This window comes from Pleurodeles waltl, chromosome 1_1, assembly GCF_031143425.1.
Source record: "Pleurodeles waltl isolate 20211129_DDA chromosome 1_1, aPleWal1.hap1.20221129, whole genome shotgun sequence".
In the NCBI taxonomy this organism is placed as follows: domain Eukaryota; kingdom Metazoa; phylum Chordata; class Amphibia; order Caudata; family Salamandridae; genus Pleurodeles; species Pleurodeles waltl.
Genome location: NC_090436.1, coordinates 253,735,348 through 253,879,526, shown reverse-complemented (window position 1 = coordinate 253,879,526; position 144,179 = coordinate 253,735,348). Strand labels below are relative to the sequence as shown.

The window sequence follows — 144,179 nt, the reverse complement described above, 5'->3', positions numbered from 1 at the left end:
GTGTTCATTGTGCGTGTTGTGTCTTCGGTGCTGACTGGGGTCCAGGTGCGGAGGGTGGCGGTGGGGGGCATCGGTTCGGTGGTGGGGTTTGTGGTTGGTGGGCCGAAGCTGTTGTGAATGTTGGCGATCTTGTCGTGGAAGAAGGCTGCGAGGGAGTCGCAGAGGTCTTGCGAGGGAGTGATGTCATTGTTTCCGGCGTCGGGGTTGGAGAGCTCTTTGACGATGCTGAAGAGTTCCTTGCTGTTGTGGGTGTTGTTGTCCAGTCGTTCCTTGAAGGCTGTTTTCTTTGTGGCGCGGATCAGTTGGTGGTGTTTGCGGGTGGCGTGTTTGAGGGCCGTCATGTTGTCTGTGGTCTGGTTGGTGCGCCAGGTGTTCTCCAGGGAGCGGCAGTTCTTCTTGGAGGTGATGAGCTCGTCGGTGAACCAGGAGGCTTTCTTGCTGCTGCGTCTGCTGGGGGGGTTCTTCTTCAGTGGTGCGAGGGCGTCTGCGCAGTTGGTGATCCACTGTGTGAGGTTGTTGGCGGCTTCGTTGGGGTCCGTTGAGCTGGTGGGGGGGTTCTGGCTGAGGAAGGTGGTGAGCTGGTCGCCGGTGATCTTGTTCCAGCTCCTGCGGGGGGTTTGTTGAGGGTGGTGGTGGGTCGTCGTTTTACTGAAGCTGAAGTGGACGCAGCTGTGGTCAGTCCACTGGAGATTGGTGGAGTGGCTGAAGGTGACATATTTGCTGGATGAGAAGACTGGGTCAAGCGTGTGGCCGGCGTGGTGTGTAGGGGTGGTTACCAGTTGCTTGAGTCCGAGGTTGGCCAGGTTGTCCAGTAGAGCAGTGGTGTTGCGGTCCTTGTCGTCCTCCAGGTGGAAGTTGAGGTCCCCCAGGAGGATGTAGTCGGTGGAATTGATGGCGTGGGGGCTGACGAAGTCTGTGATGTCTTCGCTGAACTGTGTGCGTGGTCCCGGTGGTCTGTAGATGAGGGTGCCTCTGAGCGTGGTCTTGGGGTTGGTGTGTATCTGGAAGTGGAGGTGTTCGGCGGAGGTGAAGGTGTCATCAGAGTTGGTCGTGATGCGGATGGTGTTCTTGTGGATGATGGCGATGCCTCCTCCTGTCTGGTTGACGCGGTCCCTCCTGGTGATTTTGTAGCCTTCTGGGACGGCGATGGCGACGTCGGGTGCTGAGGAGGCGTTCATCCAGGTTTCCGTCAGGAAGGCGATGTCTGGTGCTGTCGAGTCGAGGAGGTTCCAGAGTTCGACGGCATGCCTGTGAACGGAGCGGGTGTTGAGCAGGATGCACATCAGGTGTTTGTTGCTGGGGCTCGGTTTAGTAGGTGCAGTGTTGGGTCGTAGGCTGGTGAAGCGGCAGGTCAGGCAGGTGAAGGGTCCGTGGGTGCGTCTCGGGGTGGCTCGGTAGCAGGCGGTGTTTCGGCCGGCGTTGAGTGCGTGGAGGGTTCTGGCATCGTAGCTGTGCAGGGTGTGCTGGCGAGGGCGAGGACCAGGGGGTCTGGCGCTGGGCGCGGTCCAGGCGCAGACGGGCGCAGACGGGCTTACCTTTGGCGCACCTTCGGCGCTCAGTCGGAGCTCCCGCTGCGCGCGTCCGCTGCGCGGTCGCTCTGGGGGCGTCATAAGTAAGGAGCCGGGAGGGAGGAGCAGCTGGGTGGCGGGAGCGGTCCGGCGAATGGAATCACAGGGGGGCGGGGCCGCAGGGAGGCAGCGGCGGGAAATCCCAGGAGCAGCGAGCGAGCGAAGGAATCTGCAGGCAGGAGGCGGCAAAGGCAGGCAGGAGCGGCAGCAGTGAGTGGGGCGACCAAGCCCTGTGGAGGGCTGAGCGGTCACACTCTGTGGTCCCCTACGGTCCCCTTAAGTAAGGAGCCGGGAGGGAGGAGCAGCTGGGTGGCGGGAGCGGTCCGGCGAATGGAATCACAGGGGGGCGGGGCCGCAGGGAGGCAGCAGCGGGAAATCCCAGGAGCAGCGAGCGAGCGAAGGAATCTGCAGGCAGGAGGCGGCAAAGGCAGGCAGGAGCGGCAGCAGTGAGTGGGGCGACCAAGCCCTGTGGAGGGCTGAGCGGTTTAATCGTCACCTACAGGTTTGACCGTGCCACTATCCAGGAACTATGTACCCAGTTGGAGCCAGACCTGATGTCACCAATCCGCCATCCCACTGGAATTCCCCCTGACGTGCAGGTGCTGTCAGTGCTCCATTTCCTTGCAAGTGGGTCTTTTCAGACAACAGTGGCCATGGCATCTGGGATGTCCCAGCCTATGTTTTCCAACGTGCTGTCCAGAGTGTTGTCTGCCCTGCTGAAACACGTAAGGAGATACATCATTTTCCCTGAGGTGGAAGATTTGGCTACAGTGAAAGGTGACTTCTATGCCCTTGGACATATCCCCAACGTCATAGGTGCTATTGATGGGACCCATGTAGCTCTGGTCCCCCCCACAGGAGGTAACAGGTGTACAGGAACCGGAAGAGTTATCATTCCATGAATGTACAGATGGTCTGTTTGGCAGACCAGTACATCTCCCAGGTAAATGCTATGTTCCCTGGCTCAGTGCATGACGCCTACATCCTGCGGAATAGCAGCATCCCTGATATGATGGGTCAACTCCAGAGGCACTGTGTGTGGCTATTAGGGGACTCTGGTTACCCCAACCTTTCCTGGCTATTGACCCCAGTGAGGAATCCCAGGACCAGGGCAGAGGAACGCTACAATGAGGCCCATGGGCGGACTAGGAGGGTGATCGAACGCACCTTCGGCCTCCTGAAGGCCAGGTTCAGGTGCCTCCATACGACAGGTGGTTCCCTATTCTACTCACCGAAGAAGGTGTGTCCGATCATCATCGCCTGCTCGATGCTTCACAATCTTGCTTTGCGACGCCAGGTGCCTTTTCTGCAGGAGGATGGTCCAGATGACGGTGTTGTGGCAGCTGTGGAGCCTGTGGACAGTGATGAGGAGGAAGCTGAGGAAGAAGACAACGACAACAGGGAGTCAGTCATACAGCAATATTTCCAGTGACACACAGGTGAGAACATTTTAATTTTTAACATTACATTCACTGTCACACGTCTTACTCTATCCAGTGTGTAATTTAATGGGATTATTTGGTAACTGAGTTGTTCCTTTCCATTACGGTTTCACAGGTGTGGTTACCGTGTGTCATCTGCATGCATCCTTCAAGGACTTGTGATGTGTGACATTGGTATGTGGCCTTAACAACTAAAAAAGCATTTTGACACTATCATTGATAATACATTTTACAAAATCATAGACTGACTCCAGAATGTTTTGTGGTTCAAGGGTGTTTATTTAAGTGCTCAAAAATGGAGGGGGGTTGTAAAATGGTGACGGGTGATGGTGGAGGAATGTCCATGGCAGAGTCCAGTCTATTAGTCTCACAGGTGCACTGCCCATCTGGGCATAGGAAGTGGAGCTGGGGCATTTAAAGTATGGACAGGGTAACAAAGTGGGACGGTGGGGGGACAATCAGGGTGGTCTCATTTGCTGGTGGGGGTCTTGCCATCTTGCTCTGTCCTGTTCCTGGATCTCAGGGACCACTTGCGTGGTGGTTGTCCGTCTGCAGGGGGTGGGGTGCTGGTGTGGTGGTCCAGTGGCGGGGCGTCCTGTCCTCTAGCGCCGGCGGAGGTGGTGGGCAGTTCATCGTCCTGGCTAGTGTCAGGGGCCCCTTGGAGTGCCACGGTGTCCCTCAAGGTCTGCTGTATGTCCTTCAGCACCCCTACGATGGTGCCCAAGGCGGAGCTGATGGTCCTGAGTTCCTCCCTGAAGCCCAAATACTGTTCCTCCTGCAGGCGCTGGGTCTCCTGAAACTTGACCAGGACTGTCGCCATCGTCTCCTGGGAGTGGTGGTATGCTCCCATGATGGAGGATATGGCCTTGTGGAGAGTGGGTTCCCTTGGCCTGTCCGCCCCCTGTCGCACAGCAGCCCTCCCAGTTTCCCTGTGTTCCCGTGCCTCCATCCCCTGGACCGTGTGCCCACTACCACTGCCCCCAGGTCCCTGTTGTTGTTGGGGTGGTGGGTTATCCTGGGTTCCCTGTAGTGGTGGACACACAGCTGATTGACCTGTCCTGGGTACGGAGGTTTGGGCCCGCTGGGTGGGTGCTGTGCTGGTGTTACCAGAGGGTGGAAGGTCAGTGTTGGGCTGTGCCTGTGCAAGGGGAACCGACTGTCCCGAGGCCCACGATGGTCCGGGCTGGTCATCAGGCTCCAGTAGGGCAGAGCTGCTATCATCACTGTGGACCTATTCTGTGAGTGGAGTGGAGATGTCTGGACCCTCCGGTGTGATGACGGTCTTTCGTTATCCTGCAGGGGCATAAGAGCATGATTATTGCATGTGTGTGTGTCATGGTGTGCAATGGGTGGGTGAGAGTGTACCCCAGTGCTAGCATTCCTGTGTGGGGGCTTGTGTGATGATGGTTAGGGGGTTGTTCTGGGTATGTGCAGTGAGCATGCTTTGGTGAGGGGTGACCATGCTTAGTTGTGTCATGCAGGGCTTGTTGTTGGGATGTGTGGTTTGTGTTCTTAGTACATTAGTGAGGAGTTGGAGTGATAGGGGAGGGGGTGAGGGTGGGGGTGTGTGTTAGCATGCAGGTATGGTGGGGGATATAATAGTTAAGATTTGACTTACCAGTGTCCATTCCTCCACCGACTCCTCTGAGGCCCTCTGGATGCATGATGGTCAAGACTTGCTCCTCCCATGTTGTTAGTTGTGGGGGAGGAGGTGGGGGTCTGCTGCCAGTCCGCTGTACCGCGATGTTGTGCCTGGAGACCGCTGAACTCACCTTCCCCCGTAGGTCGTTCCACCTCTTCCTGATGTCCTCCCGATTTCTTGGGTATTGTCCCACTGCATTGACCCTGTCGACTATTCTGCGCCATAGCTCCATCTTCCTGGCTATGGAGGTGTGCTGCACCTGTGAGCCAAATAGCTGTGGCTCTACCCGTACGATTTCCTCCACCATGACCCTGAGCTCCTCCTCGGAAAAGCGGGGTGTCTTTGGCGTGCCATGGGGTGGTATGTGTGATGTGTGAGGTGGTGTATGTGGTGATGAGTGTAGTGATGTGTAGTGGTGTGTGGTGTTTTGTGCGTGGATGTTGTGTGGGTGATGTTGTGTGCCTCTGTCTGGTGGTATTGTCTATTCTGTGCTCTCTCTCTGGCCTTCGTCAATAATTTTTGGTTGTAGGGGTTTGTGGGTGATGTGGGTGTGTGTTTTATATTGTGTTGGGTGTGTGGGAGTGGTGTTTGTATGTGCATCAGGTGTGTGTATTTGGAATTGTCCAATGTGGCGGTGTTTTGGAGATGTGTGTGTATTTTGAGCACAGCGGTGTGTACCGCCAATGGAATACCGCGGTTGAAAGTCCGCCGCGTGGATTCGTGGGTCGTAATTGCATGGGCGTGTTTCTGTTGCCGTGGAGGTGGAGGTTATGTTTTCGCCAGTTTAACACTGACCTTTGGTGTGGCGGACTTGTGTGGGTTTCTGAATTTCGGCAGATTCCGAGATGTGTGTCATTATAGCTGTGGCGGAATTCCGCGGCGGTGTATTGGCAGTCTTCTGCACGGCGGTAAGCGGCTTTTACCGCTGTCTGTTGGCGGTGACCGCCGCGCTGCTTGTCTGTACCGCCGTGGCGGGCGGTGTGTTAAAGTGGCTGTCTTTGTTGGCGGTTTCCGCCAGGGTCATAATTCCCTTTTTTTGTCCACCGGCCTGTTTGCCATATTACCGCACCTTTAACACCGCCCGCCAGGGTTGTAATGACCCCCTATGGGTCTCCGTACCGCCAGCCTGTTGGCGGTACGGACGCCACTTTAGCCCTGGCGGTCTCTGACCGCCAGGGTTGAAATGACTCCCTATGTGTCCAATACTGTCGGTAACCACAGGTCAGATGAGGAGCCCACTGTGACAGAAGCCATAGAAGGTCGCCCCTATAGTTTTATAATTGACACTGGGGCCACCGAACTGTGTATAAGGGAAAGAACACTACCAGTTTCTCACAAGTGAATCAGTGACCATGACTGTAGAAGACACAAAAATTGAAGAACCACTGTTATATTCCCCAGAGGCATTGGTCAACCTTCTTGGAAGAGACCTAATAAGTAAGTTGAATATGACCATCTCTTTTTTGGAAGATGGTTCAATGGTATGTCATACACCTGCTTTCACACCAGGCAGGATGTTGTCACTCATAGTTCATGAGAACTTGGGACAACAGGTCAGAGCAATTCCTGTGGACACAAGGGCCTTTTTGTGAGGCATATATGTTTTAATAGCGCAAACACCAGCACTACTGGGGAAGACAGTACAGATACCAAAAGAGCTATTGTTCAGAACTAACAGGTCTGTGGATCCCATAAAAGAACGAGACATGGTGTTAAAAAATATCAGCCCTTGAAATAAGGCCAAGTTATGCATTGCTGATAGCATATGACAGGCAATACGAAATGTGGGTGCCAATAGTATTTACGGACCGAGGGGTCAAATTGAGAGACATAACAGATGTAGAAATGTTTGCTGATAGCCCACCAATTGAGATAGTGGTATTTGAAATGGATATTACCATTAGAGTGCAATTGCAATACAGGAATGTGCCAAAACAAGCATAAGACAGTTCAATAAGAGAAAATAATTTGGCAATGGTACTAGAGGCTCTGTGGACAAAAGAACCACATGACGTGGGACTGATCAAAGGAGCTGAGTTCGTCACACTGAAATCCAGGGCAATACTGCCTGGGGTATGTCAATATCCCTTGTCCAAAGAAGCTGAAGAAGGCATCTTTCTCACAATTCAGGCGTTACTGAGTAGGGTGTAACATATGAGAGAACATCAGACTGTTATACACTGATTTTTTCGATAAAGAAGACTAAGGGTGAACTTGGAGGAAGATTCAAGATTTCTGCCCACTGAACGATATAGTAGTACCAGATTGTTCTGGTGAAACCAGACCTGTTAGTCATATTGACAAACATTCCTACAGCTGCCACCCACGTTTTGGTGATTGATTTGAAAAATACATTTTTCAGCATTCCATTGCACCCAGCTAGTCAGTATTTAATCAGGTTTATTTATAGACAAACTCAGTATTGCTACAGGAGGCTCCCTCAAGGCTACTGTGAGTCCCCAACCATCTTCAACAGGACAGTGAAGCAGGATTAAGCAAACCTAAAATGCAAAAGCACTCTTTCACAATACGTGGATGGCATTCTGGTATGTAGTCCCACTGAAAACATATTCAGAGATGACACTATTGGTCTCCTTCGCATGCTTGCAGAAAAAGGATAGAAAGTGAACAAAGACAAAATACAATATGTGCAGACAGAAGTTCATTATTCGGGGCAGATAATATCAAAAAGACGGAAGGAAGCATCAGAAACATACCCAATCCCACCATCTCTAGGACTCTGCAATTACGTGAGGCAGTGGGTATTTGATTATGCCATGCTAACAGCACAACGTCCGACCGCTCTATCAGAGTCCTATACAAATAAGAACAAAATAAACTGGACTGATGAAAGGGAGACAGCATTTTGGGAGCTAAAGAAAGCAATCACAAATACTCCAGTATTAGGTACACCTGACAACAGCAAAATATTCTACCTCTTCTGCCATTGTAATGGAATGATAATGACGGCAGTACTGACTCAAAAGACATCCATGGGACACAAACTAATTGCCTACTACAGTGGGCTGCTAGATCCCGTCATGAAAGCTCACAACCCATGCGAGCAAGCGCTGGCTAAAGCAGCGTTTAGGGACCAGAAATGCATCACCATAGTGATGGGATCACCTTTAACACTGTATGTAGAGCATATGGTATTTGCTATCTTACAAAGAGGCAAGAGCACCCTCACAACTCAGAGGGCATATGGATACGAAGTAATACTCTCATTACCATCATTGCAAGTAGTTCAGTTTCACACAGTTAATCCAGCAACATTCTTTGCACACCCAGTTACTGATGAAGAACAAGTACATGAGTGTGCTAATTACATACCAGATGAAGGAAGCATAATTACATACCAGATGAAGGAAGCAAGGCAGGAGAAGTCCCCATCCCAGGTAGCATGCTGCTCTTTAATGATGGGTCCTCTTTCATAGATCAGGAAACTGGGATTAGACATTCGAGAGCAGCAGTTGTAAGAGCTGACCAGCAGGGATCGTCTGATACATTACAAATTATTAGCCACATGCCACTACCTTCTCGTTTTTCCTCACAGGGTGCAGAATTAGTGGCCATTATTGAAGCATTTCAGTGAGCTGAGGGACTAGAGATCACTATTTACTCAGACTTAAATATATGTCACCCCCACTGTACACTATAGCATTCAGGAAAAAGGAGGGGATTTTTCAAATCTGATGGGTCCCCTGTGATGTACAAAGATTTATTGAAATAATTGACAAAAGCTCTAACTCTTCCATCTAAAATAGCAGTGATACAGTGTGGAGCGCACACCAATCAGCAGGACCGTATCTCCAGGGGCTACGCTCTGGCAGACAGGGCAGCAAAAGAAGCAGCTAAAGCAACCCCAAATTATAATGAATATCATGAATACACATCAGGCATGATGACAAGCAGGCAACAGGATGCTACTGAATTACCACCCTTATACAGAGGGACAGCAAAATCACATTTATGTGAATTGCAAGAACAATCACTGCCTCATGAAAGGGAGCTGTGGGAACAGCGATGTTGCATGTTGTCACCAACTGATTTCATTTATAGGCAAGAGAGCACAGGAAAGCCAGTAAGGCCAGAAGCCCTACTGTACGCAACCCTAGAGCGACTACATCTCCCAGCACACACTGCAAAGGAGTATCTTCTTGCTACACTACAGACAGACTGGTTTACTCCACAGTTAGCTGAAATGATTACTATGTACATCGCAAAATGTGCAGTATGCCAACAGTACCACCCTAGGCCATATTAAAAGTAATCACCTCAACAATACTGCGTCCAACAGGTACATTAAAAAATTTACACTTAGATTTCATCACCATGATTGAACGATGTAACAATTACAGGTACCTTATAGTAATTGTTTGCCCATTTTCGCAATGGATTGAGGCAGGACCATGTGTACACAATGACGCTAAAGCAGCAGCAACATTTTTAATAAAGGATGTAATACCTAGGTGGGGAATTCCAGAAGCGATCCGCTCAGATAATGAAACACACTTTTTCAATGCAATGTCCAGCACATTTGCACAGCCTTAGAAATAAAACATAATGGCCTCCCCCCCCCAAAAAAGCAAACCGTGTGCTATGTTGCAAAAGAAGTGGCTGTATTGCCTACCCCTAGACTTATATACCCTCAGAAATCAGCCAGGGAGTAACCACCATTTGACACATCAAATACGGAAAGGATGTCCCATGCCCACACCCTTAACCATAGCATTGCAAAAGACAGATGTACATAAAACAGCAGAGGTTTTGGGAGATGAAATAAGTTGTTAGCGGTCTGAACTGACCAGAGCTGCCAAGTTCTTCTCTAAAGAGGTATTGCGAAGGGAGAAGTGCACTACTGCAGCCCAGCAGACCAGTCCGATACCCGTTGGCCTACAAGTTTACATACGCAATTTTGTGAGACAATAAAGGGACAAGCAATTCGAAGGCCCCTTCTCAGTGACAATGAGTACTCCCAACGCAGTGAAAGTGCATGGCAGACAACCATGAATACACCTGTCGGAGGTTCGACTGGACCCTGCTTTGTCAGGCATTGCCACTGCCAGAGGAAGAACCAGAGGAGACAAGGGAAAAACAGGAGTAATAATGTCTCCCTTTAATGCACGAGTGGAGTATTTTGTCGAATCTACTAGAGGGCAGTTATGTATTTCTGCTTTGTTTTTCTTTTTATGTCTTCTTATGCTGGCGGCTACATTGCAATGATATTTTAACTCATGTATGGCACTATGTGAAAATATCCCGCACTTGCAGAGAGCAGTAACCGAGCACAGAAATATATCCCATTGTTTCCATGCTAGCTTATTAGATATTATGTGGTACCAGCATATGACAGAGATAGGCACACATACTACTAATGAATCATGTTTTGTTTGTTCATTGATTTTACAAGCCACTGACTCAGACCTTTTACACTGGTCCAAAAAGGTACCTCTGAATATTACCCAGTGTCTATTTCACTTTTTTCTTTGCAGAATACGAGCGCAGATGCAGTCCCTGCAGGTAAAACAAGGAAAATTCCTAGTAAACACCATGCAATATGAGAATGAGTTAGCAGATAGGGGCCAACGACCGCGGGAGCACCGCCAACAGGCTGGCGGTGCTCCCATGGGCATTCTGACCGCGGCTGTACCGCCGCGGTCAGAAACGGAAAACCCGCGGGGTCCCGCCGGTTTCCCGCTGCCCTGGGGAATCCTCCATGGTGGCGGGACTTTGGCCGCCCGCCAAAGTCAGAATGAGCGCCATAATGAACATCTTAGCAGAACACAAAGAACTAGTAGTGAAGTTAGATGAAGTGACCAAGACAGGAATTATGAGGTACAAGGATGAAACATGGAGAGCTAAAATATTGCAAAAGGGATTTTTAGGAGTATCCCAACCTACACTTTTCTGTAAGAATTAATCTAGTATACCTCAGCCCCACGATTGTCAAGAGAGGCCAAATTTCTGAGTAAATGGACAAGTATGTGTTCATGGTCACTGGCACCATGGCACCACATTTGGGTGCAGGGTCCTTTTATTATGACAGTAGCACACAACAGAAGTGTCAGGCAATGTGGGATGAGAACATATCTAGATTAACTTGAGTAGAAACACTTACAACAATTCGAGCAGGTAGAAAACCCATTCTCTTATTCTTTATGTTTTAGGTGGAATGGAACGGTCACGGTGGGGAACAACATCAATTGCAATACCACAATGTTTAACGCTGACATGCAATGGGGCACCTGCAGCCTAATGGACTACTACTGGCATTGCAAAGATTGGCTGTATATGTGACTTCCTTCATGTTGTAGTGGTCTCTTTTCTTTGGGCACTGTGCACACCCCCTCCCTGGTGATTTCAGGAGTGGACTTCTCAAAGCTACATGACCATCCCATGAGTTGTCCAACTGCACCATCATCGGAGGAAGAGAGCTGCAGACTATTTTGGTACTACAACCTGGAAAGACATCCCGCAGGAGCACAGGTTGTTCAACGATACCCAGTTGTTCTTAGGAAGCTTCCTTACATTGGTTCAAGCAAAAGCGACTGCATGTTGGTTGCAAATAACTCGCTGGGAACTCATGAAGGCGATCAATGGCACTGAAGATAGCTTTAATGCAGTCAAGAGTTACGAGCTATGAGAGTAATGCTCATGCAGGATAGGTATGTGCTGGACTTAATGATGGCCATGGAGGGGGGAGTATGTGCCAAGATTGGGACTGCCTGCGGTATGTACTCCCAGCCAGTAATGCGGACAATGAAACATTAATAGAGGCCATACAAACTCTGCATACTTTTCAAAAGAAGATGGTGGCCGGGGGGGGGGGTGCCCCTGACAAGTAGTTCTCAGGGTGGTTTACTTGTGTACCATTCTGGATGTCAGGACTATTTAAGGCCTTGTAGCCCATACCTGCGGAAGTGCTCTTGATGTACTCTGTCTTCCAGTTAGTGATAGGATGCTGCAGAAAGTTGGTAGGGATGTTTACCACTAGATTGGTCGATGAAACGCTGGAAGTTGAGAACATATACTCATTGATGTCTGCAAGTAAAAGAGAAGGTGAGGAAATAGTTGAAATATCAACGAATGGGGGGAATGTTATAGAGAATGTAGAAAAGGAAGAAGGCCAATATAATGAAGAGTAGAAATGTATGTGGTCAAGGAAAAGCACAAACCCAAGTTGTTTACAATGCCAGAATAGAGAGCAAGAATAGAGAAGCTATCTGGGGGAAGCGAGACATGAGTTCTATTAGATAAATATAATTAGTAACACAGTAACACAGCACAAATGGAAAGTTACAACATGCACCGCAGTCATGCTGTGCAACATAGGAAAAAGATAAGCAAGCGGTTAAGCATTGTGGTACAGTAGGCACATAGGGAAGAGAAGACTGCTAGACTTCAAAGCACAAGACAGTCAGGACATTGGTGGTGCAGAGTACATCAAAATATATCAAAAACATGTGCACTTGAGTTGCATTTTGTAACTTGTGATTTATGAGATAAGGATGTTCTGAGCAAGCGCTTGATTTAATACTGTAATGCATATGTATGACACATTCCGGTTTTGAGACTCTATAAGCCACTGCCTCTTATATTGCAATTTAAGTTCAGTTTCAGTTTCACTGAACTGTCTGACCTCATTGCTGTGTTTTGATAAACATACAACAGAAGTCGTGTTGTCTCTTTATTTCTCCGACAACATAGCTAAGCCTCATGATTGTCTTCTTGAGCTATTCAGACTTCCTGCACTGGTTCTAAAAGTCTCTCAACTGGCCCTGGAAGCCCCTGTACAGGATTTTAACTCTCCCCACAAGCTCTGACGTTCACACATTTATTGATTCTCAGAAGTGTAATGCAAGCCTTGATAGCCTCTATGACTCTTCTAATGGCACTCAGATACTATCACCAAACCCTGAAGGACACCTAAGTCGCCCTTAGACCTTTCTGTTTCACCAGACATCCTCAAACTGTGCCTAGGAGTCCTCTTATATCTTGAATCTGAGCACCAAGAGGCCCTCAGCCCCATTCTGTGATGCTCTTAGCCCTTCAGACAGCAAGGCCAAGCAAATAGGATTGCCAAATAGGTAGTATTTTATGGCCATAGTGCTGTTATATGTTGTTATATCATGTTATATAGATGTTGATACAAGGCTGTCCACCTATGCTTGTCTGAGAACAGCGTGATGGGGAGTGTTCAATTTGCCATGGTGTGACTAGTGTCAGGAAACGTGACACAAAGGTAGCGCGTGCCATTGGTGCACTGGGGTACGAGGAGAAAATGGTAAGATTCAGACTGCTATAGCCATGCAGGTCAGAAAGGTTAGTGGGCTGCAAGCTTCTTGTTGGCAAATATTAAGAGTGAGTGAATCGATGGAATCGGGTAAGAAGTTTCAGACACAAGTTTATGAAGTAGGTTAGCAAAAGTGCACAACCCGCCCCGCTCCATGTTGATGCTCCTCCAAATGATCATCTCAGTAAGAACTCCCACACGAAGAACAGAGCAGGCCAGTGAGGTAATCAAAAGAAAACAATACAGAGCGAAACGTGCAAGGAAACTTCCACATCACCCCCCATTGCAAGTGCTGTTTATATACACTTAATAAATGTGTTCATACGTTCTACTTTCGCGTAGGCTCTCATTATTCTAATGAGACTACTGGATTTCGAGCAGCAAGATCGTCCACAGTGTGGGAGACTGAGTCTGACCCACGGTGGCTGACACTTGTCACTCCAAATCTGGGCTTTGCTCCGGCTAACTAGCAGTGCCTCATCTCTCCCAAATGGTAGAGACGATTGGGCAGCCGAGCGCATGACATATGGGTAGTTCTCAGGGAAGTCGTGGTCACTCAGGTCACAACCGGTTCTCTCATACCAATGCGGTCTCATATATAAATCACAATAGAAGCAGTATAAGTTTTAAAGATTGGTTTACTAAAACGACTGCATTTTGGATAGCAAAGCGTGAGCTGCAATAACCAGAACTACACAACACATCAATATTAAAATAGTGACGATGAGAGTGAAGCATAGGAATAATGCTATCATAGTGCCACAAGGTTCAATGGACTATTCCCTATCTAAATCAATCATATTGCTAGCACAGCATGTTAAGCTCTAATCCTGCCTTTCAGGTTCCCCGGGAGGACATCAACCCTCCTACCTGAGCAAAGGCCTGTAATCTGCGTCAGCATCTGCAACGGAGCATTCAGCATGCAGTTGTGGTTCCCTGGCTGGAATCTCCCTCTTGACGTGTACTAGGACTAGAAAGTGTTTTTATAACTAACACAACAGATGTTCTAAGAAAATGTCCCTACGTAAGGATGTGTATTTTCTACGAATGTTGGAGACTAAACTTCTACCACATTTACCGGCAATGTACCAGACTGTAGCCTTGACTGAAGCACAGGGCGATCAAGAATGCATTGTTTGAGAACACAGTGCTGAACTAAGCTAAACAGTTTGATAGAAGAAATTAAAACAAGACTGTAAAACTGGTTACTGTAAAAATAACAGTGCAAAGCTGAATAAAATATATCTAGGTCAAGGTGCACAGCGGCCTAGTATATTAAACTAACGTGCATGAAGCTATTCTTAAAATGGCTACACAACACCCTCCCCTTGTCGGTAGAAAGTGGTTCAAGCCAAAACTAAAATATCTCAACCTAAGATATACCTAAAACCCTACTCAATTTTGAGAAGTTAAGAGGACACACAAGCATACTACTTGACAATTTAAAAAATGAGCATGCGGCTGAGACCCGAATTCAATGAAAAATGTCAATTTAGAGTAGTTCTGAATCAAGCCTGAGTCACGGAAAGCAAGAGATCTTCCACTTCGGCAGATGACAAAACCGGAAAGTCCGCGCCAAAAACGACCAAGGAGCAGGTGTGTTCCATAGCCCCAGTATCAACCAAGGCGGCATCCCATGCAGTGCCAATTGACGAGTCGATGGCAACTTCCTCCAGGAAGGGTAGCTCGTAATCAGCTTCACGTAGCAAACGCAACCTTGGTGCACATGTCTGGTATTGAGCCCTCAACGAGAACATCAACAGATCAGCATCAATTGCCGGGGGACATTGCTGTGAAAGACAAACTTCCAGTGCATGGTCAAAAGAGCACCAAAGGCACCAAAACACGGGCTGCACACAATCCAAAACCGGTCTGAATGACAAAGACCAGTCACACCCCAACTGTTCCAGGAGTGTCGCTCCAAAGTGCTGCATCATACGTTCACGACACAGCTGCGCTGATGGGAGCGTCTTCATTTGTCCTTGTTGCGGCGGGACAGCCATTGTGGAAAAGCAACAGCAACAGCAAAATTCCTGCTAATAAAGCCAAAGTTATTGGAAATCCCCCAAAAATACTACCGAAAATTGAGTGGATAGCTGAAGGCATCAAACCGAATATAGAGGAGAAGGTGTGAACAAAACCAATACCAACAGCTTTGAAAAAATGTGCTAATCCAGCCGTGCTGGACGTATTAAATATACGTCCCACGAGTTCACCAAAGTGTCTCAGAAAATTTGTATTTAACAGGGACTGTATTTCTGCTGACGACCTTGCCACTTGAAGTGCGTAGGTCTCGCATGCAGATGTAAGGGCCACATGCTTCTGAAACAATAAAGCCTTGAGTCTACTCAACTTGTCAAAATTCACCTTTGAAGTAGCAATATGAGGCCAGATATCAGCTACCTCCATTAATTTAGTGGGGGGAAATAGCACTTTCCCGCAGCATGTAACAACCTTAGAGACCGAAACAACGTAAACTATTCCGGCCCGCATGCCACAACAGTCTTCACTATTGAGAAGGACATAGCTGCCGTTTGAAAGCACCTGGAACGTATGTCTAATCATGGGGACTGGCACTCCCTTCAGATAGCAAGCCAAGTTTGCAACCGAGGCGTTACACGCCCCATGCAAGGACAGCTGTTTACAAACCATCGAATGGCTGACTGAAGTCTCGCATTCACTACCGCTAAGAAAGACCTCTTTCATGCCATTGAAGCATTTGTACGAGATGGGAAGCTCCCACACCTCATGGATGTAACTATCTCCCAATTTTTCATATCTGCCTACTGGAATGTGTTTCAAACAGGAGGTGAATTGTAGCGTTGAAATAGGCAGATTAATAACCCAGTGTATTAACCACTCTGCCGATGGTATTTCTGCCACGGTGAAAGGCAACCTCTCTATTTTCTCTATGTTAAGCATGACATAAGTTGCTTCTTTCTTAGCCATTAGTTGTTGTTGCTGTGTTAAAGGAGAAAAATATTTCTCTGGCACTGATGTGCTGCCACGGAACGCGACCCGCCTTCAATGTTTGAACTGTCCAACCCAACTGCATAATGGACCTGGTCTGACTCTGCCCATGGTATAAGGAAGACATATCAGATTGTATGTCTATAGCAGAAGATACAATGTTGTTTATTGAATATATACGGTTGGACAAGGTGTTAATCCCATTATCCACAACAGCTAATGCCTTTTTCAAATTTTCCTGGTCTATTTGCCTTAACCGGGCTGCAGCATCTTGTTGGGATAGCTTCCATATTTCATTGTATATTGCATACAAGAAACGCTTCCTACGTGGTATTTTGGGGCCTGACAAGAAATCTTGTAAATCAGTGGTGTTAGACAAGAGATTGAGGTGTGCTTTAACCGCATCTAGTGAGGATGATTTAAGCCACTGTTGGCACAATTTTCCTACACTATGGGGGTTATTACAACTTTGGAGGAGGTGTTAATCCGTCCCAAATGTGACGGATATACCACCAGCCGTATTACGAGTTCCATAGGATATAATGGACTTGTAATAGGGCTGGTGGTATATCCGTCACTTTACCGTCACTTTTGGGACGGATTAACACCTCCTCCAAAGTTGTAATAACCCCCTATATGTTGTAATTATATCAGCATGTTCTGGTGATATATAGTGAGGGTCCTGCCTATTCGTCCTAAAACCCCCCGAGGAGGTGACAAAACGTTGATGACACCCGTTGGTATTTATGGGCCACAATAACCACCCGCCTGGATGTGTCAGTGAAGCATTAAATGTACCATTCTGAACCCACTCATTGAGCTCATCTTTGGTTGCATTCGTGTACTTTTGCCAGTTGTCAAATTTTGCAGGGGCAGGTATACTGGGCATGTTTAATTCTCTGATTGTTGCTAAGCCTAAACAACTTGTTTGTTGCACTGTTTCATTTAAAAAGATCATTTGAACAGGGATGAGACATGCTCTAAACAATGTTTCCTTTCCCTTGGTCTGCCAATTTTTTGTTCCCCAACCACTTTTCAAATCAATATATTTGGACCAATATTCATAACCTTCTATCGATAACCGGGAAACAAAGGATTCCGAATATATAAATTTCGTATTGGTCAATAACATATGTATATCCTTAGTAGGAGTTACTTTAAAATAATATGACTCAGCATTTGTTTGATGATGCCCAGAAAAATACGCAAACTTTTCAGTATAAGTTTTAGAACTCCCTTGCGGTGGAGTTGGACAATGTTCCCATTGCGTATAATTAAATATCGTTTTGGGACTACACGCTCTATGTATGAAGTGGTGCCCAGAATAATTATAGCAAAACATACCACCATAATTTTCTTTGAATTCGTAAACATCTTCGTTTTCTAAGACAGTATAATATTGCAATTCTGTCATCATAGAATCAACTGTTTTCACGTCCCAATCATCAGATACAATGCCTGGTATGACTATATCATTAATTCATAATTTTAACACATACGGTATTTGAATAATTTCAGTGGGACCATATATATCAAACATTACTTTGTCCCAAACAATCCCATCAGGAATCAGCACTGCGGAAATGTTCACAAAAGACAAGTCTCTTCGAGTTTTATGTGATGAAAAATGTGGTTTCAAAACCTCCTCCACCTGTTCAACCGCCGATCTTTCGGGAAGAAAATGACCATGTATTAACAAGAAAAATGTTATAACAAAACCAATCCAGAGTAGAAAGGCTAACACAGTCAAAGAAAGCCATACATAGTTCCATGGAAAAATGAAGTATGTTTCTTTAAGCCAATGTATTAGCTTACGTGCACCTGACAGGTCAGCTGCCAAAGAGACGAATGAGTCCGATAGACCGTCGTTGAAGTCGGCAAAATAGCCAGAGGCAGTTCGTGCAAATGGCGTAGCCGTTGTCAGTGGTGGAGTTGGTGTTTCCTGTGGTGGCACACTGTAGACAGCACCATCCATCTGGCTCGTAGTCGAGGTGACTTGATCAAATGTTTCTAAATAGTTTGTTGTTAGTGGAGCTAATGCAAAATCATCATCCACCCTCCCCAAGCTCGGAGAGGTATCAGTGTTGGTATAAACAACTTGTAGCGGAACTTCTTCTCCAGTAGTGAGAGGGATTCGGGAACTACTGGATGAACCTCTTGGTCGGCTGTGCAGAATCGGCCACATGGTGTAGTTTGACATTGTCAATTGAAACAAAACGATTTTCTTTGGCACCTGGCAACAGTGGTAGAATAACAGTTCTGGTACCTTGTATCCCCAGTACAGAGGCTGGTGCTCTATAAGAATGGCCAAATTATTTTATCACTGCGACCTTTTCACGTACAAGATCCCCCACTCTGGGAATCCAGCCGGTAGATGTTACAGGCACATCCTTAATTCCTGTGGAGGCAGCCCTTTTAGAAGAGTTATCTTCATGGAACTGTTGTAATTCCTGTAAAACAGTGACACGTTCATTTATGTCAAAAGGTGTTTCAGCTGCCTCCACGCCAGGACCATCAAGATCCGGAACAAACATTTGAGTTCCGAACAGGCACTCATATGAAGTACGACCCCCCAGGGACCTTCTAGGCAGGTTATTTAGTTCTCTCTGAACTCCATACAAGTGGGTAAGCCAACTACGACCCGTACCTAAGACTCTGGCTGTTAAGGATTGCTTTAAATCGCGCTTTAATCGCTCCACAACACTATTTCCCTTGGGATGAAATGGAGACGAGTACTGCAGTTGGACCCCCAACGAAGCCATGGTGTCCCTGAATGCCCTTGAGGCGAAAGCAGGGCCCTGGTCCGAGTGGAACGCCGCAACTGCATATGTACCGATAAAGACTCGCAAATCTTTAATAACAGTCCGAGCGTCAGCCAAGCGTTGTGGCCACACCCATACAAATCTGGAGCATGAATCAACAGGGACTAATATGTATTTGTATGCTCTATCAGGAGTTGGTGGACCACAGTGGTCCAAGTACACACACTGTAATAGTCTGTTAGAAATTAAGAGGGGTGTCTGCGGCGGGCGCTTGGCCGTGGACACTTTAATTTGTTGACAGATGTCATAACAAAGGACATACTGCTTAGTCTCTTTGTAGAGACGGGCCACCAATACCGGGCCTGTAAGATTAAAATTGTAGCCGCCACACCAGCATGTGTAGATGCCACCACCTCATGTGCTGCTTTGATCAATTGTGGTCTTATATCTTTGTTAGGGATGTCACGTACGCCTACGCCTGGTATTTTGACTTCAGCGTTCAGCATATACTTCCCATAAAGTATTGATATTTGTTAGGGAATCCTTTAGGATAAGGCGCACCATCAGCCGTAGCCTTTATGGCAGCCAAAATGTCTGCGTCTGGTTTAGAACTCAAACGAGTCATTGCAGCTACAGTGGCTACTGCCACTGCTGACTTTGCGGCTTCGTCAGCCAAAGTATTTCCAGCAACGTGTATTCCAACGCGCTAGTGTCCATGTGTATGCACAACATGGACTTTTGGTAGCGTCTCTTTCAGGTCTGCTACCTTCCCCCACAGGAGTCTGTGTTTTATGGTGTTGCCTTTGGAATAATCTGAACCCATTCTGGCACCAATAATGCAGATATTCATTAAAGGACTGGACACAGTAATATGAATCACAAACAATCAGCGTAGGCTGCGCCAGATCCGTATGTTCTAATGCCATCAGCAGAGCTTTTAGCTCAGCCAATTGTGCTGTACAATCCCCTAAAGTCTGTTTAAAGGTATGTAGGGACAGAATTTCTCCCCCTCCATATAGCCACTTACGACTGCGCAAGCAGCAGAGTATTGATGTTTTGTTCCAATCGCCGGTTGCGCAGAGCCATCAGCGTACATGACTCTATGATATTGATCGATAGGCAAGGTATTCACTGGAACTGGATATTCTACTTCATATTGTAGAAATTCTTGAGTTTGTAACTTTGGATCAAAAATGTAGTCTACATCAGTGGCTGTTAAAGACGTAGCCCATTGTATCCAACGTGGATGTAGTGCTTTTGCGTTCGGAACGCTAGCTTTTGTAACAGCCGCTAGGGCTGGAATTGGAGAAACAACAATAATGCGTTTCCCTCGGGCAAGAGGTCTTTCTTTAATAACAGCCATCTGTACAGCAGTGAGAATTTTCTCTGTGGGTGCAAAGTGTTGTTCAGCTGCTGAATACAAATCTGATTTGTATAAAATCGGGACTGTCTCACCTTCATTAAATGTCACATAGGTGAAACCGATGGCCCCAGCTATTACCCTGATGATCAAATGTGTTTTGTTGTCCCTTGTGTGTAAATGTTTTGCTGCTAGCATGTCTGTCTGCAATTCTCGAAGAGTGCGTGTATGTTTAACTGTCCAGAATTTACTTGAAAAATCAGGACGTATTAAGTCATATAAAGGTTTTATGCGCGTTCCATAATCGGGAATGTAGGTTCTGCCAAAATTTAAGAAACCCAACAATGATTGGAGTTTTTTTAATCGTATTTGGTGGTTGTAATTGTGCACATTTTTCTAAGAATTGTGGCGCTAGGCTCTTCCCTTCACTCGACAGCTCATATCCCAGGAACAGGACGCTGAGGAAGGCAATTTTTGTTTTTTTAAAGTTTAATTTGTAGCCGAGTTCGGCAAACCCCACAACAATGCGGGCTACCCGTCTTAAATGTTGTAGTAACTCATCATCCATGAGATATATATCATCTACATATGACAATGCTTCAGAGTCAATCTCGTATAAAATGGCAGTCACACGAGCTGCAAACAGTCCTGGGCTGTTCTAATACCCCTGAGGCAAACGACTGAATTTGTTTCTGAGAGCCTAGTGCGCTAAAGCTTGTTAAGTCCCTGCTTTCAGGCACTATATTCTGGCAGAAGAACCCATTTGAAATGTCTAAAGTTGTTTTATATTTTTTCCGCACTAAGTTGCTCATTAGTGCAGTGCTATGTGAATTTTGTATAGCATATGTGCGTGTATGACTATTTGAATGTCTGTAGTCTAAGACTATTCTGTATGAATGGTCCAGTTTAGCTACAGGAAATAAGGGGTTATTCATCGGCGAGACACAGGGTTCAATCACACCCTGGTACTCTAATTGCATGAGTATTTTTCTCCCTGGTGCTTTTGTCCCATGTTTTATAGGATACTGAGGTTGTGGCTGAGGTTTACTTTTAATGGGGATTACATGGTAGGAGGATTCCTTATCCCATCTTCCTGTGGTTTCTCTTCCTTTTTAACAGAAACCTCTGAAGAGCGTTGTGATTCCTGTCTCAGTTTCACATACTCTGTTCTTCACTCTGATCGCCCACCTCTCTCATTTCTCTTTTCCGATGAGTCCTGAAAGGAACGAGATTGGCGTGTATCAGTATATTGGTATCTATCAGGCCTTTTGATATTATCTATTTCTGAGATTATACCTATTCTGTGGGGTCTCTGTGCATGGAGATTCTCCCCTTTCTTTTTTTAAGCATTTGTTGTTTTTTATCCCAGCGTTTCTTATTACCCTCAGGTTGTTGTTTGGTGGTATCTTTATTTATTTACCCCTGAAATTGCATTTTTTGTGGTCTAGCCCCTAGGCTAGCTCGACCGATACTTGAATATGTTTCTGCTATTATTTTAGGCAGCTCTCGTTCTTGATCTTGTTGCGGAACTTCACGGAGCCGCATGCGCACAGCGAGTGCAACTGCTTCCCCTTTAAGATTACTTAAAATGATTGAATATACTGCGGCAAAGTTGTCCATCAGTTGCATCCCCAAATCTAGGACCGGGGCAGCCCCGTATTCAACTTGAATTTGTTTGAGCACTTCCGGTAGGTTGGCAAGCGTTGGTGTACCGTGTGCAGTTGTATAGAGCGCGGCAAATACCGTGCCCCATGTATTACAGTTTTCTACTGTAGGGACCATCCCAAAGGGCAAGCACATTGTGAATATTCTATGTTTATCCTGAGGTCCCATATGGGGAAATACTGCCTCCAGCGTATTTATTTTTTGTGCTAGCCAAAACTGAGTCTCCTCTCGTTTAGCAGGTACTTTACCCATAATCGAATGTACAGTCGCCAGATTTATACCTGGTGTTACTGCATGTGGATGTGCTGGAGCAGCACGTGCTGGGTTTGTGTTTAATGTTTGCATCACAAATTGCACTAATCGTCTATATATCGCTATTAACTCAATGTATAAGCGACGAACCTCAGCTTATTGCTACATTGCCAACCACAGGATGTGGTGTATAAGTGGCCAGTAACGGCCAGGTAGGACCATCATTACTTGGTGGACCTAACCTAACTGGTAATATTGTATGGGGTAGGGTGCCATCAAGCCAATTATTATGTTCTTGATAAGATAGAGGTATCTCTAAATATGCGTATGCTCTGTATTGTCCAGGCGCGTTCGCAACTGTATATGTATGAAATGTATTTGTGTTCCCATCAACTGCTGGAAATGTGACCCAAGAGTAAAAAAGTTCTGTTCTATAAGCTGCGTGTGCATCCACCACAAATGTGACTGGACCTCCCTGGGCCGTTAGGCCATTTGCTAATAAGTGTGCTGTGAGAGGTTGTCTCATGTTAACAGCTATTTGTACAATTTGGGAATTTGCCATGATAGAAGCACTATGAGTTCAGAGAAGGCACACCAAGATGGGGTTTTTCCTTTTAAAGTTCAAGCTTGAACAACCGCCATCTGTAATAGGATTACCTATACGGCTGTGGTGGCAATCCTCAGTACCACGGACGTCTCCTGTATACAGTACTGAGGAGTCATTATATAAAATGAGACTGAGGTTCTCCGGTGGACCCGAAAATTAGAGCCTGACCAAACGTTGGCGGCGCCATGTCGCGTAAGCTCTCATTATTCTAATGAGACTACTGGATTTCTAGCAGCAAGATCGTCCACAGTGTGGGAGACTGAGTCTGACCCACGGTGGATGACACTTGTCACTCCAAATCCGGGCTTTGCTCTGGCAAACTAGCAGTGCCTCATCTCTCCCAAATGGTAGAGACGATTGGGCAGCCGAGCGCATGACATATGGGTACTTCTCAGGGAAGTCGTGGTCACTCAGGTCACAACCGGTTCTCTCATACACAGTGCGGTCTCATATATAAATCACAATAGAAGCAGTTTAAGTTTTAAAGATTGGTTTAATAAAACGACTGCATTTTGGATAGCAAAGCGAGAGCTGCAATAACCAGAACTACACAACACAGCAATATTAAAATAGTGACGATGAGAGTGAAGCATAGGAATAATGCTATCATAGTGCCACAAGGTTCAATGGACTATTCCCTATCTAAATCATATTGCGAGCACAGCATGTTAAACTCTAATCCTGCCTTTCAGGTTCCCCGGGAGGACATCAAACCTCATACCTGAGCAAAGGCCTGTAATCTGCGTCAGCATCTGCAACGGAGCATTCAGCATGCAGCTGTGGTTCCCTGGCTGGAATCTCCCTCTTGACGTGTACTAGGACTAGAAAGTGTTTTTATAACTAACACAACAGATGTTCTAAGAAAATGTCCCTACGTAAGGATGTGTATTTTCTACGAATGTTGGAGACTAAACTTCTACCACGTTTACCGGCAATGTACCAGACTGTAGCCTTGACTGAAGCACAGGGCGATCAAGAATGCATTGTTTGAGAACACAGTGCTGAACTAAGCTAAACAGTTTGATAGAAGAAATTAAAACAAGACCGTAAAACTGGTTATTGTAAAAATAACAGTGCGAAGCTGAATAAAATATATCTAGGTCAAGGTGCACAGCGGCCTTGTGTATCAAACTAACATGCATGAAGCTATTCTTAAAATGGCTACACAACACTACTAAACCATTGGAGGTAGTTGAAAATAATGCAACCTGAAGGTGTTTAATGTTAAACAAATCAATAAAATCAGTGTGAAAGCTAAAGAAACCCATCTGGAAAAATAGTCTACCAGGACTAATATATATTTCTTGTTGCTGAGAAGAAGTTTAAAAGGGCCAGCAAAGTCAAGATCCACTTTTTTGCCACGCATCCTTAGGTAACAGGACCGTGTGAAGAGGCGCATCATGTGTCTTACAATGTTTGTCAGAAACTTAACAAGTGGTGCTTCCGCCAATGAAAGTTACTTGTGGCTCCATAAAGGGCCACCAGTAGTATTGTTATAAATGTCTACAAATGGAGTTCACTCCTAGATGATCATTGTGTGCTTCTCTAATTCAAAGACCCACTGATAGCTGCAGGAGGAACACATAGGTTTATGCCATTAAAAAAAATCATCAAAAGCCCTGAGAGAAGGCTTCCCATTTCTTTCCTCAGGCCATCCTTCCTTCTTGTAAATAAAAAGAGATTGAAGAAGAACATCATCTTTGGATGCATAATACCACTGTTTGTGAGAAGTAAAACCATGACCACCAAGAATATCATCCACACAAGCTACAACACAGTCATCATCATTATGACATTCTGATTCATCATTGATTGGTAATCTGGATAGCCTGCTGTGAAGTTCTTTCCCCCCACTATGTAGTTCACTGTAAAGGCAAACTCTTGCAATTTTGACAACAATCTCACCAACCTTGAAGACAGTTTGCTAAAGCCATTTCCATTCAGCATAAAGCAAAGGTTTGTGGTTTGTAAAGAGATCAAAACGTGAAGATCAAAGAAATGTTTTGAATTTGTCCACCACCCCAGGGCATGCTAAAGCCTCTCTCACAATAGTACTGTAGCCGGATTCTGCTTTACTAAGAGAACACAAGATAAAAGCAATAGTGGGTTCCTTGTCACTGCAGAATTGTGTTAAGATGGCCCCTAAGCCTCCCGTGCTGGCATCCACAGTAACCGCACATTTCATAACCAGAACAAATGGTGAAAGGTCTGGCGCTTGAAGAATGAATTGCTTGATTTTGTGATGATTTTGATGTTCCGAGATGTGTGTCATAATAGCTGTGGTGGAATTCCGCGGCAGTGTATTGGCGGTCTTCTGCACGGCGGTAAGCGCCTTTTACCGCCAATGTTGTAATGACCCCCTATCTCTCTTAAAGGTTAACATGGGGGCTGCCTTTAAATATCTTTTAAGTTCAGGTTGCCTTTGAAAACAGATAGAAATATAGAGTTTGTTGTCTCTGAACTCACAATTTAAAAATACATCTTTTGGTAAAGTTGGCTTTTTAAGTTGTCAGTTTAAAAATACCACTTTTAGAAAGATGGGATTTTCTTGCTTTAACCCTTCTGTGACTCTGCCTGTTTGTGGATTCCCTGTCTGGGTCAGTTTGACCATTGGGTTGTTTGTGAATCCCCTCTAGACAGTGAGACAAAGGGTGCTAGGGTGTAGCCTGCATATCCTGATGAGCAATCTTTGCTAGAGTGGAGGAGGGAGTGGTCACTTACACTTGAATGGGCTGTGCCTACCCTCTCACAATGCAGTCTCCAATCCCCTGGTGTGTGTCTGGGGCCTGGGCAAGGCAGGATCTTGTGAACAACAGAGACTTTCCGTTGAAGTTTGCCTACTTCAAAGGAGGAAAGGGGTATAAGTAGTGGACCCAAAACCCCAGACTTTAGATTTCTTTAAGATCACTTTTGGATTCAAGAGGATCCTCTGTCATGGAGAAGAGCTGAAGAGAAGTGCTGCCCCTGCCTCTGACTGTGGTTTGTTGGGCTATCCTGCAGTTGCTGCTTTTGCCTGTGAAAGGGGACAAAGACTGGACTTTGGTGTGCATTCCTGCTTGAAGAAGAATCTCCAAGAGCTCCCCTCCTGTTTTGAAGTCTCAGGGCCATCAAAGACTTCCTCTGCCAGCACCTGGACTCTCTGCTGAGACTCCTGCCCTGCCAAGTGGTGTCCTATCCAGTCCCTGGGCCCTTGAAAGGTGAAGATGGCAGAACAAGAGCTGAAATCCATGCTCCGCAGTGAAGGCAGGGGCCCTTTCCCAAGACACATGAGCCATTGTCGCTTCCAGACACAGGTCACAGCAGCACTTGCAGTGTAGCTCCTCTCCTGTTGAAATTCAGGTAGCAAGTGAGTGAATAGATAGAAAATGGCAGCCACGTCCGCGGCGGTGCGTACCGTCACCACCGGCGTACATCGCCATTGGCTCCTGGAACCCATAGGGCCCAATGATATCCAATGCGAAGTTGCGCGGCGGTCATCAACCGCCTACCGCAACGGCGCACAGCGCCAGCGGAATTATCTCATTTCCACTTGTCCATCCTCAGAGGTCAGGCAGCCGCCATTTTAGGGGGGCACATGGCATGGCACCTAACTGCGTCACAGCAGACATTGGCACAGCAACTGACTCTTGAAATCACATACAGGTTCTGTAAAGGAAAAGATGCATCATTTCAATTGATGTGTGATCAGGCCACAGTCCAAGAACTGTGTGCCCAATTGGAGCCAGACCTGATGTCAGCTATCCGCCAGCCCACAGGTATCCCCCCCTCTAGTGCCGGTCCTGTCAGTGCTCTATTTCCTGGCAAGTGGTTCCTTCCAAACAACAGTGGCCATGGCATCAGGGATGTCTCAGCCAATGTTCTCCAACGTGTTGACCAGAGTGTTGTCAGCCCTGCTGAAACATATGCACAGCTACATTGTATTCCCCCAGGTGGAGGATTTGGCCACAGTGAAAGCTGACTTTTATGCCCTGGGACATATCCCCAACATCATTGGTGCCATTGATGGTACACATGTGGCATTTGGTCCCCCCCTGGAGAAATAAACAAGTGTTCAGGAATCGAAAAAACTATCACTCTATGAATGTGCAGATGGTGTGTTTGGCGGACCAGTTCATCTCCCATGTGAATGCCAAGTATCCTGGCTCTGTGCATGACGCATTTATCTTGAGGAATAGCAGCATCCCATATGTGATGGGCCAACTCCAGAGGCACCGGGTGTGGCTAATAGGTGAGCCCAAGGTACCCACCCAGTATAAGTTGGTGTCCGGGTACGGGGTCGTCCCTAAGGGTTAATGTGTGTCTAACTGGTATCCCTCGATATTCACAGGTGACTCTGGTTACCCCAACCTCTCATGGCTACTGACCCCAGTGAGGAATGCCAGGACAAGGGCAGAGGAACGTTACAATGAGGCACATGGGTGAACAAGGAGGATAACTGAAAGGACCTTTGGCCTCCTGAAGGCCAGGTTCCAGTGCCTCCATCTGACAGGTGGATCCCTGTATTACTCAGCCAAGAAGGTGTGCCAGATCATTATTGCATGTTGCATGTTGCACAGCCTGGCCTTGAGACGCCAGGTGCCTTTTCTGCAGGATGATGAACCTGGAGATGGTGTTGTGGCAGCAGTGGAGCCTGTGGACAGTGAGGAAGAGGAGGCAGAAGAAGAAGATGTAGACAACAGAAGTAATATAATACAGCAGTACGTCCAGTGACACACAGGTAAGACATTGTAACTTAACTTTACATTTCAGTTTTCTGTTGGACATTGTACACAGCAGCATGATTTCCCTATGTCTATGGCCATTTACTGTATGTACCCTTTGTCATCTCTATTTTCAGATCTCTGTGGCCCACTCTGGCTCCTGGTATGTTTATTGCTGCCAACTAAAGGTCATTCCAATGTAAATGTAACTGTACATATGACTTGCAATGCTTGACATACTCCAGATTTGTATTTGTTCCAAGGGTGTTTATTTAAGTGCTCATAAGTAGAGGGGGGTGGGGTGATGGTGGAGGAATGTCCAGTTAGAGTCCAGTCTTTTGGTATCACAGGCGCATTGTCCAAGGAGGCATAGGAAGGGGGGCAATGGCAGTTCAAGGTTGACAGGGTGACAGAGTGGAACAGAAGGGTGACAATCAGGGGAGTCTTATTTCCTGGCGGGGGTCTTGGCAATGTTCTCTGGCTTCTGCCTGGATCGCAGGGACCATTTGTGGGGTGGTTCTCCTTCTGCACGGGGTGCAGTGCTGGTGGCCTGTTGTTCCTGTGGCGGGGCCTCCTGTCCACTAGCGCTGGAGGGGGTGGAGGGCTGTTCTTCGGTGTGGCTAGTGTCAGGGGCCCGTTGGTGTGCCACTGCCTCCCTCATGGTGTTGACCATGTCTGCCAGCACCCCTGCAATGATGACCAGGATGGTGTAGATGTGTTTGAGGTCCTCCCTGATCCCCAGGTACTGTCCCTCCTGCAGACGCTGGGTCTCCTGCAACTTGGCCAGTATCTGGCCCATCGTCTCCTGGGAATGGTGGTATGCTCCCAGGATGTTGGTGAGTGCCTCCTGGAGAGTGGGTTCCCTGGGCATGTCCTCCCCCGTCGCACAGCAGTCCTCCCAGCTTCCCTGTTGTCCTGTGCCTCTGTCCCCTGAACCGTGTGCCCACTGCCACTGACCCCAGGTCCCTGATCGTCCTGGGGTTGTGGGGTTGCCTGGGGTCCCTTTAGTGGTGGACACACTGCTGATTGGCGTGTCCTGGGGACTGTGGCATGGGCCCTTTGGGTGGGTGCTGTGGTGGTGTTTCCTGAGGGGGATGCTCTGTGGTGGGTTGGACTGTGGCAGGGTAACCGACTGTCCAGAGGTCCTTGATGGGCCAGGTTGGTCATCATGATCCAGACGTGCAGAGCTACTGTCGTCACTGTGGGCCTCTTCTGGGGGGGGACTGGATGTTGCTGGCAACTCCTCTCCGGTGACGTTCAGTAGGGGTCCTGTGGGGATGCAAATGCAGTGTTATTGTATCAGTGTGTGCCATCTTGTGAATGGGTGTGTTGCCCTCTATGGTTGTGATTTCCCCTGTCAGCTTTGCCTTGTGTGCGTGGTGATTTTGTGGGGTAGGTGATTCTCTCTACTGGGCATGCTGTGGAGATGGGTGTCCATGCAGGTCTGTGATGGGGGTCCATGGATTGTTGTGGCATGCAGGGCTTGGTATTGGGATCGGTGGGTTGTGATAGTGGGGTATGTGTGAGGTGGTGGAGTGATAGGAGTGAGGGTAAGGTTTGGGGTATGTGATGGCATGCAAGTTAGGGGTGATAGTAGTAACGATTTGACTTACCAGAGTCCAGTCCTCCTGCTACTCCTGCGAGGCCCTCAGGATGCATGATCGCCAAGACTTGCTCCTCCCATGTTGTTAGTTATGGGGAAGGAGGTGGGGGTCCACCCCCAGTCCTCTGTACGGCTACCTGGTGTCTTGCAACCACGGAATGTACCTCCCCCCGTAGGTCGTTCCACTTCTTCCTGATGTCATCCCTTGTTCTGGGGTGCTGTCCCATGGCATTGACCCTGTCCGCTATTCTCCGCCATAGCTCCATCTTCCTTGCAATGGACGTCTGCTGCACCTGTGATCTGAATAGCTGTGGCTCTACCCTTAGGGCCAGATGTAGGTAGGTTTCATTTTGCGAGTTGCAAATTGCGAGTACTAGCAACTCGCAATTTGCAACTCGCAAAATGAAATGCAGAAAGGTGATGCGGTCGCAAATAGGAAGGGAACACCCCTTCCTATTTGCGAGTCAGACTCACATTTTGCGAGTCGGTACCGACTCGCAAAATGTGACTGCATCGCGTAAGGCCTTTTGCGCCTCGCAAACTGTGTTTTTCGCCGTTTGCGAGGCGCAAAAGGCTTCCTACATCTGGCCCTTAGCTCCTCCTCTGAAAACCTGGGGTGTCTTTGGGGTGCCATGGATGTGGTGTGAGTGGTATGTGTGAGGGTGTGTGGGGTGATGTGTTGGGGTGTGTGGTGTGAGGTGCGTGGATGGTGTGTGGGTGATGGTGTTTTGTGGCTCTGAATGAGTGGGTGCTCCTGGCTTGTCGCTCTCTGTTAGCTATCTTTTTTTCATTGTAAGGGGTTGTGGGTAATGTGGGTGTGTGTTTTATATTGGATTGGGTGTGGGGGGTGGTCTGTGTATGTGTGTCAGGTGTGTGTAGTTTGAATTGTCCAATGTGGTGTCGTTTTGTAAGTGTGTGTGTATTTTGAGCGCGGCAGTGTGTACCGCCAATGGTTTACCGCGGTTGAAAGACTGCCGCAGTGATTCGTGGATCCTGATACTGTGGGTGTATTCCTGTTGGTGTAACGGTGTGGGTTTTGGTACCGCCAATTTATCACTGACCTTTGGTCTGGCAGACTTGTGTGGGTGTCTGTATGGTGGCGGATTTCTAAGTGTGGGTCATAATACCCGTAGCGGAATATCACCGCGGTCACGGTATGTTGCCGGCCGTCAGCACAGCGGTAGGCGGCATTTACCGCAAGGGTTGTAAAGATGGCCAAAGTCTTTTTGGCCCTGAGAATCCAGGAAACCGGAGGCAAGCTCAAGCCAAGCCCTTGGAAAGCAGTTCTCAGCACAGTCAGAGCCCAGCAAGGCAGCAGGGCAAGAGGCCAGCAAGGCAGCTTTTCTTGGCAGGTTCTGGTTCAGAGTTTCTTTCCCAGGAAGTGACTTGTCAAGAAGTGTCTTAGTTGGTAGGATCAGGGACCCAGTTTATATACCCAAATGTGTTTTTGAAGTGGGGGAGACTTCAAAGAGTGGCTTAGAAGTGTGCAAGGTCCCCTTTCAGTACAATCCTGTCTGCCAGGGTCCCAGTAGGGGGTTTGGCAGTCCATTGTGTGAAGGCAGGCCACTGTCCTTTGAAATGTAAGTGTCAGGCCCTCCACCCTTCCAGCCCAGGAAGACCCATTCAGTATGCAAATGTGTGCAGGGGTGACGGAGCATCCTGTGTTTGTAGTTGTCTGGGTGAACTGCACCAGGGAGCTGTCAACCAGCCCAGCCCAGACGTGGACTCTAAGGCACAGAAGGATTTAAGTGCCGAGAAATGCTCACTTTCTAAAAGTGGCATTTCTGGAATAGTAATATAAAATCCAACTTCACCAGTCAGCAGGATTTTGTATTACCATTCTGGCCATACTAAATATGACCTGTTTACCCCCTTCTAATCAGAATCTACCACTCAAACAGTTTATGAGGGTAGCCTTAATGTTAGCCTATGAAAGGAGCAGGCCTCACAGCAGGAGAAAATGAATTTAGGAGTTTTCCACTACCAGGACATATAAAACACACAGATATATGTCCTGCCTTTTATCCGCACAGCACCCTGCCCTCAGGGTTACCTAGGGTTACCTAGGGCCAACCTTAGGGGTGACTTATATGTAGAAAAAGGGGAGTTTAAGGCTTGCAAGTACTTTTAAATGCCAAGTCGCAGTGGCAGTGAAACTGCACACACAGGTCTTGCAATGGCAGGCATGAGACATGGTTAAGGGGCTACTTATGTAGGTGGCAAAACCAGTGCTGCAGGCCCACTAGTAGCATTCAATCTACAGGCCTGTCCCCCCCAGCTGAAAGTGGGGAGAGCTACCCAACCCCTTGGGAACTCTCATCGCTAAGGCGGACGTATCTGGAGAGACCATCAACATTGGCATGGTCAATCCCCGGGCTATGCACCACCGTAAAGGGACTTACCAGTAGATCAAATATGCCAATTGGGTATGAACCAATGTTACCAGGATTTAAGGGAGAGGGCATATGCACTTTAGCACTGGTTAGCAGAGATGTGTTGCAGGGTTGTGTACCCTAGTGTTGCGTTGCAGGGTCAAGTATCCTAGTGCTGCGTTGATGGGTTGTGTACCCTAGTGTTGTGTTGCAAGTTTGAGTACCCTAGTGTTGCGCTAATGGGATGTGTACTGTTGCTTTGCAGGGTCGTGTACCCTAGTGTTGCGATACAGGGTTGTGTTCCCTAATGTTGCGCTGATACATATGTTGCACCTCCTTGTCATTTTGTGTTGCATAAGGGGTGTGGTGTTGCGTTGATGAGTATGTTGCACCTCCTTGTTATAGTGTGTGCAGAGGGGGGTGAATGTAATTGAATTGTATTATGTTATTATTACTGTAGCTGATATTTTAGGACTGCTTATCATTTATTTGCATCTTTGTAGGAAAGTACCATCTTGCCTGGTATGTTACCCCCATTTTTCACATGTATGTAAGTTTGTTTTTGCCGGTCTCACTGGGATCCTGCTAGCCAGGATCCAGTGCTCATAGTTTGTGGCCTGAATGCATGTAACTGTGTAGAGTCTAACTGTTTCACTGAGGCTCTGCTAACCAGAACCTCAGTGCTTATGCTCTCTCTACCTTTAAAATCCCTCTTTTGTAGTGTTGAGATGACCGCTATGCTCAGTTTTCTTGAACCCGTGTTCAAGTACTTCTGCGGGTGCTGCCTTCTTGTACGTGGGCTCTCTGTGTTGCTGAGGGCCCCCTCTGTCTCCTCTCCCAAGTGGCGACATCCTGGTCCTTCCTGGGCCCGGGCAGCATCCTTTTTCTTCAACGGGACCTTTGCAGCTAGCAAGGCTTGTTTGCGGTCTTTCTCCAATGAAACAACGCTGCATCCTCCAGCACTCCGTGGGAACTCTTCTGCACAAAGGAGAAGTTCCTAGCACCTTTCGTTGTTGCAGAATCTTCAGCTTCTTCCATCCGGAGGCAGCCATTTTGCACCTTCATCCAGGGTTTAGTGGGCTCCTGCCCCCCCTGGACACTTTCGTGACTCTTGGACTTGGTCCCCTTACTTTACAGGTCCTCAAGTCCAGGAATCCGTTTTCAGTGCTTTGCAGTCTGTTGGGGTCTTTGCAGAATCCTCTATCACAAGTTTAGTGTGTTTCTGGGGAAGTAGTATCACTTTACTCCTACTTTTCAGGGTCTTGGGGTGGGGTATCTTGGACACCCTTAGTGTTTTCTTACACTCCCAGCGACCATCTACATACTACACTAGCCTAGGGGTCCATTCGTGGTTCGCATTCCACTTTCAGAGTATTTGGTTTGTCTTTCTGTCAAGGTGACCAGATCCTCAGGGCTTGCGCATGTTCCCAACATGTCCACCTCTTGGCAGCTCCAAACTCCACTAGTTATATAGCACAGAGTTAAAGAATGGCCAAGTGGGGGAATGGGTTTTGGATTGGGGACAGCGGGGAAGGAGACCTGTGGAAGCAAGAGTTAAACAACACAATTACAAGATTAATCACAATGACTTTCAACAAGTTTTGTTTCAAATAAACACTTATGCTGAAAACATGAATGGCCTAAGGGTTCACTATAACTATGCCTCAAGAATCTAGGTACCTGGAAATCAAGAAAGGTTATGCAAGATTTTCTTATGAACATTCCAGAATTAACATATTATATTTTTAACAATAAAACTCTCTCCAAATACTTCTTAGAATAATCTCTGCATTGTAGCAAGAATCAAAGAGCACATGTTTTTTTCTCTGCATGAATGAACTGTACTAGAACCATAAATAACACTGCTACGTCACTCTCTGATTAAGAGTTTCAAGACTCAAATGCTCAGGGAATATTATGCACCTAAATCAAACTGCACATCTAGATTTCAATGTCTAGAAATGATCGCGCACTCTGCCGATCTGATATTTCAAAATTTAAACACCAGGAATGAATTGCGCACCTTGCTGCCGATTCAAACATCAAGATTCACTTGCAATGAAACGATCGCGCACACTGCCGATCTGTGATTCAAGAGTTTAATGCCGGGAAAGAATCGCGCACACTGTTGCCGATTCTATTATCAAGAACCAAATACCATGAAAGGATCGCGCGCACTGCCGATCTGAATGCCAAGAAGTAAATGCCAGGATTGAATCGCGCACACTGTTGCCGATTCGGAATTCACGATACAAATGCCATGAAATGATCGCGCACACTGCGATCTGAATACCAAGAAGTAAATGCCTGGAATGAATCGCGCACACTGTTGCCGATTCGGAATTCACAATACAAATGCCATGAAATGATCACGCGCACTGCCGATCTGAATGCCAAGAAGTAAATGCCTGGAGTGAATCGTGCACACTGTTGCCGATTCGGAATTCACGATACAAATGCCATGAAATGATCACGCGCACTGCCGATCTGAATACCAAGAAGTAAATCCCAGGATTGAATTGCGCACACTGTTGCCGATTCAGAATTCACGATACAAATGCCATAAAATGATCACGCGCTTATCAAGAACCAAATGCCATGAAAACAATCGCACACACGATTTTAAGTTTAGGGCCAAAACTCGAGTGTCACTGGAAAACAGAGTCGGGGGCCTAACCCGACCTCCGCCTTACCGCCCTGCTTGAAGATCACCAAATAAACGAGGGCAGGCCTGGAAATGCCTGGATAGGCCTCTGGGACAGGAGCTCTGAAAAATGCTGCTGCTCTGCACCGGGGACCTCTGAATAGTGAGCACGTGGAGCTGGGCTGGCTCCCTTATATACAGCCAAGCAAGAAAGGCTTCTAGAAAGTCTTAGAATAAAGGACCACACCCTGTAGTCTTGCAAACAAGCCTTGCAAATGGACAATGAATTTCAAACAGCATTAATGACTTTTCAAGGTAAAAGCTCTGCAATGCAAAAGATTAACATACTGCATAGAAACACAATGCATGAAATATGATTTTGCATAAGGACTGGGTCTTTGCATTTACGTCGTCCGTAGAGCGCGCACTGTCCTGATGTTGACAGTTGCCCCATATGCCTATTGCATCCTATTGTATTCTACAGTGTTTGCACTACTTTCTGACTGTTTTACTTACCTGATTTTGGTTTGGTTTTAAAATTGTCACTATGGGCTAGTGCCGTCTATATGTCTAACCTTCACTTATATTCGGAGTTACCATTGTGAAGCTACATATAGGTATTGACCTATATGTAGTGCATGCATGTAATGGTGTCCCCGCACTCACAAAGTCTGGGAAAATGGCCCTGAACTATGCAGGGGCACCTTTGCTAGTGCAAGGGTGCCCTCACACTTAGTAACTTTGCACCTAACCTTCAGCAAGTGGAGGTTAGATATATACGTGACTTATAAGTTACTTAAGTGCAGTGAAAATGGCTGTGAAATAACGTGTGCGTTATTTCACTCAGGCTGCAGTGGCAGTCCTGTGTAAGATTTGTCTGAGCTCCCTATGGGTGGCAAAAGAAATGCTGCAGCCCATAGGGATCTCCTGGAACCCCAATACCCTGGGTACCTAGGTACCATATACTAGGGAATTATAAGGGTGCTCCAGTGTGCCAATTAGAATTGGTGAAAATGTTTACTAGCCTATAGTGACAATTTTAAAGGCAGAGAGAGCATAAGCACTGAGGTTCTGGTTAGCAGAGCCTCAGTGACACAGTTAGTCACTACACAGATACACACATTCAGGCCACAAACTATGAGCACTGGGGTCCTGGCTAGCAGCATCCCAGTGTGACCGACAAAAATAATCTTTCATACATGTAAAAATGGGGGTAACATGCCAGGCAAGATGGTACTTTCCTACACAACCCTCCCAAACGAGGGACAATAAGGCTAACCTTGCCCAGATGAGTCTTCATTGTCTAAGTGGAAATATCTGGAGAGTCCATCTGCATTGGAGTGGGTACTCCCAGGTCTATGTTCCACTCTATAGTCCATTCCCTGAAGGGAGATGGACCACCTCAACAATTTAGGGTTTTCACCGTTCATTTGTTCAAGCCATAATAGAGGTTTGTGGTCTGTCTGAACAATATAGTGAGTACCAAACAGGTATGGTCTCAACTTTTTCAGTGCCCAGACCACAGTAAAGGCCTCCCTATCTATGGCAGACCAACGCTTTTCTCTAGGGGTCAACCTCCTGCTGATAAAAGCAACAGGTTGATCCTGGCCCTCAGTGTTAAGCTGTGATAGAACTGCCCCTACCCCTAATTCAGAAGCATCAGTTTGGACTATGATTTATTTGGAGTAACAAGGGCTTTTTAGGACAGGTTCAGGGCACATGGCCTGTTTAAGTTCATCAAAAGTCTTTTGACAGTTAGCTGTCCATAATACCTTTTTAGGCATCTTTTTTGATGTGAGGTCATTAAGAGGGTCAGCTATAGTAACATAATTCTTTTTGAACCTCCTGTAGTACTCTGTGAGGCCTAGGAAGGCTCTCACTTGGGTTTGAGTTGTAGGGGAAGTCCATTCCATAATGGTTTGGATCTTCTCCTGCAGTGGTGCAATCTGTTCTCCACCTACCAGGTGGCCCAGATAAACCACTTTCCCCTGCCCTATCTGGCACTTTGAAGCCTTGATAGTGAGGCCTGCCTTTTGCAGGGCCCCCAAAACTTTCCACAGGTGGACCAGGTGATCATCCCAGGTGGAGCTAAAGACAGCAATTTTGTCTAGACATGCTGCACTAAAGGCTTCCAATCCTTGGAGGACTGTATTCACCAACCTCTGAAAAGTGGCAGGTGCATTTTGCAATCCAAAGGGCATAACAGTGAATTGATAGTGCCCTCCAATGGTTGAAAATGCTGTCTTTGGTTTAGCATCTTCTGATAACTTAATCTGCCAATACTCTGCAGTTAAGTGAAAAGTGCTTGGATACTTGGCAGAAGCCAGTGTATCTATTAGCTCATCTGCCCTGGGTATAGGGTGAGCGTCAGTTTTTGTTACTTGATTGAGACCTCTATAGCCAACACAAAACCTAATTTCCTTTTTACCATCTTTACTATGAGGTTTGGGGACAAGCACCACTGGGCTAGCCCATGCGCTTTCAGAAGGCTCAATCACTCCTAGATCTAACATTTTCTGTACCTCTTGTTTTATGCTATCTCTGACATGGTCAGGTTGCCTATAAATCTTACTCTTGACAGGCAAACTGTCTCCAGTTTTGATTGTGTGCTCACACCAGGTAGTTGTACCTGGGATCAGTGAGAAGAGGTCAGAGAATTGGCCTAGGAGATGTATACAGTTGTCCTTCTGCTCAGCAGTAAGGCAATCTGCAAGCACCACTCCCTCCACTAAGCCAACAGCTTCAGTGGTGGAGAAGAGGTCAGGGAGAGGGTCACTCTCTTCTTCCTGCCCCTCATCAGTTGCCATGAGCAGAGTTAAGTCAGCCCTGTCATAATAAGGTTTTACACGATTCACTTGGAGCACCCTAAGGGGACTCCTGGCAGTGCCCAAGTCTACCAAGTAGGTGACCTCACCTTTCTTTTCAACAATGAGATAGGGTCCACTCCATTTGTCCTGCAGTGCTCTTGGGGCCACAGGCTCCAATACCCGCACCTTCTGTCCTGGGTAGTACTGGGTCAGGACAGCCTTCTGGTCATGCCATTGCTTTTGGAGCTCTTGGCTGGCCTGAAGGTTTTTACTGGCATTTTTCATGTACTCAGCCATTCTGGATCTTAGGCCAAGTACATAGTCCAAAATGTCTTGCTTGGGAACTTTTAAAGGTTGTTCCCAACCCTCCTTTACAAGAGCAAGGGGACCTCTTACAGGGTGCCCAAAGAGAAGTTTAAAGGGGCCAAAGCCTACTCCTTTTTGGGGTACCTCCCTATAAGCAAAAAGGCTGGCATGGCAACAGGACATCCCATCGCCTCCTGAGTTTTTCAGGGAGTCCCATGATCAGACCTTTGAGAGTTTTATTAAACCATTTGTTTGTGGTTAATAAGGAGTAGTGAACTTGTAAGTTACACAACACTCCTTCCACATAGCGTTGAGGTATGCAGACATGAAGTTACTACCCCTGTCTGACACCACTTCCTTAGTGAAACCCACACTGGAAAAGATTCCCAGGAGGGCTTTTGCCACTGCAGGAGCTGTAGTCGTCCTTAAGGGTATAGCTTCAGGATACCTAGTGGCATGGTCCACTACCACAAGGATAAACATATTGACTGAAGCTGTTGGAGGGTCAAGGGGGCCAACTATGTCAACCCCTGCCCTCTCAAAGGGCACCCCAACTACTGGGAGTGGAATTAAGGGGGCCTTAGGTGTGCCACCAGTCTTGCCACTGGCTTGGCAGGTCACACAGGAGTGACAAAACTCCTTAGTGTCCTCTGACATGTGGGGCCAGTGAAATAATGGAACAAGTCTATCCCAAGTTTTACTCTGGCCCAAATGCCCAGCCAAAGGAATATCCTGTGCCAAAGTCAGAAGAAACTCCCTATATTTCAAAGGGATGACCAATCTCCTGGCAGCTCCAGGTTTAGGGTCCCTTGACTCAGTGTAGAGGAGGTTATCTTCCCAATAGATTTTATGGCTATCAGTGATATCCCCATTCTGCTGTTTGACAGCTTGCTGTCTTAAACCCTCTAGTGGGACAGGTCTGCTGTGCCACACTCAGCTCTTCCCTAGCAGGCCCCCCTGCACCCAAAAGCTCAGCAGTGTCTGCTGCCAGGTCATCTGGTGTAGGTTCTGCACAGGGAGAGGATTCCTCTTCCTCAAAGGGGGAATCTTCTGGAGAGGGAGGAATAGTGGGCAAGGATTTACCCTTTTTACCCCTGACTTTTGGGAGCACTTGGTCCATTTGTCCAGGATCCAAGCTTCCCTGTCCTCTTTGCTTCTGGGCCTGAGCCCTTGTGAGAGCAAAGATATGCCCTGGAATGCCCAGCATGAGCCTCCAACTCCACTCCAGCCGAAGCTGATGTCGCCAAATCATTGCCTAGTAAGCAGTCTACAGGTAAATCAGTGGCTACCACAACTTTCTTTGGACCAGTAACCTCCCCCCCCCAGTTGCGATTCACAACAGCCATGGGGTGGCTAAGAGTGTTGTTATGAGCATCAGTCACTTGGTACTGCTGACCAAGTAGGTGTTGATCAGGGTGAACCAGTTTCTCAGTCACCATAGTGACACTGGCTCCTGTATCCCTGTAGGCCTCAACCTCAACACCGTTTATTAGGGGAAGTTGCTTGTACTTACCCATATTAACGGGACAAGCAACCAAGGTGGCAAAGTCAATACCACCATCAGAGACTAAAACAGCCTCTGTGGTCTCCCTAACAAGACCAACCCCAACTACATTACCAATGGTGAGCCCAGCTACACCCTTTGATTGGCTATTTGTAGTAGCCTTCCCACCACCACTGCTATTACTAGGGGCACTAGAGGATGCAGTTGGGGTTGTGGTAGTGGGAGCCTTGGTGTTTTTCTTTGGACAAGTGGAATCACTTGCCCAATGGCTTTTACTCCTACTTTTCAGGGTCTTGGGGTGGGGTATCTTGGACACCCTTAATGTTTTCTTACACTCCCAGCGACCCTCTACACCCTACACTAGCGTAGGGGTCCATTCGTGGTTCGCATTCCACTTTCAGAGTATGTGGTTTGTGTTGCCCCTAGGCCTACTGCATCCTATTGAATTCTACAGTGTTTGCACTACTTTCTGACTGTTTTACTTACCTGATTTTGGTTTGTGTGTATATTTTGTGTATTTTACTTACCTCCTAAGGGAGTATATCCTCTAAGATATTTTTGGCACATTGTCACTAAAATAAAGTGTAGGAAGTTGGCTCTGTATATACTATTTCAAAGTAACAAATAGCGTGCACAGAGTCCAAGGGTTCCCCTTAGAGGTAAGATAGTGGCAAAAGTAGATAATTCTAATGCTCTATTTTGTGGTAGTGTAGTCGAGCAGTAGGCTTATCAGTGGGTAGTGTTAAGCATTTGTTGTACACACACAGGCAATAAATGAGGAACACACACTCAAAGACTTACTCCAGTCCAATAGATTTTTATATTGAAAAATATATTTTCTTAGTTTATTTTAAGTTTAAGAACCACAGGTTCAAGATTTACATTAAACACTTTAAATGTAAGGTACTTCACTTAGATACTTTAGGAACTTTGAATAAAAGCAATATCATATACAGTCTTTGTAAAAATGGCAATAAGCTGTTTTCAAAGTGGGCACAGTGCAAAACTCAACAGTTCCTGGGGGAGGTAAGTAAAGGTTAGATTAGGAGGTAAGTAAAACACTTACAAGTCTCAGTTCTGGGGCATAGGCAGCCCACCGTTGGGGGTTCAAGGCAACCCCAAAGTTACCACACCAGCAGCTCAGGGCCGGTCAGGTGCAGAGGTCAAAGAGGTGCCCAAAACACATAGGCGCCTATGGAGAACAGGGGTGCTCCGGTTCCAGTCTGCCAGCAGGTAAGTACCAGGGGGGTTGTGTAGAGCACTGGGGGGGACACAAGTAGGCACACAAAACACACCCTCAGCGGCACAGGGGCAGCCGGGTGCAGTGTGCAAAGCAGGCGTCGGGTTTTAAATAGGAATCAATGGAGGGACCCGGGGGGTCACTCTAGCGATGCAGGCAGGCACAGGGGGGGCTTCTTGGGACAGCCACCACCTGGGCTAGGCAGAGGGTCGCCTGGGGGTCCCTCCTGCGTCGAATTTCGGTTCCTTTAGGTTCTGGATGCTGCGGGTGCAGTGTTGGTTCCAGGCATCGGGTCCCTTGTTACTGGCAGTCACGGTCAGGGGGAGCCTCTGGATTCTCTCTGCAGGCGTCGCAGTGGGGGCCCAGGGGGGTCGTCTCTGGTTACTCACAGGCTCGCAGTCGCCGGGGAGTCCTCTCTGAGGTGTTTGTTCCCTGGATCTCGAGCCGGGGGCGTTGGGTGTAGAGTGTGAAGTCTCACGCTTCGGGCGGGAAACGTGCAGTCTTTGAAAGTTGCTTCCTTGTTGCAAAGAAGTAGCTGGTTTTGAACAGCGTCGCTGTTCACAGGAGTTTCTTGGTCCTTTAGTCCAGGGCAGTCATCTGAGGCTTCAGAGGTTGCTGGTCCCTGTCGGATGCGTCACTGGTTGGAGGTTTTCGAAGTTGGAGACAGGCCGGTAGGGCTGGGGCCAGAACAGTTGTCGTCTTCCTCCTTCTCTGCAGGCTTGTAGGTCAGCAGTCCTTCTTCTTTCTTCAGGTTGCAGGAATCTGCTTTCCTGGGATCTGGGGAGCCCCTAAATACTGAATTTAGGGGTGTGTTTAGGTCTGGGAGGGCAGTAGCCAATGGCTACTGTCCTTGAGGGTGGCTACACCCTCTTTGTGCCTCCTCCCTGTGGGGAGGGGGGCACATCCCTAATCCTATTGGGGGAATCCTCCAAACTCAAGATGGAGGATTTCTCAAGGCAGGGGTCACCTCAGCTCAGGACATCTTAGGGGCTGTCCTGACTGGTGGGTGACTCCTCCTTGTTTTTCTCATTATCTCCTCCAGCCTTGCCGATAAAAGTGGGGGCAATGGCCGGAGGGGCGTGCATCTCCACTAGCTGGGATGCCCTGGGGCGCTGTAACAAAAGGGGTGAGCCTTTGAGGCTCACCGCCAGGTGTTACAGTTCCTGCAGGGGGAGGTGAGAAGCACCTCAACCCAGTACAGGCTTTGTTCCTGGCCACAGAGTGACAAAGGTACTCTCCCCATGTAGCCAGCAACATGTCTGGTGTGTGGCAGGCTGTCAGGAACTGGTCAGCCTACACTAGAAGTCTGGTAGGTATTCAGGGGGCATCTCTAAGATGCCCTCTGGGTGTATGTTACAATAAATTGCACACTGGCATCAGTGTGCATTTATTGTGCTGAGGAGTTTGATACCAAACTTCCCAGTTTTCAGTGTAGCCATTATGGAACTGTGGAGTTCGTGTTTGACAAACTCCCAGACCATATACACTTATGGCTACCCTGCACTTACAATGTCTAAGGTTTTGCTTAGGCACTGTAGGGGCATAGTGCTCATGAACTTATGCCCTCACCTGTGGTATAGTGTACCCTGCCTTAGGGCTGTAAGGCCTGCTAGAGGGGTGACTTACCTATGCCACAGGCAGTGTGAGGTTGGCATGGCACTCTGAGGGGAGTGCCATGTCGACTTAGTCATTTTCTCCCCACCAGCACACACAAGCTGTGAGGCAGTGTGCATGTGCTGAGTGAGGGGTCCCCAGGGTGGCATAAGACATGCTGCAGCCCTTAGAGACCTTCCCTGGCATCAGGGCCCTTGGTACCAGGGGTGCCAGTTACAAGGGACTTACCTGAGTACCAGGGTTGTGCCAATTGTGGAGACAAAGGTACAGCTTAGGGAAAGAACACTGGTGCTGGGGTCTGGTTAGCAGGGTCCCAGCACACTTTCAAATCATAACATAGCATCAGCAAAGCCAAAAAGTCAGGGGGTAACCATGTCAAGGAGGCACTTCCTTACATAAAGTACCTTTATTTTTAGTAACTCTGAGTACTGTGTTTCTTGTGATATAGTACCTATATGATATAAGTGGTATAGTAGGAGCTTTGCATGTCTTCTAGTTCAGCCTAAGCTGCTCTGCAATAGCTACATCTATCAGCCTAAGCTGCTAGAACATTACTAATCCACTAATAAGGGATAACTGGACCTGGCACAAGGTGTAAGTACCATCAGGTACCCACTATAAGCCAGGCCAGCCTCCTACAATCTTTAGTCATTTTTAGGTTGAGCATAGCAGCGCGCAAGTGCTGCTTTTCAACACGTTGTCATCTATTCTGTGGGCTTTATCCACGCCCATCACTTTAATTTGTTCCTGGGCTTGCCTTTCAAAGTCCCTTGATGTCATTGGTAAATGCTTTACGTTTGTCCCACCTTGAGGCTCTTTTGTTACGCCTTGCAGACTGACTCTGTTACATGGATTATTGCCCTGATTGCTGATATACTTCAGCGTGAGCGGACTACTTTTGTTTCTCCCCTTCTCACTCCATGGTGGCCATGGTGCTTTTAAGTTTCATACAGCCAAACAGCACAAACTTGATTGGCGGTATATGAGCGCTTGTCACATTGTTTACACTGTTACCTGATCAGAGTCATTTCAGTTTTACTTTTGTCTCTACATTTGCGCTCCACAGCTTTTAGAAATCCCTTGTAATTGGAAAATGCTTTACTTAAAAACACAGGAATCATCAAAGCCGCTCCCCCGGCATAGTGGGTGAACTGATACTATAAAATTCACTGCACTCGGGGAAACTCGCCCCATAATGCTTTGCAGTGCATTTCTTTGACAAAACATTTTTGCTCATAACTCAGCCTGCGGTGGTCCTAGGACAATGGGACCACCTTCAAAAAGTTCAACATAAGGTGCTCATCTCTGGCTCCCAACACTAGGTTAATGGCGACTCCAAAATAATAACCCCTCCCATCATTCAGTGTCTTTTTAAGGTCTCTCATGGATGAAACTTTTGTTTTTCAGCTGGTGTTTTAAAGGCCTTATCTGTAATATTGCAATAGGCCTGCTAGCCTTGGAAATGTGTAATGCACTACACTCTCTAGGGGCTAAATATACGGTTAAACTGCATTACTTTTTGACATTCTCTTTTCATGTGGTTATGCACTCTCGGGGCTAACTACATGATTAGATGACCATGGGGCTCATTAAGAAGTCGGCGGATGGTTTTCATCATCTGCCAAACTTCTGAAGGGGAGGTTGCCGCCACACAGGCTACCTCCCCGCCGGCCCCATTAAGAGGTTCCCGCATTGTTTCCGGCTAATAATCGAGCCGCTGGCAATGACGTAGCAAGCAGGGTGCACCAGCCCCCTCGCAATGTTCACTGTCTGCATGGCAGACAGTGAACAGTGGGAGGGTGCTGGCCAGGGGGGCCCCTACACTGTTCATGCCAAGTGCATGGGCAGTGCAGGGGCCCCTGGTGCCCCCAGCACCTGTTCTCCACCAGCCTTTTTATAGTGGTGGTACTACCCTGAAACCACTGGCGGAAAAAGGGGTCGTAATCCCCAGAGCAGCGCTTTCCTGACGGATTAGGACCATCTCCACCTCCAGACCTGTCAGTTCCCTGGCGGCCCAACCGCCAGGTTTGTGATACGGTGCTCGGACCGCCGCACTGGCGGCAGTCCGACCGCCATCCGCGAGTCTGGCATTCTAGTGGCCAACAGACTTGTAATGAGTCCCAATGTTTCTGACAAATGCTATTTTTATTGCAGTGTCCTCTGGGGGCTATTCTGAGCATGACAGTCAACATACTTCAATATTTACAGCCCTACCAGAAGCAGCATTCTTGATGCTCAGCCCACTCTTACCAACTGACCATTCACAGCAACCAGGCACATTCCTTAACCTCACACACATACTGGCTGAGCAACAAGGAACTGGTAACTAAGGAGAGAATACATAGCAACAATTCAAGTCATTACACATCTCCTCTCCTTAGAGAAAACAATTGATGGAAACATTGTCCTTTAACATAAGGGCCAACAGAACAACTTAAAATAAGGGCCAAATTCAAACTAAACAAATAAGTAAATAAAAAAGGACTAAAGATGGAAATAAATGACAAACAGTCCTAAAACAGTACACAGTAGTAATCACATAATGCAATTCAATTACACTCACACCCTTTTGAACATACTATAACAAGAGGTGCAACTACTCATTAACACAACACCACACATCAACGTAACCCTAGGGTAAACAACCCTGCAACGCAGTGCTAGTATACTCTACCCTGCAATGCAACATTTGGGTATACAACCCTGCAACACTAGGGTACACAACCCTGCAACACACACTAGGGTAATCAGCCCTGCAACGCAACACTAGGGTACACAACCCTGCAACACAACACAAGGATACTCAACCCTATAATGCAAAATTTGGGTACTCAACCCTGCAATGCAACACTAGGGTACACAACCCCGCAATGCACACTAGGGTACTCAACCCTGCAACGCACACTAGGGTATACAACGCTGCAATGCAACACTAGGGTACTCAACCCTGCAACACTAGGGTACATGGACCTGCAAGGCAACACTAGGGTATACAACCTTGGAACACACATTAGGGTACTCATCCCTGCAACGCAACACTAGGGATACACAACCCAGCAACAGAACACTATAGTAACCTACTCTGCAACTCAACGTTAATTCAAATTAAAGCATTCAGACAAATACTGTGCAGTCTAACAATTTACACATGCATCAAATTCACTTAAGCAGCAAATTCAGCATGGCATAGATCACCATACTCTAAGACAGTAAAATCAGCATGGCTGCACTTACATTAACATACTGAGGATTCTAAAACTATACACATGCAGGTTATCCAGACTTGCATTGAACAAAATACTCTTAGAGAGAAAATTCAAACACAGGAGCAAATTAAGAATGACACACAGAGATAAACTGGCATGACATTATAAACACATTATAGATGGCACAGAATTATGTCCACCACTATTAAGTGGCGACCACCCCGCCGGATCTATTATGAGTTTCCCGCTAGGCTGATGGGCGGAAACCGAGGTTTGCGCCCGTCAGCCTAGGAGGAAACAGGCGGCGGCAAAGCTGTCATCTGTAGGGTGCACTAGAACCTTCGCAATATTCACTGTCTGCACAGCAGATACTGAATACTGCGATGATGCTGGACAGGGGGACTCCTGCACTGTCCATCCACCTGTTCTCCGCCAGCCTTTTCATTGTAGTAAAGCTGCCATGAAAAGGCTGGTGGAGAACGAAGTAGTAATCAGCAGGGCTGATTGCGACCTCTACCTGCAGTCAACCCGCCGGGATCACCGATTCCGGTGGAGATGGTGGTACCTTGGTGGTCTGACCACCAGGGTCTTAATGTGGTGGTCGGACCGCATGTCCTGATCGTCACCACGAGGCTGGCGGTCTCAAGTCCGCCAGCCTCATAATGAGGACCTTAATGTCCCCAATGAGCGACTTCTCACACCCAACCTCTCTTCACTCTTTATTTGGATGCTTATAGTTTCTCAGTAACACTTAGAACTTTTCAGATATATGCATCACCTTTCCTGGGGAAAATCTGAACACAAGTTTGTACTCTACGATTGGGTAGCTTAAGCGATTGCTCCCAGATGTTGCATGACATCTATGGTGCGATCCATAATGCGAATATGCCTCAAGGAGAAGCTGGCCCTCACTCTTAGTGGTCGTTACATGCAGCTTGAGCCTCAATGACCATTAGGCAAGTCCTCCTTAATTCAATAGAGCGCAGGTTAATCGCACGTGCCGGTGAAGTGCATTTCTTAAAACAATTACCCTTGCACAACAGCATGAGATGTCACTGTAATGGGGTTAAATCCTCCCAAAACACACCATCGCTATGATGTTTTATCAAATGCTGGCTCCATGCTGGTTCAATGCTGGTTCATACTCACAGCAAATGCCAATAAAGCTGCCCTTTAGCTCCTCAAGTGGCTGATGCCGGTTAACTTCACATCAGAAATGCTGTATTTTATTAATCTGAGCTGGCGATTCACACCCCACTGAAATGCCTTGCCAAGGCAATGACGTGGTATATTCCAACTCCAACCATGTTGACACTAAAGTCACAATAAATCAGCATACACTTTTAAATTTAAGCCAGTCAAACGCCCAAGACTTCTGTTAACTGATAAGAAAGACACTAATGGGGCTTCCAGTTTTTTTTTCTTCAATTCAACTTAAATTTCCTTTGCTCTTAATATTCCTTTTAGTTTCTTCTGTAGGTTTAGTTTCTCTTCAATTTCCTCCCACGCATAGATTATTTCTCTAGTCGTCACAAGTGTTGTAAATAACGGATGGATCCTTTATTGAGGTCACCGGTAGCGCCCCCACCAGGAGCAGCATTCTTGCTGCTCAGCCCACTGTCACCAACTGACCTTTCACACCTACCAGGTACTCATCAACATTTTGTAACCTCACACACACACACACACACACACACACTGACTCAGCAGCAGATAACTGGTTACTAAGGAGAGAATGCATAGCAACAGGTTGGCCTGTCAACTTTAACAAATGCAGTTGAAAAGACAATGAAGGCCCTGTACAGGATTTGTGATTGTCTTACCACATATTTATCTATTAAAGTCTGGACAATTGCAATGTTATCCATTACAGAGTGGTTAGGTCAGAATCCAGCCTATTTTCGTGAGATAATTCCTTTAGTGAATGCCCAATCCTGTAGATGTCATAATATGCTGGCTGTAAAAATCTTTCCCAATCTATCCAGGAGAGTAATCTGGCAGTAGTTGGCTGTCGATGTTCACTATCCTTTTTTACCAAGTGGTATTATAATACTCTCCTTCCAGGAGCAGGGGATTTGAACTATGTGGTAACATTATTTCAAAGAGAGGAAGTAGAAATGTTCCCCATTTCTCACCATCCTTTTTTCAAAATTTTCATGGAAATTTTATCTGAACCCATTGATGCCGAGGGTATTGCGCTTTTTATATATGCTACTATTCGCTTACTGGTAGGCAACTCAGATAAATCTGATGATGCACAGGACTTCTGTAGTACTTCCACAGTACTCTGTTTGACCAGTTAGATATAGAGAATATGCCCTGGGATAAATCTAACATTAGACCAAGGTAACAAAGAAATAAACAAGTTGGTGCCCTGGAATGCAGCAGTTGAAAGTGGAGAAATAGAGACTGTGAGAACCTTGGTTGATGCTACCCAATGCAGTCAGAGAGGAGGAGCCATACTCCCAGTGAACTCCCACCAAAATAAATGAAAGCAGTTGACAAAAAGAGCAGCCAATCAAAGGTATCAGTTGCTGGTCTGGGTTCCTCCCATAAGTGCAGGCAGTGATGGCAGCTGGAAAAGCTGCAATGCATGTAAGAAACTCTTGTACAGGTTGCAGTAGAAAATAGCCCAAAAGTAAACCTTGGTGTGGCAGGCAAATTAATGAAACCAGGAAACGTGACATGAAGGTAGCGGGTGCCGTTGGTGTGCCAAGGTAGGAAGAGGAAATGGTTAGATTCAGACCGCCATAGTCATGCAGGTCAGTGGCCTGTGGGCTCCTTGTCACCAAATGTTAAGAGTGATTGAATTGATGGAATCCAGTAAGAAGTTTGAGACAGATATTTATTGAGTAGGTTAGTAAAAGCCCAGACGCATACTGATCTGTTTCGACATTCCTTCAAATGACCATCTCTGTAAGAACTCCAGACACACGAACAGAGCAGGCCAGTGAGACGATCAAAATTTTTCAATACAGCGCAAATGAAGCGCACAAGGGAAAACAAATACAACACTGCTTAATAACATATGTAAATAACTACAGGGCGCAAGAGCAATGCAGCATAACTTACCTTCAAGACAGTTGGCAGAGCTGATAAAGATCTGGGCTGAGCACAGTGGTTGTTGCTGTTCTTTGTAGGGCTTTACATTACTGATTACCTATATTCAACAGGAAGAGTTAGATCTTTATTTTAATAAAGAGCCTACAAAGAACCTTTAGTTTCCATTCTGTTTTACAGCATGCGTTCTGTTCTGGATTACCGCACTGGTGAAACGTTCTGCTGGATTTTGGACACCATATGTATCATAAGCTCAAAGGAAACTTCTGAACTTCAGAAAGTACTATTGTTGGACCTGACCTTTTCTGCAGGGTCATCCCCAAAATGTTTGCCTTCCTCTTCTAATTTTAGCTCAATTGTTTTTGCTGGCCTTAGGACTCACTTTAGCACCGCTAACCAGTGCTAAAATGCTGAGCTCTCTTCCTAAAACAAGGTAATATTGGTTCATCCTCAATTTGCATATTTAATTTACTTATAACTCCCTAGTAAAGTGGTACTGTAGGTACCCAGTGCTTTTAAATTACCTGCTACTAGAGGGCCAGCAGCACTGATTGTGACACCCACTTAAGTAGCCCCTTAACTATGTCTCTGGCCTGCCATTGCAGAGCCTGTGTGTACAGTTGTATAATGCCATATTGACCTGGAAAATAGCCCATTTGCCAGGCCTGAAACATCTCTATTTATACATATTTCACCCCTAAGGTAGGGTTTGGACAACCCAGAAGGCAGGGTGCAATGTACTTAAAAGGCAGGACATTTACATTCAAGTTTTACATGTTCTGGTAGAGAAAGAATTCCACTGCCATTTTTCACTACTGCAAGGCCTATCTCTATCATAGGATAACAATGGAATAACCTTATTACATTTTATAAGTGTAATTCCCAATTGTGAAGAGAAAGATTTTTCAAGTTTGTGGTCTCCAGAATCACAATTTAAATTTCAAACTTATGGTGAAGTCGGATTTTAAATTGCAAGTCTGAAAAAGCCACCCTATAACGTTGGCATTTTCTTACTTTAGCCATTTGGTGCCTGAGGCCTGTCTCTGATCACGTCTGGGGTGGGTGACAGCTGGGCTTTGTGTATTTATTCTGGACAGACACACACAATGGGGGCTTAGGTGTGACTTAATGGGCCATCCTGGTAGGATGGGAGGGAGGAGCTGGGCACAGCCTCACTTACACCTGAATAGGCTGTGTCCTGTCCACACACAAAGGGCTTGTGGTATCTATGTACTTTTGGACATATCAATGTAAGAAATGTTCTTTAGAGAATGTAGAACTTGGAAAATAGAACGCATGTTGTAAGCATTTGGCTCCTGTGTGATGTGGTGGCTGGGACGTTTCTTGTATACTGTTTTACTTAAATAAATCAGATCTTAAATCATCCTCCTGCGTGTGTGGCCATCCTCATCACATTGGCAACGATTTTGAACCACACAGCACTTGCTATCTTATGGAAATTTTTGTTTACTAACATCAAGGGACATTATGTGGGAAGAAACGTCTCACCACCTGATTATCATGATTTCTCACAGGATTTAAGGTACTTTCTTTTGGCGGGGTATGCTACCTATAGGTCTCGGGTTCATAGCACTACTTTTATTTGCTTCAGTATTTTAAGGGGAGAGCTGGGTCAACAGATTACTCTTTGGCACATACCTTACGTACCTTACGCTTGGGCTGAGGCTTTCCTGAGCAGGGGTCGATTCACCTTGAGCGAGTGTTCATAGCAGTTCCAGTGTGAGGTTGGGAAGTGCATGATGTGACTTCCCTGCTTCCTGATGCATGGATTCTTTCTTCAAGTGTGAGCATGTTCAGCCAGCAAATGTTCCTGCATGAGGATTCCAGCGCAAGGATTTGATGTCCCTATACGCTGACTCCCCTGTGGTGATCCGTTGGAGTGTGACGCACTCGGACACTGTTTGGCGTTCCCTGTCTCCATAACCAACTCTCTACACGTCTAAACGTGTTACAGTAAAGTGTGGCAGCCATATTTTTGTGCTGTTGTTATTCGCAGATCTGCACAGCTATCTTATTTTAGTTTGTCAATTTGTGTGGCGGATTGGTGTATGTTCTATTACTATTCGCTGATCCGCACAGCAAACTTCTTTGGCTTAATGTTAGAAATGGTGTCTCTATTTGGCAGTCGATTTGCACCCTGTCCAAGTAGGGACTTTCACTTGCGGGCAGCTACGGTTTCGGGAAGATCCGCAAACCATACCTTGGAATTGTAGGGCATCGAGATGATGGCGATGAGATCCAGAGAGCGGTATCACAGGCGTCGGTTCTGGAGGTCGGTTCTGGGGTCATCGGGCCCTTGAAGTCACACACGTTGCGGATCAAACTCCGGGCTGATGAAGTCAAACTGCTGGTGTGGATGGCGGTGGGGCTGCGGTGCGAAGCAAGACGGTGCGACGTGTGTTGCACACAGGTCACAGTGAAAGCAGCGACTCGTTGACGGTGTCCTGAGGTTTTGGTGAGACCAAGGCTGCAGTGTGAAGCTGGATGGTGTGGCGTGCGTTGTCACCAGCACCCGGTGTAGGCATCAGCGTCATCGTTGCTGAAGCACTGTCGTCGATAGGCCCTAGTCTGCGGCGTGGGAAGGGCTCCATGCGGCGTCCACGGGTCGCGGTGCAAACAGGGACGCCTGGTGACGACACTGGAGTTGATTGTGCTGGCGTCGGTGGACATAGGCTGCAGGCTTTGTGTACCTCACGAGTGTTGTCCGCAGGCCACGGTGCAGGCAGCGGTTCCGGTGTCAGCAGGAGCGTCATCGTCGGGGATGCCCAAGCTGCAGTGTGAGCAAGGCGATCCCAGAGTGCGGGGCCCAGAGGTAGTGGTGCAAGCAGGGGCTCAGTGGCGGCGGCATCGGTGAGACCAGGGTTGCGGTATGAAGCGGGTGGTGCAGCTCCGTGCGGTGTCGGCAGGTCACGTGCAGACCAGCGGTGTCGCTGTGGTTTTTCTTCCTGAACAGCACAAAACACGCAGTTCCCAGTGCAGTAGGAAGATGAAACTGAAGTCTTTGGTGTCCCTGAGCCTTCCAAGAGAAGGGGAAGCTCCGCTCCAAGCCCTTGGAGAACTTTCTCAAGCAGGATACACAGCAAAGTTCACTCTTTGCTCTCTTTAAAGGCAGAAGCAGCAACTGCAGGCCATCCCAGCAAAGCACACACAGCAAAGGGGCAGTACTCCTCCTCCAGCTCTTCAGCTCTTCTCCTTGGCAGAGGTTCCTCTTGATCCAGAAAGGTTCTAAAGGTCTGGAGCTTTGGGTCCACTACTTATGCCCCTTTCTGCCTTTGAAGAAGTAATACTTTAAAGGAAAGTCTCTGTTGTTCACAAGATCCTGCCACACCCAGGCCTGGCTACAGGCACACTCCAGGGGGTCGGAGACTGCATTGTGTGAGGGCAGGCACAGCCCTTTCAGGTGTAAGTGACCACTCCTCTCTCCACTCTAGCCCAGATGTCCCATCAGGATATGCAGGATACACCCCAGCTCCCTTTGTGTCACTGTGTAGAGGGAATTCACAACAGCTCAACTGTCAGTCTGACCCAGGCGTGAAATACACAAGCAGGCAGAGGCCCAGAGTGGTTTAAGCAAGAAAATGCCCACTTTCTAAAAGTGCCATTTGCAAACAATTTAAAAACCAACTTTGCCAAAATTTTAAATTGTGAGTTCAGAGACCCCAAACTCCACATCTCTATCTGCTCTCAAAGGGAAACTACACTTTAAAGATAATTAAAGGCACCCCCCCCCCCATGTTACCCTATGAGAGATAGCCCTTGCAAAAGTGAAAAACTAATTTGGAAGTATTTCACTGTTAGGATTTGTAAAACACGTCAGTACATGTCCCACCTTTAACATACACAACACCCTGCCCATGGGGCTACCTGGGGCCTACCTTAGGAGTGCCTTAAATGTAGTAAAAAGGAATGTTTGGGCCTGGTAAGAGGGTACACTTGCCAGGTCGAATTGTCAGTTTAAAACTGCACACACAGACACTGCAGTGGCAGGTCTGATACATGTTCACAGGGCTACTCATGTGGGTGGTACAACCAATGTTGCAGGCCCACTCGTAGCATTTGATGTACAGGCCCTGGGCACCTCTAGTGCACTTTACTAGGGACTTGCTGGTAAATCAACTATGCCAATCATGGATAAACCAATCATCAATACAATTTACACAGGGAGCAAATCAACTATGCCAATCATGGATAAACCAATCATCAATACAATTTACACAGGGAGCACTTGCACTTTAGTAGTGATCAGCAGTGGTAAAGTCCACAGAGACAATAAACCAGCAAAAACAGATGAGAAAAAAATAGGAGGAAGGCAAAAAGTCTGGGGATAACCCTGCAAAAAAGGCCATTAACAACACCACCTCCTCCCAGCCTAAAGCCAGGGTAGGCCAATCAATACCTTGCTGGGCGTCCCTGCTCAAGGCGACCGAACCTGGACAATGGCCTACTATTGCAGGGGCTCTTGCCAGTTCCACCCCTCTCTGAACCCAGGTAGATCCCTCAGTCAGCCCTCTCAGGGCCCACTGAACTAACCCAGGGGGAACCCTTCTTATCTGAGAACTCCATCTGTGCAGCACCTAACCTTACCTTGCTCACAAATGCATTTTATAGGCAGACAGTACCACATGGCCAACAGTGTGATGTGGCCACTTCCACCCCTTGGGTCTGACTTGAGTTCCTCTCCCAGGGAAAACTCTGGCCACAAGGATAGCAACCAACAGAAGCCACTGGCAGCTGGCAGCGCCAAGAGCCAGGCCCCAGGCTATCCTAGGGTCTCTAGTCTCTGTGGTTTCGAAAAGTGGGGGGCAATAACCCCAGGTGACTTGCACCCTTTTTCCACTTCACCTCCACCAGTCCAGTGGTGGTATCCTGAGACTGGTTACTCAACTGAGGGTCTGTATCCTCAAGATGAGCAGAGGACAGGGGTGGGCTCTCCCTCCTACTGTCTCTCTTGCTGGGGCCCTGTACCTTTTGCCTTGGAGTGGTACCCCCAGACAACTGAACTGTGAGGGCACCTCTGGGGGCCACCCTCCCAGTTCCCCTGAAACCTGAGGCAACTCATTCCTAAGAAGGCAGTCTATGGGCATCTGGGGCCTGACTATGACCTACCTCTGGGTCACCTCCCCACCCCCACTCTAGGGATACCAGGGCCATAGGGCAGAAGAAGTCCTGCCCATGGGCTGGTGTCACCCTACACACTTGGCCGGTGTACTGCTCTGGGGAAACTAGCTTTTCCACCATCATGGTATGGCTAGCTCAACTGTCCCTCAGAGCAGTGACTGGGACCCCATTCACTGTCCCCTGGTGGAAGTGACGACTCCCACCCTCAGGGATTACCAACTCACCCTCTGATTCCACCTCTTAACTGAGAGCTATCATGGCATGGTCTATGGCCTGACCTTCGGGGCTACCTCCCCTAAGGCCACATTGATCACTTCGTGAGAGAGGCCACCAGTGGGGGTTGTCTTAGGACAGACAGAGTCCCATTTCATGTGTCCTAACTGGGAACACTCAAAGCACCGGGGTTGAAAATGGGGTGCCCGGGGCCACCACCCACCAGAACCTTCCTCCTTCCTGTCAGAAGGGACCTGGGACCCTTTTTCTCCCCCTTTATCCAGGGATCTCTTTGTGCGTCCCTCTCCTTCTGTTGGGGACCCTGCCCACTTTTGGCAGAGTGTCCCCCATACACCTTCTTGTGAACCCTGTTACTCATCCAGCGGTCCACCTACATAGCAAGCTTCCTGGGGTAAGTCAGCTTACTATCAGTCAAGTGTTGGCGCAGCTCTGAAAAACACAGACTAGACAAGTGCTCCCACGCAATTAAGTTCTACAGCCCGTGAAAATCTGTAACATTACTGCCCTTCACCCAACCATCCCGTACTCTGCAAAAAGAATCTACAAAGAATCTACACATTCTAATCAGGTCTGGGAATCAGTTTTGTTACCTCCTCTAAACTGATCCCTGTACTTGTCAGGGGTGAGACCGTACCTGGTGAGACGGGCCTCCTTCATGCCAGCACAGATGATGTTGTACCCCTTACCCAAAACATGCAAAGTGTCCCTCCCTTCCCCTGTGAAGTGGTTCCACAATCCCGCTCCCCATTGCTTCTCTGGAACCCCATTCATGTGGATAGATGCCTCCAACCCCTGAAACCACCTCTGGATACCATCTCCTTTTTTGTACTCTCTTCCTACATTCTTGGGAATGTGAACTATTCTATCTGACTGCACTGAGGTATTGCTGCCACCATTGCTGCTGTAGCTACACCTCTGATGCAGCTCCTTCATTTTAAGCTCATGATCTAAAACCATCTTCCTTTCCGCCATGGCCCACTTCTCCTTTAGGTCCTCCATTTTTAATCTCTCCAACTCTATCTGGTGTCTCCTGGCTTCTCTTCTGTCCTCCAGCTCCTCTGGAGTCAGGCCCTTAGAACCACCACTGCTGCCTGACCCGGAGAGTATCTCCCCCCCAGCAGCTCCTGTACCCTCAGCACATCTTCCCTAGGATTTGGGTCCACAGACTCCCCAATTGGATCTGACTGCTACCCAGGCCCTCAGTGCCTTTTGTAGCTCTTCCTTTTTGGTGAGACCTCTGACTTGGACTTTGAGGTTTTTGCAAACTGCCTTCAGTTCCTTCACTGTGTAGGTTCCCAACCTATACTCCTCAAACAACAAATCATGGGATGCAACTGATGATGCTCTTGACTAAGACATGATGTTGTTGGAGTTCACTTGAAATCAAGACCAAAAATAGACCAAAGGAAAAATTCAAAAACAATCTGTATGTGGCAAGTAGTGGTCTGCAATATGGTAGTAGTGTACACCAATCACTGTGGATCAAGTGCAAAGTCCTATCCTCACTGCTGACAACCAATGTTAGAAATGGGGTCTCTAGTTGGCAGTCGGTTTGCACCCTGTCCCAGTAAGGACCCTCACTCTAGTCAGGATAAGGGAGATACCCGCTCAGATAACCCCTGCTCACCCCCTTGGTAGCTTGGCACGAGCAGTCAAACTTATCTCAGAATCATTGTGTAAAGCATTTGCAGGTAACACAGTAAAAACACTACAAAAGGACACCACAACAGTTTTAGAAAAATAGCCAACATTAATCTATATAAAACAAGACCAAAACGAGAAAAATCCAACATACAGTAATCAAGATATGAATTTAGCAATAATTAACTTAAAAATACAGTTCCTTGAAGTCGATAGCTCCATCTGGGGCCATCACAGCATCGTGAACTACAAATCCAACAGTTCTGGCTGGCCGTGGCATCGTGGGCCAGCTATGGTGCCAGGAAGACCCGCAAACAGTACCTTGGAATTGTAGGGTGTTGTGATACTGGCAATGAGTTCCAGAAAGCGGCTTCGCTGGCTCCATAGGTCGGTGCGGGAGTCGCCGGGCCCTTGAAGTAACACGTGTTGCTGATCGATCTCCGGGCTGATGAATTCAGGAGCACTGGCGTGGATGGCGTCGTGGCTGCGATGCGAAGCGGGACGATGCGATGTGCGTTGCCCACAGGTCACGGTGCAGGCAGCAGCTCGGTGACACTGTCCAGCAGCGTCGGTGAGACCAGGGCTGCGATGTGAAGCGGGGCAGTGTGGCATGCGGTGTCACTAGGTTACGGTGCAGGCAACCTTGTCGTTGTTGCTGAAGTGCTGTGATCGGTAGGCCCAAGTCAGCGGCGCAGGATGGGCTCCGTGCGTCGTCCACAGGTTGTGGTGCAGACAGGGTCGCCTGGTGACGACACTGGAGTCCATAGTGCTGGCGTCGGTGGACCAGGGTTGCGGTACGGGACGGTGCTTCGTATACCTCATAATGTGGTGGTCTGACTGCCCCCAAAGTGGTCGGACCACCGCTTTAGTGGCGGTCAGACCACCACCGCAGCCCTGGTGGTCTGAAGACCGCCAGGGTCATAATTAGGCCCTCTGTATTTGTAGGGAAGTACCCTCTTTCTTGGCATGGTTACCTCCATTTTCTGCCTGTTCTCAGTGTGTTTGACTGTGTCCACTGGGATCCTGCTAACCAGGACCCCAGTGGTTATGCTCTCTCCCTTCTAACTTGGTAACTGTACTTTTTTCTTGCCACAATTGGCACGCTGTTCCCCCATGTAAGTCCCTAGCATATGGTACCCAGGTTTCCAGAGCATTAGGTGGATCCCCAGGGGCTGCAGCAGTTATTCTGACGCCTATAAGGAGCCCATGCAAAGGGTTCTGGAGGCCTGCCATTACAGTCCAGGTGCATGCACCTGTTTACATTACAGGTCACTACAGGTCACCCCCATGGTAGGCCCTCTCAGCCCAGAGGACAGGGTGCAGGTATTTGTATGTGAGGGCACCCCTACACCAACAGAGGTGCCCCATAAACTCCAGGCCCATTTTCCTGGACTTTGTGAGTGCGGGGATGCTATTTTATGTGTGTACTGGGCATAGGCCACTGCCTGTGTCCAGTTACATAATGGCAACTACGAACGAACCTGGACATGTTTGGTATCAAACATGTCAGAATCATACCCCAATAGTGTTGCAAGTATTGGATGAATGATTCCATGCACTGAGAGGACCCTCAGCATTGCTACCACAAGTCTTTCAAGGTTTTCCGGGCAGCCCAAGCTGCTACCACCCCTCAGAAAGGTTTCTGCCCTCCTGCTGCTTGATCTGATCAAGCCCAGGAAGGCAGAACAAAGGATTTCCTTTGGGAGAGGGAGGTAAAATCTCCTCCCTTTGGAAATAGGTGTGACTGGCTTGGGAGGGGTAGCCTCCCCAAGCCACTGGTATGCTTTGAAGGTGTGCACTCCGCACATAAACCAGTTCACACCGGTTTAATGACCCCCCCAGTCCCTGCTCTGGTGCAAAACTGGACAATGGAAAGGGGAGTGACCACTCCCCTGTCCATCCCCACCCCAGGGGGTGGTTCTCAGAGCTCCTCCAGAGGGTCCATGGGCTCTGCCATCTTGTTTCGGAGATTGGCAAGGAACTCTGGGAGCATTTGAGGGGCCACGGCAGGCCATACAGGGGACGTCAGAGCCCCCTCCTGATAGGTGCTTATATGGATAGGTGAACAATCTCCCGTTCAGGGTTATTTAGTCTCTCTCTTGGGTGGGTCCTGAGATTTGGCTTGCAAGATATCAGCAGGACTCCTCTGCAACCTCTATTCCGACTTCAGGCCTCCGGAACTGCGATTGGAACCTCCAGGACCCGACAAGCTGCTTCCAAGAAGAGGAACTCTTTTGCAACACTGTTTCCAGGGCTCCTGCCAGCAACTGTAATATTTCCACTGGCTGTGAATCCACTGAGGGCAGCGTGTCTTCAGTCTGCTTAGAAGAAAGAAGGAATCTCCCTTGGATTGAAGGAGTCACTCACCTGCATCCGCAGGCACCTGCTGCAATGACGACTGGCTGGGTGGATCTTCCCTCATTTTGAGCTGCGTGGATCCTGCATCATGGGTGGTGGTCCAGAGTAGTCCTCTTGGTCCTCTCTGCCAGCTGTCCAACTTTGGTGGAGGTAAGCCCTTTCTTTCCCACGCAGGACAGTAACCCCGTGCACTGCGTCTCTTGTAGCTGCCGAGGCTTGTGTGCATCTCCTCCAAGGGATCTTCAGGTGATGTGATGCTCCAGTACCCAGCACTCCTTCTTGCGACGTACAGCCCTTTGCGTGGTTCTCCTGCAGCACAGGATCCTTTCCTGCAGTGCTGCGTAGGCTCCTTCTGCAACTTCTGTGTCTCCGGTCTGTGGGACTCCTGTGGGTGCTTTCTCTGCTCCTGTGGATCCTCTGTGTCACTGAGGGTCCCCTATGACTCCCCCTCCTGGGCTGAGTCCCCCTGGGCCTTGCTGGTCCCTGGCAGCACCACTTTTCTACTAACCGCATTTGCCTTTGCCAAGGCTTGTTGAAGGAATTTCTGCACGACACCTGTCTGCAATCTTCATTCCAGCGTGGGACATCTTCTGCATCCATCAGAAACTCTTCTCCAGCTCCAGGGCTGCAGGGTTGACCTGTTCGTCCTCACCGTCGACCAACTCCTGCAAGTACATCTTGGTGTTAGTAGCTCTTACTCCTCCTGGCATCCACTGTGACTTTTGGCCTTGGTCCCCTCTCTCCATAGGTCTTCTTCTTCAGGAATCCACTGCTGGTTTCTTGCAGTCTTGTCTGGGTATCTTATTTTCTTCTTGTCCTTCCTTTTGGGTAGTTTGGGGAAATTCAAGTGATTTACTCCTGCTTTCCTGGTCACTGGGGGTCCTGTGTTACTTACCTCTGTGGTTTTCTAGTACTCCCAGCTCCCCTCTACACATTATACTTACCTAGGTGGGGGTCTTGTGTTTGCATTCCATTTTGTTAGTATATCGTTTGGGCCCCTCCTAGTCTCACTATTGGTTATTGCTATTTTTCTATGCCTATTACTGTTTATTAGTGTATATATCTAGTATATTACTTACCTCCTATCGGAGGGTTGCCCTTCTAGTACTTTGTGGTATTGTGTTCCGAAAAGAAAGTACCTTTATTTTTGTAGAACTGAGTGTTTTCTTTCATGTGTTTAAGTGCTGTGTGACTATAGCGGTTTTGCATAAGCTTTGCATGTCTCATCCACAGCTACCCTTAGAGAGCCTGGCTTCTAGACTCTGCCTACACTTCACTAAGAGTGGATAGTTGGACTTTGTATAAGGTGTAAGTACCTTAGGTACCCACCATACACCAGACCAGCTTCCTACAGTATTGATCAATGGGTCTAATCGCCAGGAACATTTTAACAGGCTAATGTTAGTCTTGGAGAGGTTCAGAGAGAGAGGTCTTACTCTAAGAGAGAGTAAGTGTAAGTTTAATCAGTTTGAAATTGAGTATTTGGGACACAAGTTGTCCAAAGAAGGTGTAAAGCCTAGAGAACTGTTAGTTCAGACCACTGAGGATTTAAGTGTTCCTGTTTGTGAGGAGGAACTGATAAAGTTCCTTGGTATGGGTGAGTATTATACGTTTGTACCATGCTTTGCCAGTCGTACACATAAAATAAGGTCACTTTTGAGGAAGGGTGTGAAATTTGTTTGGTCTTCTCAATGTAATTGCTAATTTCAAGATATTAAGAGTGCTTTGAGCAATGCTCCATCTTTGCAGGACTTTGATGTCACTGATCCTTCTATTTAAGTCACTGATGCCAGCGCCAAAGAGTTAGGTGCTGTACTCAAACAAACAAAAAAGATGGAGTGGAGAGAAGTATCATGTCCATTTCTAGGGCTTTGGTGGGAGCTGAAAATAGATATTCGGTGATTGAACACGAAGCACTTTGTATTCACTGGGCCATTCAAAAACTTGAGACGTTTCTCTGGGGAATGGATTTTGTAGTAAGGACAGAAAATAAGCCACTCAAAGATGTGTTTTGTAAGAAAAATGTAGATGTGATCTCAGGGCGAATCTCGAAAGGATTATATGTTCAAGGGGCGGAAAACAAAGTTGCGGATTGCTTATCATGCTTGGTTCATGATCAGACGTGTTCTGAGTCTGAAAGGGAAGATGGCCCATGGAGTCTAGAAGATTACAAGGTTTGTGAAGTCACTGATGATATTGTCAGTAAAAGTGCATGGAATTCTCTCTTACCTGAAGATGTAGTACTGAAATAAGTGATCAGTTTGGTCAATAAGGAATGGAATTCAAAAAGTGGTGTAAGCAAGGGTGATCAGAAATTTTGGAATGTGAGATATGAGCTGTTTAAGAGTGATGGGTTGTTGTGAAGCGGTACCAAGTTGGTCCCTCCCATTATGATTAGGATAAAACGGGTTCAATTAGGTCACCAAGGTAATTTGGTATCTCAAAAACTAAGGAGAGGATCATATTACATTTCTGGTGGCCAGGTATGGACAGTCAAATTGAGAGAATTGTCAGAGAATGCATGGAGTGATGTTCAAGTGGAAAAGTATACAAAACAAGAGTTCAGATGATGCTTGTGTGGGAGGAGGTTGCTTTGGATATCCTAGGTCCTGTCACAAAGCAGAACAGGTCAGTTATAAATCTTGGTGTTGATAGATATGCTCTCATGCTGGCCAGAAATACCAATCACACAGTACATAGAGACATGTAGTGTTATTGATTTTCTCAAAGATGTTTTCAGCAGGGAAGGGATTCTGGACTATATTTTTAATGAGAAATGGTGTTTAGTTAGTTGTGAGGGAAATGGAAGAATTTTTGTCACTTAGAGGTATTAAACACAAAGAAATCTCACTCTATCATCCTGAAACAAATGGGATGGTAGAGAGATTCTTTTTTTTTAGAACCCAATCTATTTGTAATGTTTTCATTGAGTTAAAGAACAGTACACACAGAGTGAGTACTGACAACATCAATAATACTGGTATGGAGCACAAAACACAATCCAATGCTGGACAGTCAGTGTTCAGTAGTACATATAAAACATCATGGTAGGCGCATCATTTTCCCCATATTTTATCATGTTTTTCGGGGCACTCTCGCACTGCATAGATCGGCTTTTCTTGATGCGCACAACAATCGACCCCCACCCTCCATCCTGTCAACGAAGGAGCCCCGGGAAGCCTCCACCTGCGAGCAATATCTCTCTTAGCGACAAGGCATGCAACTCGCACTAAAGTCCGTTCAGCACAGGGCCCCTTCCCACCCAGTTCCTCCAAAAGCCCCAGTAACGCAACCTCAGGGCCTAAATCTATAGGACGCCCCAGGACCTCTTCTATTTTCCTGCCAATCCCCTGCTAAAAGGGTCATATTTGGGGACAGCTCCAAGTCACATGGAGGAAGTCTCCTCCCAGGAGACCACACCTGGCACAGGCGGACCTCGCTCCGCCGGACAGCTTCAACATTATTGCAGGGGTCAAGTAAGATGTATGGAGGTAGTTGAACTGCACCATCCGCAGCCTAGCTGAGATGGCTAACTCCCGGGGGGCCAACAGTACCTCACGCCAATCGTCATCATCCAGCTCCCTGACTGCGCCCACCTCTGTCGCAGGTGATCAAACCCATCTGGGGCAGTCGTAAGTAGAGATTTATAAACTTGGGACACTGCTTTCTTCCCCATGCTCCCAGTTAACAATTTCGCCTTGAGCGGGCTGTAGTCGGGGAGCTTGGTATTCACTGAAACGTGTGAACCCAGGGCGTGTAGCCCATAATGGTCTCTCATGTCCTGGAATGACATAAGGTTGTCCCTTGTGTACACGTCCCCCAAGTAAGTCACTCCTATTAAGTACCAGTGCTGAAAGCTCTTTAAGGTGGCAAGCTGGTGCAGCCAGTCTCCATGCTACAGTGTAGTCATTCGAGTAAAGTGCCAATCCCATCTTATGAGTTTTAGGGCCACCCTCCAGCAACCTACCGCCACCCGGGTGCAAGACGCAGTCTGGACAGGAATCCTGCTACCATAAAGCATACCCAGTAGGCCTTCAAAATCCGCTTTGTGGATCTCAAGTGTATATGCCGGGTCGTCCCAGCCTCCCGCAAACCAGTCATTTATGGGCACCACCTGGGCGGCTAAGTAGTAAATAAATAGATCTGGGACTCCCATTTCCCCCCCTCGTACGGGGATTTAAGCGCGGTATTAAAAGCCACTTTGTGCCGCACTGCATTCCAAATGAAGTCAGTAAAATTAGAGGTGAGAGTACGGAACCACGCCCTTGGTATTTGGTATAGGTAGTTTGTGAGGGCGTACAGGTATCGGGGGAGCCACATCATTTTGAGGAGGGTTGTGCGCCCAAGGGGCTTTAAGGGGAGATCCCTCCAATGCTGCAGGTCCTTGTCCACATGCGCTGCCAAATCCCCAAAATTTAGTACATACGCTAAGTCAGGCAGAAAGGAAACGTGGACTCCCAAGTATTTAAACACATTCCTCCGCACTGGGTCCCCGGGACACCATTGTCGACCCTCCGCATCCCCCCTGACCTCTACCAGTGTAGACTTTTGGGCACTGACCCGGAGTCCCAACACCTCCCCAAACCGCTCCAGTAGTTCTACGCATCTGGGCTCCAATGCAGGTGGATCACTAAGAAAAACCAAGACATCGTCCGCATACAGCACCACTTTATCTTCTACCACATTTCCCCACCTCCAGCCCCACATCAGAGGATCGCTCCCCAGCAAGCACGCGAGGGGCACAATCTCCAGGGCGAAGAGCAGCAGGGATAGGGGGCACCACTGCTGCGTTCCCCGTTGAATTGGAAATGTCTGGGAGAGCACCCCATTTACCCGAACCTGGGCCACGGGGTGTTCATAAAGGAGTCAGATCATCCGGGGGAGCAATTGCTCCAGCCCCATACTTGCCAGGATTACCTCCATGTACTCCCATGAAATCATGTTGAATGCCTTACAAGAATTTATGAGGAGAAGGGCCAGGGGACCACTGGAGCAAGAGCCATGGGATAGGTCCACCTGAACTCGTCGGATACAATGATGCATGCTCCTACCGGGCATAAAGCCGCATTGATCCAGATGAATGTGGTTGGTCAGCGTACGCGTAAGATGTAACGTCAGTACTTTAGTGTATATTTTGATACCAGCATTGATGAGGGAGATTGGCCGATATGACGCACATTGGTCTGGAACCTGCCCTCCATTGGGCAGGACCATGATAGTGGCACAGTCAAGTTCAGGGGGGAAAGGCCCCCGTCAACAGGGCCTCACCATAAAGATTCAGGAGATGAGGCACCAATAGTGAGCCAAACCTTTTATAGTACTCTATTTGATATCTGTCCAGTCCGGCATTTCTACCCCTGCTAAGCTCCTAAATGGCAGCATCCTCCTCCTCTGCTGTTAGTGGCTGGTCTAGGCCTGGGTGACATGAGGCAGGATAGTTGGTACCGGGAGGTCCCAAACCAGAGAACCCTCCTCCACCATGCGCGTGAGGGGCTCTTTAGCATACAAATCCTGATACTAGTCTGGGAAAGCCTGGGCAATCGCTTCCAACTCCACTTGGGTGTTTCCCTCTCTATCGCGTAAGGCAGGCACCACTCTAGCTGCTGCCCCATGCATCGCCAAGCATAGAGCAGTTTACCTGACTTATCGCCTATCTCATATACTCTCCTTGTCGACTGCCAACATTGTTTAGCCTCCTCAAGAGATATCTGGCGTAATTCTGACCGCGCCAGGACCAGCTGGCACTGCACCGCTGGTGAATCCGAGTGCCTAGCTCGCCCTTCTAGCTCCAATATCTTAGCCTCGATTTGTTCACGTTGCGCCTGCTGGCATCGCTCCTGCCCAGGAATATAAATTTTTATGACACCCCTCATTGTTGGCTTGCAGGCCACCCACACCGTCACTCCCGAGGCCACCAAGGCCACATTGCGTTGAAAGAAAGTCTTAAGTTCCCCCTCTACAAAACTGAGACACTCCGGGGACTTCAGATGCCAAGCATTGAGCCTCCAGATTGGTCTATGTGTCTGATACTCGACATCCTAATCTGCGAACAGCGGGGCATGGTCGGATATGTCCCCAGGAAGGATTCAGACAGACCTCAGATTCAATACAACCGTCGCCATAACCCACACAAGATAAATACGGGCTTCAGTGTGATGGGCGGCGGACCAATAGGTGTAAGCACGTTTGCATGGGTGCCACACCCTCCAGACATCGCAAAGTCCCCACGGGTCCGCCCATGTCTTAAGGTTTGTCAATCGGGTACATCGAGCGTCGCTAGACTCCGCAGAGACATCCCAGAGCATGTCTGGGACAGCATTAAATTCACCCCCTATCAGTGTGAAGCCGGCCGGAAGCAACGCCAATATTGATCCAATCGCCGCACAGGTAGCCTGCTACAGATGTGGGGGAATGGAACAGGATATCAAATTATATTGCTTGGCCTCCATCTGACCCTCTACTCCAATGTACCTCCCCAGTGGGTCCTTGTGAACCTTAGTAGCGGTCAATGGTAGCAACTTATGAAGCAGCAGGGCCACTCCCCGGGACCATCGCAGAAACCCAGAGTGGTAGACCCTATTGTATCCGAAGCGCCCCAAAAATGAGCAGCGGGTTCTCAGTAGGTGCATCTCCTGCAGTAGGACAACCCCCGGGGCATGTCTCTTGAGGTATTTAAGTACTGCAGTTCATTTAATGCTGTCTAGGAGCCCATTAACAATCCATGAAATGACTGAAATCATCATGTGCATAAGAATATAGATATCTGACCCACAGGGCAGACTGACAGGCAACGGACAGCATGCGGGGGCGGTGGACCACGCAGCCAGACGCTAATACTCCATAGCCCAGTCTGTGGTCGTGACGGAAAGCATAATTGTGTGGAACAGCTGTGGTGCACAAACCCTGCTTATAAACTTGAAAACAACATTTAATCTGAACTACTGCAAGAACAAAAACAGTGCCCTTTTCCCCAACTCCCCCCACCCCAAACTTCCACCCAAGAAGCATGTCACCCCCTCGAACATCTTAACCTAAGGTAACTTGTGGAGGAGATTGGCGATCTACATCTGGATACCCCCCGCTCATATACGGATAATCCGCCTGACAGCTTAAATACAGTAGTACTAAACATTCAGTGAGAGGCATTACTCCACGCCTAAAGCCCCATCCTTAAACATAAACACAGACTTATCCCTCAGCCCTCTCATGGTGGGGATGGCTCAAGACCACAGTACACCCATCCAAACATATTATAGTACTGGTGCCAGTGGCAGTCAAAGTTCCCCAGCTCGAGGACGCGTCCCAGCCCCATCAAGGAGGACACCCACTGGAGTTGAAGATAGCTGGAGTGTCCGACAGAGATGAGACACGGGTCTCCACCCCCGCTGATCCGGTCCTGGGGCCGGGCTTGCCGAGGTGTCTCCTCTGCCGCCACGCCAGGAGCACCTCTGCTTGGAGGTTCGCAAGCGCTCACGCGCCTCTACGCCAGGACTCGGGGCCGGAGCCTCAGTCCCGGTCGTGAGGTCCCCTACCAAACCATTTCTAGGATGCAGCTCACGCTGCTCCGTCGCCCACTCCCATGCCTGCTGCGGCATTTCAAAGAACAGGGAAGAAGTGTCGTAAATCACCTTCAACTTAGCCAGAAAGAGGAGCATATAGTGTATGTTCAGGACCCATAGTTTCTGCTTAACTTCCTTGAATGATCGCCTGTGTTGTTGCACAGAATGAGTATAGTCTGGAAAAATCTAAATTTAAAAATTAGAATAGCATATCTCCCCTTGGGAGCGAGCCTCCAGCAGAATAGTATCATGGACTCTGTAGTTGAAGAGTCGGACCACCACCGGCCGGGAAGGGGCCCCCGGTGTAGGCCACTTGGCGAGTGCCCGATAAGCTCGTTCCACCACGAAGCAACTCGAAAGCTTGCCTTTGGAGACCCATGACCGAAACCAGGTCTCCATGAGATCCTCCATTCTGCCTCCCGTTATCTTCTCTGGCAGCCCCACCAGACGTAGATTGTTTCTTTGTGACCAATTTTCGGCGTCCTCGGCCCTCTCCTCTTGGCCAGCTACCTTTGAGCTGAGCTGAGTAACCCGTGTCTGAAGGGAAGTCACTACATCCTCCACTGTAGAAATTCTAGTCTCAGCCTCGGTCACCTTTTCGGCCACTCGTCGCAGATCTTGTCACACCACAGAGAGGTGGTGCTAGAGTCTCTGGGAGCTGTGTACTGATTCATTTTAGTTTGTGCCGCCTTACTCTAGGGGGTTTTATCCCAGCCCATTTCCAGGATCGTCCGCTCACTCATCCCTTCTCAAATGATCAGTTTCTCTTAGAAGCAGGGCCAGGGACCGGAAGGCAAAGGGCCGCACCAGCACTCAGTTCGGCAGCCCTCTCATACCAGGCTGCAGCACTTTTCCCCCTGATCCGAGGGCACCAAGCATATCCGTCTCACTCCAGAATTGGTGTATTTCAGTCTGTAGCAGGCACCCAGGCCATGTGCTGATCGTCCCAAGTACGGGGACCAGTCCGGCTCCAGCCCGAGTCCTGCGGCAGCACCCCTCGAGCAGGGGCAGCCCCTCCCCACAGCAGGCCGGGGCCGTGACACAGGACCAACCTCAGGGCCCCCCAACCACCAGCCAGGCCATGCGGCGCGCCCGGTCCAGCCTCTCCAGACAATATCAGGGCAGCTCACATCCACTGAAGAGGGGCGGAGGGAATACCGCCTCCCTCGGGCGTCCGATGATCCACTCGAGGTCTCCAGCAAGAGTTAGATGGTGGGGGAAGCAGCTCTCATTCAGCACCTCCACTCGGGCCCATAACAGGCCGTATCCCCGACGTCTCCACTGTAGTGCGTGGCCCTCCGCTCTGCGATGTCGCCAGCAGGCGGGGTTGCACAGAGACGGGGCCCTTCCCCCAACCCCCCTGCAACTCACCTTAACTGCCGCCTCCGGGTCCCCAGGGTTCAGGCCCCCCCAGGGGTCCCCGGCAGGGCCAACTCGCCTTCACCATGCCACCCCCCAACTCAAGCGCGGGGCCCACCAGGGCGGGGCGGACTCAGGTTCACGCAACAAGGGGGAGGGAAGGGGCCACTGAGGCAGCAAATGACAGCGACGGCCCAGGGTGTCCAACTGCTACCACCGGGACGCACGCCGCCTCCTCCCGTATTCGCCCGTGCTCTTTAAGTCAAGCTTTTGGGCTCTTTGCAAACCGAAATGGGCCCGTTTGCTCGAGAACCTCGTCGCTCGCCTGGAAATCCAGCATGACTTGCCACAAGTTTGTCTCTTTCCACAGCAAGTCTCGCTGCTCGCGTTCATGAGGCTCTAGCCCGTCCATCCACAACATCCGGCCAGCTCTTTGCACCCCGCCGACCATTGTCAGCAGTGCCCGCCTTGCTGCCAGCAAACGTATTCCCAGCAAACGGGTCTCTTGACACAATTCTTGAGAAGGTAAAACTTCAACACGACTAATATGGGACTGTATCTGACCCCCGTTCCATAGCGGCTGGCTTGAACTTTTGACTTTGACCCGGTCTACCACAACCAGATGGTAGTGGCTGGCACTTTGTTTCTAGGCTCTATGCTATACTTTACACCCTGCCTTCAAGTTAAACCTGACTGCTCTGCATCAAGCTACTAGAGGGTGAGCTAAGGTTAATTTAGGGTTTGCCTGAAACCCCAACTAGGACTGTGGTTGTTGTTTGACTAAAGTTTACAACCAAGTCAACCAACAACCCAATAGCTAACAACAAGAAAAAAGACGAAGAAAAGCAGACTTCACTAGTGCCGTCATTGCATCTGGCAGACTGAGGGAATAAAGACAGTTTCTTTCATTTGAGCGGACAATAAGGTGTAGACTATGTGGAGTGGGTGCAACTATAGTGGAGTGTCTCCCACTGCTGATAATTCTGTTGGTATTAGAATATGTGAAGAGCCTGAAATTTTGGGTAGGCAACATATAAGATTAAATAATTTTCTGAATACAAAATATTCTTAAATTGCTGCTATATGCGAGTTAAATAGTTGAATTTATCATTAATATTCATACATGTAAAAAGACAACACTATTTTGCGTCTGCATAAGCAGTTTTATTTGCTGCATGAGTATAGGTATTACTCTAGTTAGCTTCATCTGGTGATAAGTGAGATTGCTATCTATTGTGTGGACAATGTGAAGGTCTGTACTGCTGAGGAAAGGGTGTTTAGTTTGAGTCATTTTATTGTAATGTTAATAGATGTGCAGTGGTCATTTGCTGTGAGGCTATGGTATGTAGCACCCAGTATATGGTTATAACGCATGGTTTCTGTGTGTCCAGACTGCAGGTGTAGGGTGCAAACCATCTTGTAGCGGTCAGCTTTTTTCAGAGGTTGACTAAATTGCACAGCGGTCTGTGGTAGAGAGTCCCTGAAATACTGAGTCACTAACTTGAACATAGCATCCACAGTTGAAGGTGTGCAAGACGCAAGAGATGCAGGACAACATATATGGGTATTCTGTAGTAATGCAGTTGTCACTCTTTAGTCGACAGGCTGTTGATGTGGTTTGCCTTTGTTCCTACTGATGCTGTACTCGCTGCCTTTTGGGGTATGAATATTGTCCCTCAGATGTAGGGTGACCTGAGTGGACAGAGATTTGCTGTTATGTGCACTGTACCTGGTGTGATAGGGATGATGTATCTTAGGTGCAAGATGGCATAAGTGGTAAGGGTATTGCTGCGGTGTGTCCACTGTGTTTGCATGCTGTTGTGCCCTGTTTGAGGTGCTGTAGCAGTATTGTATCTCACGTGCAAGGTGGTTTAAGTGGTCAGGGTATTCTGGGGCAGGAATATCCCCTGCATGATGTACAGCCATGTCCCCCTGGTAGGCAGAGCAGCATTGCAGACAAAGGCCAGGTCTGGAATGTGGCCTGGCCAGGACACATGCAAGGAGAACCTAGCTGTAAGGAAATGCCTCCTTGGCATGGTTACCCCTAACTTTTTGCCTTTGCTGATGCTAAGTTATGATTTGAAAGTGTGCTGGGACCCTGCTAACCTGGCCCCAGCACCAGTGTTCTTTCCCTAAACTGTACCTTTGTCTCCACAATTGGCAAAACCCTAGCACTCAGATAAGTCCCTTGTAACTGGTACCCCTGGTACCAAGGGCTCTGATGCCAGGGAAGGTCTCTAAGGGCTGCAGCATATATTATGCCACCCTAGGGACCCCTCACTCAGCACATGCACACTGCTTCACAGCTTGTGTGTGCTGGTGGGGAGAAAATGACTAAGTCGACATGGCACTCCCCTCAGAGTGCCATGCCAACCTCACACTGCCTGTGGCATAGGTAAGTCACCCCTCTAGCAGGCCTTACAGCCCTGCTGCAGGGTGCACTATACTACAGGTGAGGGCATATGCGCATGAGCACTATGCCCCTACAGTGTCTAAACAAATCCTTAGACATTGTAAGTGCAGGGTAGCCATAAGAGTATATGGTCTGGGAGTTTGTCAAACACGAACTCCACAGTTCCATAATGGCTACACTGAAAACTGGGAAGTTTGGTATCAAACTCCTCAGCACAATAAATGCACACTGATGCCAGTGTGCAATTTATTGTAATATACACCCAGAGGGCATCAAGAGATGCCCGCTGCATACCTACCCGACTTCTAGTGTAGGCTGACCAGTTTCTGCCAGCCTGCCACACACCAGACATGTTGCTGGCCACATGGGGAGAGTGCCTTTGTCACTCTGTGGCCAGGAACAAAGCCTGTACTGGGTGGAGGGGCTTCTCACCTCCCCATGCAAGAACTGTAACACCTGGCGGTGAGCCTCAAAGGCTCACCCCTTTTGTTACAACGCCCCAGGGCATCCCAGCTAGTGGAGATGCCCGCCCCTCCGGTGACTGCCCCCAGTTTTGGCGGCAAGGCTGGAGGAGATAATGAGAAAAACAAGGAGGAGTCACCCACCAGTCAGGACAGCCCCTAAGGTGTCCTGAGCTGAGGTGACCCCTGCCTTGAGAAATCCTCCATCTTGAGTTTTGAAGATTCCCCCAATAGGATTTGGGAAGTGCCCCCCTACCCAAAGGGAGGGGGCACAAAGAGGGTGTAGCCACCCTCAAGAACAGTAGCCATTGACTACTGCCCTCCCAGACCTAAACACACCCCTAAATTCAGTATTTAGGGGATCCCCAGATCCCAGGAAATCAGATTCCTGCAACCTGAAGAAAGAAGAAGGACTGCTGACCTACAAGCCTGCAGAGAAGGAGGAAGACGACAACTGTTCTGGCCCCAGCCCTACCGGCCTGTCTCCAACTTCGAAAACCTGCTCCAGCGACGCATCCGACAGGGACCAGCGACCTCCGAAGCCTTAGAGGACTGCCCTGGACTACAGTAGGAGTGAGTATCCTGAGGCTATGTGTCTAGCGTTAGTATGTGTAGCTATGGGAAGAAGATTAAAGGGAAAAAGCGCTCACAAAATTCACCAAGCTAGTAAATAAATTCAAACAATTTTAAGCACGGTGCTCCTGGCAAGAGGATCTTCCCCCTCCTCCAACATAATCTCAAGAGAGACAACAGCAAGCTCAACAGAAGTCAAGGCACTCGTGAATTAATAATGTGGAGTCAGTAGTCCATGTGTACTGGATTCCAAATCAACTTCCAAATCAAAGTGGACCGTATAGGTTAGCAAAAAAAAGCGCTACATGCCGACCGGAGTTTTGGGACTTGGCTCCACGACACGCTATTACGTGTAGCCTCAGTAACGCCAGTTAAGGTGGTGTTTACACACACACCCCTTACGAGTTTCTTTTTTGGATTTCCCTACACAGAGCTACTTATTTTGTTCATTAATTATAGGAGGTCTCAGAGGGATTATATTGCTACTCGGTCTCTAGAATCTTTGCATAATATCATATTGAGCCCTGAGGAAGTCGCGGGGATCAGTTTCTCCTACACAAAACACGTGTTGGCTGTTTTCTGTTCTAACAAAAGATGAATATTCCATTCCAAGAGTAAATTGGAGTTTTGTTAACCTATACGGTTCAACTTTAATTTGTTAGTATGTGTAGCTTTTCCTTGGATGAATTTTGTGTATGTAAAAGAGGGAGGTGTGTGATATTCTGTCATACCGCGTGCCCGTCATAGGTGAAATGTTGCATGAAATATGCTATGTACGAACAATGACAAGTCATTTTTACCAACTTCCATCGGTCAGTGAATCTCCTAAAAGTTAGCTCTAAAGGCTAAACACGATACATCTTCCGCCTGGTAGGGTCTCCACCTGTAACTTGTGCTTGTAGTAAACAGGCTAACAAATCCTGCTATGTACCGGTCTTCCCTGTGCCACGTGAGTAACTTGCATAACAAACACGATCATGAATAGTACATCAATGGCAATAAAAAGATACTGGGAAATCAGTGAAAAGTCGCTATTTTTCAGTATTGAAATATAAACTTACAATAACAAATACAAGAAGCTATTAATTCATAAGTAGCTTAGAGCTGTCACTACTATTTACAAACTATAAACAGATAATTTGTGCAATGTTTTCACAAACTATAATCAAATAATTTATGCAATGTTTTAAAGGGGTAACCCTACTGGACCTCTCAAACATGCGGAAACGGCCTTTAGCTCTCGCAGAAAAAGCAGAGAAAGGCGGCAACCCTACAAGCAACTGGCCTGCCCAGACGAGTCTCAAGGCCAGCGTATCCCCCCGATCTACTATCTTGCCCTCGGCACCCAAGTCCATTCAATCCCCACTCCTGCTATCCTCCTGGAGCGAGGTGCTCCGTTAAGTCGGAGCTTCTCTTGCGACAGAAAAGCCCATCCGCGCCGAGCAATCAGCGGCTACCGTGAGGCTCACGCGGCCGCTCCCATTCGCGGATGCCGCCGCAGCACAACGTACGAGGCTCGACGTGCCTATGGTGTGACGCTGCGTCATTACTAAGGGCCGTCCTCTAAATGGGAAGCGCTAGCTCCCTTCCCCCGGCAGCCAAGGGCAGGTGTCCGGATAAACACAGCACGCCGGCACCGAGCAGTTCAGGCTCCAGAGGTCTCCACTCCTTGGGTACGGAAAACCTCCGCAGGGGCGCTGTGCTGGCTGAGGCTCAGAGGTAAGACACAGCTTCATTGATGTGCAACAGAAAGGTGGTGCTCTTACGTGACCTGCCTTTTATCAGGTGAGGGTTATTTCGGAATTATTAAAAAAAACGAAAACTGCTAAATATTATGTGTGTGCCTGTGAAACGGTAAGGTGCCCTCGTAAGAGAATTTGCTCTTGTGAGTTAGTGTATTAGCGCTCCCTGGTTTAGCGCCGAGAGGCGCTTACAGCGTTATCAGTTCATGATTGATACACAGATTGAAGTATCGTGCTTGAAGGTTGGCCCACCGTTCACATTAATGGAATGAAGTCGTTCTTGGGTGTCAGGGCAGCCGTAAGATACTGATGATCTGAAACGTCAAAGCCTCTTTCCCGAGACCCACGCTAGAGTCACTAGTAGAAAGTCATGTGATAACCAGCGACTGTCTTATGGGGCCATATATGTAGGGCGATGGCAGACAGGTCTGTAGAGTTTATCTTACATTATGAGGTACCAGGCATATAGGGAAGTAGCAGGATATGATTTAGTTTTTTTTTCTTGCTCTTAAGTCTGTCAGGTCAGCGTTTTATTGCATGGTGGTTAACCAGTGCTTGTTGTAAGTACTTGCACTTAACAACAAAGGTATTCATTTTATATACCACGAGTCTTAAACGACAGTGCGCCTTACATAGGATTCGCGTACGTACACAGCGGTCGAAGTGCGTAAACAAAACAAAAAAGCATTGGAACTGTGATCCTGAGTACAGTGGGCGGGGATCCGAGAGATGGCTGCAATAACAGAATATTCTCTAGTTATTTTTTTGGCATTTCCCCTGCAGGTAACTGTATACAAAAACGATGCATACATATTCAATGGAAACTAAATGCAACCTAAATATATTGGAGGGAAATGCATTTTCTGGTAGGAAAGATCAGATTGTTAATGTGCTCATTTCAGGTGTGTGTGTGTAAGTGTAACTGGACAGCCAGGTTGCTGTTCAGTGCACCGGGGAAATGCTGACGTGCATTTATATTGCTAAGAGGCTGAAGCCTATGATAGAATGCACTGTGAATATATGCCTGTAAAAATATATATTTCAGTATAAGGCTGCACACAGTATAAATAAACTGTCACAAAATATTCAGAAGGAATATTTAACTGTCCACGGTGCTTCCTAAGTTTATGTTTGTAGTAAGGCCACCTGCACCTAGTGTAAACCTTCTTATAGGCTTCCATAAAAAGGACCCATTCCATATTATATCATTTAAAACCTGTAGTGGCTCCCAAGTAGCCTTTAGATTTGCAGACTAACTTACAACTCAGTTACTCAATTTCTCAGGCAAGTGTTTTTGTAATTTTTTTTTTTTAAATAAAAAGTACTGGACTGTTTTGACCATATTAGGAAAGATGGGGGACATTCCCCCCCCCCCCCCCTTCCCTGTCTGCTTCGACCACTGACGTGACACAGATAGTAACAAGTATTGGCAAACCCAATAAGTATGGCTTGTGTTTTAAGTCCTCATCAAATCACAAAAAAACATGCTGCACAGAAAAACTAAACTAAGGAACACATTTATTGCTTTTTGTACAGAATTTGCCTGAGATAAAGAATTCAGGGGGTTATTCCAACTTTGGAGGAGGTGGTAATCTGTCCCAAATGTGACAGATTTACCACCCGCCGTATTACGAGTTCCATAGGATACAATGGACTCGTAATACGGCTGGTGGTATATCTGTCACTTTACTGTCACTTTTGGGACGGATTACCACTTCCTCCAAAGTTGGAATAACCCCCTCAGTGTGAGGTCATTCAATGTACTTTTACAGATGTAAAAGTGTCCCTCATGCATTGCAAAGCAAGCACTCTTTGTGGTGCAGATTGATAAACTAAACAGCCAAAAGCATGAGGTGGGAGTGATGTAATGTTATGGGTGGAGCAAGAGTCCACTCTTTTTATATTTTAATTAATTGGTAACTGCTGTCAAGCCAGGACTTAAAATACATTTTTTTAAAACACATCAAACCAGCAGTGTACAACATACACTGGCAATGCAATAAGTTGTAGCTTAGAAGTGAAATGGCTGGACACTTCAATCCTTGCAGTCACTCATCAATCCATTCATGCACTCAGTCACTCATGATCCATGCACTCATTTACCACCCGTGCACTCATGTATTTATTCATTATTCATCCACCCATTAATTCATTCTTACATTCACCCACTTTCCCATTCACCTTATCACTAACCTACACTCACCAATCAATGCAGAGGCAACTTCAGTTATCAGCCAACCCTAATGGATTTGCTGCTACTCTTTAGTAGGTGTAAGAATACTTCTGGTAATGTGTGACTGCTAGTCTGTGATGAGTGTGAGAATACTGTTAATATTGTGAGCCTGCTAGTGTTTAATGGTTGTGAGTGGTGTCAGTAGTAGGAGACTGGAGGGGTGTAAGAATGTTTCTGGTAGTGTGTAACCAGGTGTCCTGAATGTTGGCACTGGCCTTTTCCCTCATTAAAGAAGCTTTTTGCTTGACCCGCTAATGGTGGCTGACTTATTGACCTGACTTGGTAAGTGCATGGACGGGTATGAAGTGTAATGTTTAGAAGGTGTCACTCAACTGTTAATAGATGCCTCCTTCTTATACCCTAGACAGTCTGCAGGCACTTGTATGTAAGTGAACTAGTGTATATTTACAACATTATAACACGCAGCCCAGAATAGTAAATGGGCTTAAGTAAAACATTGAAAAACACACAACGAATCAGTACATGACAACATATACGTATAATTTCACTGTGTTATCTATAAGGCTGAAAGTAAGAGCTGGACTGTTTTAAAGAACTAGCTCCTGATTCAAAATGCCAGTAGTTTTGCCTCTGTGTTTTCATTTTACACTTCTCTGATAAATCACTCTTTCATGATTCACTATTTTATGATTCTGTATTTACTTAAACTATATTTGATGTTAATCTATGTGCTGATCCTATTCTCTAGTTGCTCAGAGAAACATTGTGTTTGAGTCCTATATTAGTCGGCCCCCTGATATACCTCTAAAAAATAATAATATATGTATATGTCCAGAAATTTTCTTTTTTGATTTGTGTTTTTAGATCATTAGAGAAGTAATTTAGCTTCAGTAGACATTGCTGATCCCAGCCAAATTTTTCTGGACAACATTTTTAACAAGCATTTGCAATGCAATGGGTCTCACGTTTGCTCGAATTAGAGATATTAGCGATGTAAATTCCTAACATGACTTTTCTTGCCACATAAATTAAAAGTATAACAGTTGACATAACTGAGCTGATTCCAAGGGCCACAGCTGCCATGAGCGCGAAGGAGAGACACAAAAGGGAAAAGAAGTTGGCTCGCAGTCAAAAGTATCAGCAGACATGCAATTATCCATGCAACAGGGTTGATGGCTAAGGTGGTAACAAAACTGCCCCAAGGAGGACAAACTTAAAGCAACAAAGGATTTTTGAAAGGCAAGCCCATGGACGAGTGATAGTGATGTGCGTTCTTAAAAGCCCACTGATAGATTACAACAGACCAGAGCACTTGACCTAAAAATGGCAGATGTGTTGCTGTGATGAGGTAATATTTCAAGAACCATGAGAAGTATATACTTCATTTTGGTGCCAAAACATAGGTTTTGGGGGTCAAATAGTCTTTTAGGAACAGAAAAAACCTCCTTAGAGCACCTATTTCCAAAATTGCGGCTAAAATGGAGGTGATAGATATATAATGTTTTTTATAATCCTTTGATGTATACAGCAAACATTGTTTTTGATCTGAATATGAAAAAAATATATATGTTTAGCACTCCTGTTTTAGACACATTTTCACAGTTCACATGTTTTATTTGTTTTGGCAATTGCTTGTGGTACATTTGAAGAATGTTGAACATTTGAGAAGAGCACATCGACTTGAACATCTTTTTGTAGGGCAGGTATTGCAAGTATGTGTACCTTCTGTGGGTAGAGGCTTTAGAAGTTGTGTAGGTTTTAGCACCCCATCAATATCTTGCCAACCAAATTCACAGGGATCTTTCTCTACATATGAATGATCAAAAAAACATTTACACATCTTCTGATCAAGTAGAACATTCTTTTAATGTGTCCATGCACAGAATATAATGTTGTTGGAAGGTCACTTAGCAAGACTAATCTCTTGAACTCACTGTAGTGAAGATCGTCAAGTGTGTGATAGAACTCGTTTTCCACATGCACAAGATATTTTTCTATGTCTTTAAAGTCACATTCTTCTTCTGTCTCAGCAAATCCTTTTAGAAACTTCACAGGTTCAGCAATTAAAGCTACAAGCTTTGTTTCAATTTTGCTCCTAGTGTCATCACCCTTTAGAATATGTTCCTTGATAAGAACACTGGGCATCTCTGAGTCAAGTGTCTTGTACAGAATATGAAGCGGAATTAAGTGTCTTTTCTCACCTGGTCTATAATGTATCCATAACTCGGACAATCCTTGACTTATGAACATTGTAAGAAATCTAAGTAGCACAATAACCTCTTCGTTGCGGGCGTCGGCCACTGGCCGACGCCCACACACCCTCCCTGGTGCGGGTCATGACCAGTGGCCGACACCAGGAAGGGTATCAATAAATCCTCGGGTGCGTCGCACCCGAGGATTTTTTATTTTTTTTTAAACCCCCCCCCCGGGAGACACGGAAGCTTCCGTGTCTCCCCCCGCCCCCCACCCCCCACCCGCCCCTTTGTGACGCGCTGACGTTGCAAAGGTGTTTTCCCCATCAAAGCAGGAAGCAGCCTTGCGGCCGCTTCCTGCTTTGATGGGGAAAACGGCCTTTCCCACGTTCGGGAAGGCCTCGTAAGAAAGGGGAGTGTCTCCCCTTTCTTACGAGGCCTTCCTGAAAGTGTTTCCTGGCCCCCGGTCGCAGCTGTGCTGCGATCGGGGGCCAGGAAACACTTTCAGGTTTCCTGGCCCCCCGATCGCAGCACAGCTGCGATCGGGGGGCCAGGAAACACTTTGAAAAGGCCTCGTAAGAAAGGGGAGACTCTCCCCTTTCTTACGAGGCCTTCTCAAAGTGTTTCTGGCCCCCGATCGCAGCACAGCTGCGATCGGGGGCCAGGAAACACCACTAGACGCCAGGGATTTCACTTTGGGGGGGCGGCCCCCTCGGAAAACGGGCCGCCCCCCCGGGGGCATAATTAATTAAAAAAAAAAAGGTAGGTGCCCCCTGGGGGGGGGGGGGGGGGGGGGGCGCGATCGCGCCCCCCCCCCCCCCCCCCAGGAGATTGTTTTTTTTTCAAAAAAATAAATAAAATGACAGGGGGTCGCCCGTGGGCAGGGTGACCCCCTGTGGGGGCATTTTTTTTTTTAGATGTTGTAGGGTTTCCCTGGGGGCCATTTTGGCCCCCAAGGAAACCATACAACAACTAAAAAAAATAGATCTATATATAGATCTATATTTATATATCTATGTAGATAGATATATCTATGTACATGGATATATATATATATATATATATATATATATATAGAGGTAGATCTATATATACCAAAGAGATTTATAAAGTGTGCTACTCACCTGTGAGGGTTTCAAGGCGCTTGGGGGGGGGGGGGGGGGCGGGGGGAGGGAAAGGGGCTGGGAGGTTCACTGTTCGAAAAGCCAGGTTTTGAGGCCCTTCCTGAAAAGAAGTAGGTTTTGGGTCTTGCGAAGGTGGGTTGTGAGGGCGTTCCAGGTTTTGGGTGCAAGGTAGGAGAAGGATCTGCCCCCGGTGGTGGTGTGTTTGATGCGGGGGACAGAGGCGAGAGAGAGGTCAGCTGAGCGGACGTTTCGTGTGGGGGTGTGGAAGGTGACTCTCGTTGAGGTAGGCAGGGCCTGTGTTGTGGAGTGATTTGTGTGCGAGGATGAGGATCTTGAAGGTGATCCTTTTGTCAATGGGGAGCCAGTGGAGGGATTTGAGGTGTGGAGAGATGTGTTCGTGTCGGCGGAGGTCGAGGATGAGTCGTGGTGCTGAGTTCTAGATGCGTGTAGTTTGCGCTTGAGTTTTAGAGTGGTGCCGGCGTAGAGGGCGTTTCCGTAATCAAGCCTGCTGCTGATGTGTGCGTGAGTGACAGTTTTTCTGGTCTCTGTGGGGATCCATTTGAATGTTTTTCAGTATACGGAGTGTGTTGAAGCATGAGGAGGTGAGAGCGTTGATTTGTTGGGTCATCGAGAGGGAGGAGTCTAGGATGATGCTGAGGTTGCGTGCGTGGTTGGCGGGGGTGGGTGCAGGGCCTAGCATGGTGGGCCACCATGAGGGGTCCCAGGTGTTTTTGTGTGGGCCAAAGAGGATTATTTCGGTTTTGCTTGAGTTGAGTTTCAGGTGATTGGCTGTCATATATATATATATATATATCACTTTTGTCAATATGTGTGTGGTTTCCCTGGGGGGAAAAGGGTCTGACTTGTCTAGTGGCAGTTTTAGTGCCATAAAGAAGCGCAGAAGGTTTATATGCCTACTGCAAAGAGCAAATCTGTATTTTATGTAAATAGCTGAGTACATTAGCAAAGTCTATGGAGAGATGAAGGGCACTTTTGCTGGGGGGTAATGAGGGAATCCGAGGAGGAGGGAGTGGGAGCACCAATAATGATTGTTGGACTGGGCGCAGGAGGTGCTAAAGACTGTGACGAATGGTATGTGACAAGGTGTTTTTTGAGTGTCTTGAAAGTACGTGCTGATTGAGGGAAGAAGCGCAGGTAAGGTGGCCTCTACTGTTGCACGTATCTCACACACCATCGATTTTGTGACTGTCTACGTAGGCTAGTGTTTTAGAGCAACAGTTTAGCCAATAGCAGAGATGGCATCTTGATGGATGACTGCTGCCTGCACTCGGGTTATAGAGGACCGCTCTGACATAGGATCAGAGACTGAGACATCAGATACTGAGACAGCATCTGAGGGATAGGACAATGGCGCAGACTCTGGGAGTGATTTTTCAGTCAGAGGAGTCCCATTCGATAACTCCTCTTCCAGTACATTATGAGGGAGGTGATGAGGACAGTCCTGCTGTCCCTTCGCAAGCTGTTTGTGCAACTGGGTAATAGTGGGTTAGGCCAACCCAGAGAGCAGGTGAATGCGGCGGCAAGCAGAGAGAGAGTGCTCTCTTGGGAGCTCCCCAATTTAGTTCAGCCCCAAATTCCACCACCCAAATCATATTGTGGAGACATCAAAATTATCCATGGCAAAACAAACTGGTTTTGTAAGGCAGGCACCTGTGTTTTTGGTCCTGGATTCGGCGGCCATATAGAGAAAGACACTAAACCCAAACATTTCTGGAAACTAGACATTCGGGGGAGTCCACAGAGGTGTGACTTGTGTGGCTTCCCCAAAGTTTTCTTACCCAGAATACCCTGCAAAGCTGAAATGTTGAAAAAAAAAACTCAATTTTTCTCGCATTTCTGTCACACAAACTACAGGAATATGCTGGGATCCACAATATTCCTACCACCCAGTGACTCCTCACCTGTCCTGATAAAAACACTACCCCACTTGAGTGCCTACACCTAGTGTCTGTGTCAGGAATGGATCACCCCAGGGTCAACAGCTGCCTCACGTAAGGACCAACATTGACCGTTGTGTGATCTATTCCTGTCGCAGGCACCAGGCCTAACCACACAAGTGAGGTATCATTTTTATCGGGAGGCTTGGGGGAACGCTGGGTGGAAGGAAATTTGTGGCTCCTCTCAGATTCCAGAACTTTCTGTCACCGAAATGTGAGGAAAACTTGTTTTTTTAGCCACTTTTTGAGGTTTGCAAAGGATTCTGGGTAACAGAACCTGGTCCGAGCCCCGCAAGTCACCCCTCCTTGGATTCCCCTAGGTCTCTAGTTTTCAGAAATGCACAGGTTTGGTAGGTTTCCCTAGGTGCCGGCTGAGCTAGAGGCCAAAATCTACAGGTAGGCACTTTGCAAAAAACAGCTCTGTTTTCTGTGATGTGTCCACGTTGTGTTTTGGGGCATTTCCTGTCGCGGGCGCTAGGCCTACCCACACAAGTGAGGTATCATTTTTATCGGGAGACTTGGGGGGACGCTGGGTGGAAGGAAATTTGAGGCTTCTCTCCGATTCCAGAACTTTCTGTCACCGAAATGTGAGGAAAACCTGTTTTTTTAGCCACATTTTGAGGTTTGCAAAGGATTCTGGGTAACAGAACCTGGTCAGAGCCCCGCGAGTCACCCCATCTTGGATTCCCCTAGGTCTCTAGTTTTCAAAAATGTACAGGTTTGGTAGGTTTCCCTATGTGCCGGCTGAGCTAGAGGCCATAATCTACAGGTAGGCACTTTGCAAAAAAACAGCTCTGTATTTTGTGAAAAAATGGGATGTGTCCACGTTGTGTTTTGGGGCATTTCCTGTCGCGGGCGCTAGGCCTACCCACACAAGTGAGGTATCATTTTTATCGGGAGACTTGGGGGAACATAGAATAGCAAAACAAGTGTTATTGCCCCTTATCTTTCTCTACATTTTTTCCTTCCAAATATAAGAGAGTGTGTAAAAAAGACGTCTATTTGAGAAATGCCCTGCAATTCACATGCTAGTATGGGCACCTCAGAATTCAAAGATGTGCAAATAACCACTGCTCCTCAAAACCTTATCTTGATCCCATTTTGGAAATGCAAAGGTTTTCTTGATACCTCTTTTTCACTCCTCATATTTCAGCAAATGAATTGCTGTATACCCAGTATAGAATGAAAACCAACTGCAGGGTGCACCTCATTTATTGGCTCTGGGTACCTAGGGTTCTTGATGAACCTATAAGCCCTTTATATCCCCGCAACCAGAAGAGTCCAGCAGACAAAACGGTATATTGCTTTCAGAAATCTGACATCGCAGGAAAAAGTTACAGAGTAAAACATAAAGAAAAATGGCTGTTGTTTTCAGCTCAATTTCAATATTTTTTTATTTCAGCTGTTATTTTCTGTAGGAAAACCTTGTAGGATCTACACAAATGACCCCTTGCTGAATTCAGAATTTTGTCTAGTTTTCAGAAATGTTTAGCTTTCCGGGATCCAGCATTGGTTTCACACCCATTCCTGTCACTAACTGGAAGGAGGTTGAAAGCACCAAAAATAGTAAAAATGGGGTATGTCCCACTAAAATGCCAAATTTGTGTTGGAAAATGTGGTTTTCTGATTCAAGTCTGCCCGTTCCTGAAAGGTGGGAAGATAGTGATTTCAGCACCAGAAACCCTTTGTTGATGGCATTTTCAGGGAAAAAACCACAAGCCTTCTTCGGCGGCCCTTTTTTCCCATTTTTTTGGAAAAAACTAAATTTTCACTGTATTTTGGCTATTTTCTTGGTCTCCTCCAGGGTAAACCACAAACTCTGGGTACCATTAGAATACCTAGGATGTTGGAAAAAAAGGACGCAAATTTGGCGTGGTTAGCTTATGTGGACAAAAAGTTATGAAGCCCTAAGCGCGAACTACCCCAAATAGCCAAAAAAGGGCTCAGCACTGGGGGGGAAAAGGCCCAGCAGCTAAGGGGATAATAACATCTATGTCATTTGACAGTACAATGACTCGATTGTAACCATTTCAAACAGCCCACTCAACATGTGGCACAACACGAAGGTCAGCTTCCTCCAATTTGCTGTTAAGTTCTTGAACATTATGGCCCGTACCTTTTGAATATCTCCCGCCAGGCAGCAGCGCCTCATTGGCAATCATTCCACTTGCAATAATTGGGATTTCAGTGTTCACTGAAGCATCAGCAATGTTTTGGCGAGTTAACATTTCCATGTTCGATGTTGATGACCAGAATTTATTAAGTTGCACAGGTGTAGATTTTGAATTTTTGATGCAGGCAAGGTCATTTGTTCCACTTGTAGACACTTGTCTGATTCTCTTGCATTCTTTGACAGCTAGTTCAAGATAACTGTCAGAGACAATGTGCAGTTCTAGCAAGGTGCACACTGACTTTGATATCTGTAGAACAGATTGAATGACATCTCTAAAGTTTTGCATGGATGAAATCTTGACCATTTACAATAGTGACATATAGTCTGCAACAGCAGTTTTCAATGACCACACCTTTTCGAATTGAAATTCTTCAGGTAAAAGTTTTTTTTAAAGCTTTTGTACGAGTCTTTGCTTCACTGGTTTGGTTGCAGCATTTCTATCAAATATTGTATTTGTTGGAAGAAGGTTATTCAACAGAATATCCTTGATATTGGGAGCGACCCTTGACCCAAGGGTAGGTCGCTCCCCCTGCCGCTGCAGCTCCTCCAGCTCCTCCTGAGTTCCTGAGACCCACCTCACAGTAAGTACCCCCCACCTCCTAGCCCCTCGCCCTGCCCAGCGCTACTCACCCTCTCTCCTGTTCCTGCTTCTTTTCCTCCTCTCTGTCTCTTCCTCCTCGCTCCTCCTCTGCAATCTTCTTCTGCACTCTTCTTCTCCCCGTCTTCTCTCTTCTTTTGTGTGCTCCTCAGCCTCTCCTGTCGCCTCTCTTCTTCCTCATCTTGCTCTGTGGTTTTCTGCCTTCTTCTCTTCGTCTTCTGTATCTTCTTTGTTGATCTTCTGTTCGTCTGCTCTTCTGCTTCTCTGTCCCCTGCATCTTCCTCTGTGTTCTTCTGTTCTTCTGTGTTCTTCCGGTCCTCTGTGTTCTTCGGTGTTCTTCCGGTCTTCTGTGTCCTTTTCTTCTGTTTTCTTCGGTTCTTCTGTTCTTCGGTCTTCTCCGACTCCTGTCTCTTCCCGCCCTTGTCTCTGCCCTCCTGCTCCTGCCTCACCCCCCTCTATCTCTCACTATCACCCACATGTACCCTTTCACTACCTGCCTCCCTCACTCCTCTACCTATCTCTCCACCTAACTCCCTCACTCACCCCCTCCTCCTATCTACCTATTTTTCTATCTCTCCACCTATCTATCTATTTCCCTATCTCTCCCCCCGTCCCGACACCCCGTTACCTATCTCCCTATTCTCTCACTCTACCTCTCACCCACCTCTACCACCCCCCCTCCCTTTTCAACCCTACTCCTATCTATCTCCCTATTCTCCTAAAACTCTAACACTCACCCCCCCTCCACCCTTAAACCCCCCTCCCCCAGCACTTCTCACTCTACCTGTCCCCCCCTCGCGCTTTCCCGCCGCGACCTCCTGCACGCCCCCAGCTCCCATTCGCCCCCAGCTGACCCCTCCCCCCCCCCCCCTCCTCCCTCTTATGGCGGCCGCTGCGCGACCGCGCCGGAGGCGTGCCAGAGGCAAGCCCGTCCGCGCCTGGCCCGTGCCCAGCGCCACAACCCCTGGTCCCCAGCCCTCCCCTACCCCGCTGACCCGCTACGACCCCACCACCCTCCACGCCCTCAACCCCGGGCGCTCCAACACCTGCTTCCAAGCCCACCCCAAGCGCACCCATGGACCCTTCGCCTGGAACTCCTGCAAACGCATCTTCCACCACGCAACTACCACGACCACCAGCCCACGCGCCATCAACCACCTCAAGTGCATCCTGGTCAACGCTTGCTCTGTCCACAAGCACGCTGTTGAACTCTGGGACCTCCTGGACTCCACAGCTCCGGACGTCGCCTTCATCACGGAAACCTGGATGAACGCCTCATCAGCTCCAGACATCGCCATCCCCGAAGGCTACAAGATCTCCAGAAAAGACCGCACCAACCAAGTAGGAGGAGGCATTGCCATCGTCTTCAAAGACTCCATCAACGTCACCACCTCCACCGAAGACACCCCTCTCGCCGCTGAACATCTGCATTTTCAAATTTGCACCAACCCCAGGACCAGCCTCAGAGGATCCCTTGTCTACCGTCCCCCCGGACAGCGCACCCCTTTCAGCGACGCCATCGCCGACTTCATCTCCCCGCACGCCCTTGCCTCGCCGGACTACATCCTCCTAGGCGACCTCAACTTCCATCTGGAACAGAACATCGACCCCAACACCACCGCCCTACTCGCCAACCTCGGCCTCAAGCAACTGGTGAACATCGCCGGACACACGATCGACCCTATCTTCTCCGCCAGCAAACACATCTTCTTCAGCCACACCTCCGCTCTACACTGGACCGACCACAGCTGTGTCCACTTCACATTCCGACGCGAGACCCGCCACCTCCGCACTCAACCCATCCCTCGTCAACAGTGGAACAAGATCCCCGAAGAGCAACTCCTCTCCGCACTCGCCGCCAACCAACCCACCCTCACCACCGACCCCAACGACGCAGCCCTCAGCCTCACAAACTGGATCTCCAACTGCGCAGACAACCTTGCTCCCCTCAAACGCACGCATCGACAGACCAACACCAAAAAACCTCTCTGGTTCTCTGACACCCTCAAAGAATCAAAGAAAACTTGTCGCACCCTCGAGAAGGCCTGGCGCAAGGACCACACCGCTGACAACATGACCGCCCTCAAGAACGCTACCCGCGAACACCACCACCTGATCCGCGCTGCCAAAAGGGACTTTTTCACCAACAAACTAGACAAAAACAGCCACAACAGCAGAGAACTTTTCAGCATCGTCAAGGAGTTCGCCAACGCAAACGCCGTCACGCCCTCACAGGATTGGTGCGAATCCCTCGCCACCTTCTTCCACCGCAAGATCAGCGACCTCCACGACAGCTTCGGACACCAGACCCAGCCTAACATCACCGAACCCGCACCCCCGGCCTTCACCCTCAACAACTGGACCCACATCAACACTAAAGAAACCAAATCCATCATGAACTCTATCCATTCCGGCGCCCCTTCGGACCCCTGCCCTCACTTCATCTTTAATAAAGCCGACGACATCATCGCCCGCACCTCCAGGCCGTCATCAACTCTTCTTTTTCTTCTGCTACCTTCCACGAATGCTGGAAACACGCCGAAGTCAACGCCCTCCTAAAGAAACCTACGGCTGACCCGAGCGACCGGAAAAACTTCCGCCCCATCTCTCTCCTGCCTTTCCCTGCCAAGGTAATAGAGAAGACCGTCAACAAACAGCTGACCACCTTCCTGGAAAACAACAACCTGCTCGACCCTTCACAAACCGGATTCCGAACCAACCACAGCACGGAAACTGCCCTCATCTCGGTCACAGACGACATCAGAACCCTGATGGACAGCGGTGAAACAGTCGCCCTCATCCTCCTCGACCTCTCTGCGGCCTTCGACACCGTCTGTCACCGCACCCTAATCACCCGCCTCCGCTCCACCGGGATCCAAGGCCAGGCCCTGGACTGGATCGCCTCCTTCCTCTCAAACCGCTCCCAAAGAGTTTACCTCCCACCGTTTCGCTCAGACCCCACCGAGATCATCTGCGGCGTACCTCAAGGCTCATCGCTCAGCCCGACACTCTTAAATGTCTACATGAGCCCCCTCGCCAACATCGTACGCAAGCACGACATCATAATCACCTCCTACGCCGACGACACCCAACTTATACTCTCCCTCACCAAGGACCCCGCCAGCGCCAAGACCAACCTACAAGAGGGTATGAAGGACGTCGCAGATTGGATGAGGCTCAGCCGCCTAAAGCTGAACTCTGACAAAACGGAAGTCCTCATCCTCGGCAACACCCCGTCCGCCTGGGACGACTCCTGGTGGCCCACGGCACCGCACCGACCCCCACAGACCACGCCCGCAACCTCGGCTTCATCTTGGACCCCCTTCTCACCATGACCAAGCAAGTCAACGCCGTGTCCTCCGCCTGCTTCCTCATGCTCCGCAAGATCTTCCGCTGGATCCCCGCCGACACTAGAAAAACCGTGACCCACGCCCTTGTCACGAGCCGCCTCGAATACGTCAACACCCTCTACGCTGGGACCACCACCAAAATCGCCTGCAACGCATTCAAAACGCCTTGTCCCGCCTCATCCTCGACGTACCCCGCAACAGCCACATCTCCGCACACCTGAGACACCTGCATTGGCTCCCAGTCAGCAAAAGGATCACCTTTCGACTTCTCACCCACGCACACAAAGCCCTCCACAACAAGGGACCGGAATACCTCAACCGACGCCTCAGCTTCTACGTCCCCACCCGCCTCCTCCGTTCCTCTGGCCTCGCGCTCGCTGCTGTCCCTCGCATCCGCCGATCCACGGCGGGTGGGAGGTCTTTCTCCTTCCTGGCAGCCAAGACCTGGAACTCCCTCCCCACCAGCCTCAGGACCACCCAGGAGCACTCCGCTTTCCGGAGACTCCTAAAAACCTGGCTTTTTGAGCAGCAGTAACCCCCCCCCTTTCCCCTAGCGCCTTGAGACCCGCACGGGTGAGTAGCGCGCTTTATAAATGTTAATGATTTGATTTGATAAATTCACCCCTACATCCATCTATATGCTTGCAATAGTTCCTGTTTTGTAGTGGCTGGTTGGATAAAACTCATACTATGGCAATTAAAGCAAGAACGTTTAGCTTTAGTGATTGTGTCAAAAAGCCTTATTGCTTTTAATAAAAAAACTCTCCTGCTTCAGTTATGCGAATAGTTTCAATGCATGTTCCAAGACATCTAGTAGACATATCTTTATAATGTTATCCACATATCGTTTGGCCAAAAGTTGTATAGTCGCACAGGCTGTCATTTCAAAGTGGTTTCCTTGCTGCTGCATAAAATGAAGAAGTCTGTCAACATGTTTATTAAAGCGTCCCCCCCCTTGTTTGCCCCACAAGTTCGTGGTGAGGAACAGTTTCCCGATGGTCCATTAATTTGGAATTTGTCATCTCTCTGAAAACATTGCAAAACGAAAGGGCTGCTTGGTAAACTAGCTGCCATTGAGCAACATATTCACTTTTATGTGTGTTATCTACAATTCCCTTGCAGTTTGTCTGTGGTCTCTGGATCGTCTGTTCCAGTTTCATATCTAGAGCCATAGCATTGAACCTTCCATCCCTGTCTTTCACCACAAAATGTCTTTTGATTAATTTGCTGTAGAGGTATGGTTTTTCCACTCTTTCCAATTATCAGGGGAATATCTCGGGTAGTGCATGCAATTAGATCCGCCAAACACAGTAATCCGTGACTCCACAGTCTTCACATGCAGCTCCCAATCACCGTCCTAATAAGCATGTGCCAACTTTTGTTCACTAGAGCTATTGTGTATAAAATGTTTCCCCAGTACTTGCAAAGTTCAGAGCCCCCCCCCCACCCCAAATAAAGTATTTCAATGCAATGTTTCTATAGCCTCCAATATGATGAGCATACCTTGTAACGAACAAACATAATTAGTTCTGATCAATACTGACTGGACAGTTGTTTTTCTTTTTCTTTTTTTTCTTTTTTCTTCCAAAGATTTCAGCCTCAGTAAGTGCATTGTTTACACACCATCAAATGAGATAACTTTGTGCACACTGCAACTTTTGTCATGTGGCGAACACCCATCATTTGATAAAGATCATCAAATTGTACTGGATTGCTCATACAAAAGTTGGCTACAATACAGAAAATACCTCCATTTCAGAAAATTGGCAGGATAGGCTGGTCTTCAAGCTGAGTACACACATTTTGTAATTTTTTTTATAGCTGTGTTATACTCTTGCGTAGTTTGTGACTGAAGATGGTATTACTGGTAAAAACTCAACCGTCTTCAGTGAGACGGTATTCTGAGAGATCAGAGCATGAATTACAGCTCACGTAGATAGTGGCTTTTCTTCATCCGTCAGTCTGTACTAAATAAGCACTATGATAAATTTAGTTGGGTTATAAGTTTGCAGCTTTGTTTGTTTATTCCTACAGCTGACACAACTTTTGTTCCAGTAGCAACTTCATTGGTACAGTCTTGAGAAAGCACCATGGCAGTATCATGTGGGGTGGATGTTACAGACAAAGAAGAGCTGTCTTCAAAATCAAATTTATCAAGAGAAGCAATTGTAAATCCTTTCTTGGTAAAGTGACTTGGAAGTGGTGTGCTGTCGTATTCACAAGACTTTATAGCATGAGCTGCTAACGAGTTCCTGCTCCGTACTATGTCTTTATAACTTGTTGATACACCAATCCTCTTCATTGAAGTGATTAGCTCTCTGCTTTTGCACTTGTCATAGATTGTGTGAGCAGTCATCATGTCAGGGATGTGGAATTCCTATTGCCCCTGGGACATCTTGTTTGGGGTCAAGGGCAACAAGTTTTTATGTTTACTTTGTCCTTGGGACAAGTAGGCCCAACCCTCTGCAGCACAAACCATTTGGCTGCTTGTTTACAGAGAGTGGAACTCTCTGCAGTTGAGGTAATGTGTTTCCAAAAGATAATGCTGTTCGAACTTGTATTTATGGTTAATTATTTGAAAGCCTTCATTATTAGGGTGAGTGCTGTAAATAAATGTTTTAAGGTCACACTTCACTACTGACGTTGGTTCCAGTACAAAAAAAAAAATGTGTATACACATGTCTGAAAAGTTTAGGCTATGAGGCTAAGTATAATGCTCCCAGAATGCTCTCTGATTAGATGCAAATGAAGTGTCATTTAGTAAAATGTGTTGATGCATGCTAGTATTTTCCAAAAATATTTCTAATGGAAAATCAGTGTAACCATTTTCAACACGACTATGGGAAGCATGAAAATAAACAAACACTGACAAAGCCAACTGATCTGACATATTTTTATAAGTCTTTTAGTTTCATCAATGCGTGTCTTGTTTTGACATGGCTTTTGTAACATTTTATTGTTGTGGGAGCTTCCAGGCCCTCAACATTGTAACAAACACTGGCAAAAAAAAAAAAAAAAGTTATGGAACTCTAAAAGCACACGTTGCCACCAGTGGCATAACAAAGGCCCCGCAGCCGCCCTCCAGGGGGCCCCTTCAGCAAAGCACCTGCCCTCAGTGAGTCTGGAGAGGGGGCTCCTCCATGTTCTTTGCAAAGGGGCACCCTCCAGTTTCGTTACGTCACTGATTGCCACTGTAGTTCCTGACACTGAACAAAACTACTTTGTGTGCCAATTGTTTTGTGACCGCGGGCGCAAACCATTCGCAGTTTGCACCCATTTCAAATGGGTTCTAACACTTTCGCATTTTTCCGTTTTTGTAATGCATCTCATTTTCCTTTAAGGAAAATGGGCTGCATTACAAACAAAAAAAGAAACTGCTTTATTGAAAAGCAGTCACAGACCTGATGGTCTGCTGTCTCCAGCAGGCCACCATCCCTGTGAGGGCCACTATTCGCAAGGGGGTTGCAAATTGCGACCCACCTCATGATTATTCATTAGGTGGGCATTTGCGAAGCCCTTGCGAATCACAGATGGTGTCAGGGACACCATCCTACATTCGGATTTGCAACTCACAAATTGCGAGTCGCAAATCTGAACCTACCTACATGTGGTTCCAAATTCTTAAAGAAAGTCACAAAAGTGCACCCATGGTATATTTGCTCATGTGAAAATCTATTGAGCATTTGCAAGTTCATTTTCCCTCCAGCCACTTTCTTCCCAACCCTGGAAGAAGTTCTAATTCTGCCTTTGTCAGGAGTAAATGTCCAACCTTTCTTATTATGGGAAAATATTAGAGAGAAGCTGGTGAAAATCTTTAAAACATGCAGGTGAGTAGGTTTGCAGACTCAAAGGCATTCCAGCCCTGTAACTATTGCTTACTGCTTCCTCCAGCCCCAGTATGCAGATCTGCAGAAAGGTGGCAAAATAAGGAAATTGCTACAGTAGGGATTGAAACTGCAAGTATTCAAGCCCTACTATGGTAGTAGCCCTGGCATAATCAGAGAGGCTATTATCAGAGCTCTTCATAATGAGATTGCTGCCATAATTTGTCGCCACACTACATGGCACCAAAGGGACAAGTAGATCTTTTTACAGGACAAGTAGATTTGAGAAGCAACTTGTCCCCTGGACAAGTAGATATTTTAATAAATTCCACACCCCTGCATGTGTAGCAGAGTTTTCTTTTTGCCCTGATGTAATTCATAAAACATGATTAGGAAAATACAGTAAATTTGCACAGCATAAGCTTGTTGATTCATGGGATTGTCTTCCACTTCTTCGCTTAGATTTAAAGTCGCCATCATTGTTGTCGGCTTCTGTTCCGAACTCAAGAACTTTAGTTTGTAACGGTTTTGCTTGCTGATCTTAAACAATGATGTAAACAAATTTGAGACAACATCAAGCCTTCTTGTTGGCTTCCATGATTTGCGGAGCTCTGGGGAATCACAAAATGTGTCATTAAGTCCAAAATCGAAATCTTTCCGAACGTTTCTTAAAATGGTTCCACCTGATTTTACTGCAATTTATTATCTTATTTTGGCAGCGAGAGCTTAAGGAGTCAAATCAGCTGAGAACACCATAGGTGGCTCATTCTTTTTGTTAGATTGACAAAAACAAATTCTGTCATTGTACATTCTCACCAGAAAAATCTTAATTTCATTATTATGGATCAATACAATTTCACCAATGTTGCCCATTATTTCTCTGATCTCATGGTGTGTGAACCTGTAGCCTGCACTCAAGTGACTTTAAAACTTAATTTGCTTTTTCATACAGTGCAAACTTAACGGAAGGCTGGTGGTTACGTCGCTGCTTGATAGCTCATTGTACATTCATATTTTCGAATGTATGCACGCATGCAGTTCGGGTGGGTTTACAAATCTGCTGCAAATACATTCACCTCACTGTTTAGATCAGCTACTCTCCTGGAAAAAGTAATCTTGCAAGAAACTAGTTGCAGATGAAAACATGTTTGCCCTTTCTTAGAAGAGACAGATTCTTGTGATTCACTGGTTTCTACTATTTATTGACAGATCTTTATAGGCTTTTTTTCATTGTATAGGTCTTGTAGCACTTGTTGTTACAATGATAACATATTTGATCCCCATCAGTTTCAATCTTTTGTGAACTTCATCTTGCCGTATTTCTGCAGCATTGCAAACTCTTCTGTCCAACTGCAGTTGGGTAGCTTTTCTTTCAAATTAGTTTGGCATATGACACATTTTTCTTTGTTGCACGAGTCCTCAGATTTTGAAGTTAGCAACACTGTCGGGAGAGAACGATCCTCTGCTACCACCTGCTTTGCTCATGTTTATGAATTGTAATCAATGGAAAATCTGAAAGAAAAAACATATAGAAATAAATTATCAATACGATGGCTAAAACACATTTTTATAGAGCTGAGGAATTATTTTCTCTCTTACTTGACCCCTAAGACCTATGTTTTTACACCAAAATAAAGTGTATACTTCTCATGGTTCCTGAAATGACGACATCACTGCAACACATCTGCCATTTTTAAAAATGTCATCCAGAAAAAATCAGCCCGGATTAGCAATGTCTACCCAAGCTAAATCACTTCTATAATAATACAAAAACGCAAATCAAAAATGAAAATCTCTGGATAACATTTTTTTTACAGAGGCATATCAAGGGGCCAGGACCATATGCTCCAAAGGTGGACAACGAAAAAAAGACACCCATTATACCCACATTGTTTGGGTCATGAAGGCACTAGCACCCCCAGAAACCCCGATGGAGGTCTCATTTAGTCAGAGAAATAAACTAGTTTAGTACCCAGTGAGAGAGTACACTATACATGTGGAAAATCCAGTGATTAACCTGTAGTTACACTCTGTGGTAATTTGTAAAAGAATGAGTGCCGGTGGACAAAGATGCTGATCAGTAGCCCCCTGCTGAAGCTATTGAATTTCAGTGTGCCGAATACCAAGGCTGTGTAGCCCTGAACCCACCTCCGATGTCTTAACCAGCACCAGGGACTCTGTTGAATTATCTCAATTTTACAGGTTTCTTCTTTCTCTCTTTGTGACAGTTTGTCTGTCTTTCTCTTCGTCCATCCATACTCTTTGTTTTTATTCTCTCTTGCCTTTGGAAAATAGCATATCGGGAATAATAAGTGCCGGGCCCCACAAATGAGTGCTGGTGGCCTCCACATGCTCAGATACAGCACTGGTGATACTACAAATAAGACATAGAGCTGCTAAGTGTGAGTGAAAATTATGAATCTGAGCCATTATTAGTTTTGTGCTGTTATACCTTTAATTAGCCAGTTTAATGGATGCCATTTCACTGTACATTTTTCAAAGATTAGGTTCAGTGAGCCAGGTTTATTTGAGGTAGCACATTTGTTCTGATGACAGGCCTTAAAACAATCGCTGAACAGGACTGAAATGTCAGCATTTTTCCTTTTTTCTGCATATGATTCTTCTTTTGTATCTTCATGTGCATGAGATGTACGTGAGGGGCCTTGTGATGTTTTTAATTTCATCATTGTTGGTTTGTATGTGTTGTATTTTGTTGTGTTCTTGGGTGCAATTGTGTTTTTCCCATCGTCTACATAAAGCGAGATAAAATAATTTATATTTATAAAGATTTTTTGAGAGATAAGCATTGTATTACAAATTATAGATCGTCCTTCATGTATACTGTTTATTCTTGTATTCGGTACTAGTTTATTTCTCTGATTAAATGGTGAGTTCCGGGGTTCTGTTAGTTGCTACTATGTGGCTAAGGGAAAATCTCTTTTGCTAACATACAAGGTGTGTTCTGTAATCAGTAAAGAATAATTTAAACGTTTGCTTGGGACCTTTAAACTTCCTCATGGGCCTTGTGCTCTTAGATGAGGACAGAAATCAGCCCCCCATATCTATGTTATTGGGTGTTTAGTTTAAATTGCTTGGATCCCTTAGGTAATAATGTTACACCTTAATGTTCAACATTTCTCATACAACACTGATTATGCCCACCCCTTACTAAGGGGTTGTGATCAAAGATGGTGGCAGTTCTAGTATGTGGTGCCTCTGTGTTGCTTTTTAACCCTAGCCAATGTAACACTGTCAAGTGCAGCAAAATTACTGATTAGGCAAAATTGTTTGATTACAAATATGATGGGCGTCTAAGGGGACAACCTGTGACAGGTTCTGAAATATATACATAAGAACGAACATGTTGAATCCGTAAGTGCCCCATATTGGGAATAGGATTGTGTGATTATATTTAATGCCATCCAGGGACATCTTATTAAGATATGTTGGTTACAAAATAGTGAAATAAACACTACCATAAATTGGCAGCTCACCTGCACTGAAAGTATTAGTAGCTCATAATGGGCTCCTACCTTAAACCCATCCTCTCCTCACAGCCTCTTAAAAAAATCATAGAAGCATCTGCAAAGTAAAGCGATTTAGTTATTTACACCATGGAGCTGGCATTTTATGCCAAATCCCCAAAAAAATGATTGAGTGCGCACACAACCCAAGGATCAGAGTAGGAGAGGACAGCTTTTAAAAGTCAACAATCATGGGATGCTTAAAGATGAATTGAGAGAGACAAGACTGACTGTCTAAAAACCTTTTACGTTTGCACTGGAGCAAAGGGCAGACTGGGAAATTGGCAATTAGGATTGGACAAACACATGGTATAGTTGAAGGTATGTAGTTATGTGGTATTTCTATGATCCAAACTCTGCCAAAAGGCAGAGGAGAGCTGTACATGACTATGGGCCTGAGTACAAGTTTGGCAGTCTTGTCATGGCAGTGTCGGAAACCTAGAGCACGACTAGGCGGTCCGCCAGCCGAATTATGATGTTTGCAGTTTGCTGAATTAGAGACCGCCAGAGTCCCACTGACGCAGCCAGCCAGCAGCCGACCACTGTGATGGCACCTGGGGAAAAGCAACTGCGACAGGGCCATGTAGACAAGGTTACCTCCATCCACATTACGATGTGCTTTTCCTTCAAGCCAACTGTAGTGGGGAAGACCGTCTGCTTTGAATAGCGGAATCGAAGGAAATGAGGTGCTTGCTCCCCCCATTTCCTACTTTTCCTTTCTGTCTCAGATGTAGGTCCCTTTGTCCAGGGCCATACCTTTCCAGCAGCAAATTCACCTGTACCAAAATCGAAGAAATACAGGTAAGTACAATTTGCATTTTTCTGCCATTGACTGAACTGGGCATATATGGCCCAGTCTCTAGGAATGGAATGGGACATGCACAATGTATTTTTATACGTCATGCATTTGTGTACCTTTTGGTCAAAATGTGGACACCTGCATTTACGCAAATGTAAAAATGTACCTTGTATTGCTGCCCGCGTCACCCGCTGGTCCACCGCCATCAGGCACACTGCTTCTGTGCCAGCAGTAACATTGTAATACGGCCGGCTGGAGACTCCAGGCTCTGTGGTCTTTTTGAGACTGCCGCCTTGGTGGTCTGGCTGCCTGACCGCCAAACTCTTAATCTGGCGCTGTGGTTTTGTTAAGAAAAAACATTCTATAATATAGTGACGGTATATTGAGTTTCTGTAGCACAGCAGCATATTTTTTAACCGGCCTCCTGTTTCTTTAGAGTTCTTAGGAATGTTGTCGATTTCCTACACGCTCCTGTATCTGGTTACCACATGAGCTGCATGCATCCTAATCGAGTCTCGTTGGCCACTTGACCCCCTTCTCATGTTTACAAATGTAGACAAGGCATTTATACTTATTATATAAATTGGTAGTTTTTTTTCAGTTGTTTCGTAGTTTGTAACATTTTAATGGGTAAGTATAGCAGTAGCCTGTTAATCTGGATGTTTATATCAATCCCCCTAAGGGGTTAATTATTTTTGAACCACTGAAGTCATTGTAATGCCGTGTAATGAGACTCGTAACAGCACAGTGATCAGTTTCATGTAGTGCACATATGCTGACTTACTGAATTATAAGTTTCCTTCATTTAGTAGAGCGCATGATGTGTACTTCGTAAAAAGTTTTGCACCACCTTAAGAGGTTCTCTTGCTTTACTACTTTGTCCTGAAATGATAAATAATCAATATTCTCAAAATGTTAACTGATGAGTAATGAAGTGTTACGTTTTATTTTCTCGTTTCAGAACTGCCACCATGCCTGGTTCTCTTTTTCTAAATGGTGGGTCGTGCTGGCCAAAAGACGTAGGAATTGTTTCCTTGGAGATTTACTTCCCATCTCAGTATGTCGACCAGGCACAACTGGAGAAGTTTGATGGTGTAGGTGCTGGAAAATACACAGCTGGCTTGGGCCAGGCTAGAATGGGCTTCTGCTCTGATAGAGAAGACATAAATTCACTGTGCCTGACTGTCGTCCAGAGGCTTATGGAAAGGAATGAACTTTCCTACGACAGTATTGGGAGGCTTGAGGTTGGCACGGAGACAATCATTGACAAGTCTAAATCGGTGAAAACTGTCCTGATGCAACTTTTTGAAGAGTCTGGTAATACAGATGTGGAAGGCATCGACACAACAAATGCATGCTATGGAGGAACTGCTGCACTATTTAACGCTGTTAACTGGGTGGAGTCCAGCTCTTGGGATGGTAATTGCATACTTTTCTCTTATGAACTCAAATGTTAGGACTTTGCCTGTGTTCTAAGCTCACAACCAACGATTAAATCACATGGCTAAGTAATTTTAATACACAACCAGTTTTCTTTTCAACTTCGAATAGATTCTTGAGTATAACTTTGTTTGATTTGTCTGAGAATTGTATTAAACACAGAGCTTGTTCAGCAGCCAAAGCAAAACAGGCATTTTGCCATCATATTAACTGATAAGCAGATTCCCCTATGCGATATATATAATTATTATTATTATTTTTTTATTTTTATTTACAAAATTGAGTTGAGTTTTTGATGATGCACACGAGGGGATAGCAGAGACTGAAAAGTGCTGAGTATGTTATCACATATACGCATAATTATTTGCAGTTTTACTTAAATATATTATTACATTCTAAAAGGTGTAGCTTCAAACAGTCTGTTGCTTTTTTTTTCCTTGTGCAGCGTTGTTGGTTGCACAGAAAAGCACATGGATATTTTGGTGTTACATAAGCTACAGCATTGCTTAATTGTAGATTATTGTGGCCTTGGGATCCACCCTAATTTCTGTTCACGAGGCTGTGCTTTTAACTCTCTGAAACCAATTAATGTATTAGATTGCCTAATGCTTTCTTTAATTCTGTTGCGCCAGTACAGACTTTCTACCTCCTAGCTCATGTGAGCAATCTGTTGTCCAGTTTGTTTGTAGGGTGGAGCAGGAAATGGTTCTAGGTGTGCTTATCTCTATATCCTAGTGCTAAACAGCATTACCCAATCAGTCTCTGGGCAGGGAGCAGAGGACCCAAAGGCAGGTCATTGAAGTTCCATTCATAGAGCAAATGTAGATGGCGTCACACAATACAATCATATCAGGACAACAATCTGTAGACTGAGTTTGAGATCCCAAAAGTGACATAAATTGCGGTTCATATTCCGTGGAGCTGTCCCAAAAACACTAGGGTGAAAAACACATGCAGACTTACTGATATTAAGTTGTTTTGCATGGAGCAGAGATAAAAATGACAGGCCTGTCTCTGGGCCATTAGAGTTATTGAAGGTTCCCTCATCAATGAAAGACTTTATTTTTCTTTCTTTTTTGTTGAGGCGCGTCTTCCTTAACAGTAGGAGCCAAATAGTTTCTGTATACATTGCTTAGAATTTATATGTTAGATGAGATTTGCAGACATTGGTTGAAGCTTGTCTATCGTTTTCTCCAGTCAACAGTTTAGATTGTCTGTGAATGCTTGTTTCTTAAGAAGCAGATTGGACTTTATTATTCGTTTTGGGCCAATATTATGTTCTTATTTGACCTAGTAAAGCATATGCATGAGATTTCTGCAGTATGAAGATTTAGTAATGCAAAGGTCCTTATACAAGAGAATTAAATTTGTAATTGCCATAATTTCCATTACAAAGGAAATGTCTGTTCGGAAGGGCTGACCAAGGAGTTTCTTGTTTAGTTGTCCATTGAATTGTATGCACCTTCTGTAAAAATATATATACTTAAAAATAATTTAGTAATACTGTCCTGTCCACCCATCTGTCCAGTCAGTCACTACCGATCCTCCTTGCCAGGTGTTTCACGGGCCACTTAACTGAGAAATGCTTAATTCTGTTTATTTGTGATCACTGAAATGTAAGATAGGTAATTCCTATTCTTTCTCATTTCTTTACAGGACGTTATGCACTTGTAGTTGCTGGCGACATTGCTGTTTATGCTACGGGGAGTGCAAGGCCAACTGGTGGTGCTGGTGCAGTGGCTATGTTGATTGGTCCAAATGCCACCATAACATTTGACAGAGGTTAGTGTCTTGCGCAAGGCAGAGACTTTTTAAAATAGTGCGTTTTATTGAAGGAACCCTAAGTATAATATTTACATAGGTGTTCTTGATGTTTCCAGAAGAGAGCAATTATGCCCATTGTTCACATTGTATAGGTGTAATTTTTGTATTATATTTGGTAGGCGCCCCTTCCTTAGATAGTTATAAACTAATCTTTCTATTGTGCATGTTTTAAAAAAACAAAAAGTGTGTGGCACACCAGGACGCCATCATGGCTTGAATCAAAGCAGGCAAACAAAGTACGTCCTACAATGAATACTACCTTAATTGAAGAAATGAGAGGTTTATTTTTGTCACAGAAATTTTGGCTGGGGCTCTGAAAATCTAAACAAGGTCTCATTTTCTGTGTGTTCTCAAATGTCTTTCTCATCCAAGTCAATAAAAAATTCTGACATGCCGAGTTGAGCACGTACTTTCAACACCAGCAGTAACTCCTTAGTAACCAACTGCAGCATCAGCAAAGAGTTCTAATTACCATTGAGTGCTAACGTTTTGTACTCAAAACAGTGAAGCATTTCTGAAAAGCCATTTTTATGGAACAGGCACTGTAAAATGTGAATAATTTCCTGAAGAGCAGTCTGAAATAAATGAGCATTGAGATATTAACGCAGGCATGAAACCAGAGAGTTAAAAATGTGAGGCGAAGTGTGGGTTTTTAGCAGTTTAAGCGGTATTTTAAAGGGGCTAAGAGTAGTTAAATAGAAATTGCTACATAAAAATGCATCCCCTTTAAACATCTGTTTACACAGCCTACCCATCTTCTCAGCGCCTTGATTTTTAAATAGTTACATTTTGGGAGATATATTCTTTAAAAATGATAAAGTTACGTGTTGAAATAAGGTGAAAACAAACATTTAAAAAATCCTCTGAAACTTACCAATTACTGAGATAACTATAACTAGCGCTCTCGCCACATATGAGCTGCTTATTAACTCACACATTACATTACTCATGGCATGCTAAATGACATCACAGACATTTCACATTACATCAGTGATAACACCATAATCCTACACAACACAGAGTTTCTGAGAGCACTTCTGTGGGTCGATACCATGGAAATAGTGTAAGCCCTGGAGACAAGTGTAATTGTGCACTTTAAAAGTTATATGGTGCACTGTATACAACTCACTACATTTTGTGGTGGAAGAAGTACTCTGTTAAGGTAAAGACTCTGGCACCTTATGTGGGTTGTAGAGATGTGTGAAAGTAGGTTGTGTCTTAAAGCCAAAGCCTGCTTGTTGGACCTGACCCTTCTTTGCAGGGCTACCCCCCCCCCCCCCCCCCCAACCTTTTGCCTTCCTCCTGCTATTTTTCTGACCTTCTTTGTGTTGGCTTTAGGACTCGGAGCACTTTACCCAGCCATCCAGTGCTAAAGTGCATGGGCTGTCTCCTCTAACTATGTTATGATCTGTTTACACCTGTTTAGCATATTTAACCCCTTAGCTGCTGGGCCTTTCCCCCCCCAGTGCTGAGCCCTTTTTTGGCTATTTGGGGTAGTTCGCGCTTAGGGCTTCATAACTTTTTGTCCACATAAGCTAACCACGCCAAATTTGCGTCCTTTTTTTCCAACATCCTAGGGATTCTAATGGTACCCAGAGTTTGTGGTTTCCCCTGGAGGAGACCAAGAAAATAGCCAAAATACAGTGAAAATTTTGTTTTTTCAAAAAAAATGGGAAAAAAAAAGGGCTGTCGAAGAAGGCTTGTGGTTTTTTTCCCTGAAAATGCCATCAACAAAGGGTTTCTGTTGCTGAAATCACTATCTTCCCACCTTTCAGGAACGGGCAGACTTGAATCGGAAAACCACATTTTGCAACACAAATTTGGCATTTTACTGGGACATACCCCATTTTTACTATGTTTGGTGCTTTCAGCCTCCTTCCAGTTAGTGACAGGAATGGGTGTGAAACCAATGCTGGATCCCGGAATGCTAAACATTTCTGAAAATTAGACAAAATTCTGAATTCAGCAAGGGGTCATTTGTGTAGATCCTACAAGGTTTTCTTACAGAAAATAACAGCTGAAATAAAAAAATATTGAAATTGAGCTGAAAACAACAGCCATTTTTCTTTGTTTTACTCTGTAACTTTTTCCTGCGATGTCAGATTTCTGAAAGCTATATACCGTTTTGTCTGCTGGACTCTTCTGGTTGCGGGGATATAAAGGGCTTGTAGGTTCATCAAGAACCCTAGGTACCCAGAGCCAATAAATGAGCTGCACCCTGCAGTTGGTTTTCATTCTATACTGGGTATGCAGCAATTCATTTGCTGAAATATGAAGAGTGAAAAAGAGGTATCAAGAAAACCTTTGCATTTCCAAAATGTGATCAAGATAAGGTTTTGAGGAGCAGTGGTTATTTGCACATCGCTGAATTCCGAGGTGCCCATACTAGCATGTGAATTGCAGGGCATTTCTCAAATAGACGTCTTTTTTACACACTCTCTTATATTTGGAAGGAAAAAATGTAGAGAAAGATAAGGGGCAATAACACTTGCTTTGCTATTCTATGTTCCCCCAAGTCTCCCGATAAAAATGATACCTCACTTGTGTGGGTAGGCCTAGTGCCCACGACAGGAAATGCCCCAAAACACAACATGGACACATCCTATTTTTTTTTATAGAAAACACAGCTGTTTTTTCCAAAGTGCCTACCTGTAGATTTTGGCCTCTAGCTCAGCCGGCACCTAGGGAAACCTACCAAACCTGTGCATTTCTGAAAACTAGAGACCTAGGGGAATCCAAGGAGGGGTGACTTGCGGGGCTCGGACCAGGTTCTGTTACCCAGAATCCTTTGCAAACCTCAAAAAGTGGCTAAAAAAACAAGTTTTCCTCACATTTCGGTGACAGAAAGTTCTGGAATCTGAGAGGAGCCACAAATTTCCTAACACCCGGTGTTCCCCCAAGTCTCCCGATAAAAATGATACCTCACTTGTGTGGGTAGGCCTAGCGCCTGCGACAGGAAACGCCCCAAAGCGCAACGTGGACACATCCAAATTTTTGGAAGAAAACAGAGGTGTTTTTTGAGAAGTGCCTAACTGTAGATTTTGGCCTCTAGCTCAGCCGGCACCTAGGGAAACCTACCAAACCTGTGCATTTCTGAAAACTAGAGACCTAGGGGAATCCAAGGAGGGGTGACTTGTGGGGCTCGGACCAGGTTCTGTTACCCAGAATCCTTTGCAAACCTCAAAAAGTGGCTAAAAAAACAAGTTTTCCTCACATTTCGGTGACGGAAAGTTCTGGAATCTGAGAGGAGCCACAAATTTCCTTCTACCCGGCGTTCCCCCAAGTCTCCCGATAAAAATGATACCTCACTTGTGTGGGTAGGCCTAGCGCCCGCGACAGGAAATGCCCCAAAACAGAACGTGGACACATCACATTTTTTCATAGAATACAGTGCCTACCTGTGGATTTTGGCCTCTAGCTCAGCCGGCACCTGGGAAAACCTAGCAAACCAGCACATTTTTGAAAACTAGAAACCCAGGGGAATCCAAGATGAGGTGACTTGTAGGGCTCGGACCAGGTTCTGTTACCCAGAATCCTTTGCAAACCTCAAAATGTGGCTAAAATAACACGTTTTCCTCACATTTCGGTGACAGAAAGTTCTGGAATCTGAGAGGAGCCACAAATTTCCTTCCACCCAGCGTTCCCCCAAGTCTACCGATAAATGATACCTCACTTGTGTGGTTAGGCCTGGTGCCTGCGACAGGAATAGATCACACAACGGTCAATGTTGGTCCTTACGTGAGGCAGCTGTTGACCCTGGGGTGATCCATTCCTGACACAGGCACTAGGTGTAGGCACTCAAGTGGGGTAGTGTTTTTATCTGGACAGGTGAGGAGTCACTGGGTGGTAGGAATGTTGTGGATCCCAGCATATTCCTGTAGTTTGTGTGACAGAAATGCGAGAAAAATATAGGTTTTTTTTCAACATTTCAGCTTTGCAGGGTATTCTGGGTAAGAAAACTTTGGGGAATCCACACAAGTCACACCTCTGTGGACTCCCCCGAATGTCTAGTTTCCAGAAATGTTTGGGTTTAGTGTGTTTCTCTATATGGCCGCCGAATCCAGGACCAAAAACACAGGTGCCTGCCTTACAAAACCAGTTTGTTTTGCCATAGACAATTTTGATGTCTCCACAATATGATTTGGGTGGTGGAATTTGGGGCTGAACTAAATTGGTGAGCTCCCAAGAGAGCACTCTCTCTCTGCTTGCCGCCGCATTCACCTGCTCTCTGGGTTGGCCTAACCCACTATTACCCAGTTGCACGAACAGCTTGCGAAGGGACAGCAGGACTGTCCTCATCACCTCCCTCATAATGTACTGGAAGAGGAGTTTTCGAATGGGACTCCTCTGACTGAAAAATCACTCCCAGAGTCTGCGCCATTGTCCTATCCCTCAGATGCTGTCTCAGTATCTGATGTCTCAGTCTCTGATCCTATGTCAGAGCGGTCCTCTATAACCCGAGTGCAGGCAGCAGTCATCCATCAAGATGCCATCTCTGCTATTGGCTAAACTGTTGCTCTAAAACACTAGCCTACGTAGACAGTCACAAAATCGATGGTGTGTGTGAGATACGTGCAACAGTAGAGGCCACCTTACCTGCGCTTCTTCCCTCAATCAGCACGTACTTTCAAGACACTCAAAAAACACCTTGTCACATACCATTCGTCACAGTCTTTAGCACCTCCTGCGCCCAGTCCAACAATCATTATTGGTGCTCCCACTCCCTCCTCCTCGGATTCCCTCATTACCACCCAGCAAAAGTGCCCTTCATCTCTCCATAGACTTTACTAATGTACTCAGCTATTTACATAAAATACAGATGTGCTCTTTGCAGTAGGCATATAAACCTTCTGCGCTTCTTTATGGCACTAAAACTGCCATTAGACAAGTCGGACCCTTCTCCCCCCAGGGAAACCACACACATATTGACAAAAGTGATATATATATGACAGCCAACCACCTGAAACTCAAGCAAAACCGAAATAATCCTCTTTGGCCCACACAAAAACACCCCATGGTGGCCCACCACGCTAGGCCCTGCACCCACCCCCGCCAACCACGCATGCAACCTCAGCATCATCCTAGACTCCTCCCTCTCGATGACCCAACAAATCAACGCTCTTACCTCCTCATGCTTCAACAAACTCCGTATACTGAAAAACATTCAAATGGATCCCCACAGAGACCAGAAAAACTGTCACTCACGCACTCATCAGCAGCAGGCTTGATTACGGAAACGCCCTCTACGCTGGCACCACTCTAAAACTCAAGCGCAAACTACACGCATCCTGAACTCAGCAGCACGACTCATCCTCTACCTCCGCCGACACCAACACATCTCTCCACACCTCAAATCCCTCCACTGGCTCCCCATTGACAAAAGGATCACCTTCAAGATCCTCATCCTCGCACACATCACTCCACAACACAGGCCCTGCCTACCTCAACGAGAGTCACATTCCACACCCTCACACGAAACGTCCGCTCAGCTGACCTCTCTCTCGCCTCTGTCCCCCGCATCAAACACACCACCACCGGGGGCAGATCCTTCTCCTACATTGCACCCAAAACCTGGAACTCACTCACAACCCACCTTCGCAAGACCCAAAACCTACTTCTTTTCAGGAAGGGCCTCAAAACCTGGCTTTTTGAACAGTGAACCTCCCAGCCCCTTTCCCTCCCCCCGTCCTCCCCCCCCCGCGCCTTGAGACCCTCACAGGTGAGTAGCGCGCTTTATAAATCTCTTTGATACAGATCTACCTCTATATCTATATATATATATATATATATATATATATATATATATATATATCTACATAGATATATCTATAGATATATCCATGTACCTAGATATATCTATCTACATAGATATATACATATATATTTTTTTTTAGTAGTTGTATGGTTTCCTTAGGGGCCAAAATGGCCCCCAGGGAAACCCTACAACATCTAAAAAAAAATTGCCCCCACAGGGGGTCACCCTGCCCACGGGCGACCCCCTGTCATTTCATTTTTTATTTTTTATTTTTTAAACAAAAAAAAAATCCCCTGGGGGGGGGGGCACGATCGCGCCCCGCCCCCCAGGGGGCTCCTACCTTTTTAAAAAAAAAAAATTATTATTCCGGGGTGGGGTCGGCCCGTTTTCCGGGGGGGCCGCCCCCCAAAAGTGAAATCCCTGGTGTCTAGTGGGGTTTCCTGGCCCCCGATCGCAGCTGTGCTGCGATCGGGGGCCAGAAACAGTTTCAGAAGGCCTCGTAAGAAAGGGGAGAGTCTCCCCTTTCTTACAAGGCCTTTTCAAAGTGTTTCCTGGCCCCCCCGATCGCAGCTGTGCTGCGATCGGGGGAGCCAGGAAACCTGAAAGTGTTTCCTGGCCCCCGATCGCAGCACAGCTGCGACCGGGGGCCAGGAAACACTTTCAGGAAGGCCTCGTAAGAAAGGGGAGACTCTCCCCTTTCTTACGAGGCCTTCCCGAACGTGTAAAAGGCCGTTTTCCCCATCAAAGCAGGAAGCAGCCATAAGGCTGCTTCCTGCTTTGATGGGGAAAACACCTTTGCAACGTCAGCGCGCCTCGCGGCGCGCTGACGTCACAAAGAGGCGGGTGGGGGGTGGGGGGCGGGGGGAGACACGGTAGCTTCCGTGTCTCCCCAGGGAAGAAAAAAAAAAAAAAAAAAAATCCTCGGGTGCGACGCACCCGAGGATTTATTAATGCCCTTCCTGGTGTCGGCCACTGGTCGTGACCCGCACCAGGGAGGGTGTGTGGGCGCCGGCCAGTGGCCGACGCCCGCACCTAAGCGGTTAATTTACTTGTACGTCCCTTGTAAAGTGTTATTTAATATACCCAGAGCCTGTAAATTAAATGCTAATAGTGGGCCTGCAGTACTGATTGTGCTAACCACAAAAGTAGTCTTTCCAACCTGCAGTGCCTGTGTGTGCACTTTACTGCTATTTGGACCTGGCATTTAAAACTACTTGCCAAGCCTTACACCCCCTTTCATTACTCATACCCCCTCAGCGTAGGCTCTAGGTAGCCCTATGCAGGGTCCTGTGTAAGTAAAAGATAGGACATGTACTTTTATGTTTTTTGCATGTCCTGGTAGTGACAAACAGCCTATTTCGTTTTTCACTACTGTGAGGCCTGCTTCTCTCATAGGATAATATTGGGACTTCCCTTATGCCCCTCTAAGTGGTAATTGCTGATCAGAAATGAGTAGGTATGTTTAGAATGATAATGATGAATCCTCCTTACTGGAGAAGTTGGATTTAATATTACTATTTTAGATATGCCACTTTTAGAGAGTGGGCCTTTCTCTGTGCTTATAACTCCGTGTGCTTTGCAGCCTGCCTCCAATACATGCATGGCCACGCTGATAACTTCACTTTGTGCATTCTCTCCAGATGGCCACGACACATGAAGGGCTAGGCGTGACAGGGGATACATCAGCATACTGCTAGCCTTCCTGGAGAGATGGTTCACACTTGCATTTGAATGGGTTGTGTCCTGCCTTCACCCAAAGCAGGACACACTACTGATCGTCTGGAGCCAGGGCTGAGCTGAAAGGGATCTTTGTGCACTTCTGTGGGTTCTGGGCTCTTTTGAAGTCACCCCCTACATCAAAGGCATTTTTAAGTTTAAGTACTGGTGCTCTGACCCCATGTAATCAGACTCTGCGAGGCACTTTTAGCCAGCTGCTGCTGGCTCTACATCTGCACATTGCCAGAGTACTGCTGTGCTGCCAGGAGGGACTGCCACTTTGACTAACCGCTTCGCTGGGTTGATCTGCAGACTGCTGGGCTGCTGGAGGGACTGCTACTTTTCAGCCTGATTTTATGTGCTGGCCTGCCTCCTTCCTCTATGCCTACTAAGGGTGTTTTCCAAGGGCTTGTTGGCTTGCCCCTTGTTCTCTGCGAAATCCCGGGGCCTTAAAAGATGTCCGCCATGTGACTCTATCCCCTGTGAGTCTGGCAACTGCACTCGGACCTGGAGCAGTGGTCGAAGACTCCCTGCTTGTGTGGCAATCAGCACATGGCTGATCTCTGAGGACCGAGCGCTTCGGGAACTGACAAGTTGCATTCTGCATAAAGGAATGGCAGTTTCCCTCCGCCGACCTTGCTCTGCACAGGCATACTCCTGCTGGGAACATTGCCTGAATAATGAGGATGATGCTCGGACGTTAGGGCCCTTTCCGGTAAGAAGGAAATAAGCATTGTGTTTTTACTGGGCTAAAGAGCCCGGCTGTGTGAGAGAGAGAGAGCGATCGGATGCCTTCCTGCTGGAATCCGAACCTGGGTGGACCCGATTAGCCTGTGGGGGTAGTGCAGCAGCGCACTTGCCTGAGAGAGAAAGATCGCGTTCCTTCAGGCTTTTACCAGGGCGAGTGAGTCTGGCTTTAGCCGGTGACGCCGACCGGACCTTTTCCTAGTGACGCTTGGCCCCGCCTACCCTGCAGCGCCACAAAAGAAATGGCTCAGTGTGGCCCCCGAAGGAAGACTGCTGCCTTAAGAGCCCTTACACTGGTGGCTTGCCCCACTTGTTTGAGAGAGCCACGTCGGGTACTGTGCCTGCAAACTGAGCCATGTGCTTGCGGCTACGTTTTTACAGTATCCTTGAGTTCCACAAATGTGCATTTGCGTTCTATTGAGCCGTGGCTTTCACTTACTTTTCTTCCAGCTCAAAGCCCCTTCTGGGGGCTCTGCTCTTTCTGCTCTGGCAGTAAGAAAGTGCTTTTGCCACTCCTAACAGACATCAGTGAAGTCACACAAGGATTACCGTAAAGCCCTGAGTGTATTCATGTAGGTATTTCTCGGGCCTGCAACTGCTCGAGGGCTGGTTAAGTAGTGTGTTCATTTGAAAGCTTCACCATGGCATAGCTTGAAAAGTACTCGCCTGCTTTTTTTTGTTTTTGTTGTTTTTTTTTGTTGTTTTTTTTTTTCATTTTAACTGTAGTTATTTTCATGCAATTGGTGTAATACTCTGAACCAGCATAAATGAGCCACTACGTATTGTGATTCATGTATTTGTCTACAAACAAATTTGCATTACTTTCACTAATTAGATGTTTTATGATGATTTGGTCTTGTTTGGTGTACAATATAGAATATTTTCTTTTTATATATACCCTTGTGTGGAGTCTCTTGTGGTGTATTGTGTGAGTGTGTCGCACAAATGCTTTACACATTGCCTCTGATGCTAAGCCTACCTACCTGCTCAGCACCAAGCTACAGAGGGTGAGCATATGTTATCTTGTGGTGTGTCTGACTTGCCCAGACTAGAGTGGTGTGTTCTGCCTGGCTTAGGTTCATACCCTAGCCAACCAGAAACTTAATTTCTAACACTGATCTAAAAAAAAAAAATATGTGAAGAAGGCCAAATCTGCTGTTGATAATACAATAACCACCAGTTGATATCTAGGCATGGCCCCTGTTAAATAGTCGTAATGCAGTGGTGTACAAAATGTCTATAAGCTGCATGTTTGTTTCCAGAACTTCACTAAATAATTTGAGGCACTGCAGATTAGTGAATGACGTTGGGATGACCCACTGAGAGATGGTTAACTCATTCTGGTGCTGTAAGCATTGATCTAAGGTTGTTTTCATTACATGGCATGTTGCCTACCCTGGTACCTTCCTTTACAGGAGAGGTATTCACACTTTGGGTAGCTCAACCCTGGAGTGTTCTGGTCTTGTCTCCCAGTAAGGGGAGCACAGAGTTCCATAGCATCATGGACCTTAACATCATAGGACAGGCTGCAGGAGGCTTAGTGCACTCTTCCTGCAGTGCATTTGTGAATAAAAAGAGCCCAGAAGCATGTGCATTTCCTCACCATTTGCAAACAAAGGTGTTAAAAGTGAGTGGGAGAAGGGCTGAGAAGGAGGCTGATGAACCCATGAGCTGCAGCTAACTTTTGCTCTTTGGTCAGAGACCAATTGCAATTGTTCACAAGTTTTGAAGATGAGGGCTGCTCCTTGAAAAAGTCATTTCATAATTCTTTTCTTCCTCTTTTCACTTCCATAATAATTTGAGTAGAGCAGACTGTTCTGACGTAACGTTAAAGTGGTTTCTTCTGCTATTCGTTCTTTTTTACTTCACATTGACAAGTTGGAAAACACATTTTCTTCAACATATTATATATGAAAATACTGAGCAGGTTGTAACCTCATCAGCCAGAAGAGCCTGTTGGTGTCCCAAAATCTGGGTGAAGGGTTGGGGGAACCAAGGTTAAGTGATTTCTCAGAATGGCAGAAAGACAGCCTGCTGGGAACCTCCTGATCCACAGCCCAGAATGACAGAAAAGACGAAGGCGCTTATTATTTTTTTTTTTTTTAAGATCTTGATTAGAAACAGCTCTTAGTGTGAGCACCCTGGGTGGTAGCAATTTTGATGATCCCCACAGATTGTGGAACCTTTCCTCACAGAAATGTAAAGAATGTTCTTCATTTCAGTCAAAGTTATGGAGGGCATTGTGGGTAAGAAAACCTAATGAGATCCACATAAGTCACACCACAGCGTATTCTCCTAGTGTACACTGTGGTGTACTCTCCTAATCTTCAGAAATCAGCAAATATGTCATTGAGGTAAAAATGAGATGTCTCCATGTTGCACCAGGCCCATCCTTAAAAGTGGAATACTACTTTTATTGCGAGAAGTGTGAGAATACAGAATAGTAGAACATGTGTTATTGGTTTAATTTTTCTCCATTTTTGGCTTCCAGTAGTAATGCATTGTGCAAGAAAACATATTTTGCAAAACCACAGCTGAGTCACATGGTAGTAAAGGTAATTCCTATTTCAGAGTTGTACAAATAACTGTTCCTAAACTCAGTAACTTGGGCATGTTTAAAAAAAAAAAAATACAGACGAAAATGTCACCCACGTGTATTTTATTCCTGCTTATTTTAAATTGTCTTTTTTAATTTCAACAATTAGTTTGTTTGGGGAAAACCATGAACAAACTACTCAAATTACCCCTTGCGGAATTCCAAGTTTGTCTGCTTTTCAGAAATTTATATCTTCCCAGGTTCACCCATACCACACCTGCAAGCATGTAGAAACCATAAAAAATAGGAACAAAGATTGAGAATAAAAAATAAAAAATAAACTGTTTATAAAAAAAATTGCTCAAACATTTTATTGATGCCGTATTTAGAAACCAAAGTTGTACACTTTCTTGGACAACTATTTATTTATTATTATGTGGGCACGCAGTAGGGGAGGGGATAAACTTAGGGCCCGATTTATATATTGGAGGAAACGATATTTTAAATAAGGGCAGACCTTCACTTTGGCCACGGTAGGGACTACTCTATCTGCTGTGAGCAAACTTCTCCGACAGCCCTGGAGAGTGTGGGCTGTCGGAGAAATGGCTATATGTCTACCTGACTTGGATGGGCTGACAGGACATTTTATACTGTTATTATTATTACTATTTTTTTTTTTTTTTACCACCAGGTAAAACCTGGCAGTCAGGAACAGTAAAATCATTATAATGCTCCCCCGTCATGGGGGAAGACTCCCGTAATGAGGGAACACAATGTTCAAGATTTTCTTTTGTTGAAAAGAACGAGAGATTACTGAGTGCTACAAGGCTGTGTCCTGCTGCCACAGCCCTGTAGTAATTAGCAGGAACTAATGCCACAGTGGTTCCTGGCAATGCTTTTATAATGACTACCTGCTTGCCCTCATTTATACATTCAGGTGGGTGGCCTCTCCACCATGGGGATGGAGTAATTTACTCCATCTCCATGGTGGAATGGTGGGTTGCCCGCCTAAATAGAAATCGGGCCTACAGGCAGTAAGTAGTTTTAATTCTGGCTTCATTCATCATTTTTCTTTTTTAATAACACAAATGATATTGAAATAAGCAATTTGCTATTGCACCAGACATTTTCTGGCCAGTCATGGCTAGACCTTTTGACTTTGCCAATACTAGTTACTCTTGGCACACCAGGTTAGAGCTATGGTCCAGTTTGGTAGACACTCTCTAACAAAACACATTTTGCTGTTACTGCTACCATGATCCTTTTTTCCCTCTTTTGTAGTCCTGCCACATTTGAGGAAAGGATTTTTCTGAATGTAGAAGTTACAATATATTACTTACCTTTTTTAACAGTTGCCAACTTTGCCTTAAGACCACACTGGATATCCATGTGTATTTGTTTCGCTAATGCTAAATTCTGATATGACGTCTTTTCAAAAGTTGGTAGTGCAGGTACCTTAGAAATAAGTAGTACTTGGAACACTACTCTCCTCACTCAGTCTGTCAAGGGCATTGAAATCTTAATTCGCTGGAAGCAGCCAGGTTTGAATGTGTTTAGTAGGAGTGAGTTGGTGGAGTGCAAAAACCTATAACGCTCCTAGCACTTGTCACCTTGTGCCAGTGACTTTGCCAGCAGATGTACATAGAATGATTAGCTCCTAGGTACTAAGACTCCTGCTGTCGTCTTTGTTACCATATTTTATATGCCACCTACATTTTGGGTGCACAGTACTTGTGGTAACCAGTTCTGTGGTCTAAACTGGCATTTTATGCAGAGTTGCACAATTGATCATGTGCCTCTTAAACTTTGTTGTAACTGGTTTTATGTATGGGCAACTAATCCCCCCCACTCTACATTGATTTAACTTTCAGACTGTTTGATAGAAAGTCACAAAAAGTAGATTGAAAGGACTTGCAGAACCGACATTTGTTTAATTTGCACTTTTCTCATGTTTCTAGGTCTGCGTGGAACACACATGCAGCACGCCTATGATTTTTATAAGCCAGATATGGTGTCAGAATATCCAGTTGTTGATGGAAAACTATCTATTCAGTGCTACCTCAGTGCGTTAGATCGCTGCTATTCCATTTATCGGAAGAAAGTAAATGCTCAGAGAGGCAAAGGTATGTTTCTTTCATATGAAAACTGTTGCATCTTGCTTTCATTAAAAATATCGCTTAAAATTTGCCTTCGTTTTCAAAGAATAAGAATGGCTGATTATTGCGCTAAGTAATTGCTGTCTTTTTGTATAAAGTTCTATTATTCTAAACTCTTTGGGATTTAGCCCCTCTTCTGGTGGCATCTTGATTGTGACTGATTGCTTTGCACAAGTGCAAGCAATCAATCCCACCTTTACCGACTCCCAAATAAAACAGAACCTAATTTACACGTCATGCTGTTAAAAGAAATGGAGAAGGATGCTACTGTTTTAATTGAAGATGGAATTTTGTAATGTAATTAGCAATATGTATTGGATTTTTTTACAGAACAATGCCCAAAAACGCACATCATAAAATGTCCTGGAGAGTGAGTAAATGAGCATATATTTGCATATTCTGTGCCCACTATCTGGCCCCAACAACACTGTTTATTATTTTAATCTTAATTGTATTATTCTGACGTTTAGTCAACATTACTGTGATGTATCTTGTGAAATGTTTGGTTCAATAATTCCCTAATTTGGAAAATCTGAAAACTCCCATAATCATGGAAAGTGTGTTTATTTCAGAGATTTTAAACTTCTAATTACAGATGTTAGCACATCCATGTTTATATGCACTTTCCATGTTGCATACAATTAACGTGTCTTGCCATGGGTTGTTGAAATAGAATAAAGCTACCTGCTATGGAACTCTGTCCACTGCCTCTTCTACAATTTCTTGTTTTTATCATATGTGAAATAGTGCTTTATGGCCTTTTGTTTTGCAGTCAGCCCTGCACTGCAAGCTTCTACTGTTACTAATGTGTGAAATACAGCTGAGCCTTTACTATCACTTTGTAATTCTTTGTGGTGCTACAGAGTTTTGTTTTGGACTTCTTTGCCTTTTACCGTTACTTGTGATTCATCTTTGCTCATAGACTATATACTTTTATTTTGGAATATATATATATTTTTTTTTGTTAAAGGAAGCTTTTTGAGTTTTTACGAAAGTGCGCATTATTTTATTTTTTTAATTTTGCACTGTTTGAAATTGTGGAACAACTTTTATATCTCTAAACTGATATATGGTGCTCAATGTTTCCTGACCAAAGAGGAAACTCTTATTATTAAAAGGTCTATACACTAGAGACCAGAATAGGTTTTTTTTTTTTTTTTTTTTTTAATGCAGCTCAGTATTCTAAATTCTGAAAATGGTGTTCGTTTAAGCTGCATTCCTAACCTGGACATGGAGGCTGCAGTCTGTAGGCCTGCTTAATGCGCCATGTAGGGAGATACTATGGACCTTGATTGCAGTTTCCTAGGTGGAAGCCAGCACTGCCAGGGACTCCATAGTAGAATGTGAGGCGTTCAAAGTGAGAATAAGAGGCAGCTCTTCAGGAACGACATATGAAGTGATAGGGGAATTAGAGAGAAGATTTTTGAGTTTGGAAAACGCATTGAAATACCTAGAAATCAAAGCTATTACTGACACCGCAGAACGTCCTCCACTGACACGGATGAGAAAGGATTACATAAAGTCTTTAGCTGGACTGGGCCTTCATGACTTCAAGGGATGTATTATTTAGAAATATACTGAAAGTGCTAAAGCAGGCAGGATTCTTGCTCGGCTGATTATTTCAGACAAAACGCAGACTCCCATTGATGTGCTTCCCACAGAGAATAATATTGCGTTATTCAGCCCCAGGAATGTACTGCTGCCGGCATCCAAAGAGACAATTTACTCCCTCGGAACCTGGCAATATCGCCTTGATGTTGGCACATACAACCCTTTATCTATATTCAACGTAAAAGATTTTGGCTTAATTTCTGGTGATAGGCTTGTTCCTTTTATGCCTGTACTCATTAATCTGGATCATTCTGTTTCACTCTAGGCAGAAACGCACCCCTGAACATCCGTAGATTCCTTCATTTGGGGCCACATGTAACAAGCTTTTTGCACGTCGCAAACAGCACATTGCAATGCACAAACCCCGTTTTGCGATTCAGTAACCTGGTTACCGAATCGCAAAACAGGTTTGCGACTCGCAATTAGGAAGGGGTGTTCCCTTCCTAATTGCGAGTCGCAGTGCAATGTAGGATTGGTTTGTGACCGCGGTCGCAAACCAATCGCATTTTGCTTCCATTTCAAATGGGTGGTAACCCATTCGCAAAAGGGAAGGGGTCCCCATTGTGAATGTGACGGTAAACATTTTTTCAGAGCAGGCAGTGGTCCGTAAAAATGAAACGAAAACGTTTCATTTTTCGTTTTTTGTAATGCATCTCGTTTTCCTTTAAGGAAAACGGGCTGCATTACAACAACAAAAACTGCTTTATTGAAAAGCAGTCACAGACATGCTGGTCTGCTGTCCGCAGCAGGCCACCATCCCTGTGAGGGCCGCCATTCGCAAGGGGGTCGCAAATGATCACCTCCTGATTAATCATGAGATGAGCATTTGCGACCCCCCCCCCATGCGAATCGCAGATGGTATCGGGGACACCATCCAGCATTCGGATTTGCGACTCGCTCTGACTCGCATTTTGCGGGTCGCAAATCTGAAGGTTGCTACATGTGGGCCTTGGTTTCCAACACCCTATTCAACGTGGGTGAGCCTGTGGTGGCTGCCATAGTTACTGAAAATTGCAAAAACAAACAGATGGTGGACGGAATGCAGAGCAAATCAAACATTCACATCCCAATCACACATCTGGGTTTAATCCATCAGTTCTTTTTGGCTGCCATGCCATCAAGTTTGGACCCAGCCATCTGCAAATCAGTTTTGACCCTGTTACCCCTGGGAACAGTCCTGCCTGAACTGCCAGGCCTTGCCAGGTCCTCCCTGAACTTAGCAGTTCAGGCTGGACTGTTCCCATGTGGAACAGGGTCAAGACTGATTTGCATATGGCTGGGCCCAAACTGGGGTGACGCGGTGAGCAAAAAAACGATGCAATAAACCCAGATCTTTGTGACAGGGGGTGAATGTTTGCATTGTGCAGCATTTTCTCCATCATCTGTTCTTTTTGCATTTGTTGCTCTAAGTGGGAAGCGTATGCCCAGATGTGGGTCCTGTGCTCACTGCGCCACTGGATTCAAGCTAGCCTGACTGATGAAGGGTGATAGCCTGAAACCGGTCCCAGGATGCTTGTTTCCGTTCTAGGGAGGACCTGGCTGGTAGTTTGGGCTGGACTGGTCCCATGGGAATCAGGGTCAAGACTGATTTGCATGTGGCTGGGTCCATGCTGGGGTGGCGTGTAGAGCAAAAAAGCAATGGATTAAACCCAGATCTTTGTGACTGGTGGTGAATGTTTGCATTGTGCAGCATTTTCTCCATCATCTGTTGTTTTTGCAAAGTTGTTTGACTTGGCATCCTTGACGTGGTCTCCTCTAACTTTCTGCCTCTCTTTCCTAGATTTTTGATGTGCAGGACTCTGTTTTTGCTGTTTTTGTTTCTCTGGGCACTTTACCACTGCTATCCAGTGCTAAAGTGCTCCTATGTAAAATGTATGTATAATTTGGTTTCCATGATTGGCATCTTTGATTTACTGGTAAGTCCCTAGTACAGTGCACCAGAGGTGCCCAGGGCCTGTGAATCAAATGCTACTATTTGGGCCTGCAGCACTGGTTGTGCCACCTACAAATAGTAGCCCTGTAAACATGGCTCAGTCCTGCCACTGCAGTGTCTGTGTGTGCAGTTTTAAAACTTCCAATTCAACTTGGCAAGTGTACCCACTTGCCAGGCCTTATCCTTCCCCTTTTTACATGTAAGACACCCCTAAGGTGGGCCCTAGGTAGCCCCAAGGGCAGGGTGCAGTTTATGTTTATGTTTAAGGTATAGCATATACTAATGTGTTTATATGTCCTCACAGGGAAATACTGCCAAATTTGTTTTTCACTGTGCAAGGCCTATCTCTCTCATAGGTTAACATGGGGGCCGACTTTAAATATGAAAGTGTAGATTCCCTTTGGGAGCAGATAGACATCTGGAGTTTGGGGTCTCTGAACTCGCAATTTTAAAATACATATTTTAGTAAAGTTGGTTTTGAGATTGTGTGTTGAAAATGCCACTTTTAGAAAGTAGGCATTTTCTTTCTTACCCTGTCTGGGTTAGTTTGACAGTTGAGCTGTTTGCACCTCTCTATAGACAGTGACACAAAGGGAGCTGGGGTGTAGCCTGCATATCCTGATGAGAAACCTGTGCTAGGAGGGAGGGGAAGAGTGGTCACTCACACCTGATGGGCTGTGCCTGCCCTCACACAATGCAGTCTCCAACCCACTGGTGTGTGTCTGGGGCCTGGCCTGGGCAAGGCAGGATCTCACAAACAAGAGAGACTTTCCTTTGAAGTAGACCTACTCCAAAGGCAGAAAGAGGTATAAGAAGAGCGCCCAAACCCCTGAAAGTTAGAGCACTTCTGGACTCAAGAGGAACCTCTGCCAAGGAGAGGAGCTGAGAAGTGCTGCCCTGCCTGTGACTATGCTGTGTGGAGCTATCTTGCAGTTACTGCTTCTGTCTGTGAAAGGGGGACAAAGACTGGACTTTGTTGTGCATTCCTGCTTGTAAAGAATCTCCAAGGGCTTGAACTGAGCTTGGCTTCTGTTGCTGAAGTCTCAGAGCCATCAAAGATTTCCCCTGCAGACACCTGGACTCTCTGCTGAGCCTCCTACCCTGCCAAGTGGTGCCCTATCCAGTCCCTGGGCCCTTGAAAGGTGAAGTTGGCAGACCAAGACTGAAAATCCATGCACAGACCAACGTGCGGGGAAGTGTTTGATGCATCTTCCGTGACACAGCTGATAAAAGGCACGCCGCTTGCTTCGCGGCTGAAATCAACGCTCTATCTGCATCGCGGCTGGAAGATCGAAGCAACGTGGCTGGAGAAGCGACGCGCAACACCTGCTAACAGAGGCTGATAACTACTCAAACACCACGCAGCGCGGTTTTGGGATACCGTGCGATCGGATTTTCAACGCAACATTGCCGGGCTCGGAAAAACAACGCAAAGCCTGAGGTGTCTGTCCGGATCAATGCATCGCTCTATTGTGAGAGAGGAGAAACGGCGCACACCGACCCAACCGGAGGAGGAACAACATACAGTCTCTCTTGCGAATGAGAAATCGATGCATTGCTGGCCTTTTCCGACGCACACTCGCCCGTGCGGTGTTATTTTGTTGCTACCTAGGTACTTTTGCACGCTAACAGTGGTCTCACTGTTTTCTAAAGGATTTAAGACTCCTATTCTTAAAAAATTCATAACTTGACTTGTGTATGTTGGATTTGTGTTGTTTTTGGTCTTGTTTTGATTAGATAAATATTATCTTTTTCTAAACCTGTGTTTGTCATTTTGTAGTGTTTTCACTGAGTTACTGTGTGTGTTGGTACAAATACTTTAGACCTTGCTTCTGAAGCTATGCCTGCCTGCTTGTGCAAAGCTACCAAGGGGGTGGGTGGGGGTTAACTGAGGGTGATTCTCCTTTAAACTGACTAGAGTGAGGGTCCTTGCTTGGACGGGGGGGTAACCTGACTGCCAACCAAAGACCCCTATTTCTAACAATAGTTATGGAAAAAGCATTCAACACCTTTAGCAGGAGCTTCCTGCAGTTGGTGAAGGAGAAAATGGGATTCGTAATGGTCAGACTACTACACACACACACTCAACAGCTAGAGCCTCTACAGCAGGGTTGTTTCGGAGGCCTCTAGTGTTTGTTCTGGCTGTAAAGCCTCTGGTGGCCACGTTAAGGGTGGGGAGGAGTTAGCAAGAGGCATGACACTATTCGACCATACACATGTTCTCTTGTTTTACACCGATGATAACCAGCTACATATTGACAAACCAATTGGAAATCTATCTCTGTCTCTTGTTCGTTTGGACAGGTTTGGAGCATAGTCAGGACTCTCCTTTTAATAAAGACAAATCATACATATTCTGAAACCCAACAACAAAAAGGGGATGGATGGATGGATGGAATGCTTGAATTAATCGAAACCACTGGCAATGACCCTGGGACAGTTCATTGCTTTATGCCTACTGTGCCACTCTAGACAAATACCAGTCTTATGCATATCCATGCCACCCAACCCCTCCGCCCCCTCCCCAACCCCCCACCCATGGGAAATATCCATTCAGAACAGAAAGGAGAGCCCCCACCCTTTTAGGAAATGTTTTATTTATATATTTCTGACTAGAATACTGTGATTATTTAGGAAGTTCTTAAAATCAAGAAATGGAGAAACCAAGATGCTAACTTAAACATTTAAGATGTCCTTCAACATGATTTTCTTTTTTTTTCAGATGGATGTAACAGGCGCTTTACCCTGAATGACTTTGGGTTCATGATCTTCCATTCTCCCTACTGCAAGCTTGTTCAGAAATCACTTGCTAGGTTATTGCTTAACGACTTCCTGGATGACCCAAACCCAGACATTGCAAACGGTATATTTGCTGGGCTTGAAGCCTTCAGGTGAGAACAGAGTTGGTGCTTGTTGAGTCTTCCATTTATTGCTGTCACACATTTGACTGAAATTGTAAACTTAATTGAGGAGGAGATATTTGTAGTGTGTAGACATAATGTCTCATATCTAGGTTGATGGATATACTTTTGTTTGTGCTCAAAATGTATTTGCGTTTATTCAGCTAATTAAAAACTTATTTAGAGCACTTGAGACACATGCCATATGATAAATTCAACAGATTATTTTAGGGGAGTAATATGAAGATTCAAAATCTTTGAAACTGTGAAAAATGGACCTTTGCCCGTAAATGGCTTCTATCCATGAAGAAATGTATTCTGCCTCTAAATAAGTTGCACCACTTGAGGCTAGAGAAACCTTTCCAGAAATAAGCTCAAGATGAATGTGTATTTGGCATGAAGGCACATTATTTAAGGTCCAACAACCAAGTAATTCATATGACTTTTCAGTAATGTAAAACCATTTGTGATTGAAAAGAAAATTATGCAAGAGAGCCGGACAGTGCAGGACAATTGTTATCCACCCATTTTCACCTAATCTAGAGACAAACCTAAAAAGTCTCATGATCATCTCATCCTTTCCTGATACTATAGAATATACAGCTCTCTTAACAGTGGTTTGTGGTCTGGTCATTGGCATCATGTGCAAAAAGATCATAAGATCAGATTTGATTAAATCAGTTTTACAAAACTATAGCTAGAAGGACCCAGAGAGAGAACTTGGGCAGGATTATAGTCATACTTATTTCAGAAACCAGCCTCCCTTCTTGCACCTGTCACTAGGGTGTTCCAGTTTTTAACTTGGTCTCCCTATAGCTCTTAATCACTGACAGCATCATAATACTGCAATGTTATGAAAATGTTTCCATGCTCCTCCTTCCTTCCTTCTTCACTATGCCTGCAGTTTACTTCCCCATCCTAAAGCATGTTTTAGTCCCTTCCTTCCATTACAACACAGCAACCAATTTTTCAGCCTATATCTTGTCACTGGGTTCCATGTTTCTCCATACCATAGAAAGCAGTCATAGTAGGGCAGTGGAAAGGGGTCCTGAATTCAGCAACACCATTACCTATGAGATAAGGCAGGAATCATTAGATTGCGCCATCGTACACTTCATCCTCGGTCTGCGGAGCACCACCCTCAACTTACACAGCTCTCCATACCACAGCTGGACCAGGGTAACTCGGCAGCAATGGACCGAAGCCCTCCACGCCATCCAACTTAACATAACCACCAGCCTATATCAAACAGTAGAAAATGTCAACACCTGGATCACCAACACGGCCACCCAAGTCAAACCATCTAAGACACACAGACCCCCCAAACAAGCCAGCTGGTACACACCATAAGTTAGAGCATCAAAACACAAGTGTAAACCACTAGAAAGAAGTTGGTGAACCAGCAGACACGACACAGACGGAGCCACCCTCAACAACTATGTTGGGTTCAAAACCAGAGAAGGATACAGGAATCACACACAAATCCAAGTGGGTAGGACATTTATTAGAAGACAGCATGGTACCTGCCTCAGGTCAAGCAGCAAGTGATCTTCTGTCCAAGGTTCTGAAAGAGAACCCACATATAGTACAAACAAATAACATGTAACTTATTCAAATGTACAAATAAAACTTGAGAGCACATAAACAATATAACCCACTACCACCGCCAGCTCAAAGCAGCAAAGAAGGAAGCTAGAACACGCCGGATTGAAAACAGTTTCCTAAGAACTCTTCACCATCGTCCGAGCCACACAGAACTCAGTCCCTCCATCACAGCAACTCTGCAAGTGCCTCGCCGACCACTTCCACAACAAAATAGCAACTATCTGCAGAATTGTGTATGTCCAACCCTACAACCTCCTCAGCAACCCATCAACCACAATCACCACTCGCCACCTGATCACTGCATGGGAACCGATAAGCACACAAACAACTGCCCTGATAAACTCCATCCACTGAGGAGAACCCACTGACCCATGCCCTCATTGCCACTTCAACTTAAGCATGAAGACCAGACAGCAGTTCACAAACATTCCCAATGCCTCCATATTTACAGCCATCTTTCCCAACGCATGTAAACACATAGAATTGAGACCCTCTTCAAGAAGCTTTTGGCTAACACCCAGCGAGCTCCAGAACTACGCCCAATTTCCCCTCCTCCTTTTCCCCGCCAGTGTCCTAGAGAAGGGTATGAACCACCATCTCACTGACCATCTGGAAAGAAAAAAACTGCTGAACCAATCACAGCACAGAGAAAGCCCTGATCGCCGCAACAGACAACATCCGAGCCCTATGTGACAAAGGAGAATCAGCCACCCTCATACTCTTGGACCTCTCTGCAGCTTTAGACAGTCTCCCACCACACCTTCATCAAAGGACTACGCCACTTTGGAATCACCAACGACTTGCTCAGATGGATGGCATCCTTCCTCGCTGGTTACACCCAGAGGGTCTGCCTTCCATCCTTCACCTCACAACCCAAGCACAGACATTGTCAGATACCACCACATCAACATCTCCTACGCCGACGGCACACAGCTCATCCTCTCTCTCAGAGGAACCCACATCAGCTAAAACCAATTTCCACAACTGCATGACCAACGTCGTGACATGGATGAAAGACAACTGCTTGAATCTTAACGCAGACAAAAGAGAAGTTCTGATCTTCAGCAGACACACTGCTCTCTAGAATTACTCCAGGTGGCCAGCACATCTTGGACAGACACCCTTTCCTGCCCCCGGCCCCATCCCAATGCCCTCCCTTTAAAACTCCCCACAATGCCAGAAGTCCATAGACAGCGAACTCTGGGTCCAGAGACTGATTCTGCCTCTAATCCATGCATATTATGTGAGTGGCAACGGTTGTAATGCAGGGAGGAAGTACTGCTATAATTTCTGGCATGTAACGTGACTCCACCGTTCTAAACTGTGCAGTGGGTCTGCATCATATGTGCCTACAAATATTCCTACATAGCCATTGATATAGAGATATCTGTAGCACGTTGGGTGGATATACTGCCATGCTTTCTGGCAGGTGCTATGAATTCACTTCTCCAAAGTGTGTGCAGTGGATCTCCATCATATATATTTCTGTATAGCCTTTCACATAGATATATCTGTGCACAGGAGATTCTCATTCTCCCTCCCTCTATTTTTTTTATTTAATATTTATTTATTGATGGCTGCAATATTTTCTTCAGTGTTGTGCCCAGCCAGCCAGATTATTTCGTACTGCGATACCAGCACCAATACCGTAGTACTAAAAGGGCAGTGGGAGATGTAAGCTTCCATGCACAGTAAAATTACATTTCAAGAAGCAAATCTTTTTTTTTTCTCCAAAGCTTCCAGATTTTTTGAACTTTTTTATTTTCGCATTTCAGAAGAGATTTTGAAAGGGGAAACTATTTTAGGTGTATTAAAAAATTTAAGTTGGACTGTGAATTAGACTAAGGTTATGAATTTGGAGAAGATCTCGCTGCTGTAACACCATAGTTTCAGACAAATAATGTTTTCTGTGCTTACATGTATACCTGGTAACTATGACTGTCATGTTTTTTCTACATTACTCGTGGGAGGTATCCTTCGCGCATTTTATGAAAGATAAGTTTGGTCCACCGGTAGGAGTGATAATGTGGGAGCAGTTCTTGGACTTTCAGGCGAGGCCATTTGTGAATAACCGTGTTAGCAAATGGTTTTTAATAATAGCATCGTTTTAGCAAATGGTTCCATTAAGAGTATGCCCATTTCAAAATGTCTTAAATGTGTGTCCAAATCCATTTTGATCTGTGTATTAATATTGCTGCTTTTATTTTTAATGTTAGATTCTCTTGTACTTGTACATGGTAAATCAGTGTGTTTGTCATTACAGTTTAACAGTAAAACGTTATAGCTCTTTAGAGGGCATGTAAAAATATGCCTCTTGAACCTGTGTTTTTTTTTTTATTTTTTTATAGAGATGTGAAACTGGAAGACACATACTTCGATAGAGATGTCGAAAAAGCCTTTATGAAGGCCAGTGAGGAGCTTTTCAACCAAAAAACCAAGTCCTCTTTGCTCGTCTCTAATCAAAATGGAAATATGTACACACCTTCTGTGTATGGCTGTTTAGCCTCTCTTCTAGCACAGTAAGTTATAATTTTATTTTCTTGAAAGCTGTATAAAATGTTTTTAACTATAAACTGTAACCAGCATTGGGGGGAAAAAACGAAAGTTACTAGTTCTGTTTTATGTACTCACTATTTTAATTGCTTCACCAGGGAGTTTGAGTAAATGTTATCTAGTATCCAAGTGAAGAAGATCAAACATAAGGCTTCAGAGTGAAACAAACTTTACATATGTTACATCACATTATATCGGAGTACATTTATTTAGGTTATGCTTGTTCATTTATAATGTAACAGCTTATCTAGCTGTCTGGTTTTAGTTACACACACATTTCAGACATTAAGCTATACATAATTCAACACACTCCATGCTAGCTAAGTAGTCCTCACGTTTTTAAAGGCCTCTTGGCTGTGTAGTCCAAAAGCTGAAAATCATTTGAGGATTGAAGAGAGACTCCACTAAATATGAAGCAAAGCAATAATGAGTGTCTAAGTAGATGAGCATTCTCCTTGTGTGCGCTAAGGCATATGTGGCAGAGCACAGCACACAACCCTTCTGTTTTCAGTGTATCTCACCTTTTGAAGGACAAATAGTCGGAGGTTAAATGGGGGTGCAAAGGCATTGCTTTAGCCGAAAATACAGCAGGCAAGACGATCTGCCTAAAAGGAGCAGAAGTGTACAAACTAATTGACTGGTTTTAAAGCTGTTTCTAATTGTGGTCACAACGAGTGTTTTCTAGTAGGTGGAAGGTTGTGGCCTTTTAAGGTAATTGTGGAGGTGCCAACAACTTGGCCAAACATAACATGATTAAACCATAGTCCACTCTTCCAACTCTGAATCCTAGTGTGTTTGATTTAAAAAGTTGAGAAGTAGATTTGATGGCGATGGAAAGTTAATTTGATGTAAGGAATGATCAGAGGAGAAAGTTGCCTACTGAGATATGGCATGTTCTCAAACAGCTACTGTAGGAAGCTGGCTATCTATGTAGTGCACCAAATGTAATGTGACACTATGCAGATAGTACAATCAACCCTTATTTGGTTTGCAGGGGTTAATATAATAATGCCAAATGCTCTCTTTTGTGGTAGTGTGGGCGAGACGTTTGGACTTCTCAAAAGGTAGTGCTAAGCATTTGTTGAACACAGAATCTGCAAATGTGACACACTCAAGAAATTCAAGGCCAATATTTAGAAAAATATAGTTATTTTTATAAAATATTTCAACACCAGTAAAACTTCAAAGAAGGTAAGTACTTTTGCAGTTATCAATTTTTGCAAGTAACAAGTTCACTCCTGCGCTTTTATGCGGGAAAGGACTTCCTTTGGGTAAAGTACTTTTACTGCATAGGTGTCTTTGCAGTCGATTTTGAGGTGTCCTAGGGTGCTAGGGAGACAGGGTCACTAGAACCACCAGCAGTACACTTTTTCTTGCCCTATGTCGTCCCAGTGCAGAGGTGCTGGAAGGGTTGGGTGCCTTGCACACTGCACGGTTGGTGAGGTGGGGGGGTGGCACTCGGAAACAGGCTGCAGTGGGAGGTTCGGGGACAAGTCCTGGAGCTCCCAAGGTTTTGGGGGGGATAGTGGTGAGTGAGAGTTGAGCTCGGTTGGTGGGGGCCAAAAAATTGTTGGTTGCTGCTAGGGATCAGGTCCCTCTGGTATTGGTGCAGGACGGCACCTGTAGATCCTGGTGTCTCCCCACTTGCTGAGGAGACTGGTTGGTGCTCCTGAAGCACAGTGACCTTCTCCTGGGCGGCTGCTGCATCAGTGGATACAGTCGTCAGCAGAGCATTGAACTGGATGTTGCGGTTGGTGCCTGCAGGATGCAGGGAAGTGGCTCCCCCACTTGAAGGGAGATGCCGATGGCTTGGTGAAGTGCTGGAGGCACTCTGTATGACAACTTTCTGTGGGGAGTGGGCATAACCCTGTCCCAGAATTCCTAATTCCACCACAAAACAGATGGTGGAACCCTCCCCTCGTGAAGCACATCAGACAGCCCACCTTAGAGGTGTGTCTAGTCTGGTAGTGCACCACACCTACATCCATAGCTAATTTCCCATCTGTCCTGGTGCCAAATGGGCCTCAGGGCTGGAAGTGAAAACTCCAATATCTGGGGGATGCTGGTGTCGCATATCAAAGGCGGCAGGGACTTTGAAGTCCCTGGCCTTGTTAGGCAGATTATTTAGCTATCCTGCTGGAGGCGGTGATAACACCTTCCTCCGGACCAGGCATTGTTTCTGTCCTTTTAGAGTGCAGGCTCTCAAGTCCAGCGGGTCAAAACATTTCTTTGGTGGCAGGCTGGTTGATACCAGTCAGCCAGCACATGAAGATAGGTTTCAGGGGACACCTCTAAGGTGCCTTCTGGGTGCATTTCCTAATAAATCCAAGATGGTCATAAGTCTGGATTTATTAAGGCAAGGCATTTGATACCAAACACCATAGGTTTTAGTGAAACCGTCATATAGCTGGGTAACTTGAATTGACCAGTGCCCAGTACATACCTTAAGATGGCTTCCCTGTCCACTTGCAATGTCTAAGTAATTGAACTAGACATTGTAGGAGGCTGACCTGGCTTATAGTGGGTACCCTGTGGTTCTTACACTCTGTGCCAGGTCCAGTTATCCCTTATTAGTGTAGAAGAGGTGTTTCTAGCAGCTTAGGCTGATAGAATGTAGCTATGGCAAAGCAGCGTAGGCTGAACTAGGAGACATGCAAAGCTCCTACTATACCACTTATGTCATATAGCACAATATCATAAGAAAACACAATACACAGAGTTACTAAAAATGATGGTACTTTATTTTTATGACAATATGCCACAAGTATCTCGGTGAGTACCCTCAGTAAGAAGGTAAGTAATATACACAAGTTATATGTACACAAACCCAAAACAGGTAAGAGACAGAAAAGTAATGCAAACAGTGTATAATTGCAAAAGGTGAACATAGGTTTAGGGGCAACACAAACCATATTCTCCAAAAGTGGAATGCGAATCACGGATGGACCCCAGACCTATAGGAGCTTGTAGAGGGTCGCTGGGACTGTAAGAAAACAGTCAGGGTGTCCAAGATACCCCTCCCCAAGACCCTGAAAAGTAGAAGTAAAGTACACCTACTACCCCAAAAGAGCACAATAGTCGTGATAGGGGGATTCTTCAAGAACAACAAACACCAGCAGTGCACTGAAAACGGATTCCTGGACCTGAGGACCTGCAAAGCAAGGGGACCAAGTCCAATAGTCACGATAGTGTTGGTGGTGAGGGGGGGGTAGGAGCCCAGGAAACCCTGGATGAAGGTGCAAGGAAGCTGCCTCCGGATGGAAGAAGCTTGGAGTTCTGCAACAACGAAAAGGACTAGGAACTTCTCCTTTGGATGGAAGATGTCACACATCGGGATGAAGGTTGCAGAAGTGTTCCCACGCAGAAATTCCGCAAACAAGCCTTGCTAGCTGCAATGGTCGCAGTAGAGGTTTTTGAGTGCTGCTGGGGACTAGGAAGGACCAGGATGTCGCCTCTTGGAGGAGGAGACGGAGGGGGCGCTCAGCAACTCCGAGAGTCCCCACAGAAGCAGGCAGCACCCACAGAAGTATCCGAACAGGCACTTAGAAGATTTGTGAACCGGAGTCCACACAGAGTTACAAAGGAAGGTCCCACGACGTCGGAGGCCAACTCAGAGGGTTGAGCACTGCAGGACGGAGTGCTGGGGACTCAGGCTAGGCTGTGCACAAAGGAAATCCTGGAAGAGTGCACAGGAGCCGGAGCAGTTGCAAATCAGGCAGTACACAGGTTTGCAGTCAAGCGTGGAGAGGCAAGGACTTACCTCCACCAAACTTGGACTGAAGCATCACTGGACTGTGGGAGTCACCTGGATAGAGTTCCTGTGTTCCAGGGAACACGCTCGTCTGGATGAGAGGGGACCCAGAGGACCGGTGATGCAGTCTTTTTTGGTGCCTGCGTTAGCAGGGGGAAGATTCCGTCGACCCACTGGAGATTTCTTCTTGGCTTCTGGTGCAGGGTGAAGGCAGGTGACCCCCAGAGCATGCACAACCAGGAAACAGTCGAGAAAGCCAGCAGGATGAGGCGCTACAATATTGCTGGTAGTCGTCTTGCTACTTTGTTGCGGTTTTGCAGGCGTCCTGGACCAGTCAGCGGTCAATCCTTGGTAGAAGTCGAAGAGGGAGATGCAGAGGAACTCTGGTGAGCCCTTCATTCGTTATCTGAGGAATTCCCCAGAGGAGAGACCCTAAATAGCCCGAAAAGGATGTTTGGCTACCAAGAAAGGAGGATTGGCTACCAAGAAAGGTAAGAGCCTATCAGAGGGGGTCTCTGACATCACCTGCTGGCACTGGCTACTCAGAGCAGTCCAGTGTGCCCTCAACACCTCTGTTTCCAAGATGGCAGAGGTCTGGGACACACTGAAGGAGCTCTGGGCACCTCCCCTGGGAGGTACTGGTCAGGGGAGTGGTCACTCCCCTTTCCTTTGTCCAGTTTCGCGCCAGAGCAGGGCTGGGGGAAATCCCTGAACCAGTGTAGACTGGCTTATGCAGAGATGGGCACCATCTGTGCGCATCAAAGCATTTCCAGAGGCTGGGGGAGGCTACTCCTCCCCAGCCCTTCACACCTATTTCCAAAGGGAGAGGGTGTAACACCCTCTCTCAGAGCAAATCCTTTGTTCTGCCTTCCTGGGCCAGGGCTGCCTGGACCCCCAGGAGGGCAGAATCCTGTCTGAGGGGTTGGCAGCAGCTGCAGTGGAAACCCCAGAAAGGCAGTATGGCAGTACCCGGGTTCTGTGCTAGAGACCCGGGGGATCATGGAATGGTATTGGGGGGACAATTCCATGATCTTAGACATGTTACATGGCCATGTCCGGAGTTACCATTGTGAGGCTATACATAGGTAGTGACCTATGTATAGTGCACGCGTGTAATGGTGTCCCCGCACTCACAAGGTCCGGGGAATTTGCCCTGAACGATGTGGGGGCACCTTGGCTAGTGCCAGGGTGCCCATACACTAAGTAACTTTGCACCCAACCTTCACTAAGTAAAGGTTAGACATATAGGTGACTTATAAGTTACTTATGTGCAGTGAAAATGGCTGTGAAATAACGTGGACGTTATTTCACTCAGGCTGCAGTGGCAGGCCTGTGTAAGAATTACCTGAGCTCCCTATGGGTGGCAAAAGAAATGCTGCAGCCCATAGGGATCTCCTGGAACCCCAATACCCTGGGTACCTCAGTACCATATACAAGAGAATTATATGGGTGTACCAGGGTGCCAATGAGAATTGGTAAATGTAGTCACTAGCCTGCAGTGACAAATTTAAAGAGCAGAGAGAGCATAAACACTGAGGTTCTGGTTAGCAGAGCCTCAGTGATACAGTTAGGCACCACACAGGGAACACATACAGGGCACAGTGACACAATGACTAAAACAACATACATACAGTGAAAATATGGGGGTAACATGCCAGGCAAGATGGTACTGTCCTACAGACATCACAGGAGCATGTCTGCTCATGCAGTTATGTCCTTAGATCAAATATAATGCACCCTACCTTAGGACTCCAAGGCCTTCTGTAGGGGTGACTTGGGCTTGGCACACACTGAGTGTGCCATGTCATGTTATTACTTGTGGCTTGAACCATGACACTGCAGTGACTGTATCCCTTATGGTGGCGGCATACATGCTGCAGCCCATGGGGACCCCCTCTAGTATCCAGGCGCTGTGTACTGTGGTACTATTTACTAGGGAAAGAGCCCTGGCACTGGGGACCTGTTTAGCAGGAACCCAGTGCACCTTCATTCGAAAAACCTCAGCACCAGTGACAAAAAGTGAGGGTGACCATGTCAAAAGGGGCACTTTCAAACAGCTAACTGGTTTGTTTTCTATAGCTGCAACCCATTTCTCCCACTTAGGGGAGCTCTCTGTGTCTCTGAATAACATACAGAGCTGATAGCTTACCTACTTCACATGTCCTTTCAGGGGTATGGAAATTATGTAGACCTATGTAAAGGATATATTGTTTGGGGTCAAGGCTGAGATTTTTATGTTTATTTTGTCTGTTGGACAAATGGGTCTAGCCCCTGCAGCACAAACCCTTTGGGTGACAGTTGACAGTATCACTGTTTGGTTGTGGGAAAGAAAGTTGTATGCATCCTTTTGTATAAGATGTTCAAAATTGTATAAAGTCTTTAAAAGTTGGGCAAATACGCTAAGAACATATAGTGAGCTGTAAACTTAACTTGCATGTTTGCAAACCTAATAATTTGTGACAAGTTGCTGCGTTCTAAGGATGCTCCTTGATTACATGCAAACGAATGGAAGCAAGACTGGTTTTGAAATTATTTGAGTACCTTTTCTTTTGATAATATACAATTTTAAAAAACAGATGGTGGTTCCAGGCAGTTTTTAAGGACCCATTCAAAGCATTTATCTAAGGCCTTAATTGATAATAGGTGTCTCATGCATGCTGGGTCTAGTACCTTAAATTGGTCCGTATTTACGCTTGCAAGAGTTTGCAGGAGGTTATAGAAGGAGGTATGGAAACCATCATTCTGGTAAATGTTTGTCAATCCCAATTTATCATGAGCAAAGATACGTGTTTAGGTGCATGTTAAAATCTGCAGAACAAAGGGAATTACACTTTCTCCAGCAGGAAACATTTCCTGTATTGTAAAACTCCTTTCTCTACAATATAATTGTTATATTTAGCAGCAGGGAGGAGGGTGCTTGGGGGTGGGGATACTACTCAGTAAAAGGTGTAAGCCGGCCCTTGTCAGGAGTAGGTTTTCAACCTTTTCCAGAGGGGTAAGGGGCTGTAAATGAGTTGGTGAATACCCATGAACTTGCAGGTTTGTAGCTGTGCACAAAGTAACACGGCGCTCCAGCCCTAGAATTACCACTTCCCATGCCTCTATGTAAGTTTACTCTCACCAAAATCTACATGCTAAATCCTTGCCACTGGTAAGCCAGTCCTATCCATAAACAAGTTTTCGAATGGGCCACGTAACATTTCAACTCTGACGAGACCTTGCTGAGTTCACCTAGCTGTAAAATGTAAATCCATTGTTGACCTAGCACTATGGATAGGATCGCAGTTCTGGCAAACATGGTAAGTGACTTGCCCCCGAATTACAAAATGTTATCTAGTGGAGCAGTCTCATTGATTCTCAGCAACCCAGGCACTAGGTGCAAATACAAAAAAGCTTAAATTACAATAACATTTTCTGAAATCTACCTACTGTTATAAAAAAATCAGGCCTAAACGGAGTCCATTTATATACAGATCCCATGACTAGTCAAGATGTGACATACACACACTGATATGGTTAGAGTCTGGTAGAACTGTGGCGTAAAAAGAGCCTTGCTAAAGTTATAACCCTGACGTATGACCCCTGACATGAATAGAGAGGATCTTATCAGACCTGTGATAAAAGGAGAACTCTGCAATAATTTTTCACCTCACTGCATGGGAGAGGTGGATTTTTATTAATCACAGCTAGACTTCTGAAGTTTCCATTTGACAAGTATTTTATAAAATTCCACTCTCTTGCCGTTACCATTTTCATTCTTTGGTTAAGGACTCTTCTTCTTTCCGAGAATTGTTGTTCTTTATTTAGTATCTATGCAGACATATTTTGTGCAGGGGAAGTCATTGTTTTTCTCTGCACATAAGCAGGGAATGTATGCGTCAGTAGACCTCCGTTAAATAGTACAGAGCTCCCGATGCATCCAACACGGCTGCTCTGTGGTGGATGGGCCACCAACATTGATTGCCAGTGGTGTCACTACCACTGATATATTGTCAGTCCCGCCTCCCCCCCCTTCCTACTTTTCTTAAATATAGTTCAAGCGTTTATAGAAAATAAATGTTGCCCCTCTCTCACTTATTTTTTAATCTTATGATGTGTATCTTTTTTGCAGGCATTCTCCTCAGCAGCTGGCAGGACAAAGAATTGGTGTGTTTTCTTATGGGTCTGGCTTTGCTGCTACATTGTATTCGCTTACTGTTACACAGGATGCTGCACCTGGTGAGTTTTTATTATTATTATTATTATTATTTTTTTTTGGGGACTAAATTTAGATTTGCATATGGCTTGGCCAAAGTGCTTCACAGATAGTGACTTGTTCCCTCTGTGCAAAACATTATTGAATCTTTCATAAGTCTCAGGTAATCTTCCGAAGTTGTTGAAACCATAGTCAGGGACTTGATCTGCGAAAGAACAATTTACTTCTCATCAAATGCCATTATGGTAATGACACAAGATTCAATGGATGTGCCTCAGGTGCTGTTGCTAGGGATCAATGTTAGTAGTGTTATACTGTTCCTTCTTCATTTTTCTAGGATCTGCCACCACTGCAGTGGTCTCAAGAAAAACCATATGCAGTAGGAGGAGTCTTAATTTTGTTAATCCTAGTTCTCGATTAATTCTTTTCTCCCCTAGATTATCTGTACACCCTTTCATGTCCCACAGCTGCTTTTTGTTGTGAAACCTACATGACCACAGTGCTGTATTGTGTGTTTATTTACAACATGATGTACAACCACTCCCTTCTCTGTCACCCTCCACATTTTAACCCTACATTCCCTCATTTTATCACACTGAGCTAAAAGCTGTTTTACCTCCGAGTTTGCTCCATAATCCAAGTGTTGTTACTCGACAGAGTGCTGCCTCTTGGACAGGGAGCAACATTCATGCCCCATGATTTATTGTGTGTCTGCTTCATGGCAACATCTTCTTCCCTTTTTCAACGAGTACATGCATAGAGCAGGTGTCATTTTCTACTGTGCAAGGAGAAGTGGGTGCAGATTCGGAACAGGTCTATGTTGATGCAGTTATGGTGCATGTGTTGGTGAATGCCAGCCATTGAGGTGTGAGTTAATTCCCCAAGTGCCTCGTGACTGTGTCTTTGTATATTGTTGCATTTGTGCAGTTGTTGTGATGTTTGTTTTAGAGTACTAAAGAGTTTGTGTAATACCACTGTGTGAATTCCATGTTCAAATTTCAATCTTCCTCGATTTTACTTAAAATGTCCCTGGGCCGAATATTGATAAATTTCTCTGTTATGGTGTGGGTGGCTTCTTGCTCCGGTATGAATACCTTTCATTCCCAGATGTGCACGTGTTCTGTCACATTGCCTTTATTCCCCATCGTAGGGTGGTTGTCTTTTACACTGAAGCGTAACTCTTCCATCCTAGCTGTAGCTGTGTTTTAGGATCGTTGCACTGTTCACTTATCTCTATATTCCCTTATAGTGCTATACCAGTCCTTCTTCTCCATCTTTGATCTCTTGTTTCCTTCAGAGGATTATTGTTTTCTAGCTCACATTTGAGTATCCCCTCCCAGTAATATTGACTTATGCACCCACTGCTAAACTTTAATGAGAAGATGGCTGCAAGTTCAACTCAATAGTCCATCCTTCCAAAGTCATCAAATTGAACATGGTAATAGTAACACTTTACAGCACTTTTAAACCACAGAAGTACTGAATAAAACTTCTATCGAAAAAGTCAGTATTTGTGCATCTTCCGTTTTTGTTCTTCTGTGAGTTTGTCCTACTGCTGGACCCAATGAGGTGGTTGGGATGTTAAATGCTTCTCTCTATTGCCTGCAGTATACTCCAAACACGTTGTGGACAGTGTAGGTCAAAGAAAATATTAATATGGACTATCTTCTGGACAATAGGTTTAAAGAAGATGCCCTCCTAATGTTAATTTGTCTAGATGCTCCTGGTCTCTGGATGCAAATCATTCTATTACAGCTGGTTGCATGTTATCGAGATGAGCTCAGAGTGACATTAGGAAGGGGCATTTCACTACAGTGTGAATTTGGACAGATGCATTGATTTCTTAAAAGCAGGGTTGAGCTAAATATTTGTCACCAGCTTCTGTAAACGTGGGCAGTATATTAAACCGATTTGACTTGAGTGCCTGTTATATTGCTGGTTTTCCTTGCAGTGCTTCTTCTACTTCAGTCCCCCATTTTGCTTTAAAGAGGTTACATCAATGTCAAATTCTGGCATTAATCCATGCATGCATGGGATTTTTTTCCCAGACATAATTTAAACCAAAAACCTCATCTGACCTATAGGATGACCACATTAAATTGGTTTTGCTTCCTTTTTATAAAAAAAAAAATCCAAGTTAAAAACCTCTACAAATTATGATAATTTGTAATGCTTTTTGGATTTTAAACAGGGAGCATCTCACTCACTCTTACTTGGTAGGAGTGATATGGAGTTCTTTGTATATCTTTTGACTATCCCCCTTTGCAACTCGACCACCCACACAATAACGTTCATAGTCAATGAGGGAATTCATTTAACCAAGCGTAGACACCTACAGAGAATGCAATAACCTCACAAGTGAGGACCTTCAGATTTGAAGTTGACATCTTTAAGGTTAAACTTTTAAATGCCTACTTTGCTACCAACTACACGCTTGAGTTAAATTACGGAGTGGAAAATTAGGAATGACATGAGGTGAAAAAGGCTTTTTCATTTGACTCCTACACTCTTCGATGACCTTTTTTGTCAGTTTAAGAAATCCTCACAAAGAACAGAGCTGACTGCTAAGGCTTAGGATTTGAGACCACGAACAGTGAAATCTTAACATGCCTACCAAGTTTTTAATGTAATCTGCTTGTCTCTAAACATCTAATATTTGATTACTCCTTGTGCCTAAATGTGTAATTCATGAGCTCTATGTCATGCGAGGAGACCTCTGATCTTGCAATCCAAGTGTTATTGCACACAATTCTCACGAGTGCCTTAGATTTGTAGGTTGACCATCAGTTTAGTAAAACATCTGTAGATGTTATTGAAAACCTGTAAGCTTTTGGGTTCAAGCCTGTTGATTTAAGTCCCATCCCACACAAAAGGGGATAGTCTGCCTTATTTCCACATCCTCAGTAGTGAAGTCTAAAGTCTAGACTCACTCCCCATACCTTAGAACTGTTAGTAAATGACAGTGGTTAAATACTAGCTTGGTATTGCCAATCCAGAATAGATATCTTCATTTGGAGGTTGACTGCTGGGTCCGCAGTGGCCACCTACTACAACTCAACCTTTCCCCCCCCCCCCCCCCCCCCCCCCCCCCCAACCCTTCCCCAAAACCTCACAAAGGACCGGTTGTCCTGTTAAAAGCACTCTGCCATTGTGGTGTTAAGGTTTTGGCTCTTGGCCATGAAGGCATTTCCCAGTGTGACAGAAGTGCTTGAGCAAACCTGAATGCTGAGCTAGCCGCTAGGTTGTTGTGGCCCACTTAGAAACACATGATTTTTTCAGCAACAAATTGAAGTCACTTGGTGGTTTCTGAAAAACAAAATGTAGCAGCAAAGCCAGACCCTAATGTGCAGGGTTTTTCTCCCCCTGCACATGGGAGCCATTGTTTGATTTCTCTGCACACAGGCAAGGCAAATATGTATCAGAAGACCTCCCTTAAATAGTACGGATCTCCTGATGCATAAAACTCTGCTGCTCTCTGGCAGATGGGACACCAGCATTGAATGAGTGCCAGTGATGTCACTACCAATGATCAATTAGCAGCCCTTCTCTAAAGCAGATGGCAGTTTAGCAGAACAGATGCAATTTATGACGGAGTTCCAGCTCCAACAATTTCAAAATGAGACCCATAGTTGTTCCCTGGCAAATCAATTGATTGGCTGTCCTAAAAGCAATGCTCAAAAATATCATCTGACCTCTAAATTCTGCAGCTTAAGTAAACAGACTGCTGATAAAGCAACTAACATGGTTTCAGACCTACATGGCCAACAAGAAAGTTAGTTTGCAATTTGGAACGAAGCTGCTGATTGACCCACTTATCCCCTGATATAAAAAGTTACCACAGTATTAAGTGGTACTATAAGGCAGTTGAGATTCAAAAGCATGATTGTTATCAATCAAGTCAATTAGGCTGCAAGTGAAGGCATTCTTTAGAACTCTCTGAGAAATCACAGGAGCATTATAATATTCCTTTGTAGTTGCTAACAAACACTACAAATACTTGTATTTCCTTTGAGAGGACAGACTCAAGAACTTTCAGATGTAGGCCCTCATCACGACTTTGCCGCTGTTTTCCAAAGACGGCTGAAGCCTCTGGCGCCGAAATACCGCCAGTTCTGGTGGCCTGAAGACCACCCTAATACGACTGATCTCTGAATTCAGCGAAAAATCAGGTTGTGTTGGCGGAGCAGAGGCGATACTGCCATGCCAGAAAGAGACCGCACAATGTATTACCACCTGTAATTTGGTGTGGCAGGGTCCAGATGGCGAGGCGCTACCAGCAGTAGAGGTGTCAGGACCTGTTCCGTCCTGGACGACCTCCTCGATGGAAGAGGTAAGTGGATCGTCTGACGGGGGGGGGCTGGGTGTGTGGGTTCTGTGTGTCATGAATGCCGGCGGAGGGGGGAGTGTTTGTGGGTGCATGTCTGCATGTGAGAGTGATTGTGGACGGGGGGTAAGTGTTTGTGTAAGTGGATGGGGAAGAGCGGGTGAGTGCATGTATGCGGTGCATGTGTATGCAAGTGGACGGGGAGGGGGTGAGTGTGTATGAGCAATTGAGTGCATGAGTGCGATTGAGCGGATGGAAGGGATGAGTGCATGTATCGGTGTGTATGTAAGTAGACGGGGGTGAGTGAACGGGGAGAGCGGGTGAGTGTGCGGTGCAGGGGGAGTTTTTTTTTTTATGTATGTATGCGCTGGGGCGAGCGGGGGTGATGTATTTGTGCAGGGGGGAGACAGTGTGAATGTATGGGCTGGGGGAAGGGTGTGAATGTATGCAATGCAGGGGGAAGGAGTATGTGAATGTATGCAGTGCAGGGGAGGGGGTTGTGAATGTATGTATGCGCTGGGGGAGGGTGGTGTGAATGTATGTATGCGCTGGGGGAGGGGGGAATTGAATGTATGTGTGCGCTGCAGAGGGGTGTGAATATGTATGTGGTGCAGGGGGAAGGGGTGTGAATGTATATGCGCTGGGGAGGAGGGTGTGTATGCAGTGCAGGGGTGAGGGGCTTGTGAATGTATGTATGTGTGCGGTGCAGGGGTGAGGGGGTTGTGAATGTATGTATGCAGGGGGAGGGAGCTGTGAATGTGTCTATGCAGTGCAGGGGGAGGGGGCGTGAATTTATGTATGCAGGGTACAGGGTGTGAATTTATGTAGGCGGTGCAAGGGGAGGGGATATGTATGTATGTGCAGCAGGGGGAGTGAATGTATGTATGCGCTGGGGGAGGGGGAGTGAATGTATGTATGCGCTGGGGGAGGGGGTGTGAATGTATATGCGGGGAAGGGGGTGTGAATGTATATGCGGGGAAGGGGGTGTGAATGTATATGCAGTGCAGGGGGAAATGGGGTGTGAATGTATATGCAGTGCAAGGGGAAATGGGGTGTGAATGTATGTGCAGTGCAAGGGGAAATGGGGTGTGAATGTATGTGCAAGGGGAAATGGGGTGTGAAGGTATATGCAGTGCAGGGGGAAATGGGGTGTGAAGGTATATGCAGTGCAGGGGGAAGGGGGTGTGAAGATATGTGCAGAGGGAAGGGGGGTGTGAAGATATGTGCAGAGGGAAGGGGGGTGTGTGTGTGTGTATGCGGTGCAGAGGGAGGGGTGTGTGTATGCGGTGCAGAGGGAGGGGTGTGTGTATGCGGTGCAGAGGGAGGGGTGTGTGTATGCGGTGCAGAGGGAGGGGTGTGTGTATGCGGTGCAGAGGGAGGGGTGTGTGTATGCGGTGCAGAGGGAGGGGTGTGTGTATGTGGTGCAGGGGGAGGGGTGTTTGTATGCGGTGCAGGGGGTGTGAATGTATGTGGTGCAGGGAGAGTGAATTTATGTATGCGGTGCAGGAAGAGTGTATTTATGTATGCGCTGGGGAGGAGGTGTGAATGTATATGCAGTGGAGGGGGTGTGAATGTATATGCGGTGCAGGGGGAGGGGTTGTGAATGTATATGCGGGGCAGGGGGTGTGAATGTATATGCGGTGCAGGTGGGAGGGGTGTGAATGTATATGCGGTGCAGGTGGGAGGGGTGTGAATGTATGTATGCGGTGCCGGGGGAAGGGGGAGAGGAGTGTGTATGTATGCGGTGCAGGGGGAGGGCAGTGCTTAATTTGTCCTTGTTGATTCCGGTGCTGAGCACCCGCACTTATTTTGGAGGGCTGGAACTTAATTTCTGCCTTAAGCATTTACTGCGCGCAAATGACATATGAAACGACATAGGAAGAGAAAAATGAAAAAAGCTCCACAAAGGGAGAAAGAAGAAAACCGCACGAGTGAGCTAAAGGGGCAGGGAGTGGTCGTGAATGGATTAAAGAGGCCTGAGATGGCTTTAGGATTAAGCTGCCTCAGTATTCTCTGCTCGCACATTTAATTGCAGCAGCCGCTAGTTTCAGAGGGGAGCTTTCAGCACTGGCACATTTTTATTTACAAATGAAGCACTGGGTGAGGGGCCCGGAATGTATGTATACGCATGATGTAGGAGTGAATGCGTGCATGGATGCAGTGTTTGTCAGTGTGTATCACGTTTGTGTGTGTGTGTAGAAGTGTGTGAGTGCATGTGTGCAGGTATGTGGACGTGTGTGAGTGTATCCTTGCAACAGGAATGCTTATTCCTGTCAAGGTGCAAGACCACCAGCTTTTTCTGGTGGTGCAACTGCATGAAAAATGCTGGATGTCTCCTGCGTCATGATACCACTAGCGGTATCACGCCATCCGCTGTGCTGGAGATGCTCTCCTCCAACCCTGCAGAACGCGGTAATGTGGCGGGTGGATGGAGGCTTGGCGGTTTGGCTTCGACCAAACTCCTAATTTGGCAGTATTCGCCGGCTCGTCAGTGGTGCACCGCCGCAGCTGCCCTGGTGGCCTTTGGATGGCCAGGGTCGTGATGAGGGCCGTAGATCCAAGTTAATCTAAGGAACTCCCCTTCCTGAGCAAAGTTATGGTCCATGATTCAGGACGATAACTTTGCTCAGGATTTAAACGACATGCTACATGACCAACTGCAGATCCTTATGACCACTCTCCATTGCCTATGACCTAGTACACAGCACTAACTGTAAGTCCAGATGTATGTGGATACTATCCTATTCTACATCCAGCCTTGTTAACAATCCAAGGTTTCGAAAACCTATCACAAGTTCTTTGATCACAAACACTACTGCGTGGGCAAAAAAAAAAAGAAAAAAGTTCACTCCAAACAAGTTTCCAGCACTACAAAGTGGTTATGATGTGACATATTACATTCTTGGAGTACGGAAGAACAGGACTGTGACCCCATTTCGAGAGTGTTATAGTATATTATTTGTCTGGTTTGGCATATAAATGGTTTTTAAAAAACTTTATTTGTGAAAGGCAGAAAATTAAGTTGTAAACTCTACCTAGTAAAACGAATGTATGATGGAACAACGCATGCGTATATCACGCATGCTTTTACAACGCGTTCTCTACAACAACCGTGTCTTTACCACGCATGCATTTACAATGAAATTCGTTGTAAAAGCATGTTTGGTAAAGTAACGTGTGGTTAATTCTCTCCGCCCCGCACCAGACACCATACTGAGCCCTAACCCCCGCCCTACCCTGTCCTAAAACCTACCCTACTCTGCCCTCTCCTAAAACATACCCGCCCTGTCCTAAATCTACCCTGACCTCCCACCCTAAAACCTATCCTGCCCTGTCCAAATAACTACCCGACCCCATGCCCTATCCTAAAACCTACAAAACTCTCCCACCCTAAACCCTACCCTGTCCTGAAATCTATCCTGCCCATTCCTGAAAACTACCCCAACCCCCACCCTAAAACCTGCCCAGTCTTAAAAACCACCTCACCGTGTCCTAAAAACTACCCCACCCCTGCCCTAAACCCTAAAACCTGCCCTACCCTGTCCTAAATAAAATCGCGACCCCACCCTAAAAGCTATCCTGCCATGTCCTAAAACTTACCCGCTGTGTCCTAAAAACTAACCTGCTCCCTCGCCCTATACCATAAAACCTACCCTGTCCTAAAAACAACCTCTCCTTGTTCTGAAAAGTGCCTCAGCCATGAAATCCAAAAACTTATCCCGCCTGTCCTAAAAACTACCCCGACCCCCTCATGTTAAACCCTAAAATTTACCCTGTCCTAAAACTACCCCTCCCCTGCCCCTAACCGAAAAAGCTACTCTGCCCTGTCCTAAAAACTACCCCAACCCCCGCCCTGAAACCTAAAACCTACCCTGACCTAAAAACTTCCCCACCATATAACCTACTCTCTCCTAAAAACTACCTCTCCCTGTCCTGAAAACTACCCCGACACCATGCCTTGAAACCTAAAACCTATCCCACCCTGTCCTAAAAACTACCTGACCCCTGCCAGAACCCTAAAAGCTACCCTGCCCTGTCCTAAAACCTATCCCACCCTGTCCTAAAAACTACCGGACCCCTGCCAGAACCCTAAAAGCTGCCCTGTCCTAAAAACCTACCATCCCTGTCCTACAAACTCTCTAACTCCCCACCCCGCCTTAAGCCCTAAAAGCTACCCTATCCTAAAAACTACACTGACCCTCTGATCCTGTCCTAAAAACTACCCCAAACCCGGCCCCATTTACCTGTTGCTACTCCTCCCTGCTTTTTGTTTTTTTTTCTCCTCTCTGTCTCTCCTTCCCCCCCCCGGTCGTGATGTTTCCCAGTAAAACCTAAACCGAAAAATAAAATAAAATAACTCAGTCATGCCTTGATTTAAAAAAAAAAAAAAAACATTCTTAAAAACTTGCCTTGCACATTGTACAAAGAAACACATCTTTTTAAATTTGAACTAAGAAAAAGGAGAAGCTGTGTTTATGTTTGCACTACAGACCTGTCCATGCTCAATTTGTGGAACCTTTCTTTTGTAGGCTCGTCTTTGCATAAGCTGACTGCTAGCTTGTCTGACCTTAAAGCACGACTTGACTCACGAAGATGTGTTCCACCAGAGATCTTTGCTGAAAATATGAAGCTCAGACAAGAAACCCATCATTTAGGTAAAATAAACAAGTTCAGTCAAAGGTTTCAATTGGTGTGTAAATGTGCAATAGTATGTTGTTCACACAGCATAATTTTCTCCAAGATGCTTATGATGCCTCCCGCAGCAGGAAATGAGTAACCTGCAGCTTTCTATGTAGACATAGATTTATTGGAAAGGGGGCTTGAGCGGTGCAAGTTGATACACGTTTAGTAGCCAACATGGCTTTACAGAGTCTATATTGTTTTAACCCTGTTAGTCCAACCCCATAGAAGAGAACAAAACGGTGTTGTACAATTTGTAATGAGCCTGCTGCTGGCAGGAACATCTGGGGGTGAGGGCAACAATGTTGGGCAGAGAAGCACATGTATGAAGTATCCACAGAAGCAAAATAGTACTATTACAGGATGTCCTGGGCTTGGTTTCCTCTAAAAGATCGTACTACTTAACTAATGTGCCTATACTGTGTTTTTCAGTGTTAATGTAGAAACATGAACTGTTGTGAAGTAAATGACATTATGGCTGTTTAGCAGAAGTTGAAGAATATGTCCAGATATACTGTATGTTCTCAGCGATGATTGTAGGGCACAGAAAAGTAAATGCACGTCTTGCATGAAAATAAGCAAACAGTACCTTATCAAATTTTGTTTCCTAATGTAGCCAATTACAGGCCACAGAGCTCTGTGGATGACCTTTTTGCAGGGACTTGGTACCTTGTGCGAGTGGATGAAAAGCACAGAAGGCAGTATGCTCGGCACACTGTATTGGACGATCAACCACTGGAAGCTGGGACCGGATTAGACGTTATCCATTCAAATGTGATTAATGAGGTAATTGATTAGAGTTCAGTTTCTTTTTCTTTTAGGTTTTTGTTCAGAAATATAGTCAAGTGCGTTATTCAAAATATAAAAATAATAGATGTGCTTGTCAATGGCGATATTGAGAAAATACAAAGAAATAAGACTGTTCAGCAGAACTTCATATTATAAAATGCCTTGTTGAGAGGACTGTGGATAGTCCTGTGCATGCATACCGTCAAGACTGTTGCAGTGAGATTCGGAGATTAAGTATTTTTGTGAATTTGTTGCACAGGACCTGAGATGAACGCCTTATTATCAATGGCCCTCTAGGCCGAATTAGCTGCCCTATGCTGCCAATATGCATGCTTTGACACTCAAGTATTTGTCACCAGCAGGTTTTCTGGATTTATACTGAGACAATTCAGCCGCTCATCTGCGCTGTCAAGAGGTACATCTTTAATGCCAGTTAGAAGAGGGACTGACCTATGCCAGTTCCAAAAAGGTTTCGACCTGATGACCACCTACTTCATGCTATTTAGATGACTGGGCTTTTGATGTGTAAATTGAAGCCTGAACTATTATCCTAAGGAGAGCAGGCAGTGAATGGACTACTGGAATGTACACAATATAAGCCCATGATCTATTTGGGCTGGTAAAGCCTCTGTGCAGTCTGTTCAAGCATGTAGACTTGCAGATCTTCACCATTGACACATCAGAAATTATACCGAGTGATTTAAGGCACTTTGTGCACAATAGCATTTCAGGCGTTTAGTTGCTGTTATGTATGAAGTCTTGAAGGCAGTTTTAAAAGCATATACTGCAGAAATTGATAATAACTCAACTGGGAACTAGCTCCATTAGTGGTTTCAGAATATGGTGAGGAGGCACTTGTGGTTACGCTTGAAAATTAAGATTAAGCTTTTTGTATCTAAGGTTTTTGGATCTAAGGTTGTGTGGTGACACCCATCTGGTAATCATTTGAGATGAATGGTTAGGGGATAACCCATTTATGGATTAACATAAGGGCGCGTAGTTTGTCTAATGATAACTAATCAGTATGATCTCTGCATTGAGAGGTTAGGGAGTGTGTACGGAGACTGTAGAGTCCTAGTAGCAGGGCTTGGGGGAGATATACCAATCTAGTTTACTAAGTTTGAGTGCTGTGTTTCCTAGTGTGGAAGAAAATATAGAGACTGATTTTGTGAATGGTAAGTGTTAGAAATTGGGTTTTTGGTTGCCAGTCAGGTTACCCCCTGTCCAAGCAAAAGCCCTCACTCTAATCCGGGTAAGTCACACACAATCCAAGATTATCCTGTGCCCACCCTCTGGTAGCTTGGCACGAGCAGTCAGGCTTAATTTAGAAGGCAATGTGTAAAGTATTTGTGCAATAAATCATACAATACCACCATATAGCACCACAAAAATACACCACACAGTGTTTAGAAAAATATATAATATTTATCAGGATAATTGTAGGTCAAAACGAATAAAGTTGCAATGTGAATTTGTAGAGATATCACTGAAAAGTGATATAAAGTGTCTTAAGTCTTTAAAAAGCAAACAAAGTCTCTTTCAAGCACAAAGTACCTGGTTTGGAGTAGAAAATCTCCTCAGAGGGCCACAGAAGAAGAGATACGTGGAAAAAGGGTGTGTGTGTGTGTGTGTGTGTGTGTGTCGATATCTCCCCAGCACACACGGACTTGCGTCGTTATTTTTCACGCGGGGAAGTCGTGCGTCGCTTTCCGGCGCGCGGACAGTCTCTTTCTGTGGATCGCAGGGATTACCAGATGTCCCGGGTCTGTGCGTGGATTCTCCTGCTTGTTTACCGGCTGCGCTTCGTTCTGCGGGACTGTGCGTCGAAGTTTAGCTCTCACGGCAGGCGTCGCGTCGATTTCTCCACTGGAGGTTGGGCGGCGTTGTCCTTGCGAGGCAGTGCGCCGAAGTTCCGGTCGTCCCGAAGGCGTCGCATCGATCAGCGTCGGTGTGCGGCGTTTTTCTCGTCGCGGAACAAGCTGTGCGTCGAAAATTTCGGCGCACGAAGCGTCCAAGTGAAAAAGAGAAGTCTTTTTGGTCCTGAGACTTCAGGGAACAGGAGGCAAGCTCTATCCAAGCCCTTGGAGAGCACTTTTACAGACAGACAAGAGTTCAGCAAGGCAGCAGACCTTTGTAAAAAGCAGTCAGGTGAGTCCTTTAGGCAGCCAGGCAGTTCTTCTGGGCAGGATGCAGGTTCTGGTTCAGGTTTCTTCTCCAGCAAGTGTCTGATGAGGTAGGGCAGAGGCCCTGTTTTATACCCAAATGTGCCTTTGAAGTGGGGGAGACTTCAAAGAGTGGCTAAGAAGTGCACCAGGTCCCCTTTCAGTTCAATCCTGTCTGCCAGGGTCCCAGTAGGGGGTGTGGCAGTCCTTTGTGTGAGAGCAGGCCCTCCACCCTCCCAGCCCAGGAAGACCCATTCAAAATGCAGATGTATGCAAGTGAGGCTGAGTACCCTGTGTTTAGGGTGTGTTGAAGTGAATGCACAAGGAGCTGTCAACTAAGCCCAGCCAGACGTGGATTGTAAGGCACAGAAAGATTTAAGTGGAAAGAAATGCTCACTTTCTAAAAGTGGCATTTCTAGAATAGTAATATTAAATCCAACTTGACCAGTCAGCAGGATTTTATATTACCATTCTGGCCATACTAAATATGACCTTCCTACTCCTTTCAGATCAGCAGCTACCACTTCAATACTGTATGATGGCAGCCCCAATGTTAGCCTATGAAGGGAGCAGGTCTCACAGTAGTGCAAAAACGAATTTAGGAGTTTTACACTACCAGGACATGTAAACTACACAGGTACATGTCCTGCCTTTCACCCACACAGCACCCTGCTCTAGGGGTTACCTAGGGCACACATTAGAGGTGACGTATGTGGAGAAAGAGGAGGTTTAGGCTTGGCAAGTACTTTTAAATGCCAAGTCGAGGTGACAGTGAAACTGCACACACAGGCCTTGCAGTGGGAGGCCTGAGACAAGGAAAAGGGGCTACTTAAGTGGTTGGCACAACCAGTGCTGCAGGCCCACTAGTAGCATTTAATCTACAGGCCATAGGCACATAGAGTGCACATTACTAGGGACTTATAAGTAAATTAAATAGTACAGTCAGGTATGATTCAAGGTTACCATGTTTTAAGGGAGAGAGCATATGCACTTTAGCACTGGTTAGCAGTGGTAAAGTGTGCAGAGTCTAAAAGCCAGAAAAAACAGTGTCCAAAAAGTGGAGGGAGGCAGGCAAAAAGTTAGGGGTGACCACCCTAAGGCTGTCGGGTCTAACAGTAAGTACTTGCAATATAGTAGATGTAGTAGTGGTATTTGTAAAGGATTCTAGTAGTATGCTTACTTGAAAAGTACCGCAAAATGTTTAGCTGATAGTGATAAAATGATTATGTTGAAGGGAATAGCATAGGAATAGGTTGATGTGCATATGCTGAATTGGAGGGAAAAGTAGATGATTCCAGTCTTTTTGTGTAGTGCATAATAGAACAGGCTATCCAATGAGATATAGCTGTGAGGCATCCAAGTATTGTAGTTTGAAGAGTAGTGTTGAAGATGGGAAATGTGAAGATGATTGGTCTGTCATTGATACAGTGATGATGGGAAAACTCAAAAGACTAGAACTTATTTAGTGCAACTTACATTCTGAATAGAGTCTCTTGGCACTGTAAAAAAAAAAAAAATACAGAAAGGTGTAGAATCAAGCGAAATCACTTAGACTTGATATTATCCATGTTTTTGAGATTTCCTATATTTAAAAAGGGAAGGTTCTTTGTATATGTCAATCTGAAAATTGGTTCACAGTTATGACTAACTCCCCTGTTCCCCTAGCGCCCCCCCCTACCCCAGGGTTGTGTCTGAGTGGTAGTCCAAGCTGCTCAGACTAATCCTGACACTGCTTCATGCTAATCCTGACACTGCTTCATGCTAGGTATAGCATGAAAGCAGTGCCAGGATTGCTGGGGAGCCTGTGCTGGTGTTCCAGTGAATGCTGGGGCACCAGTAGAGGATCGAGGCAGCTGGTGGCGGCAAGAGGGAAGCGAGTATTTTTTTTTAATTATTATTTTATTGCCCCTCCCCTTGTGATTGGCAGCTGTAACTGCTGCAGTTACAATCCCTGGAGATGGAAGCACACCTATGCTTTGATACTTAAATCAGAGTTTTGAATTGAAAGTATTTCCTACTGAGGAGCCAGCAGTAAAGGAATTAAAGGAGGGGTTTCATGCTGTCATAGAAATTGGGGTTCATGCTCCGGAAGACCACATTAAGTGCACATTTAGTATAAATTATTAAATATCTTCCACTTCCATGTCAGAAAAAGTCTGTCATGCTGAGTGAAATCTGTACTTGAAATACCAGCAGCAGTTTGGCAGTTGACTCCCCAGTGATCTACTGTATCTTCACCCAACTTCTAATGAACCACTAGCGTGATAACATTTTGTATTCAAGACAAAAATGAGGCGCTCTTTTGTTCTAATAGGAGCCCCCACAGTGGAACTCTGACTTCAGATACATTGGTAGATTTTAGATAACGGGCCGTTGTAAATGAATTAAAAAAGATAATCACACAAATTTACCAAAACGTGGGGCCTAGTTCAGTTATCCCTGAATATAGACAATAAAGGTCTAATGTGCCCGAACAGGTTTGGTGTCCTTGAAATTTTGTCCAGGGAAAGATACCACTGGGGGATGGACCGGACTGATCCGGACTAGAGATGCAAAACTCCAACAGATTAAGGTGCCGTTAATGTAGATTGCGTGCAGACACGGGATATGAATCGAGAAAGGTGAGGGGAGAGTTTTCCCTTCTCCTTTTTTTTGGTGGGTATACAATACTTCAGGTGCATCAGTTAAACAAAAATCCAATAAAAACCATTGAAAACTTTAAAAAAAAAAAAAAAAGTATTCTCCAATGATGTAGGAGACCGTTTAGTCTGTAATTTCCAGGTAATGGCTGGCAACCAATTTACACCCACCTTATCGTCCTTATAGAGAACCGAAGAAATGTGCCTTTTCACACCCATACAGCCAGAGAGAAGTCCACATGATTTTTTTCATATGCTAATTGTAGAAACGTAATCTTGGAAAAATGCATTTCTGTAACCTATCGCAGGTCCGTTTTTGCCCACCTTTAAATGCATCAAAAATATAGCAAGGACACACGCTAGTTAATTATCTCTTCCGCTATTGCACTACTGTCAAATATTTAGCCACCTTTTGAGTTAATCAAATGGATTTTAATTACAAATATTAACTTTGTGTTTTCGTTTTTCTCCCAAGCACATTCCAAGCCCAGCTAAGAAAGTTCCAAGGCTTCCTGCACCTGCAGGACAGGAATCTGTTACCATTATAACAAACGGAGAACATTAACACACCTCTCAGGTGTAACGGATTAACAAAAAGAACAAAGACTGAAAATAGCACTGCTTGTTGTACATAAAAATTACTAAGAAATTAGTAATTTGTCAAGCTTGTCTGTAACTACAACTTGTTCTGAGTCCAGGTTTAGGACCCACTACATTTTGTAGAAATTAACACTACAAAACATTTCAATTTGTGTTTTTACTCATTCCGCGGTCAGATCACCACAGTGCTGTAAACTCAGATCAGTTTTGGGCTGCCATTTCTTTTGTAAATAGTTATTTCTTGAAATGGATTTTCACTGTTCCGATAAAAATGTTTGCTATTCTACATCAGCATGTTTCGTCTTGTTTTACAAGATGGATTTTGGGATGTTGTAATAAATCCTCGGTCACCCTTCAGTGAAATCTTTTATAGCACATAGTATTGAACTGTTTTGAATGCAGCATGTGTCTTCAGTAATCCTACGTTTTTAATTGGAACTTGGATTTTAAGAGGGTAAAACATTGTAGAATCTCAGAAATTAACATGGCAAGCACTTACTTTTTCAAGAATACACTGGTGCTGTGTTCTGGCCGAAAGCCTTGCTAACTTATAAACCTGTAGAAAATTGAAACTAATTTAAAATGAGCTTTTTAAAAAATGTTACAGTTAAATGCTTCGTGTATCCAAATATGAATGTATTGAGAAACCGGTTGCATTCTTTTGTGTAATTTAACAGTGTTGTATATGTAAAGATTATCTAGAATAATTTACTGTGAATGTTTTTGTACAGTCAGTTTGCTACAAATATAATTGCAAAGAAATGGTAATATGCAGAACGTGAATGATTCAAGTTGCTTATGTTCATGCCAGATACTGCCTACGTTGTAGTGCACAAATGAGTCTGACAAAAGTAACTTGATGAGAAACGTGCCCCCTCTTAAAGAGGTGACCTGCTAAAATAAAGCTCTCACAGACGCTTAAACATACATTTGTTTGGTTTTGTTTATTTGTCTGAAACAGAAGCTCAGTCAGCAAATAAATTGATGTGGTGTACGAGTGGCTATGTATAGACCTTCCACAGGTGAAAAAAGTAGTGCCCACAAACTGATTAAAATATGACTATGACCAGGTAGGATCTTTCCACCATTTTGCCAGTAGACCATTGTATCCTTTTTAACTGTCCTCAACCTTTTCAAGAGCACTTGACCTGTAGTGGTGAGAACTGCAAATATGTCTTCCACTCTAGTTCTGTATCTCCGGTTACGAAACCTCAAATCTCCTGCCTCTGCAAAGTCAAAATTGCATGAGGCAGTAGTTTCTAGTAGATGCATTGTTGGATTGTGACTAAAGTCTTTGATTCAGTTATAATTATTTCTCTTTTCCCTATCAAATTGGTCATATCGTAAACAAAATCTTACCTGGAGTACCTAAAAGCACAATTTACTTCATTATGTTTTTTATGGATCCTTGTTCTGAAAATGTCTAGT

At 46.0% G+C, this 144,179-nt stretch overlaps 1 protein-coding gene across 2 annotated transcripts; it reads left to right on the top strand.

Moving 5' to 3' along the window:
• Positions 1-70,904: 70,904 nt before the first annotated feature.
• On the top strand, positions 70,905-143,678 carry HMGCS1 (3-hydroxy-3-methylglutaryl-CoA synthase 1). Of its 2 annotated transcripts, none has more exons than XM_069221503.1 (10): positions 70,905-71,076; positions 93,797-94,254; positions 95,932-96,057; positions 108,812-108,976; positions 115,276-115,444; positions 119,407-119,577; positions 127,474-127,580; positions 136,411-136,536; positions 137,178-137,347; positions 142,627-143,678. In XM_069221503.1, exons 1-10 carry the CDS (start codon positions 70,925-70,927, stop codon positions 142,714-142,716), a joined length of 1,734 nt encoding a protein of 577 aa, XP_069077604.1. In that variant the 5' UTR covers positions 70,905-70,924; the 3' UTR covers positions 142,717-143,678. The 2 variants fall into 2 exon arrangements, with proteins under 2 accessions (XP_069077604.1, XP_069077608.1); XM_069221507.1 differs by having other exon boundaries at positions 70,965-71,142.
• Positions 143,679-144,179: the final 501 nt, after the last annotated feature.

Coding starts and splice junctions, on each gene's coding strand:
- HMGCS1 (XM_069221503.1), top strand. CDS start 70,925: ATGGGAAGCGCTAGCTCCCTTCCCCCGGCAGCCAAGGGCAGGTGTCCG. Junction 119,578..127,473: donor TTAGCCTCTCTTCTAGCACA/GTAAGTTATAAT, acceptor TCTTTTTTGCAG/GCATTCTCCTCAGCAGCTGG. Junction 137,348..142,626: donor ATTCAAATGTGATTAATGAG/GTAATTGATTAG, acceptor TTTTCTCCCAAG/CACATTCCAAGCCCAGCTAA.